Here is a 124121-nt window from a genome sequence, read left to right as displayed (position 1 = left end):
GGCTAAGCCTAGACCTCCCTTTAGTTCAAAAGCTCCTGACCTCAGCTGAAACTATATTTCCTGGCAGCCATGCCTAGCAGACAGGATGAAATAGAGAGACTTGCTTCCAATTTGCCTTTTTGAGAGTGAAGGGCTCGATTACCGAATCTTGTGTCATAGGAGTAGGAAAGCCCTTTCTGCTGAGATCTGTAAGGCACTAAACAGGGCAAGGTCTAAGAATCTCAGTAGTCGTATTTTCACAGGCAAGACTTAATGCCTTTATTTAAGAGATGAAGGCCTGAAATCCTGAACCCTGTGCTTCAGTAACAGGGAACTTCCCTCCTATAGTGTCCCCCTAGATCCATGAGCCACTGACTAGGACTAGGATTATGACTCCTAAATTTGACATCTGTGCCCCAGTAGAAGGGAGTTTCTCTCCTGATGTGATGAAGGCAAGGCGTGTACCCTTTATCAATATATAAACAAACCTAAAATAAGCAAAAAGGAAGATATATTGAAATTTAGAAGAGAAATGGATAAAATGAATAGCAAAAATATTATAGAAATGGTCAACAACTACAAAAGCTAGCATTTGCATGATACCCCATTGTTCACAAAGTACTTTACAAATATCTCACTTTCTCTTCACAATAACCTTATGAGGCAGTTATTATTGTTCTCATTTTTTAAGAAGAGGAAACTGAGGCAAAGAGAAGTGACTTTCCCAGGTTCAAACAGATAATAAGCATTTGAGGTAGGATTTGAATTTAGGGTTTTCCTGACTTCAAGGCCAACACTATCTATTATGCCACATAGTTCTCTCAAAACTAAAAACAAAGTAAGAACTGGATTTTTGGAAAGACATTTGATAAACATTTAGCCTATCTAATTTTTAAAGAGAAGGCATAAAATCAAATCAATAAAACACTAGGTGAACAGGATGAACTGACAAAAAAATTCACAAGAAATAAAAATAATTGACAGAAGCTCATGAGACTAGGCATTCAAAAGAAATCAAGGAATAATATAAATTACCTATACTAACAACAGGGCAAATAAAGATCTTAAATAATATAAACTGATAAAAGAAGATAGAATCCATTTTAAAGGAATGACTTATTAAAAAAATTTCCTGGTCCTGATGGATTTACTGGAAAATTCTATCAAACTTTTCAAGAAAAACTAATACTAACAATATACAAATTATGTTGAGAAAGAAAGCACTCCATCAGACTTTTTCTTTAAGACAATTACAGTTAATACTTAAACCAAAGAATAAACAAAAAAGGGAAACTATAGATCCATATTATGAATGAATATCAAGTCATAATTTTAAAATAAAATCTTGTCAATCACACTATAGGAATTCATCCAAGTATTCATTTATTATAACCAGGTTGGATTTATCCAAAGGAGGACCAAGGATGTGTTAATATTAAGTAAATTATTTACATATTTCATGAGTTAAAAACAAAATCATCCAAAACCACATGATGATCTCAATAGTTGCACAAAAAGCCTTTGAGGACATACAATACTGACATGCTTAAAAACCCTACAAAGTATAACCACAGAGGGGCCATTTGGTAATATCATAAAATGTATCTGTCTAAAATCAAAAGATGTGCTAGAAGTATTCCCAATAAGAACAAGAGTAAAGCAAGGACATCCACTTTCCCCACTGTTCTTTAATATAAATGCATAAATGCTACCAATAGCAATAAGACAAGAACAAGAAATTGAAGGTATAAAGATAGGGAAAGAGGATATAAAATTATCCCAATTTGCTAATAACATGATGGTTTTCTTCAAAAATTCTTGGTAATCAGCAAAATACTATTTGAGACAATTAATAGTTTCAGCAAATTTAGTGCCTTTATTATAAAGGCAATAAATATCATCTTTATTAAGATGCAATAATAGAAAGAGAAATCTCAATGACTACTAAGTATATAAAATAATGAGTATCATTCTACCAAAATACACAATATACTTCTAGAGAATCAATTACAAAATGGTCCACAAAGAAATAAACAATGACTTTAAAAGTTGGAGTAATATTCAGCACTCAAGGCTTCGTCATGCTAATATAATAGAAATCATTAAAGTCCCATGGGTAATTTATACTTTTAAAGACATTCCAATAAAATTATTAAAGGGATACCTTACAGAAATCAAAAAACAATGAGTTCTTTTGAAGAAACAAAAGATTTAGGATATCAAGGAAAATAATTATATGGGGATGAATGGTGAATAAAGTTTCCAAACTTCAAACTAAATTTAAAAATATCATTCATAAAAATCATTTATTTATTTTTTCACACTCCTACCTTCTGTCTTAGAATCAATACTAAGGCCAGATTTGACCCCAGGACCTCCCATCTCTGGGCTTGGCTCTCAATCCACCGAACCACTCAGTTGCCCCCCATTTATTATTATTTTTTAAAGAAAAGTAGTTTAATGAAAAAGACTAGACAAGGAAGAATACGAAACAATAGATCTCAATAACGTGGTGTTTGATAAATCTAAAAACATAAATTATTTAGGAAAGCATAACCTATTTGATTTTAAAAAATTGTCAAGAAGAATGAAAAGAAGTCTGGCAGAATAACATCTTAGGTGATGTTCTACAATAAATTCAATATGAATACATGACCTTAAGATTAAATACACAGTATAAAAATTAGAAGAGAAATAAATCATATTTCTTTTATAGGCATGGGTAGGAGATAAATTTTTTACCATATTTAGTGATAGAGGCAATTTTAAAAGATAAAATAGATAATGATGATCACATTAAACTGAAAAGCTTTTTCAAAAGAAAACTAAAAATATCTAGAATAATTAGGGAAGTGTTTGAATGGAGAAAAATTCTAGTTTTCTAACAACAGGGTTTCTTTTTAGATCTAAGGTTGTTTTTTTAATTATATTTTTGGCAATCATCACCATCAACAAAAGAACATTTAAATAAATGCATGAAAAATTATGTGCTAACCGAAAAACCACATTATTTATAATTTGTTTAAAATATGTAAATTATACATGTGTGCTAATATGAACATCCTCGGCATTTAAGTTCCCTTTGGATTTGTTTTATTTTAATACTTCTCTTGATTTAAAAAAATGTAAATATATTATATTATATGTAATATGTAAAGTATATTTATTCTTACTTCTTTGTATCTCTTCATATATTCCATTATTTTAATATTTTCAATATTTGTCATTTCTAATAATTTAATACAATAAATTGCATTCAAATATCACAATCTATTCAACCATTTCTCCCAATCACCATAGATGTTTTTTCCAAAGGACTGGCCATTCTTAATTCACACCTTCATTAGTTCTCAACTTCTCTGGGTAGACTAAAACTTCTGAGTGAGTTCACACTCCTTTGCCCCTTGCAAGTTTGCAAGTTGCCTGACCTTCATAGGTACTTAGCACCTTTTTTTATTAGATCTAAAAATAGGCCCAGCTTAAGGGCTTTTGCCTTATTATAAGTATGGGTTGAGTACTTTTCATTGTTCAGTAAGGAGTTTATAACTTTATCTTCCCCTAAAGTATGCTTAAGTATGGGTGAAGTAGAGTTCTTACATTCCTGATCAAGTACCTTCATTGTTTAAAATGGGGAATGGTCTTAACCAAATCTTCTGAAGTAGGGTCTGAGAATTTTTAAGATTCACAATCCCCCCTGATGATCATTGGGAGACTAGTCTACCCATTGATCATTCAACATAATCATCTTGTAGTCCTAAACGCACTTCTAACTACAGATATATACAATATTCAATTTTCTAAGAGGAAATTAGAGTAGTGAGGGAGGAAATAGAAAAGAAAGAAAGCAAAACCAATGTTTTGCTAGGCGCATTGACAGAAAGCCAAATTAGGGGCAATCCCTTTTGGCATAAATGTGTACATTTACAATAAATTTTCAATCAAACTTCAGTTCAATCAACCATATCCAAAGTTCATTCTTGATCTTCTTGATGTAGTATAGGTTTTCCGGCATCTTTCTGCAACAGTTCATTTTCTGGATTTTAGGAGTTAGCAAGCTTCTTCCTTGAAGATCTTTCTTGAACAAAATCAAAATCTTGGATTTTTATAAAAATACAATCTTAAACAAAAAATCAAAACTCTTGGATTTTAAATTAAAATAAAATCCCCCCTGAAGTAAGTGTTAAAAAAAACATCCAGTTCAGCTCAATGTTGCAATGCTGAGTTATGGGGGCGTATGAATCAATTATCAAAAGAAGAGAAAAACACAACCAAAAACATAAGGAAAAAAATTCAAAAATAGACCCTTATTTGGGTTTAATAAAATTTTAACAGGTCCTTGTATATTTCCAATTTAAACTAATTTCTATCCCACAAGTATGTAGGACAGAATGCAATAATATTTCATTTACCCATTTGCAGCCAAGACTACAGGAAGTTGCCATAATATAAGAAGAAAAAGAATTAGAATTCTATTTTTATAGGGAAGTGTCATTCCCTCGTATGAATTTTGACATCCTCAGGGACATAGGGAGCCAGCATAATAGTCAAATTTTGTACTTGTATGAGTACTTCACAAAGAGTGTAGATACAAGGAAGTCCTACGACTTAACATATGTCAAGTGTTGCAGCCTCAAGCCTCACATTAGTATTTCCTGTGTGCTCTTTTTGGCACTTTTCAGGTTAAGTGTGTGCTCCTTGTTTTTGTCCCATTTTCTGGAATCATACACAACATTAATCATAGTCTCATACTATTTTATCAATTAATGGCAGGTTCCCATAGTTTAAAGCTTTTGGGTATGCATTGACATTATAGCAAGTATATAAATACATATATATGCATATATATATGTATTAAACTTCTATTACTGCAAAAAATATTATATTAATAATATGTATCTTTAGTACAAGAAATGAGAAAAAATCAAATATTCTAATCAAAATAAAAAATAAGGGAAAAAAATCAGTAATTCAATGTGTCTTTGAGAAACAGCATCCATTTGTCTATGGATTATTATCTCCAATACATATGATAGTAATCAGTCAATCAGTCTCAACAGAATATGCTTTCTTCACATGTGAGCAATGAATTCAAGAGTCCTTCTCTCCAACCTTTATAGATGTTGGAGTAGTTAACAATATTTGGAATGATCCTTCCCACGAAGGCTGAGTTGCTCCTATACGCTTGAAATTCTTAATATGCACTTTGTCTCCTGGGTTCAGGTCATGAAGAGAAAAGTATAGTGGTCCGGCTTGTACCGCTGCTCCGGATTCATGAAGTTCACGCAGTTTGTGCTGTAATTCCTATATATAGGAAGCAATAGTAGTATCTCCCCCTAATAGTGATGTATATGCAGGGGGAAAAGGCTTAACCTGTATAGGCGGATGTCCAAAAAGCATCTCAAATGGTGAAATATGTAAGTCTCCTCTAGGCCTGCTTCTAAGATAAAATAGGGCCAGAGGGAGAATTTCAGGCCATTTTAAATGTGTCTCAGTGCATAATTTTCCAATCATAGTTTTAAGTTCTTTGTTCATCCTCTCCACTCGGCCTGAGCTCTGGGGATGATATAGAACATGGAATTTGGGAGTTATCCCCAAGCAAGAATATATATGATTTAGGACAGAATCAGTAAAATGACTTCCTCTATCTGAATCAATACATGCTGGCAGTCCAAAGCGAGGAATAATTTCTTTTAAAAGTATCTTAGCAACAAAATCCGCTGTGACTCGGGTCGCAGGAAATGCTTCCAGCCATCTGGTTAGTTGATCTACTATGACGACAAAATTTATAATGTCCAGCCTTCGGCATTGTTATGAAATCTATCTGTAGATGTTCAAAAGGTATGTAAGCCAGAGGACGTTCACCAAAGGCTTTGCCACGAAATGCATGTTAGTTATATGCTTGGTAGGTAGAGCAGGCTGAACACACTTTAGAGGCTATAGTAGTTATACCAAGGGCTATCCATACTCTCTTAACAGAGTCCACGATGCCCTGGGTGCCAAAGTGACCATTTTTATGAATAGATTGGCAAATTTGATGATAGAAACTTCTAGGGAGCAGGGGTTTTCCTTCAGATGATACCCATACACCATTAATCTGTTTTGCTTTGATTTTTTGTTTCCATTTTTCCACTTCCTTTTCATTATACGAAAGTGATCAATTTAAATCATCAGTGGTTGTTAATGTTAAAATTAATTCAGGTCCTTCTATGGCTACTAGCTTTGCAGCAGCATCTGCTTGATCATTTCCTCTAGAGACAGGGTCAGTGCCACCTGTACAGGCAGAGCAATGAACTACAGCTAGGGCTTCAGGCAGCTGTAGAGCAGAAAGAACTTCATTAAAAATTTCTGCATTAGCTATAGATTTTCCAGCTAAGGTTAAAAATCCTCTCTGGAGCCATAGCATTCTGACTGAGTGACAAATGCCAAAAGCATATCTAGAATCCATATAAATTGTTGCCTTTTTATCCTTGGCAATTATACAAGCGTGCTTCAGAGCTATGAGTTCTGCTCCTTGAGTGCTAATGTTAGAGGGTAATGAAGCTGATCATTCAGTGGCAAATTCTGTGACTACAGCAGTTCCAATGTAACGTATGCCATCTCTCATAAAAGAGGAACCATCAGTAAATAAGATTAGATCTGGGTTGTCTAAGGAAGTGTCCAATAGATTATCTCAAGGTTTTTCTGCCATAGACACTAGTGTTTCACAATTGTGTAATGGTTCTCCTGAAGTAGGTAAATCTGGAAGCAAGGTGGCAGGGTTAAGAGTAGTACACCATTTTAAGGTAATGTTTTCACTATTTAACAAGGTTATTTCATACCTTGTAGTTCTCTGATCTGAGAATGCCTGTGTTCTATGCTTTAGCAACAATGCTTCTACCTCATGTGGACACATAATTGTTAATGGACATCCCAATACTAGATCAACAGTTTTTGTCACTAGTAAGGCTGTAGCAGCTACTCCTCTAAAACATGGTGGTGCGCCTGATGCTACTGGGTCCAGTTGGGCAGAATAATAAGCAATTGGGCTCTGAGAAGGTCCCAAAGTCTGAGTTAAAATACCAGAAGCTACTCCTCTTCGCTCATGAATATACAAAGTAAATGGCTTGTTGTAATCTGGGATGCCTAGAACAGGGGCAGACATGATAGCCTTTTTTAGCTCTGATAGAGCTGACAAATGTTCAGGCTCTAATTTGAGGGGTTCAGGGACCAAATCTTTTGTTAGTGCTATAAGGGGTTTAGTAATTTCCCCATAGCAAGGAATCCATTGTCTGCAAAACCCTGTTGCTCCTAAAATTGTTCTCAACTGTTTCTTAGTAGTAGGAGCGCTTAAATTTCGACCATTCTCAATTTGTTTTGGAGAAATATAATGCACACCCGCAGTCAGGATGAATCCCAAATATTCTACTTTAGGGAGACACCACGGAACTTTATCCTTTGACATTTTATGTCCTCTTTTGTGCAATTCCAAAAGAAGGTGTTTGCTATCTTCCTGACATGTTTCTGCATCTGTTGAATCCAAGAGTAGATCATCTACATATTTGATTAATTTGCTATTTTTAAATGTTATATTATTTGTGTTGGCTCAAAATTTGCTCAAATAAACTTGGGCTTTCCACATAACCCTGTGGCAGATGACTCCATGTATAATGTGAACCCTTCCAGGTAAAATCAAAGCTATGCCTGGAGTTCTCATGTAGAGGTATGGAAAAGAAAGCTAAGCACAAGTCTACTACTGTAAAGTATGTAGCATGGCTAGGAATAGAGGAAATAATAGTATGTATGTTGAAAACTACGGAGTGTCTCTTTATAACATGATTATTCACCACACTCAGATCCTGTACAAATCTATAGAGGTGCTTGCCATCGGGCCCTCTTTTTGGTTTCTTAACTGGCAGGATGGGCGTGCTGTATTCATATTTGCAAGGGATTATTATTCCTTGTTTAATTAATGAGTTAATTACTGGGGTAATACCCTCAATTGCCTCTTTTGAGAGGGGATACTGAGGAATGGAAGGAGGTGGGCTAGATTTAGTTTTTATCTGCACAGGAACAACAGATTTAAGTAAGCCTACATCAGAAGAAGATGTGGCCCAAAGAGACTCGGGTATATCCTTAGGTCTTTCAAAAGTGCAAGGCTCTTTTGCCTCCTGGTTCTCTGAGAGAAGTACAGGGAGTAAATTTAAAGATTCCTCTGATACTTCCAATGTTAAGGAGCCATCTGGGGAACAAGTTATTGTGGCTCTGAGTTTGCATAGAAGATCCCTCCCCAGCAAATTTAGAGGGGAGTCAGGCATCAAAAGAAAGGAATGTTGTACCTCTAGGGGTCCTACAGACACCATTCTAAGGGCAAGTTTTTAACTCTTTGTGGTATTTCTGATACTCCCACTATACTTTGTGAGTCAATGGAATAACAATTTAAATCGGGTACATTATTTAATACAGATCTGGTAGATCCAGTGTCTAAGAGACAATCATAATAGGTGTTACCCACCTTTAAGGTAACATGGGGTTCATTAGTATGGGGAGGGCAGTGGATAGGGACAATGGGTAGTAGGGCATCAGGGTCTGGAAAATCAAAGGTTGTATCCTCTGATTCCTGTGCCCTACCCCCCCCCCGACACCTTCATTGTGTTTGGGATGTTCCTTGGGCATCCCCCTGAAGGGCACCCCTCTGAAGGTCATTAGCACCTTGACTATTTTTTGGATGAGCACCATTTCTTATATATTGTTGTTGGGTATTATAATTTTCTTCCATTGGAGAACTGTCATTATTTTCCCAATTCCTATTTCTATAATTTTGGTTTCTAAAGTCCTTATTTCTATAGTCATTATAGTTATTTCTATAATCATTATTATAATTTCTAAAATTTCTAAAATTCTGGTTTCTAGGATTGTTATCATCATTTCTATATTTATTATTTCTAAAGTTGTTATTAAACTGCGTATTCCTTCCAATAATCTTAAGAAAGGTTCTACATTCCATCATTTTGTGGCCCTTCTTCTCACAGAAGTGGCAGGTTACTGATTTATTTGTGAATTCCCACAAAGGGGCTATAGTCTCTCCCTTATTTTTTAGTTGTCTCTTTAACATTTCAATTTCTTTCTTTAAGTCTTCCACTAATGTATTGTGTTCCTCAAGCCTTTTTACACGACCTTTATAAACATAGGTTGCTACTCTCCTCGATTCTTCGAGGTCCATAGAGTCCCAATTAGGACAGCTAGTTTTAAAGTAGTCTTTTACCACTGAACAACAATTCTCAATGAATTGCCTACGTATTTGCCTAATGTCCCTTTCTCTGGATAAATCAAGGTCCATATATGTATTTCCTATGTCAATAAATCTTCCCATAAACTGAGAGGGGGTCTCACCAATTTCTTGTCGGGTTCTTTCAAATTTTGACCATTTAGGTCTATCAGAACAAGCTCTCATAGCTGTCAATAATGCTTCTCTGGCCTGGTTTAGTTTTGTGTGATCTAGTTCAACATTGGGGTTCCAATGTGGATCTTCAGTTGGCCAATAATGTCCTTTTCTACCTCACTTCTGATTAGGCAGAGAGACAATATTGTTTTTTCTCTTTTTGTTAAAAATGTTTCTAACAAATTTTCAACATCCATCCAAGTGGGGTCAAAATTTCTGAACATGTTCTCTAATTTTTTTATAATTAATATTGGTTCTTCCTGAAATGATGGAAGATCTTCCTTAAATTTATTTAAGTCCTCAGGGCTAAAAGGTGTATGATGTCTTACAGATACCAAGTTTCCATTTTTATTAAAAGTGGGTACTTACCTTAAAGGAAATAACCTATCTGAATTATTTGGTACTCCTATTTCTGTTTCTAGGCTTCTTGCTCCATTCTCAATGGGGTAGGTATGATAAAGAGAAGAGTTGGGCACATTGAGGGAGAGGGTTTGTTGTTGTCCCATAGTGCCAGAAAGATCAGAGGTAGGAAGAATCTGAGAATTGAATTGAGCAGGGTGGGAAGGAGGAGCCAAGGAAGAAGTGTGAAAGGATATAGAGGTGTTAGGGTTGGAGGAATCAGTAGGGTGTGAACTTAGAGTGGATTGTGTAGGGTCGGAAGTCTGGGTGGGGTGTGAACGTAGAGTGGGTTGGTTAGAAGTAGGGTTTTTTGAGGCTGATGGGGCAGGGGGAGGGGTGAGTTGTTTAAGAGCAGGGGATTCTAAGGCAGAGTTGGTAGGAGGAGCAGTGGGTTGGCTAGGAGGGTTATTGTCCAGAGCAGGGTGGGATAGAGATTCTGATAATATTCTTAACTCTCTTTTAATGCTTCTCATAAAAGCTACAATCTCTCCCTGACTTTCCTCTATAAGCTTAAGCCGAGTATTTAGTTCTGCATTTTGTTGAGTAGTAGAAGGAACACTCAGTTGGTTTGACTGAGAAGTGTGTTTTGTAAGGAAATACAATATTACAGCTATAACAATAAAAATCCCAAGGGGGAGTACTATGTCGATTATACTTTGCCATAAGCCCCATGGTATGAAAAATTTCAGAGAGACAACGAATGCGAATTTTACAAGGTTGGTCATGGAGCTGAATAGCCAGTTGTTAAGTATGTTGTGAACTGGGTGTAACCACATATTTCTAAAGTAAACATGTGGGGAGCAGAACAAGGCCAAAACTTTCCCCAGGATTCCCTTAATCCTAATTTAGGCAGTTGTTCCCTAAAGGAAAGGATATTTAGAAACAGCTCTTCTAGCCATGACCTTAGTGCCCTGTTGCTAAAATTTTAAACAGCTGTATTCTATTTAATTTAAGGAGAATCAAAATGTTTTTTACTCACCCTCTCTTGCAGCTGTGTTCTGAAGCCGAGTTAGCACGTAAAAGAAAACTGACTGACAGAGCAAGTAATATAGAGAGAAAATAAAGAGATTTCAAAGAAACTTTTGAGGGTTTTTTCCACCAACTTCGTGGTCAGCCATAAACTGTAACAATTAAAGTAGTGTTTGCCATAAACTGTTACAGATAAAAGAGTGGTTGTCTTAAACTGTGACCGTGGAAATATGGTTTCAAGATATTGTCTTGAGTTAAATCAAATAAAAAGTGGTCGCCATGGGAAAATTCCCAAATATGAAATATACCCAAGTCAGCTGGGTTTTTATGGAGATTTTAATTAATACAAATTAAGGAATTAATGAAAGGGAGAGAGAGAGTAAGAGGAAATAATGAGAAAAGGGGTAGGCCAGCCCAGGCCAGCCTAGGCCAGCCTCGGCCCAATCCCTAAGAGAGATCAGTCAGTCTTTAATCCACTCACCACAAGATTTGTCCCAAGCAAGATTCTAGTGTTCAGAGAGACCCAGCTACTCCAACTAGTCTGAGCTTCAATTCAGCTTTGGCAAACTGAATTTTCAGCCAGCCACCAAGCCCTTCAAGGCAGCTCTGGCAAGGTGCCTCTCTCCAATTCAGCTTTGGCAAGCTGAATCTCCTCAGAGACCTCTTTTGAGCTCCTTTTAAAGAGAATTTTCTCCTATGTCACCTCCCTTAAGTTCTCACATCTACCAATCACAGTAGACGTTTTTCCAAAGGACTGACCATTCTTAATTCACACCTTCTTTAGTTCTCAACTTCTCTGGGTAGACTAAAACTTCTGAGTGAGTTCACACTCCTTTGCCCCTTGCAAGTTTGCAAGTTGCCTGACCTTCATAGGTACTTAGCACCTTTTTTATTAGATCTAAAAATAGGCCCAGCTTAAGGGCTTTTGCCTTATTATAAGTATGGGTTGAGTACTTTTCATTGTTCAGTAAGGAGTTTACAACTTTATCTTCCTCTAAAGTATGCTTAAGTATGGGTGAAGTAGAGTTCTCACATTCCTGATCAAGTACCTTCATTGTTTAAAATGGGGAATGGTCTTAACCAAATCTTCTGAAGTAGGGTTTGAGAATTTTTAAGATTCACACTATGCTTATTCCATTAATTTTTTTTCTTATTGCTATTGTTAGCATTTATAGTCCTATTTCCAATAGTAATAATGAAAGTGAACATACTTTCTTTACTCTTGATCTGATTAGAAAGGTCTCCACATTATATATAATGCTTGTTTGGGATTTTAAACTCATAATATTAACTATGTTGAGTAAAAGTATGTTTTCTAGTGTTTTAAAAAAACAGAAATAGGTAATATACTGTCAAAAGATTATTCATCTATTGAAATAATTATATGGTTTTTATTATTCTTTGTAATATATAGTTATCTCTATAACTTTCTAATCACTAAATCAAGTCTTCACCAATGGCATAAATATAACTTGATCATAGCATACAATTTTTGTAATTTGTTTCTGTCATTTTATTAATGTTTTATTTAAAACTTATCGATATTCATTGAAGATATTAGTCTATAGTTTACTTTTTCTGTTTTGATTCTTTCTGTTATGTATCAAGATTAACTTTGTATCATAGAAGGAATTTTTTAGGATTTCTTCTTTTCTTATTTTTCAAATACTCTGTGTAATACTAGAATTGTTCTTTGACTTTTACAGAATCAATCACTCTCTTGGTGTAGCACTACTGGTGTTGATCTGGTTGGGATGACTGGAATAGTGTCCTGCCCATTGCCTCATTCAGTGCAGGATCTGGTCCCAGTTGGATTCGGGCTTCTTACTCTTGTAAGTGGAAGTTGATTTTATGTAGTGAGGCAGCCTTCAGAGATCCCAGGAAATTCTGGAGATCATGCTCACCTCAGATCTTTGCTGGGATCCAGGGGGTGGAGTTGCCCCTTTCTCCTGTTGTGCTTCCCAAGCCTCAGAACTGTACCTCTGGACTTTTTCCTCCTGTGTAGTATCCTGTGTGATTCATGCTGTCCCCAGCTTCTGTTATGACAGGCTCAACATGGGATGAGGCTCCATGACCGGAGGTCAGGCTGGCTGGCCACTGCCTTGATTGGGACGCTGGCTGGCTTCAGATGCATTCAGGAGAGCTCCCAGGGTCTCCTCTGATGGGACTGTGGGCTGCTCCCATTTACTTTTTGTGTGGTTCCTCTCTCCATACCTGCCAGTCTTTGCATTCCCATCTGTTGCCAAATCCTGTCAATTTTACCTTTATCACATCTCTTGAACGTGATTCCTTTTTCTTCTCTCATATTACCTTTAGCAATACAGCACTACCACTCTGGTAGAGGCCCTTGGATTACAGCAATAGCCTGTTGACTGGCTCATTGCCACAAGTCTTTCTCATTACAGGTTAACCACGATAAGGACCAACGCGATCTTCCTTAAATGTAGATCTGACCACCTCACCCCAGCTTCAGTAAACTCCAGTGGCTCTCTATTATCTCTAGGATAAATAAAGTCCTTTGGCATTCAAAGCCCTTCATAACTTGCTCCCATCTTCCACCTATTTGTCTTCTTAAATCCTCAGGACACATGTACTTATATTTCTCAATAGTGATAGTACCCTCCTTGCATGAGACGTTCCATCTCCTGACTTCAGAAATTTTCACTGGCTCTCCCCCATGCTTGGAACTGATCCTCCTCTTCTCCAACTCCTGGCTTCTCTGGCTTTTTTGGAGTTTTGACTAAAATCCCATCTTCTACAAGAAGCCTTTCTTAGTCCTCCTTAATTCTAGTGTCTTCCCCCTTTTAATAATCTCCAATTTTTCTTGTTTCTTGCCTGTTGTATATAATTGTTTACATATTATTTCCTCCATTAGTTTGTAGCTCATTAAGAGCAAAAACTGTCTTTTTTGCTTTTCTTTGCATCCCCACTGCTTTACATAGTGTCTAGAATATAATAGTGCTTACTATTGACACATTTCTAGATTCGATGGAGATGGTTATTTGTTTACTTTTCATTTTATTATTTATCTTTCTAGGGTCTTTTTCAGATAGATGTTTGCTGGGATTTATGTGGCAATGCTGGGCTTCTTTATAACTTTTCACATCATAGTTTTAACCAGAAGCCTTATCCCTTATTCTTGTTACACAATCAACCATTTCCTTTTATAATTGACCATGTGGTACTTTGGATGGATAGAGTGCTTTACCTGAAGTGATGAATGTAGCCTCAAATGTAGCCTCACTATGTGTGTGACCTAGGGCAAGTCATCTGTCAACCTCAGTTTCTTCATCTGTAAAATAGAAATAATAACATACCCTATCTCTTGGTGTTAGTGTGAAGATCAAATGAGAACATATTTGCAAAATGATAGCTATTTAATTGTCCAGAATTTCCTAGAAAATAGAAATACTACTTCTTTTGTACCCATCATTATTTAAGTTATCCACTTCTCTGGACTTTAATTCTTTAGAGATTGTAATATTACGTTTTTGTAGCCATAGACATAATGTTGGTGTTATAAAGATGAGTTAGTATTGTCCTGGAACAGAAAAGGATAATTGAAAATGTTGCTCAGTTTCTCAGTTGTAAACCTTCTTGAATATTGCTATTCAAATCTAGACCAAAATTGTCACTAATGTGCAATTTAATACACATACACAGACACACTTATAAACACAGTCATAAATGTATGTGAGCCTGCCCATGTATGCATGCATAGTTGTCTACATTATCATATATCTGTGTATGTATGTGTTACAACCTGAAGAAGTAATTCAATTAGTTGAATTAACTGCATAACCTACAGAAATGATCGTCTATTTGCTTCTCCCCCTCCCCCCAATGGCTTTTTCAGCTGATCTCTTTTGAGTGGCTATATATTTAAAGTCCTGGTAATGTTCTGGAACTTGATGTAATTTATGTAATGCCATCTGCAAATAGTGGCATTTGGATAACTTCATTACTATTGAGAATTTCTCTTCTACTTGAACCGTTTACTTGGTCTTTATCCTCCCTGTATCATGGTTTGTTTAGTCTTTAAAATCAGAGGATTGTTAAACAAAGATATTTTTGTTAGTTGCATCTATCAAGATACCTTATATGATCTGAAGATATACATTTTGTTTTGGAAGAGAGCCTTAGGATTGCGTTTTATTCTATCAAGCCAACTGCTTAAAAAAAAGAAACAATAAATGATACAGTATAGTTTTGTATATGCCTTTCAGTCAGTTGTGTAAATATGAAGATACAATCTTTGTTGTAGAAAAGTAACTTCTTACCTATTTTATTATAACATTTTCATCAGGACACTTAATAAGTAAGTAGGGAATTCTCAGGAAAAATTTAAAGCAATCCAAAAGTAGGTACACAGACTAATGGTTGTTAATAATGACAAGGTTTGCAAAGTACTTTACATGCATTATCATTCAATCCCTCACAACAACCCTATGTTATTATCCCCATTTCTAAAGATGAGAAAAACTGAAGTTGAGATAAATTCATTTAATTTCCTGGGGTCACAAAATATCTGAGACAGGATTCAAATTCTGGTCTTTTTCTACTTCATGTGTAGTGATATATTCACTATGCCACATGTCTTCTTAGTTGCCTTTTATGGGTTACAATTTCACCTTTTCTTTTTTTAATCATTGGGTAATCTTACTTTTTTCTGATACATTTTAAAAATTTCAGATTCCTGAAAACTTTCTTAAATGTGTCAACTATGGATTAGATTTTTTTTTTTAGTCTATACTTGGTCTTGTCTATCCACTTTTACTAGATATTTTTCTAGATATATAATATATATTTATATACATATTTCCTACTTTTATCTATTAAATGACATTTCTACTTTTCAGTAGAACACATTGGGTACTAAGATGTTAAAATTTAAAAGTGATTCTTTCATTGGCATAAATTATGAGAACAAATTTTAAAAATTCAAACAAATTTCTTAGATTTTTTTTTCCTTTTTGTTATGTTCTTTCCAGTTTCATATATAAGTATTCTTGAAGTCATCTAGCTTAGTTGGGTCTTGTGCAAGCATGATATCTGTTGACTTGTTTTCTCTTCTCCCAATCTTTACCATTTTGTTAGGTGATACTGTTCAGAATCATATGAACATTGATGTAGAGCTGGGAGAGATCTCAGAGGCTATCTCCTCCAGTCTACTCATTTTATAGTTGAGGAAACTAAGGCTGAGGATAGAGAAATTTCTAAGGTCATACAGGTAAATAATTTTAAGAGGAGGTATTTTAACTCAGGATTTCTGACTCATGCTGCATTATACTGTCTTAATTTCTAAATACATTCTACACCTCCACTTCTCCTCACATAGGATCTTGTAACAATTTTGAAAAGGGGTAAAGAGGTTTAAAACAAACAAACAAACATGCTAGATCATGTATATGATGTTCTATAGTCATTGTTATCCGCCTCAAAGAAGGGAGGTGAATTTTCACAATTTCTAATCAAGGTCTATATGGTCATCATAATCACTTAACATCCTAGGGTTTTTTTTTTGTTTGTTCGTTTTAAATAAAATCTTCATTTACATTTGTATAGTCATGTACATTGTTTTCATGGTTCTGGTTACTTTAATATGCTTCAGCTCATATGTCATTTTAATCTAATTTCTTCATACTTATATTCATAGCAAAGTAATATTCCATTATATTATGTACATTTGATAGCACTATTCCTCCATCATTGGGTACCTTCTTTATTTCTAGGTCTTTGCCACCACAAAAACTCTTATGAATATTTTTGTGTATGTGCAAACTTTTTGTCTTTAACCTTCTTGGGGTATATGACTATTGATAGGTCTCTAGGCAAATATGTCATTCCCAGCATAAATCAAAATTACTTTTTACAATAATTGGACAAACTTAAAGCCCCAACCATATACTAATGTTTGTTTTTCTGCAACCACTCTAACATTGAATATTACCATCTTTTCCAACTTTCAGAAATGCTTTGATTTGAAGTCCTCTCTAATGATTTGAAGTAATCTTTTGTATGGTTGGTAGTTTGAATTTTTCTTTAGAATTATCTGCTAATATGCTCTGACCATTTTTCATTGCAGAAATGTCTTTTAGGTTCACATATTTGAGTTAATTCTCTATATATCTTATCAAATAGTTGATGCATAGATTTCCCCCACCCCTGACTCCACAGCTTTCACTCCTATACTAGTTGCATTTTGTTCATGAAAAATTCTCCCATTCTCATGCTATTAAAGTTATCAGTTTGTTTAAAGTTGTTGTTTGGTTAAGAATTTCCACCTGGCAGAGTAGTAAAAGGAACCTATTTTTATTTTCTTTTGTACTTCAATCATTCCTTTTACATAGGGTATTTATTTTGAATTTGTTATTACAATGTAAGATATTGGTCTAAATCTAATTTCTGACAAACTGCTTTTCAGTTTTTCTGGTAGTTGCAAAATAGGAAATTCTTTCCATAAATAATTTATGACCCGAGAGTTGTAAATATTTCAGTTATTAAATGTTTCTGATGTTTATCATATCTATTTCATAGATTTTACTTTCCTATTTTAAATTAGTACCAAATCTTTTTGATGAATATTGATTTATAATTTAGAAGTGTTATTCCCCTATTTTAAAAATTATTTTTCTTGAGATTCCAGAGTTTCTGTTCTTCCAAATTTGTATTATATTATCAAGCTTTTAAATTATTTGTTAGTCTTATTGGTATAAAACAAAATATGCAAATTAATTTATGTAGTAGTTTATTTTTCTTATATTTTAATATTCAAGCAATAAATACACAAAGTAATATATTTAATATAGCAATCAATATCTCATGAATTATTGCCATTAATTATTTAAGGTATTTAAAAATAAATTTAAATAACTCTTGTTTACCTCTGGAGATAGACCTCCAGGTATTTTATGCCTTTTGCTGGTGTTTTGAATAGGACATCCTTCTGGATTTTTGAAAAATATAAGTATGCCATAAAATTTTTAGATTTACTTTTTACCTTGTAACGTTATTGAAATTATTCCCAATTATTTTCTTTCCTAATTATTTGAAGGTGTCTTGGCAAATATTATTTTGTTTCCACTGCTCTTACATATGTTTATTTTGTTTTCTTTTTTATGTATTTTCTTGAAATCTTTTGTTTTTATATTACCTAGATTTTCCTTATATTCCTTCTCTTTTAACCTCCTTGGGAAAAATAAGAAGAGAAAAATCAGAAAAAAACAAATCAACATATCAAAGGAAGGAAAATCCAGCATCATATGCAATGTTACCTACCAGGCACCCCTCCCTCTTTAAAGGGGCAGTAGAAGATGCCTCAGTATATCTTTTCTTTGGGAACAAGCATGTTCCTTATAATTTCACAATATTGATAGTTTTATGGTGGTTGCTCTTTTCTTTTAAATTATTGTAGAACTCATGGGTAGTTTTTTGCCTAGCTCTATTTAATTCCCTTTGCATCAATTCAAAAGTTTTCCAAGATTCTTTATATTTGTCAAATATTTCTTCATAGTAATATTCTATCACACTCTTGTATAAAATTTTGTTTAACCATTACCCAACCAATAGGTATCTCCTTTGTTTTCAGTTCTTAGCTACCAAGAACTGACTTCTGAGTATAGCAGTGGAATCTCTATATTAAAGGGTATTGATATTTTAGACTCTTTCTTTGAATAATTCAAATTGTTTTTCAAAATGGTTGCAGTAATCTACAGTTCCACCAACAATTCATTAATATGTACCTTTACTTTTGCTTGTCATTGCTATTGATAGCATTTCTATAACTATGTCAAATAACAGTGAAAAAATGGAGGGGAATGGATCTTGCTTAACTTTTGTATATAGAGAAAAAGCTTCAAGCTTTCTCCTATTTCAAATATATTAGCTTTTGCTTTTAGATACATACAATTTGTCATATTACAATATGTTCTTTTATGCATACCTTTGTTCGGCTTTTTAGCATAAAGGAGCATTGAAATTTATCAAAGACCTCCTTCCCTTACTCCATATCTATTCGTAGAATCATGTAGTTTGGGGGGGCTTTTTCCCTAACATGATTAATTAGGCTGATTATTTCTGTAATGCAGAACTATGTTTTGATCTAAATTCAACTTGGTAATAGTGATTTTTAAAACATATTGCTATAAACATTTTTGCTACAATTTAATAATTTTTATCATTATTCATTGGCAATATTAGTCTACAGTTCTATTTCTTTGCTGTATCTCTCACTAGTATAGGAACTAGGAATATATTTGTCTAATAAAGGAAGTTTGGCAAAGTAATTTATCAATTTTTAGAATAATTTACAGTACTATTTTCTCTTTAAGCATCTGCTAGGATTACCCTCTAAATACACATTGTACAGTAACTTTTCTTCCTTTCCTCTTTTTCTTTTGTAGCTAATTCAATTTCACTTTTTGAGATTTGAGTTAAATTCTTTAGGTCATGTTCTTTTCATTTCTGTATTTTAAAACTGTGTAGGTAATTGTTTTAACAAAATGATCAATTTGATAGCTTATAGTTATGTTCAGTAGGTTCTTTTCTCTTCTCTGTGATCTTACCTTGGTTTTTATTTTAGTAATTTGATTTTAATCCTCTTTGCTTTTCATCAGTTTAGCTATAGCATTATCCATTTTATTAGTTGCCAACTTTTAGTTTTGTCACCTGCTTAGTATTTATATTCTGCATTTTATTTAATTTTAAAGGTTTTCCTTTTGTGATTATCTTGGGTATGTTTGTTGATTTTTTGTAATATTTAAGATTGCATAGTCAGTTCATAAATATTTTTATGTTGTTAATTCAAATTTTCATAATTTTCTCTTTGAGGACAGTTTTAGTCACATCACAGAAATTTGGTATGTTACCTCATCATTTTTATTCTCTTTCACAGGTATTTATATTCTATGACTTATTCTTGGATCTGATAACTATAGAGGATGACATTTTAAAGTATCCATTTAGGTCTCTATCTTTGTGTTTCCTATATTTACTACTTTTTATTATATTCTTATTTAGAAAAGATGCTTATTATTTCTGCTTTTAAATATAATTTCTCTATGATATAGCATACATAGCATATTATGTTTTTGTAAGAGTACTAAATGGTACTGAGAAATATGTATAGCTTTTAAAAGTTATAATTCACAATATACCCTACATCTTTCAGTAATTTCCCAATTTCTATTGTACTTTTCTATGTTATAAAGAAAAAAAGTTAAGCAAAACCAACTGGCATGATGACATCATCTAAAAATATATACAATATTCCATACTTTTACTTCCTATCTCTCTACTGAGAAGTGAGGTGTTTTTTTCTTCTCTTCTTCATAATTAAGATTCATAATTTGATTTAATATGAGTTCAGCTACCTTTTATTATGGTCATTGAATATATTGTTGATTCTGCTTTGCTTCACTGCTTAACCAATTTATGTTTTCCCATGTTCCTCCAAACTCCTCAGTCATAATTTACAGTCGTAATCCACTATGTTCATATACCAATATTTTTTCTAAAACCTTTACTTTGTCTTAGTGATAACTCTAAAACAGAAGGGCAAGGGCTAGGCAAATAGGGTTAAGAGTTTTATCCAGGGTCACCATATAATAACATTTGTTCAGCTATTCTCCAACATGTACTACTTTGTTTCCAGTTTTTTGCTTTCAAAAACAAGTGTTATGACTTTTGAGGGAATGAATCCCTTATCTCTTTTAAAAGACTACACTGAATGGTCTGAACTGAAAACTTCATTTTCTTGTCAGTTTCCTATTTGAAGCAGACAGATTCAAAATACTTCTGTGACGGTAAAGTTGTACTCAAAGTAGGGATTATTCCTCTCCAAAATGGCTTTTACTGTTTTTACTTTTAAGATTTTGCTAGGGGCAATTTTAAAGCAATTTTTACATATTGCAAATTTGCCACAAACTTGGGGAGGGAGGGAGACTAAAAAGGAGTCTGGTCATAGGGGCCAGGGACAGAGAAGTGAGAGAAGAACATTCAGTGGCCAGAGCCAGTCACATATTGCTTGACCAGAATTGAGATGATGAACACTTTGCGGTTAGATATGTAGGGGCTAGATATGTTAGTTTGGATTTGGAATGAAGTCTACTTTGAATCTGGTGCTCTTGCTTTTCTATCCTCTCAAAACCATTAAGAACACACTTAAAAAGGAAAATAAAGAAGTACCACCTGAATGCCATGTATGGAAAAAGGAGAGGCAAACATATTCTCCTTTTGGGATGATGGAGACAAACTGTTGGATCTAGGACTCTTCAAAAATTAGAATGAGCTTAACATTGATACTCCCTAGGGGTTGTACACACCACTGAATTATGCAATGAGGATTTTTCCCAGATGATTTATGAAAAGAAAGTGATAGCAAATTTGAGCACATGAGTTTGCAAGTGGGCAATAACTTTTTGATGGAAGCACCCAGCGTGAACTTTTTACTAAGAAGTTTGGCAGTGAAGAAATTGAAACAACTGATAGAAGAGTGAAATGTTCTTTTTTTTTTATTTTTAAGGATAGGGAAGATTTAAATATGTTTGTAGAAGACAAGGAAAATGTCAGTGGAGAAGAGGAGGAAGATATCTGTCCAAAATTGGAATGAGCTGCTTGGGGGGTGAGGGGTAGGGGGAGTGGTGGATATTTCATGAATAAAGTTTTCAAAGGGAGGATGAATGATCACTAATTGAGGAAACCTAGTTCGACTATAAGCTGAACTATCTTTTCAGTTTTCTGACAATCTGAAATCCAATGAATAATAAAAATGGATAGAAGTGTACTTAAAGGAGAAAATCAAGACAAAAGGTTTTCATTAAAGTATAAAAGGATGGAGGTGGATAGGATGCTTTATATTTACGGAGTTCTCAAATCGTGTTTGTATGTAGATTTTGTCTCCAAAATAAGTCAGTCCTATAGACCTCTTTTTTCTAAGTCTCCCCCTAACCTTTGGCCTTTGCATCCCAAGAGCCTGGTATGGTGTCCGACACATCAAAGTTTGTTAAATACTTGCTAAATCGGATTGAAATACTGTTTTTTAAAGATGAGTGAACTGAATCTTCATGGAAAGTAAATGATGGATTAACTAAGTGGCTCAGTGATTAGACAGTCAGGTTTATAGACAAGGATCCTGGCTTCAAATGAAACCTCAAACATGTCAGGGGCAAGTCACTTAACGTCAATTGTCTAGCCTTTACTTCTCTTCTGCCTTGAACCAATACTTCATATAGATTCAAAGACAGAAGTTAAGGTTATAAAAAAAAAATTATCTAATGCTGGTAGCTGAGTTGAAACACCCATGTCCTTTAAAAGTTGATTCCCTGGGTTCCTTTATAGATAATTCCTCAAATGTTGAAGTAGCCTGTTGTAAACTAGAAAGTACAATCCAGTGCAGGAGATGAAAATAGGAATAAGGAAATTCTAGGAAAGTGGCTGGATGACCAAAGATCCAAGAACACTTCCCTAGGGTGTGGAAGGGGAGGAGAAAGATAGGGATAGGGAGGAGGGAAGTGAAACTGATTTGATGGGAGGAAACCTATTAGAGATCAAGGAATATCAACCCTCGAGAGTATGTCAAAGAGGTACTCAAAAGGAAGGGGCAAAAGTAAAACCGGAAGCGGCTTGTAGAACCGGAACCATTTCTAACTGATACGGCTGCCTTGAAGATTTTCCCTTGCTATTGTCGTATGATCCGGAAGGAAAGGTAGCGGAAGTGATTGGAGATTGGTAAACCGTGAAAGGGCGGAGCTCCAATCAGCAAGTCTCCATCGCAGCCGGATATGACGATTACGGAAGTAGTTGATCAAGCTTCCCTCTGGCTTGTTCCTTCGGTGGGTGGGGTCGAAAGGGCTGGGTTCACTTAGTCACCGTCTTACTTCCCTGCCCTGGAAGTCCAGCCCCTCCCTTCCGGCCATAATCAATCCATCGCCCCCAAGCCGCCCCTACAGTGTGACCCGTAACCGGAGCTGGTGCGCGGAAGCTCCGCCCCGCTACTACCGCAGCCAACTCCGACATCCGGGGCTTACGCCACAGCCCCTCCCACCCGCAGCTTTCTCAGTGCGGCACCCTCTCAGTGCGGCCCTGGGCGGGGTTTCAGACGCCTCACGTCCACTTCCCGGGGGCAGTAACCGAGGTCGCCCTAGGGGGGAGAGGGGAGTCCCTCGCTCCAGGACACAGAAACTGGCATCCCTACCAGGGTTGTGGTGGCTCCTGCCCTTGATCTCGGCCCCCGTGCCGAATCCCCGGGAGCTCGCGCCCATTCTTGTCCATACGCCCCGTCCCCGGGCCCCCACCCTCCGCCCCATCCCTGTCCCTAGAATGTCCAACCTGCCGAGGGTCGTCCTGAAACCCCCCGAGGACGTTTCAGGCAGCGCCGCCCCGCCATGGTAAGTACCTGGCTCCTCGCCTCCCCGCCCTCGGGCCTTAGCCTCGGCCCTTCTGCCGAGCGTCCCGTCCTCCCTGCGCCGCCCCGACGCCTCCCGGCCGCTTCCCCCCCCCGCCCTCGCAGGACCGTCGCCTCCGCGGAGTTCGAAGAGGACGGCCAATATGGCTGATGGCGCTGCGTGGCGGCGCGCGTGCCCGGCACAGGCTTCTCGAAGATCCTGTGGCAGCCACCGTCGGAGCCCGGGCGAGGGCGGGCCTGCCCTGGAAAGCGCTGGCGCTGCGCTGCGCGGCGCAGGGGAGCGCAGCACAGTGCATTGCGGCCCGCGAGGGCTATGGGAGGCAGATGGCGCCGCCCCAGAGGGGAAGAAAGTGAACATTGAGCTCAGTTTTTGCAGTGTTCTGGTAGAAGGACAGCGAAGGACGAAAGTGTCACCAAGCTCTGAAGGGTCCTTGAAGCCGGCTCTGAGGGGTCACGCTAAGGAGGTGGGAGGGCTGATGCTTAATTCCGATGTTGATTGACTGGAGTTTGGAAAACGCGCCCTCCCAGGTCAGGCCCGGGTGGTCTTAGGCTCCCTCAGGATGGACTCCCAAGAATTGGCCACGGTCGAGCTCAAGTTGGCACTGAGGTGACTCAATGGGCAGTGACCACGAAGTGGTGAAAGGAATAGGCTTTTGGGTGCCCGGAAAAAGAAGATGCGAAGAAGAGAAAGCAAATGGTGCTGCCAGAAATTGCACACTCATTGAATGGATAGACCTCCGTTTTGTACGCAGTTGAGATGAGTGATAATCTCAGTTCACATGTGGAAGCCAGCTATAAAAGAGGTTTATGCCTGACTGAGCCAGGATTAGACCCCCGCACCCTTGCCTTCGGACACCAAGTCCATTGTTATTTATTAAGAGTATTTGTGTGAAGAAAAAAATTTTCCCTTAATACTTAGTGTATAAGGTAGGTTGTCACTTGACCTAAAGAAACAACCTGATTGTGAGAGAAGAATTATTAGTGAAGTTTGCTAAAGTTTATATGCTGTATCATAGAAAAGGAGTTGACAGCTATTGAGTGAAGAGGAGGAAAGGACAGTCAGCCCTAAGGGCTTTACAGATATCTCTTTTGTTCTTTATTATAAGCCTGGGAGATAGGTGCAGTTAAGGTCCCTGATTTAGAATTGAGGACCCTGAGGCAGAAAAGTTAAATGACTTGCACCGGGTCATCCAGCTAGCAAGTGTCTAAGGTCACATTTGAACTCTACTTGATTTCTGGCCCAGAACTCATGCCATCTTCACTACCTACCTCCACCAGTTGAGAAAATTATAGAAGAGGCATCACTCCAGAAAGATGGCAAGTGATTCAAATTTAAAAAAAAGTCAAATTACTCAGTCTTGTAATGGTTAGATATTTCATGCCTAATAGAGAATTTGAATGAGAGAATAAACCATGAGCATCTCTTATTTCCCATCAAAGTAAGTCCTATCAAGGATAGACTCACGGAAACAGGAATAACACTGGTAATCCTTTTTCTTAGTCTTAGGCTCTCTTCTCCACTCAAGGATGTTATGGATTAAGGGAAGAGAGCCCTCATCTGGATATTTTAGAAGGTAGCAAGTAGCTCTACATCACCTTATATGATGACCTGGGGAAGATAGCATAATTTTTTTTTAAGTTTTAACAGTTTCAACTGGTAGAGGGTAAGGAAGAGAATTAGCATTTAAATAGTACCTCTTATGGGAGAATTAGATATGTTATTTATATATTTATATGTTATTTATATATTTATATGTTATTTATCTATTTAACAGTTGAGGAAACTGAGGCAAACAAGTTTAAGTGACTTGTCCAGGGTCACAAGTGTCTGAGGCCAGATTTGAAGTTAGATTTTACTCCAGACCCAGTGCTCTGTCCACTTTGTCACCCTGCAGCTGTCTCCAATTATGTGAAAGAGAAGAAATAAGTTCTGGTTTATAACCTGCTTTAGTATTCTCCATAGGGTCTAGATAGTGCTTTTCATATACATATTTCCTGAATGAATGTTTATATATACATATACATTTTAAGGATAATGAGAAAATAGGAAATGAGATATACCAAATAAGTGGCATACTAAAGAGAAAACAAAAAAATTTTTTTTATGGTAAATAGGGACTATTTGTATCCGCCTAAAACATTTAAAAAATAGAATGGTTCCTTTATGCTAATTTTCTTGTATTGCACAATAGATCTTTTAAAATCTACACTTTCTGTTTATGATGTGACAAAGAAAAATAATTTAATTTGTTGCCCCATTTTAAGTGTTTCAGGTTTTATCTTTTTGTTAAATGTATTTAGGACTTGTAAAAAATCTAGCATTTTCCCAAATCAAATCAGGTATTCTTGCATGTATCTATCTGTTTTTGACTGTTCCATTTTATTCTTTTATTTATTCAGTATCTTCATTGCCATGTGGATTTGGGGAGAGTTGTGAGTTGTTTTTATTTATTAGTTTTTCTTTTTTCCAGATGGGTCATGCTAGATTATGATGTTATGAAGCTTAGACTAAGACCTAGACTTTGGGGAGAAGATCTGACATCATCTTGGAGCCATTTGTCTTTTCCTTTCTTTTTTAGTGGTTTTGACGAGTTTTTAACTATTCTATCTTGTAACAGTTAAGATAAGAAAGGAAGATAAATCACATATCTAGATATACTGTATTTTGGATGAAATGAGATGGATGAAATAGAAGTAGGAATATCACTGATTTTTTTTCTTGGTCTTAGGCTCTCTTCCCCACTCAAGGTTATTATGGTTAAGGTAATAGAGCCCTCATCTGGATACTATTAGAGGGTAGTAAGGAGCTCTACATCACTTTATATGATGACCTGGGGAAGGTGGCATAATTGACAGTTTTATGGTTTTGGCTGGTAGAGGGGCATCATATCATAGAGTTCCTTGCTACCCTCTAATCATGCAAAAAACACCAGCCCATCTTGGAATAAATTAAGTGGAGCCTTTTTAAAAAAGTGAGAACTTTTCTTTTAAAAGGGTGAGATATGAGCCATAGGATTCATACTGAATGAATTTCAGCTCCTGGCTGTGTTACTATAAGGCATCGGGTGAGACAAAAGATAATTTGAGAGCAACTAGTCTATATTAAGCAGTAAGTAGAAAAATGTATGTTATCAATGTTAAAAAGACTTCATGTACTTACTACCTGGGCTTCCAGGTCCTCATAAGTAAAATTAGGAGATATTGGAATAAATGGTCTGTCTGTAAGTTGCATTCTTCCTCCATAATTGTGAGGTTTATGTTTATTTGAGGAAGTGTATATTTGATTTAGTTTATCCCATGTCTTGGTATTCTATGCTTTACTTTTCATTTTCAATTTCTTTACCCATTGTCAGGAAATCAAAGTTCTTTTTTTTATTCTAGCCAGTGGATTAAATATTCCCATACTGAATGGCAGAAACTACTTTGCCCCCTCTGCAGGAAACATTGATTTGAGGGAAAATGAACATTGGCTTTTTACAGTGAATGAAACTAAAACCATTCCCAATTAAGAAGAATTGTGCCTTTTAGAAGGCATATTGCATAATATATTTGGAGCTCCAAAAGGCTTACAACTTGGATTTCATCACTCATTTAAAACAAATGCTTGTTAAGAAATTGTTAGCCTCTATACAAATAATAAAATAATTTTAGTTTCTATACTGTGTAGGACTTATGGATAAAAGCAACAGACACTTATATGAGATAGGTGAATAAGACCTTTAAGTCAATATATAAATAAAAAAATGTTTATTTAACAGTCATTAGTAAATATAAATACCCTCAGTGCAGTAAACTTAATAACATAATTCTGCTGGTTCTCCATATAGCTGCTACCATGGAAGTTTTCAGTTGAATTGAAACTATTGACTTCTTTCCCTGTTAGACCTTGAGGCTCACTACAATAGAATTATTAAAATTCACAATCTCTGCCATCAAGGAGTTTAGGTTGGGATCACAAAGGTCACAATGAAATAACTGACTCAAGTTGAGTAACATCCAGCCATTCACGTGATATCTGACATCTTTTTCAATTTAGGAATTCTTTGCGCTTCTTTGAACTGGACAGACATAGTCTTAAGAGGTTTAGAGTTGGGGAGAGCCGATATACCTTGAGATTGTTGGAGATGGCTCCTTATTGCCTTGAAGATATAAAGCAAGTTCTTAAATGAGCGAATCTTTTAGAACCTGAAGGGACTGTGGTCCTTAAGTCTAACCTCATTTTGCATACAAGGAAACTGAGACACAGAGATTTTAAACAACTTGCCCATAGTCACATTACTTTGATTCTATTCTACCTATCTGGGGTTATTTCACATCACTCTATTCTGGCCAATGAAGCCCACTTGCGCCCCAAATTCTATTGCATATCCTACCTCTAAGTCTTTGCATTGGCTTTTCCTCGTGCCTGGAAAGCATTCCTTCCTCATTTCTGCCTCTTAGACTCCTTTTCCTTCAAGTTTTCATCATAGATATCTCCTCTGGGAAGCCTTTCTTGCTCTTTCTATTTACTAATATTCCTTCCCTTTGCAAAATATCTTGTGTTTTCTTATCAGCAAGCTCTTCAAAGGAACTGTTATTTTGTTCTTCTTAGTTGTCAGTATTTGTGGTCTCTCTGCTTCCAAAATATAAAGTGCTAGTGGAAAAGCCATATAGATCTGACTCCTGTTTTATGAAAGAACTGGGGTAAGACGTGGGAATACAAAATGGCATAATATGGATTTTTTGCTCTCAAGGGGTTTACTGTTTAGTTGAAGAGCAAGGATATACACATAAAAGATAGCTAAGATGTTTAAGTTATTTTCAACATAATCCATTTCTCCCATTCACACCCCCTCCACTTTGAGATAACAAGACAAAATGTATTCTGTTACATAGTTAAGCTAAACAAATTCCTCTATTGAAAAAAATTTAAAAAAAATATGTGCCAATCTGCATTTTTAGTCCCTCGCCTATCAGGAGGTGGGTAACTATCATAATCACTCTGGGAATCATAGTTTATTATAGCCTCTTGATTGATTGATACTTCTAAACACTTATTTGCTCTGTGGCATTAGAAGTCATTTAGCCTTTGCTTTAATTTTCTCCCCTGTAAAATGGGGATAATAATAGCACCTATAAATGTTTGTTTCCTTTATTCTTTTCAACAGTATTTGTCTTTGCTATATTGTTGTTATTGTTTAAATTGTTCTCATGATTCAGCTCACTTAATTTTGCATCAGTCTTTCCATGTTTCTCTGAATCTATCCCCATCATCATATCTTAGAAGTGTAAAATGGTCCAATGGATTGCTTTTATTTTTATTTACTTTTTAATTTTTTTTTACCTATTCCAACTTCTTTTTTTATTCATTGGATTACTTTTAATTTGCATTACTTTAATTATTAGTGATTTAGAAAATTTTGTATAGATATTAATAGAATAGCTTGGATTCTTCCTTGAAAACTGCTTTTTCAGTTCCTTTATCAATTGGGGAATGGCTCTTACTTTGAATCAGTTCCTTCTATTTTAGAAATTAAACCTTTATCAAGGAAATTTGCTGCGAAGATCCTTCTTTCCCATTTACCTGCTTCTCTTCTAATTTTAGATTTATTGGTTTTGTTTGTGCAAGAACTTTTTAATTTTATTTATTCCAAATTGTCTTATCCCAGGTTAACTGCTTATTTGGTTAAAAATTCTTCCCTTATCTATAGATCTGACAGGTAATTTCTTCCTTTCTCTAATTTATTTATGATACTAACTTTTGTGTCTTAAGTCATATAGCTATTTGGACCTTATCTTTCATATAGATGGTATAAGATATTGGACTATACCTAATTTTTGGTAGACTACTTTTCCTAATCGTTTCTGTCAAATAGTGAATTCTTTCCTTAATAAGGTGGGATCTTTTGAGTTTATGAATGCTGGACAATTGTGCTTCTGTTTGTCATATGTTCAGTCTGTTACTCAGTTTCTTAGCAGTGCCAAATTTCTTCTTCATAGAATAGATTAATATCTGATTCTGTTAGGAAAAGAGATAAGGTACTGCTATGAGGCTAATTCTAAGAATCACATTCTTGAAGGGTCAGCCAATAAATTCTGTAGGAAGTGAGGGAATTGATCACTGAAGGCTAAGGTGGTCAGAGGGGGAGACAAAGTGGGTTTTTGAAGGAAGGGCAAGTGGAGAGTAGGGGAAACATTCTAGTTTAGCAAAACTAACTATTTGTGGAATAAGTATCACTAGAGCAATTGACTCGTATAGAAGAAGAAGAAGAATGGTTGAGTAGAGAATAGAGAGGTAGCTGGAAAGGGAATTGAGGATCAGATTGTAGAGGGTCTTAAATCATAATCTAAGGATTTTTAAAATTAATTTTTATTTTAAAATATTTTTCCATGTTTACATGATTCATTTTCTTTCTCTCCCCTCCCAGAGCCAACAGTCAATTCCACTGGGTTGTCACTTGCCTATTTCCATATTATTGCCTATTTCCATATTATTCAAATTTGGTATAGAGTATATTAAAGCCTAAACCCCAAATCACATACCCATATATACATGTGATAAGTGATGTAATGTTTTTCTTTTCCATAGTTTTTTCTCTCAATGCAGTTAGCATTCTTTCCCATAAGTCCTTCAGGAGTATCCTGACTTGTTTCATTGCTACTAATAGCAAAGTTCATTATATTGGATTGTTCCACAGCGTTTTACTTTCTGTGTACAATGTTCTCTTTGTTCTGCTCATTTCACTCTCCATCAGTTCATTGAGGTTCTCCCAATTCATACAAAAATCCTCCAGATCATCATTTCTTATAGCACAATAGCATTCCATCACCATCATATGCCACAATTTGTTCAGCCATTCCCGTCAAGGGAAAACCCTTCATTTTCCAATTTTTTGCCACCACAGAGTGTGGCTATGAATTTTTTTTTTTGTACAAGTATTTTTCCTTATTATCTCTTTGTAGTACAAACCAAATAATGGTATTGCTCGATCAAAGGGAATGCATTCTTTTAAAGCCCTTTGCACATAATTCCAAATTGCCTTCCAGAATGGTTGGATCAGTTCACAACTCCACCAGCAATGCATTAGTGTCCTGATTTTGCCACAACCCCTCCAACATTTATTATTTTCCTTTACTGTTTATTGGCCAATCTGCTAGGTGTGAGGTGGTACCTCAGCATTGTTTTGATTTGCATTTCTTTAATTATGAGAGATTTAGAACACTTTTTCATGTGCTTATTGATAGTTTTGATTTCTTTGTTTATCTGAAAATTGTCTATTCATGTCCCTTGACCATTTGTCAATTGTGAAATGGCTTGATTTTTTTGGACAATTAACTTAGCCCCTTATAAATTTGAGAAATTAGACCTTTGTGAGAGGTTTTTTTAAAAAAATTTTCCTCCAAATTTAAACTAAGGATTTTTAATATGTAAACTTATTTGTTGGCCAGTCAGATGGTGAGTTTGAGGGAGAGCCCTAGAGGCTCAGAGACCCATTAAGATTATAGTAGCTTGGGTTTGAGAACTCTTTTTGTAGGATGAGGCAGGTATGGATGCTGTCTACCTTTAGCAGGGCCTTTACAACTTCCTAGTAGTTGTTTTCTTTCTTTTTTTTTTAAGTGAACTGTATGCACTCTGATGGACTCTGATGTTGGTAAAATAACATTTATTAAAGGCCTATTAATCAATAAACATTAAGTCCCTACTCAGTTTCAGGCATTGTGCCTTGTAAGCACTGGCGATACAAAAGAGGCAAAAGACAAGTCCCTGCCCACATGGAACTTATAGTCTAATTGAGAAGTCAACATGCAAACGAATATATACAAAGCATGTTATATAGAAGATAAATAGAAAATAATGAGTGAAAACATAGGAGTTTAAAAGAGATTAGGGAAGGCTTCCAATAGAATGTAGTAGTAACAGCAAAGGAGGGAGGGTTTTCTAGATTTGGGAAGACAGAGAAAATGCCTGGGGCCAAGAGTTGGAATGTCTTGTTCCTGAAGTAGCTTAGGGGTCAGGTTGGGGGTGGGGGTGGTGGGAAACCAGTACTACTAGATCATATTTTTTCCTTCTCCTCTTCCCTCCCCCCTCCCATAGCCAATGAGCAGTTCAACTGGGTTTTACATGTATCATTGATCAAGATCTATTTCTAATTTATTAATATTTGCAATAGAGTGGTCATTTAGAGTCTACATCCCCATTCATGTCCCCATCAAACCATGTGATCAAGGAGGTGTTTTTCTTCTGTGTTTCTTCTCCCACAGTTCTTTCTCTGGGTGTGTATAGCATTTTTTCTCATAAGTCCCTTAGAATTGTCCTGTATCATTTGCATTGCTGCTAGTAGAGAAGTCCATTACAGAACCAATGAGTTCTGATCTACTCAGCTAAAATTTGTCTCTCCAAAGTACTTTTCTCCTAATTCTTTAATCCAGTGGCCTTTTTTCAGTCCTTCTCTCCTGACTTCTTTGCTGCTTTTGAATTCTTGACTACTACTGTCTCCTTCTAGATATTCTTTCCTCTTGGGTTTTTGTGATAACATATTCCTGTTTCTCCTACTAATCTGATTGTTCCTTGTCAAGTTTTCTTTGCTGGGTATTAACTATATTAACTCCCCTTCTTCTATGCCAAAAAAAAAAGTTTCAAAAAATATTTCATATCTCTGACTGAATTGTTCTTCTCTTAACCCTCTGTACTCTCTTACTGGGTGACCTCATCACCTCCCACTCATTTAATAAACATGCCCCAAATCTCAAATTCAGCCCTAATCTCTCTCTTCTGAGTACTAGGCCCATGTCATCCAAGTCTTTTTGAACTAGATGTTCCATAAGTATCTCAAAGTCTACTTGTTCAGAACAGAATTTGTGTTTACTTCTTTTACCTCCTCCCTGGCCCAAACCCATCCCTCTTCTAAATCTCCCTTTTTCCTGAGGGTACTACCATCTTTCTGTTTACTCAAATTTGTAATCTTGTAAATATATTAGATAACTTCACCCAAAAAGCTTAAAAATGTATAAAGGAGATTTTCCTTATAGTATGGTTTGGATGTAGTTAGCTTATGAAGTTCTTTCTTCAAGTTCTGCTCTCTGGAACCAAGTACAAGAAGTCTAATTCTTCTTCCTCATGAAACCCTTCATATATTTGAAGATTGCTTCCTTCGCTTCCATTATAAACCATCCCCAGTACTTTAAACTAGATGTTCAGGTAGCATGACCAGCTTTCTCACTAACCTGTTCATCTCCTTCTGGAAATGCTCCAGCTTGTCTATGCCGTTCCTAAAGTGTGGCACCAGAACTAAACAAAGTTCTACAGATTTGGTCTCATGAAGGATGAGTGCAGTGGGTCTACCACTAACCTTAAGACTAGTCTGATGTGACCTATTCTAATAGTAATGCCAATTCTACTATCACTGTCATTGTCATCATCATAATTTTCTTCTTTCTCCCTCTTTTTCTGGAGGATTATTGTTAGTAGACTGATAAATGAGAATACCATTGATACAATATGTCTAGATTCCAGTAACATTTTTGATAAAAGTAATTTAGAAAGGGTGGAGAGATGTGAAAGCTATGAGTTGGGTAGATTTGATCTTGGTTGAATGCCTGGACCCAGAGACAAATGAAGGTTTGGGTTTTGGTGGTTTCTCAGGTCCCTGCTAGTGCTTAAAACTATGATCTTCATTGTCATCTTCATCTTCATATCATCTTCATATGATCAATATTCATTGACTTGAATGCAAGGAACATATAATAGAGCTAGCATTTTTAATGAGAAGAGCTACCATCCAAGAACATCTTGAAGAGCTGGAAAAATGATGATAAATTTAATGCAGTGAAATTTGAATGCACATAAATGCAAAGTTTGTATGCTTGAGTTTAAAGCTGCCATTTTAATATTTTTCAAGACTCCAGGAAAATATTAGCCCTCATTAGGCATACTCCATCACTCATCAACTACCAAATACAAATTACTTAAATGGAAGTTTGGAATTCCTGGCCTCACCTTACAATCAGAGAAAAAGAGCAGAGGTAGTGATGAGGTGGAGTCTCAAGGCTAATAAAATCTTGCAGGTTTGGTGAGGTTTGACCTTCCTGGGGCATGGTGGAGAGTTAGTCAAGAAAGTTCCAAAGTAGTATGAGCAGGTGAGTAATGAGGAGATGCATGAACTGAACTCTTCTTAACTGGAGATTCTAAATGGAGAAATGTGGAGGGAACATAGTTTCAAAATATACAACAGTCCATGCAAAGGTATAAAGTTGGAATAAGGAAAGTTGAATGCAGGCAAAAGCAAGTAGGCCAGCTAAGTTAAATTGTAAGGTAACGTGTGTGAAAGGGGAAAATGTGAAGTAAGCCTGGAAAAACATAAAATGAGGGGATTGCACTTCATGGCCTTTTAGGTCCTTCTAATGTTCAAATGTATGATCTTGTGATCTTGTGAGTTGATGTCTTCAGTGATTTAGATGCAATTGGTAAGCTATTATGTTTCTGACAGCTCTGAATTATAGAAAGTTTTCCTGACATCTAGCCCAGATTTGCTTCTTTGCACATTTCAACCATGCTCCCTGTTTAGGTTAAACAGAATAAGTCTAGTCTGTTCCTCCACATGACAGACTTTCAAATATTTGAAGACATCATTTGAAGGAAGCTTTTGTGTATCTCTGACTAAATATATCTAGCTTTCAAACTAATCCTTGTGTCAGAGTCAAGGCCCTTCTAAGCCAAGCATACACCAGCTTGTCAATGTTATCTTTAAACCCTGACACCCAGAACTGAGCATAATAACCCTGATAAGGTCTGACTAAAACTGAGCACATTTGGATTATTAATTCCCTATTCCTAAAAGTTGTGCACTTTTCTTAATGCAACCCAGAATTACATTAGCTTTTTTAGCTACTATGTCATATTGCTGATTCATTGAGCTTAGAGTTTTTTTAATTAAAAAGTTGAATGAGACAAATCAAGTTGTCCTTTTGAGATCGATTATAATTTTTAAAAAATTCTTACCTTCTGTCTTAGAATCAATATTAAGTATTGATCAATATTAAGTATTGGTTTCAGAGCAGAAGAGTAGTATAGGCCAGGCATTTAGGGTTGTTACCTGCCCAGGGTCATATAGCCAGGATTTGAAACCAAGACCTTATCCACTGAGCCACCCACCTGTCCCCAGATACATTATAATTTCAAATATTTTTTTTTCTTTTCAGTATTCATTTGTCATTGCCTTTTAATAGTCTTTCTTTGGGCTCAGCTATGTCTAATAGCTTATTTGCAGGCTACTTTGAAAAATACCTTTTAATAATATCTAAGTGACTGACCCTTTTTATCTTATAACTGCATGTGAGTATTCGAACTTAAAACAGTTGCAGTACTAGGTTTTTTACAGACAACACAAGATGGCAGCATTTCAACATGAGAAATGTTATTTTCCTCCTAACAATGAAAGTTTTCCTAGGTTTTAAAATTTTGTATTTAATAAGAGTTTTACCAAGTTGGAAAATCATGGGGGAAATTACATTTTTACAGAATGTTCCATTTCATGTATTTCTGTTTGCCTGAGGGAATAGGCTTGTTCTGCTTGGTATCAGAGGGTAAAAGAAATGGCTATAAGTTGCAAAGAGACAAATTTAGATTTGATGTCAGGAAAAGCTAACAATTAGAGCTAACCAAAAGTGGAATGATCTGTTTTGATAGGTGGAGAGTTTCTCTTTCCAGAGGTCTTCAAGTATAGAAATAATGATGTAGATAGAGGCTCTTTTGTATATGGTTTACATTCAGTGACTTCTGTGGTCTCCAACTTTTCAAAGTCTTTGAAACTCAATAAGGATGGGTATTATTATAGATTGGCAGATAGGTGGATGGGTAGACATAATGAAAAAAGAAATAACAATTAAGTACATTTTATTTCTTTGAAACACCTAGTTAAAATCATTTGGATTTGGGGTGAGAGAGTATAGGTGGGGAAGGTGCTAAACTGTGAGAGCTTTGAGACTATTGGTACTCAAGACAAAATAGCTGTCCTAGCATTTGTAGTCTGTAGTTACTAAGGACCACACAAAAATAAGATATAATCCTTGAATCAAAAAGGAGATGAGGGATGATGAGTCAATTCCAGTGGAAAGGAGAGAAAGCAAAGAAATCATCTGATTCACAGTTCTTTTTATATAGGAAGCATTTAATAATAAATGTTTGTTGAATAAATAATAAAGAAGCAGTGAGAAAAGATCACATAGGTGATAAAGTCAGTTTTGGAGAAATAAGAGGAAAAGAGAATATGGAGAAATAGATTGCTCTCCAGGAACCAATGTTGAGTACAGATGTTTCTCTTAAACAATAGAATTTCATTCTTTTTATCAGATCACATACAAGTTCTGACAAACTGATTAGATCAGTTGATTATTGTTTCTAGTTGAAGATTAAAAATTGTGTTTTGTAATTGGTCAGATTTCTTTTTGGCTTTACAAGCTTGAGAGCTAAAAATCACAGGGCTAAGTGAAGAAATCATTGCTTTTAGAAATCACATTTGCAAATGATTATGGTTTAAAAAAATAGAAACACATATTTTGTAGTGTCTTTTAGTCGTTTATATGTTGTGTTTTTGTTTTTGTTTTTTTAAGTATTGCAGGCTGCATGTACCAAGTAGTTCAGACGACTGGCCTGGATGGAAAAAATCTTCTGAAATTGCTTCCAATTCCCAATTCCTCTGGAAATCTTATGCCACTAGTTCAATCTTCAGTCACATCTGATACTTCAAATGGGAATATATCAAATCCAGTTCATGTTACTATTCAGACTCAACTTGCTAGCTCTCCTGCAAATGCATCCATTCAATTTCCTGTTTTTCAGACAACCAATTCTGGAAATTATATCCTTTCAAGAGCAGTTGATAAATCTGAAAATGTTAGAGTAGCTTCTGTGGGGAAAGAAAGTTTGACTTCTTCATGTTCAACAGTTCAGAATAATGCTATGAAAGTTGAAAGACTGGCCTTGCAAAAAATTGCCGTTTCTCCTGCAACTCCTCAAAGTGATACAACATACATGTTAGTAAATACTAAGAACCTGCCAGTGACTGTAAAGTCTCCTGTATTACCTTATGGGCACCATTTACAGATTCCAGCTAATGCTGAAGTAAAATCTGTACCAGCATCATCTTTGCCACCTCCAATTCAGCAGAAGATACTTGCAGCTGCAGCTACAAATACCTCAGGAACAACAGAAGCTTCAAAAGTACCAACTGTTATTTATGTGTCTCCAGTAAATACAGTAAAATCTGTAGTTTCTAAGACCTATAAAAATATTTGTCCCAAGCCTCCAAATCCTACAGAACCTGCAAAGTCCATGGTTCTAAACACTTCACAAACATCAGTAAAAAATCCTGGTACAGATGTATCTAATAATGAAGGCCAGCAATCTCGAGATGCACCAATGAAATGGGTTGTACGAGAAAATCCACAGTCTACCCCATGTCTTGTTCCTGTCAAGTCTTCAAACAACATGGCTTCAAAGATCTTAAAAACATTGATGGATATGAAGAATGTTGAAACTGGTTCTCTGAATATGTCATCATTATGTTCAAGCACTTCAAGTGGGACTCAAGCAAAAATTACTCCCATTAAAGATAATGCTTTGGTTATGTTTAATGGGAAAGTCTATCTCTTGGCTAAGAAGGGGTCAGAAGTTTTGCCATCACAAACTGATCAACAGAATTCTGCTGCTCCTGATGCTTCACCAAGAAAAGACACATCACAGATATCTAATTCCAGTTCAATCACTAATGAGGTTGTAAATATTGTCTTGGCAAAAAATAAGACTGCCCCCCAGAAGGAGACAAAGTTACTTTCGGATACACAACTTGCTTCTGAACCTGCTCCAAATCTAGAGAAAAATAATAAAGTGGAGTGTGCTTCTCTTTCTGCCCTGAACCCACAGCATGCTAAGCAGCCCATTAGCCATGTAGAGCAGTGTAATACTGTGCCCATAAAACTAAACTTACCAGATGTGATCAGTCCTGTACAGAATGCCATAAAAGAGACGAGTATCAACCACACGAAAGAGGCAGGTTCTGCTGATGATCCAACCATTACATCCCAACACTGTGTTCCCACACATCAAGAACCAAAGGTAATTCTCCCATGCCAAGTCTGATATCTCTGCATGCATGTTGAAAAATTTTTTTCCTCTTTAGGGCAATGATTATCATCCATGTTGCCTTTTTCTCCCTCTACAGAAACACTGGATGAAGTACTGATTTTGAAATTTATGAAATTGTATTTTGTAGTAATCACTGGGGTTGAAGTATGCAAATAACCTGAGGGAACTGGGAGAGGAGAGTATAATTGACAAGTCCATGCAGAACCTTGCAGTGGAATCACTTTTACCAAGTCCTAAAAGTACAGGCACTTTGGTCTGGAAGAACTTAGAACTGACATTGCCTATTCAAAGCATAATTAGGTATTTTACATTTTAACCATAACTCTTTGGTTTTGATATTATAAATGGTCATCATTATACCTTTAGAATTGCTTTTATCTTAGATTTTGTTTTTTAAGAAAAGGCTATTCTGTTGATTTCTTGAAGGAGGCAGATAACTTCTTTTTTCTCATTCTTCAGTACTCACTAGTTCTTAAAACTCATTGGTTGGTTCTGTGGATAGATATTCAGAAATATGGTATTTAAGTGGCCCTCTAGAATTGCATTTTCTTTTTGAAGGCAAATCCCCTACCTTTTCCTATTATTTTCTCAGAATACCCTCCCCTGTCATCTAAGTTCAGTACTCATGAACACACAATCATTCATATACTTAACAATTTCAGTACTTTCTTTTGATTTCCTATGTTTTTCTTCTGTCATAGAAGTTGTTGAATGGCCAGGGAAGTAGACAACAAAGATTGCTACTTGCTAGACTGGTTAAACAGGTCAGCTTTTCTAGAATTTCCAGACAGTGACAAATTATTATTTTTTAACTATTGTCATTCATTTACTTTTTAATTTCATCTAGTAGTAGTAGTAGTAGTAGTAGTAGTAGTAGTAGTAGTAGTAGTAGTAGTAGCAGCAGTAGTAGTAGCAGCAGTAGTAGTAGCAGTAGCAGCAGTAGTAGCAGTAGCAGCAGCAGCAGCAACAGCAGCAGCAGCAGCAGCAGTAGCAGCAACAACAGTAACAGTAGTGGTAGTAATTACCTGTTACTCTTGGTGTGGAATTGAGTCAGACTAGTAAAAATATAATTAAATGAGAAATTGCAGGGGAGCTTTCAAGTTTCATACTGTGGAATTCAGTTTTCAGAATGTGGGTGGTAGTGCAAGGATTTCCTGTACCTAGCCTAGCCATTTAGGATTTTAAAGCATGCTGTTCTCTTTTATGTAAGATGAGGTAATCACTTAATTGCAGGTCTTTTGAAGCAGCTCAACTAATTTACAGCACTGTTTATATGTTGTATTCTCTCTCTGATTTTAGAACCAGGGTGAGATGGCACTTGTTTTGGAGACACATTTTCAAAGCAGAAGTCAAAAGGAATCATGTCGGAGGGAGTATGCTGAATTAAGAAAGAAATTTGGTATCACAAAAGATTTGAAAGTGAACCTTACCCGAATTCTTGCATTTGACTCCACAACAAGTTTATATTCCCCTAGCAGTTTGACAAACAGTGTTTCTTCTAAAGAGTCAGAGATTATTGTGGATCTAACAACTGGGAACGATGAAGAGAGCCAGGAGGTAAAAGAATTTTAAAATGCCTTTCACAGGTTTCAAATAAGAACACAGATTTATTCTTTAATATTTTTAAAGAGTTTTAGCTTTTAGGAGAAAATAATCAGGAAGTTCTTGCCTATATTTTTAGATATTTGTTACTAAAAATAGACACATATATCCCAGATTAACTTTTTAGAAAAATATAGTACACGTAGGCTTTTAATGTATGTGATAATGTTCTTAGTGCTCTTTCTTTTTTTATTCATAAAGTAAAAAGGAGCTCCCAGAAGTTACTTAGGCCATTCCCCTGTTTCCAGGCTGAACTATATCTAAAATTGTTTGTATAAATAGATGTTCATCTTAAACTTAAATTTTTTTTAGATTTTCAAAACATTCCTTTTATTTTTATTTTTAAATTTTATTTAATTAATTAATTTAGAATATTTTTCCATGATTCATATTCTTCCCTTTCCTCTGCCCTCCCCTCTCCCGTAGTCAATGAGCAATTCAACTGGGTTTTATCAATTTAATATATAACAAGTTTTCTGGTTGATAAGGAAAATTTTTAGAATCATAGCTATTTAAAAGTAAAATGGACTACTTTAAGAAGTATATAAATATCAGTTACTCTTTACCAATGACATGAAATTAGAAAGGATAATTAATAAATTGAATGAGAGGTTCTAAAAAATGTCTTGCGTTGTATTACAGAGCTAGATTTTTAGTTTTTATTTAATTTTTTGACAGAATTTTCTTTCTATCCTGTCTTCTCCCCACCTCCATCTCATTCTCTCCTTGAAACATGGAGAAAGGAAAAAACTCTTGTAATAAATAAAAATAGTTAAGCAGAGCAAATTCCTGAATTTGTCATGTCCCAAAAATATCTTTCTCATTCTGCATCCTGAATCCGTCACTTCTGGGTCAGAGGTGAACAGCCTGCTTCATGATTGGTCCTCTGGAATTGTGGTTAGTCAGAGTTGTTTTGTTTTCACCATGTTATTGTTGTATAAATTACTCTCCTGATTTACTCTGTTCACTGCATCAGTTCATGCAAATATGAGCCAGAGTTCTTAAGGTAACACTTAACAGTTAAATGTTGGATACACTTGGATTAAAGGAATAACTTCCATAAGTACAAGTTGGGGGAAGAAGCAGCTAGACAGTGGTTCACTGACAACACTTTTGAGGCTTTACTGGGCAGTAAACTGAATAAATCAACAGTGTAAAATGATAATATAAAAGGAAAATGTGATCCTCAATTATAACCATAGGTGACATGGTTTTCAGAACAAGAAAGATAATAGTTTAACCAGACTGGCCCAGTACATATAAAGAAGTGTGTACAGTTCTGGGTGCCCCATTCTAGGAAGTAAATTGACCAACCAGAGCACATTCATTATCAGAGGGTGAGGAGACTAGAAATCATAGCAGACAAAGATTAGATGAAGGAACTCAGCTTTGAAAAAAAAAACTAATAGGGGAATGATATTTGAAGTGTTTGAAGGGCTTTTATGGAATGTGAATTAAACTTCTTTTGATTGACTTCTGAAGGTGGAACTAAGCAGGTATTAGAAGTACTAGAGAGACAGATTTTGATTTATTAAGGAAAAGTTTACAGTCATAGCTATCTAAAAGTATAATAGGCTGTTTTAGGAGGTAGTGGGTGCCTAAGCACTGTCAATTTTCAAGGAGATCCTGGAAGGTTCATGTTGTAGAAGATTTCTTTTTTTAAAATTTTATTTTAAAAAATATTTTTCCATGTTTACATGATTCCATTTTCTTTCCTTTCCCTATTCCCCACCCCCCACCCCCCCAGAGCCAATAAGCAATTCCACTGGGTTGTACAAATGTTATTACTTGATACCCATTCCACATTATTCATTTTTACCATAGAGCCAAAACTCCAAATCATATATCTGTATAAATAAGTGATGTCATAAGTTTTTCTTTTGTGTTTCTAATCCCATAGCTTTTTCTATGTGGATATCATTCCTTCTCATAAATCCTTCTGGAATGACCTGAATTATTGTATTTCTACTTAGTAGTAATGTAAAGATTTTCTTGATCCCCTCAAACTCTTGGGTTTCTATCCATTGATTTCTTCACATATAAAGAACATCTATCAGATAAAATCAGAGGACATAATCAGAAAATGAAATGATCTGACCTTGGCATTAGAGACCTGTTATTAACATTTGAAAGGAGATGTATAAGGTCTAAGGTTTTACTTATTCTACTCTTTCTGGGAGTAGAATATCCCAGAGTAAGTCCAACTTGTAATGGACCAACTTGAGTGCCAGGGGAGGAAGGGAAATGATCACTTTAACTTGTGATACTTCACTGCTCATTGAGGAATGAGATAATCATTCATGTTTTTATTTTATTCTCCTCTCTCTGCCTTCATGCTATTTTCATCCAAAGAAGAGGAGGAAATTAAGTAGATTAATATTCTTTACAGACACCATTAATTTGTTTTAGCATGAACAGTTGAATTTAACTAATTATTCTCTAAGAATCAACAGAGTATAGCTTATCTAGTATGTTACTGTACATTAAAATGGATAATAGTTTTCCCTGTTCCTCATGAAATAAGTGAACAGGAAAAGGAAAGAGAAAATCATTGGGAATGCCCTCCTCCCTATACTAAAGGATGATACAAGTGAGACTAAAAAGATGAGTTTAGGATAGACCAGCAAAATTCAGGTCATTTTAACAAGCACTGACAAAGTGCCTCCTATGTTAAGTGCTGTTAGTTTTACAGAAACAAAAAAGAAATAATCACTTTGGTTGGGGGGGAGACAACAACATATATCCATTTGATTATTGTAAAATGTTTCACTTTACTTGAAAGCTGTGTTACACTGTTGGCATGACATAAATAATAGCTTTTTTTTTCTTTTGGGATCCAGCTTATATTACAACAGGACTTGGATAAGAAAAGAAAAGCAAAAACTGTGATTATGGAGGACAATACCAAGAAGAAGAAATCTGGGAATGATGGGAGCACATCTGGGCTCATAGGAACTGATAGCACCAGTCCTCAAATTCTTAACAGTATTTCACCTGACTCAGCTTTATCACTACATAGTAGTAACCTCATTGGTTACACCAAGTTTAGTGAAGAGAATTCTTCTGAGCTAGAACTACCTAATCAAGATGGTCTTGACAGAAGTACAGATAGTCCGGCATCTGCTTCTTTTGAACAAGACCCTCCAGACAGTCAGGACTGTTATATTGATGATAGTTTCCCTACAACATTGCCAGAATTGGATGAAACTATAAGAGATGAAAAAATAAAAAGACTTAAGCAACTATTGAAAGAAAGAGAAGCAGCTCTTGAAGAAATTCGTAAAAAGATGCAACAAAGTTAAAAATGTAGTTGTTGACTTGAAAGGATCTTAATGAAGTGTTTATTTCCCCCTTCCCCTTGTGGTTTTGTATAAATTATTTAAATGTACAGGTAATGTGAAAGTCTTTTTGAATCTAAAACATTGTTTTTGTCACTGGATTATTGAATGTGTTTAAAGGAGATAAAAGAGACTGAAGTAGAACTGTTCGTTCCAAGTTGTTCTAACTTGGAATATCTACATTTTGTCTTAGATGTGATTTTTGTAATGGAAAATTTGATACTTTTATATCATTTTCATTTGAACTTTCCAAGTCTAAGCTTGTACAGTTGTCATGTTGTGTCTTTTGGATATTAACTTTCCAATAGTTAATTTTGATAAGACTCCCCAAATCCTATAATCTGAGCTCTACCACAGAATTCTCTAGATAACTTTGGGAAGGTTGCATAATGATTTATGTGGTCTCCTTATCTGTAAAATGAAGATAATGATACCTGTTCTCCTACCTCACTCATATATTGAGGATTGGATGATACATATATTTTTTTACTCCATGGAAGAAAGGTATTACAACCTCAATATTTAAGTGTTACAGATTTTTTCTTAAAGATGAGGAACTTATATTTTGTAGCTTTTACCAGATTGCTTAGTGTAATCCAAAACATTTTTGAACCTGGCATTAGAATATATTGTATCCTTGAAGTGGGAATTTCCATTATGACTGAGCTAATGTTTCTTTCTTTTTTTTTTTTCAAAATACACCTTTTACCTGGAGTGGAATATAAAGCATAGCTTGATTACTGCACAGTCATTGCTTTGGATTATAATAAACTTAACTATGAAGTGCATTTTTTTAATTACAAGAAAAATATTTTATAGTTGCTGCTGAAGTAGCCATTAATTTTAGAGGAGCTTCAAGCATTAGGAGGTGGGAAACACTGGAAGTTGTCATTTTTCACATGACTACCTTTAGATCCCTAGGAGGAAGTATTGGTCTTAGAATCATAAAAAAGGCAGGAACTAATATATACCATAAGTCACAGGAGAAGATTTTAGTGGTGCTCTTAAATGAGACATTAGAATAGCACCTTTTAGAAGCACTCTTTGCAGTTGTATGACGGCCAGAATCGACTAAGAATAGTAGTAGAGTTAGGGGTTGAACCTATCTCTACTCCTTCTATATTGTTTCTCCTTTCTATATCAGTGAAATCTATAAAAAGTATAATTTGAAGCACTGATGAAAAAGGGTACCAATAACTAATAAGGGCTTAAGAAGTTATAATGAGGGATTTGGAAAGGGAGAGAACCCAGCAAAAGAAACTAAGGTGTAGTAGAAAGAATGCTGAGCTCTTGTCAGGAGATCTGGGTTAAATCCTACCTCAATTACTTACCATTGCTATGTAACCACAGATAAGTCTCAGATGTCGTTTTCTTCTTTAAGATGGTGATTATACTTGCATTGCTTACCGCAAGGTTGGGAGAAAAGTGCTGTGTAAACTTTTAAGTACTATGTAAATATGAAATATTATTATCATCTTATAATTAGTTTTTGTAGAAGAAGATGAGAGCCTGGACATTTTAACATATAATGAGGCCAGTTCTTTCATTTTCGCTGTGCAGAGTCAATAAGTACCATCTCTGCTCCCTCTGTATCATTCTAGTAATATAGTTTTAGCTCCTTCTCCAGCCCTTGTTAACTTTCCAAAACCTCAAGGGGGGGAGGGGACAGCAAAAATTGGCAATAACAACAATCTCAGTCTGAGGGGTCATAAATCTCTCTTGAAACTCTGTGTAAGTTTGACTTTGGAATAGAGGATATGAAGAGAGCAGAGATGTGCCTCCTTTGTTCATTCAGTGAATGTGCTTTTCCCCTGAATGGGGGAGGGAGGAATCAAGCAAACCAATATTGGATTAGGTCTAATTCTGGTGGGATAACAACTGGATTGCTGGCATTAGTGGATCTGCCACAGCAACAATCAGTAAGGCCCACTCATGTCCATCAGTAACTAGCAGATGAGTGTACTGTTCTTGCACTTTCATTTCAGTTAACTTCATCCTTAGAGCCAGGGTTTTATAACCTGATGCCTATACATTTTAGGGGCCCTATGAATTTAAGATAGCAAATATATATGTATTGTCAATGTAATTAATTTCTATTGTAATTTTTTGTATCTTACTTGATTGTTTTAAAACATTATTCTGAGGACCAGATTGAGAAAAGGGTCTACAATACCAAAAAAAAAAAAAGATTAAGAACCCCAGCCTTAGAAGTAGTTGGAATATGGAAATGGTTCTTTAAAAAAATACCTAGTGGTTCTATGACCTTTTATATTCACAAGTTCCCTCCCAATAAGTGTAGATTACTACTCACATTCTTGCCCATCCTGTGCGGTTTTTGTGTTTGCCTCAGGTGGCTCTCTAGTATTTTGAAAAACTTTGATTTCTCTTGACATTTGGAAGGTACCAGTGGAACTCTCTGGTAGTCTACCTGTAATCCCTTGCTCTTAACTCTATGACCAGCTCAATTCCTCCTCCTAGCATACAATTCCTCAGTCATAATTTTTTCCTGTTCTTTGGAATTTTTCTATCTAGTAATAAGTGATTTTTGTCATGGCAACAGATAAAACAAGCTTTTTTAAAAAACCTGATAAATTGTGTTTAATGCCCTTTTGTTATTACCTTGCCAGGTTTATTGAACACCATTTTAATATGTTGCGCCTGTAATAAACAAAAACAAACCAGCAGGTCAAAAATAAATTATAACAGAAGTATATTCATTAATTTGATGATTTGGGGTGTAATTTGTATAATTCATAGATTTTATTTAGTCAGAACATTATTTGTCAGGGTTCTTGGTCTCAAATTTCATGTTTGTTACCTATTATTTAAATATTTGTTTCTCTTCACATACTTGTTAATTCATTTGCTGTTCTTATTTACACATATGTAAAGGAGATGGGAGGGAACTGTTTAACAGGACTTGAGGAAGCTACAAGATCCAAAATGTGCAGCAGGTTTGAGATTCCTGCCTTAAATAATGTTGTGAAATGAGTTTTTATTAATGATGTATATTCAGAAAGATAAAAAAGTGACGAGAGCAGGTAATATTGGAGAACCCTGGATTTTACGATGTAAAATAACATTTTCCCTTCCTTTCACAGCTTATAGGATTATCTATAAAATAGAACTCAATTATATAATTATTCATTTGTGAGGAAGTCAGGCAATCAGTAGCACCACTGGAGTGCTTATTGTCTGAACTAGGAAAACGAGTACTTCTCCATTTACAAAGATGGTACTACTGTTAGAACATACTCAGATCTGTTTTTGTTTTTTTTTTTGTTTGTCTTTGAATGCTCACCTTCCGTTTTAGAACCAATACTAAATATCAATTAAAAGACACAAGAGCCAGTAAGGGCTAGGAAATAGAGTTTAAATGACTTGCCCAGGGTCACACAGCTAAGAAGTATCTGGGGTTAGATTTGAACCCAGGTCCTCCTGAATCCAGACCTACCCCTGGATATGTTTTTGCAGTTGTGGTAATATAAACCAACTATCTTCATGTTGATCTGATTACTTAAGACCAAAGACGCATTTGGAAAATGGCATACAGGAAGTATGTTGCAATCTGTGCCATACAAAGGAAGCATGGGATTTGCATTGTTGAAATATTGGTGCCTAGTTGAAAACTGTCTATCATTCTTGTTGCATTTAATCAGAACCAGAATGGTTGGCCTATTGTGAGTCTATGCCCTGTGGTTTGCCAGTGTACCAGGAAACACCAAGTAATAAACATAATGTCCTTTTCTTGGAAGCCTTGCCCATCTTCATGGTTTATTTGGCCTTGTTTTACTATTTTCCTTAAGAGATCCCATCTGTCTTATTTCTAGGGAATTTAGAATTTCATGTGTATTATAGGTATCCATCTCACTGCAGGGAAATTTTGTAATAACAGGAATTATTAGGGGAAATTTGGGGTACCCTTTGGAACAAGAACCAGGAGGAAATTTTCCTAAACCTTTAAAGGGATCACTTATAGAATGGAGATCCCTTCCCACAGTGAGAAACTTTGTGTAGAAAGGTATATTAGGAATTTATCCAGACCCTAGTTGGTCTTATGCATTGAGAGAATTATGGAAGAGTTTTTGTGCAGGTCAGTTGGTCCCTTACCAGAGGGTGAGGGAGGAAGATTATCCCCTGAGGTCTCTAATCCTTGTGTAGAGAGAGCCCCATTTGCTTTGGGAACATGATTGGAGCCGGGATTTTCTGAGATGAACAGTTTAATCTTCTTTAGGAATTTCTCCAGGATTGAACCCATTTCTATAACTCTAGATCCCAAGTCTTTCAAGGGAGAACTCCACAAGGCCTTGGGAACCTCTCTGGGGTTCAAATTTCCTTCTAAGATACCTTTTGGTTTTGTGTAGAAGGCCATTCAAGAATAGAAACAGATAAATTGAGTACCAAGAAAGCAGCAATGTTTGGTTATGAAATGTTCCTTGTTGAATCTATATAACTGTATATGGGAACGATGATAAGCCTGAACCTGTGAGTCTGTATAGGATTTTTCCCCACTGATGGTTTTGTGACTCTTTCCTCTATGACACTGGGGAATCAAGAGAAATGGCAATGGTTATATCTCCACCAAGACCCTAGAGAACTGTTCCAAACCGAGGACATGGAAAATAAGTTCAAGACAAAACCCTTCCTTTTGGCCAAGAATGGCAATTTTTTTTAGTTTGGATCTGCTAAACATGTTAAGTATGGAAGGCTTTTTAACTGTGGAAGCATTTGAAAGGTTTTAGCCAGCTTTTGCCATGATTCTCCAGCATCGATCCTTTTGGCTATTTCTCTTGTTTCTTGAGGAGTGACTTTTGCTTATGGTGTCCAGTATCCAGAAGCCTTTTCCCCCTCTGAGGCTATATGTCTCCTGAGATATGGGTCTTGGTCACTGGCCTCTGTCTGCATCTCCTCTCTTCCATTCTAGGTGAAGGGAGCAGAGCCTCTGATAAGTTTCAAAAGTGCCTCCAAATACTGTCATTCTAGAGTCTGGAAGGCACTTTGGGGTCCTGGTATTCCAGGCTGGGATTTATAGCTAGCTCAACACCAATCCCTCAAGGAGCAAGAGTGACCTTCTGAATCCAGGTCAGAGGATGGTAAGCTTAAGACTTAATCTGGAAGTCATGCCATGTATGCATTAGATATAGATTCATGTACTCATATATCTGAATTTTAGTGAGAACAGTCCCTATGTAGGACTTGTAGTAAATGTTTAATTTATTCCCTTTAGAGACTTAAGTGGCATAGGGGAGAGTATATCCCTGAGATGTTTGTGTTTATTCTTGCTATGTCTCTGTAGTAAATATTCTTTGTAAAAGTTTCCTTTTAAAAATCGGACATTTCAGAGAAGTGAAGATGGATCAGGATTGAGAAAAAGGAATTAAATTAAGAGATCATTGGCAGCTTTGTGGTTTAGTTGAATGATATCAGAAGTCAGGTTGCAGTGGATGTAGAAAGGAGTAAGAGGAAATGGAGGTTCTCCTTGTCGTTGGTTTTCTCAAGGTGCTTAGTTGAAAATGGAAGAGAGACATATAATGGGGTATCGGGGGTGGTTGAGGGTGAGAGGAATGTTGCTGTGGAGGTCTTGAGAAATGGAGAATTGCGGAACTATTTTGTAAATTGATTAGGGAGACAAAAGGATTGCTTTGCTGCAGTGAGGACCCAGTTAAAATTATATGACAAAACTAGTGGATCAAATAGATGGGAATAAAGGACTCAAGAGATTTGGAATGATCTAAGGTTTGGGTTTGGCAAGGCATGATCAGCAGTAAGCAAGGGCAAAGAGATCCAAAGAGGATAGAATAGTTGGTTCAGCAAGGGATTGAGATACAAAGGAAAATGATAGGCAGCAAATGCAGGAGTGATCGGTCTGAGAAAGAACTAAAGGGCAATGGGCTTGCAGGTCATGAGAATTTAGCAAATTAGAGTGTTTGAGGGAATCAATATGCATGTCAAGAGTTGTAGTAGAAAGACCGATCCAGGTATGGAACTCTGGGGAAGGAAGGAGAATGACTTGGGATTTGACAGATTATGGTCACCCAAGGTTGCTGAGAAGATAGTGGTAAAGGTACAGTCTGGAAGTGGCAGAGGGGAGCAAGAAATGACTCTTCCACTACAGCCATTGCATTGAGAACAGGAGTAGGACCAACTGCAACCAGTACTGGAAAGGGTGGCTAGGAATGCAATATCATCAGGAAGATGCTGGGTCATTCTTTGCAAATTCCAGAAGATGGAGTGAGAAAGGAATGGATTTTTCAGTTCTATTAATTACAGAGCAGGCATTCCAGAGAGCATAATGGAAAGGGTGAGTAGATCTGGAAAAAGACATTGAGATAGTAGGGTTGAGGTGAATATAGGAATAAGGAAGTAGGTATATGGGAGTGGGATATAGAATTTTTGTCCATTGTGGCCAAATACTTGGTTAACTTGGACTCCCTGGAAAGACCCTTGAGACAAAGTAGAATGGATATCAGGAAGACATTGCTAATGGCATGAGGCAGCATGGTGAAATAAAAGAATGCTGTATTTGTTGTTGAGAAGACCTGAGTTTCTAAGTTTTCCCTCTGTGTGATCTAGGGAAAGTCACTTAATCTCTCATTTTCCTCATCTGCAAAACGAAGGCAGTTGTATAGTCACTTTCATGGTCTCAGTTCTTATGAGCGTATGAAGAAGGCCCATAGCTTTATTGGAAATTAAAGCCTACTAGAGAAGAAAGCAAATCAGTATGCTTCATTTTTATTTAACAATTTAAAAATACAAACTTAAATCATAGAATCTTAAAAGTAGAAGAGACCTTCCATTTTTTTACCCACTGAGAAAATCTGTGCAATTTCCTTGACAGCCTTTCAGAGAGAAGTTATAAGTTTTGCCTCAGACACTTCCTAGCTGTGTGACCTTGGGCAAGTCACTTAACCCCCATTGCCTAGCCCATACCGCTCTTCTGCCTTGGAACCAATACATAATATTGATTCTTAGATGAAAGGTAAAGGTTAAAAAAATAATTTTTTAAATAGAATTTATAAGTTTTGATGATTGGGAACTCATCTCCAAAAGCATGTGCAATTCTTTAAATGTTGGGAAGTTATTCACCTGAATTGTCTGCCCCCACCTCACCCCTATTCTCCCAGCAACTTTCCTATTCTCCCAGCAACTTACATAAAGTCTTCATTTTGCTTTCTGGAGAAATAGAGAATGAACCTGTTTTCTCCATAAACCTTGAAATATTTGAAGACTGTCTGATTTTGACACCCTTCACTATTCAAGTGAATTCAACCCTATCATAATGTGTGAAACTGAAAATGAACACAACATCCAGATCTATTCTGATCAGAGGATGGTTCTTTTCTAGACCTTAGACTCTAGATCTTCACACATGCATTTAGCCTCAGCTCTTTGGAGTAGTGTCAAAACCCTTGACTCAATACTTCCAGATAAGTCTTAACCAGATTAATGATTGACAAAATAAATAAAACACACCAAAACGTAGGTGATAGTACATTTGAAAACAAATGGTACCCACAATGCTTTTGGACAGTTTAGTGGCCCTCATTTCTATTTGGCATCCCTACTTTAGACAACTTCTAAGACTTAAGTTGCAGAGAAAACAGAGGTAATGAGTGTTTTCTCACCTGGAGGTTTCCTAAATGAATGCAATCACAGGTTTCATGCCTCTGATTATGTGATTTTGGTTTTCCTTGTAATTTTATTGAATAACATGGATTGTAGAGTCTAATTTGCCATGGTTTGAATCATGTCTCTTCAAATGTACCTAGAAAGCATGCTATCAGATTCTGAGTTAAAAAGAACTCAAAAGTTCTACTGAAATCAGCATTTTGCCAGGAATCCCCTCCACAATAATACTGATGAATGCATAAAGTCCCAGCCTGTGTTTAAAGACAGTGAGAGGTAACTCACTACTCCCTAAGGCAATACTCTTTGCAGTTAAACACTAATTTTTAGGAACATTTTCTTTGTGCAGAACTGAAATAAATGTTACTGCTCTCTTTTATTTTTACATTGCTTAAATTATTCCCAGTAGTCCTTTCCCCTCCAGAGAGCTAACCCAAGTAACAAAAAATGACATTTTAAAGAAAAGAGAAGAAATCAACAAAACTGATCAATACACTCAAAAAGTTTGAAGAATACATGCAATGTTCCATACCCGTGAACCTCCTACATTTGTAAAAGAGTGTTGGGGCAAGGGAGTGAAGAATAGCATCTATTTCTTAGGGGAAGACGGTGCTTATCATTTCATATTTTTAAAAAATTCACTTTTTATGGTTCTATGGTGGTTCTTCCTTCTTACAGTGTTGTAGTTATTAAGAACATTGTTTTCTTGGCTGTTTGTTGCACCCTGCATCAATCAGTCCATATATGTCTCTCCTTTAAGAACTATGGGAGTGGAAAGTCAGGAAAAAACAACGAATGGAAGCTTCCCTTTTACCTCCATGTGGCAGGGAGTTGAAACAGGGAGGTACTATGGAAGGCAAGCTGGCAGTTATGTGGGGAGATATGGTGCCTAATAAGGAAAGACCCTAATATACCTGCATGCTAAGGCTTAACTGATGCTAAGACCTGACATCTCCCTAAATCCAGCCACTTTAATGTTGTGGCACTTTCCTGGTTCCCTTCCTGCTCCTTATTCCTCTTTCCTTATTAGGCAATTCAGGGAATACTCTCGTTTCAGTGGTTCAGAATCTCCACTGCCTTGCCTTATCAGTGAGGTTTTAAGTTTGAGCCTCAAGTGACTTTGGGACTTCAATTGTAGTCCATATCTTCTTACACATCCGAGACACCAGCCTGCTTGTGTAACAAGGAACAATGGGGGCTTTATACCTATCATATTTCCCATGGGCATCAGTCTTTTATAACTGTAAACTCTTCAAGATGGTGTTTGTCTTCAGAAACAACTCCTTTCCCTTTCACATTGCATTGACCATCACCACTGTGTGGAATTGTCTATGTTTAGATGGAAAGGGTCCATAAACAACTGATGAGGAGCTTCTTACAATTTGTGTGGTCCATGGCACACAATTTGCTTGACCCCATTGCTGTTGCCTCATGCTGGTCTTGTAGCCTCAACTTTGCTTGACTCCATTGCTATTGCCTCATGCTGGTCTTGTAGATCTCAACTTTTCTTGGCTTCATTGCTGTTGCCTCATGCTGGTCTTGTAGACCTCACCTTTGCTTGACTTCATTGCTTTTGCCTCATGCTGGTCTTGTAGATCTCAACTTTTCTTGGCTTCATTGCTGTTGCCTCATGCTGGTCTTGTAGACCTCACCTTTGCTTGACTTCATTGCTTTTGCCTCATGCTGGTCTTGTAGATCTCAACTTTTCTTGGCTTCATTGCTGTTGCCTCATGCTGGTCTTGTAGACCTCACCTTTGCTTGACTTCATTGCTGTTGCCTCATGCTGGTCTTGTAGACCTCAGCTTTGCTTGACTCCATTGCTATTGCCTCATGATGGTCTTGTACCTCAATTTTGGCCCCATTGCTGTTGCCTCAGGCTGGTCTTGTAGACCTCAACTTCTATAGTACCAGAGCTCTATTCCCTTCCTAAATTCATCCTATATATAGCCATCTTCTCTGTAGTTGTAAAAGGAGACAGATCTGGCTTTATGGTTATTTCCTTATGGTGATATCTGTACAGTCTGTCATGACCTGCATTCTATTGTACTTTAATCTTTCCTAGAATGTTTTTGTTCATGATTTCACCTCTCACTAGATTTTTTGTTGTTTTTTTGCTGTTAAATCTTTAGTATGATACATTTATATAATAAGGCATGCTAGAACAAAAAAAATAATTAAGGCTTCTATATGTTGCTTTCATGTTTAGGAAGAGAAGATAACCATACTGGGGCATGGTGGCCAAGTCTGCAGATTAGGAGTGGAGCTAGGAAAAGGGTGAAGAAATAAATAGATGGTCTGTGCAAATTTAAGTGGAGGCTTCTGTAGGAACTCACCAATGAAAGAGGAAGATGAAAGGAATCCTGGGAAGCCCTGGTTAGTCACCTATGTGCTAAATCTATAATCTTGGCCTGGAAAAAGTGCCCTTGTATTTTCTGATCACTCCTCAGTCTTGTGTTCTTCTTTGTTCTTTGTTAGAATGATTTTATTTTTTTAATTTTAATTTTTTAAATATTTTTCCATGTTTCCAGGATTCATTTTCTTTCCCTCCACCCTCCCAGAGCCGACAAGAATGATTTTAGGAGACAGCTGGGATATACTCCTTTCTGTTCCACCATCTTAATTGATCTCCATTGCAACTAATTCTTGCAGTAAGCTTGTACAATAGATTGGGTAAATATAACTATCCTTATTTAAGGAAGACAAATAGCTATTCTGTGTGCTGACCATCATGATTACCTCCACTCTGGGATAGCACAGATGTGGAAGGTTCAAATTCATTGTCAGAAAGTTTGGATGAATAGAGTAAAAATTAAAAAAGAAAACAAAAAATAGACCATGGATTTCACAATAGCCATCTGTAGTTCTTAAGTCTTTGGGCCTTCCCTTCTTCAGATTATTCACCATATCCATTATTAACTCCTCTACCACCGACCATTGAACTCACTTATTGGTTTAGAATCTTATTTCATAGCTAGAAGTTAACTCTTATATATGATCTGGATCTGATTTGTAACCTTCATGCTTCTTGCCCATCACAGTCATCACTTCCCTCCTTCCCTCAGTAACTAGGCTTGCTTTCAACAGAGATTTTGAAATTCAAACCGCTGCCCTTCTTAGTAACTCTCAGTGGCAGGAGGGTCTGGACTCCTGGTAGTAAAAATAGAGTAACCAAGACTTTGAAACCTTTAATTTATTGCAGTGGTAAAAAAAAACAAAAAACAAAAAACACACATGAAGAAATTGCTGGTTAATAGGCAAAACAAATATCAACAAATCATTTCTTGGCATAATATCTTGGCATTTCTCTAGCAGGAATTATAGGATCTGCACCTCAGGTAACACCCCACAGAATTTCTCCTTTTCTGCTTAAGGACTACAAAAGGACAGATAGACTGGTTGTTAAGAGTAGAATCAAATAAGCAAATGATTGCAGAAGTATTTGGGGGGAAATCAGCATGGCTCTCCAAAAAGGGAGCACCAAGTATAAGCAAAGCCTCCCCTCTCAGAAGAAGAGCCCACAACCTCTTCTTTCTCATCTGAGGTCCTCTAGTCAAAGGGGAGCAGGTGGTCATGGTAAAGATCTGGTGGATTTTGGGGCTGGTACTCTGCTCAGACTGTCATTGCCTGGGTTTGGATAGCACATCTTGAATCTTTACCATAGGTAAAGGGTGTGGGGTCTTAGGGATACGGGGGATTTGGGGACAGGTTGGAACATGCTGAGTGATACTCATGGCAGAGAGGGTGGTTTGGGTGGGTGGGCATTTGGGAGAAGGATGAAAAAAAAGCTTGGGACATTTCAGATTTCCTCCTCTCCTTTCTTCTGCTTAGAGGGGGGGCAGGCATTTCACATTCAAATACCAAGGTGCTACTCTGGACCTTTGTGTCCCCAGTGTCTAGCACAGTGTCTGTCTGGCACATAGTGCTTAAAGTGAAGGAATGAGTTGATATTGACTTGAAATGTTGATCAAATGAGTCAACTTGAACTGTTAGCTCCAGAGGTTCTCTTGTTCTTCAGCATTGGCAAAGCCCTCCTAACTACTAGTACTTGTGTCACTACTTTGAGGGATATGGCAGGGAAGAATGAGAGCTTTATTGACACTGACCTCCAACAAATGCCTCTCCAACTACTTGGGTAGAGGACAAGGAAGAGCAAGGCCAAGAGAAGAGGGAACAGGAGAACTAAGCAGTCAATTCAGGAGTATGATAATTCATGAATTTATGTCCGTAAGTAGGGATTAGGAAAGGGATTCCAGCGGTGATGTTTCCACAGGTGCAGAGTCCCTCTCTCCAACCCAGGTAGCTCAGGTCATATCCCAAGGGATTGGCTATTTTTCTCAATCTGGCAGTTCAGGGTCAATGCAAAGGACATCCCCAGCACCTGAGAGGATAGGTCAAAGTTGAGATCTGCTTGTTCATGATGGACCCAAAGAAGTCTATAAAACCAACCCCCTCTATCATTTCTATTGCTAAAAGTGGGTCTTCTCTCTCCATTAGGCATGAGAGGATAAGACATTCTAGATGCCCAAAGTGTCATAAGAAACCAAGGTTACTCAGATGATCATCAAAGTAAACCGTGCATTTGAAATCTTGGCTGGTGAGCCTTCCTTCTCTACCCTTCCATTGTAAGACAAACACCTAGTTTCCTTTGAGAGCTTTGGAAAGCCATCTCAGACCCAACAGTCAATTATGGTCTAATGGGGTTGAAAAATGAAAGATGGTTGCCTCGTGAAAAGAATGAGCTTCCAAAGCATAACTTCACCCTCGAGTTTTTCCCACAATGAGAAATACAGATTGAGGAAGTTGGTTATGATTCGAATCCCTCTTCCCAAAGAGGAAAATCAAGATCGTACAATCCTAGATTTAGACTTGGAAAGGACCTTAGAAATCACTGGATCCAAATTTCTCATTTTACAGGTGAAGAAATTGAGATTACATAAAACAGAGATTAAGTGGCTTGACTAGGGACAACAACTAGTGAATGTCTAGGAGGCAGGGAGTCATGTCTCCAAGTCCATTGCCCTCTCTGCTACACCAGTACCTCTTAAGACTTTGATGGAGGCCCCTGGACCTTTGAGCCACAAAACTTCTCAATGGCAGCAACCTTATACTTCCAGAGCAGAGCTGGAACCAAGGCCACAGAGCTCAGTGCAGGGGCTTTTGCCTGGACAGTTTATTTGGTTCAGAACATCTGATGACCATGAAAGACAAGTTACCTTGATGGCCCCTATTCTGGATGTTTCATTTGCCAGAAATCCAGTCTACAGCTAATGTTTCTTATATATGACTGGTGAGAGAGAAGATTTGGGACTTGCTCTGAGTGTCTCCACTACCTAAACCAGGGGAAATTGGAGTAGCCCAAGAGATCGATATCAGAATGATGCAGCTGTATTCATTTACACTTAGCCTGGAAATTGTTCTTACCTGGATAACACATACACTGATGATAAGGATTCCAATATACAGGAAATTTGACTGAAACCATAGTTTTGCTTTAGCGTAGCATCCCTAGGATAAACAGAAGACAAACAGAATGGTGAAGATGGGGCCTATGATTGCAATGTTATAGGGAACTCCCAGATAAGGAAATTCCTTCTAACAATACATGTTAGCACTTCTCTCTGCAACTTAAAAGTCCTAAAGAATTGCTTAGAGCCTTGGGAAATTTAGGGATTCAGCTTGGTCACACAGTCAGAGGCAAACATTAACCTAGATCTGGGCTTCCCATTCTTTACTCCATGCTTCCTTTCAAAAATGATGATACCATTATAGTATCTGGTTGTTTCAAATGACTCAAAGAGCCTTCACATTTCCCTGTACCTAGTTCTATGAAAGACAAATATTTTTATCCCCATCACTTCCCACCCAGACTGTTGCCACAATCTTCTCCTTGGGCTCCTGAACTTTCCCTTCTCCAATCTATCTTCCATAAAGCTGCCAAAATAATCTTCCTAAAGCACAAAGTGTGAGCATGTCATCCTCTTGCTTAAGAAGTTCTGCATATTCCCTTTTGTTTCTAGGATAAAATAAAAGCTTCCCAGCTTTGTGCTTTAAATCCCTGACCTTCCTGGGCTAACTCCAGCCTGCCTTTTGAGGCTTCCTCACCTTCTGCCCTTTCATGAACCCTATATTCCAGCCAAACTGGCCTCCTTGTTTTTTTCATCTTTGTGTATGGAAGCTGTGCCTCTTTCCTGAAATGCATTCCCTTCTCATCTCCACCTCTTAGAATCCCTGGTTTCCTTTAAAATTTGACTCAAGGACCACCTTCTTTGGAAATTCTTTTCTGATTTTTCCAAGATGGTAGGACTCTTTTATTTCACAAATAATTAGGTATATACTTTTCTGTTTTGTCTTTTTACATCCAGTGCCTCACACATCGTTAGAATTGCTATTTCTTAACTCGGATTGGATTGGAAAGAGAAATTGAAACATGGGTGGAAAACGTCTTGGTCTACAGCCTCAAATCCCAGAGAAGCCTGGGGACCCTCAGACTGCTGCAGAAGTAATAGGGTGGTGGGAGGGAGGAAGTGGTCCTGAAGAGGCAAGCCATTCTGACTCTGGTCAGGGGCTAAGTAGGAAGTATGTTCTGGACTCCTGGAGGTCCAAAGCAAGTTCAGCAGGAAGATGGTTTTTGGTCTTATCATTACATCTTCAGGAAGGCATGAGCCAAACTAGGATTTCCTCTTTACTGAAGGCGGTTGTGAAGAGGGAAGCCCTACTTTGGTCTGTCCTTAACTCCTACTTGTGAACAGAAACAAAGCCCTGATGCTCTTCAGGCAGATTTCTTCCTTCTCATTTTATTATTTAAATCACGTCAATATATCAAGAACTCGGGATTTTGTTGATGGAGGCTGATCCAAACACACCCTGAATCTATAGTTTTAGAGAGCTGCCTGAAACTCAGAGCTCGCCCATGGTCATGATGCTAGCAAATGGCAGAGGTGGGACATGATCGGAGGGCTTTCTCATTCCAAATAGAGCAGGCTACTCACTATGCCAAGCAATCGGCCACTCATTGTCACTAAGAACAGTGAAAACTCACATTTAAAGAGTACTTCAAGGTTGGTGAAGCACTTTACTTGCCACAATTGTGTGCAGGAAATAATCGGTTACAAGCATTTATTGAGCACCTACTATGCGCCTGGCACTTGGCTAGATGTTGAGACGGAGAGTTAAGTATTATTATCTTATAACTTTATAGAAGAAGAAACCAAAACTTCCAGAGATGGAATGACTTGTTTTTAGTGCTTTTGATGACAGTAACAGTGAAGAGACATAGCTATGCACCACATGCTTTTCCATTGCTCTAGCATCCAAACTGAGTGAGTCTATTATTAACCTGCTGCTTCGTTTAGCTAACTGGTATAGGTATAGGTCTGTAAATAAATAGATGAATGAGTGAATGAGTGAATGAGTGAATGAATGAATGAATGAATGAATGAATAAAATACTGTAGGTCTGTTCCTCTCTTGTTGTGCCCCTTTACCTGCTGGCTCTGGCTTGGAGCATTGTGGCTCAATGTGTCACAATACTTGGTGATTTCCAAAGCAATTCTACTTTCCCCAAAAAGAAACAAACAGGAGAATATCACCAGAGTTACCTGAGTCTTTGGATCTTTGGGGCAAGATTCTGGGAGATGGCCTTTCCAATCACTGGTGCTGTTTACTCCACAGCACTCTAGCTGAAAAACAAACCAGAAGAAGATCACTTGTGAGGAATTAGTGACTTAAGGCATATGGAAGGCCTCAACTCTGTTTCTTGGAGAAAGACAAAGCAATGGCATTTGACTCCAAAGAAACTCAGAGTTGACCGCTGGCTTCCTGGACGAGTGAAGTGACTAGTGGACATGGGCTAGACTCCACACAGGCTAAACATTGCCCCTGCCTTTGCCTTTGGCTTTCTTGTACCACTGTCTCTGGCAGCTGCCTGCTGCCCCCCTCAACACCAGAGAGGGCCAGAGAGTGCAGGCACTGACCTTGATCAACACACAGAGCAGCAGGAAAAAATTCTAGATGTGGCCAGGCAGGATCTTTTTTCTTTCTTTTTCTTTTTTAAACCCATATCTTTTTTTTTTAAGTTTATTAATTTAATTAATCAATTTAGAATATTTTCCCATGGTTCCATGATTCATGTTCTTTTCCTCCCCTCCTCCCTCCCCCCATAGCCAATGAGCAATTCCACTGGGTTTTACATGTGTCATCAATCAAGACCTATTTCTATATTTATTATTAATATTTGCGTTAGGGTGGTCATTTAGCATCTACATCCTCAATCATATCCCCATCGAACCATGTGATCAAGCAGTTGTTTTTCTTCTGTTTCTACTCCCACAGTTCTTTCTCTGGATGTGGATAGCATCCCTTCTCATAAGTCCTTCAGAGTTGTCCTAGATCATTGCATTGCTGCTAGTAGAAAAGCCTATTATATTCTATTGTACCTCAGTGTATCCATCTCTGTGTATAATGTTCTTCTTAACCCCTATCTTCTATCTTGGAATCACAGAAGAATGGTAAGGACCAGGCAATTGAGGTTAAGTGACTTGCCCAGTGTCACCCAATAGGAAGTGTCAGAGGCCAGATTTGAATCCAAGATGTCCTGTCTCCAGGTCTGGCTCTCTATCCACTGAGCTGCCTAGCTGCCCCAGGACCTTCATGTTAAATTCCTATATTCCATTTTGGGGGGCAAACAGACTTAATATAAAAATAAGAACAATAATAGCTAAAATTCCTAGAATATAAATATAAAGTATTTTATTATTATAAATAATATATCATATTATTATAGAAATATAAAATATAATATAAAGTTTACAAAATTATTTTATATGGATATTATCTCCATTTTATAGGTAACAATTTGAAGCCCAAAGAGGTTAAAGCTCAGAATTTAAATGTCAGGCCCATAGTTCACACGTAATATTTGTCAAGGTAGTATTTGAACCAAGGTCTTTATGACTCTAAGTCCATCACTCTTTTTTATAGTACCATGCGACCACGTGCAAAGAGAAGTATTTTGATCTCCTACCACCAGGGATCGAGCTACATTCCATTCTGAGAGTTGGGGTGGGCAGGAAGTGAAGAGAACTGAATGTCCACGAGGCTCTTTGTCAGTGACTTCACCCCCTAATCTCTTGCCCTGAGCCCCAGGACTCAAATCAAAATGCCCAGAAATGACTTAGACTTGACTTACATGCTGCTGGATTTCATCCCATGCCATCTTTGTGTTGTTATCAGATTTGTAGCGCTGAATACTCTGGCTCAGGTCATTAGCCACATAATGATCTATCTAAATAATCCAGAACAGAGGATATCAGGGGGGAAAAAAGTTAGCTCCCTGAAGGAATTTTTTAGGGGACAACGTTGGGGTGTATTATAAGCAAATGGTTTCTATGTGTTTCTCTCCCACTTCCCCTGACTTTCTTCCCAGAGGTAGAGAGAAGGCCAAAGACAAGAGGTGCATAGAGTATAGTTGGCTTGCTGGTAGCCTTAATTAGGAGGCTTTAGTTTAAAAAAAAAAAAGATTCTTTAAAAGTGACCAAAATATTGAATCAATTTAAGCATCGAGATACTGATCTTTGGGTTTTATCATTTTATTTCAAGGAAAAACTATTGAATTTTGCATGCAGATTATATAATTGCATTAGCACTGACAGTTTAGATGGTTTTCCCCAGAAGCTGGCTGATGTTTGCTCCTGCATGTTCAGAGGGATGACTGAAATCAATGAGCATATGGACAAATCCAGGACCCAGATGAAAATCAGACCCACAAACCCATTGTGTGGCTACATTTTATTGCAAGAAAAATCAAGATTTTTCCTTCTTATAAATGAGACAGGGGACAACATTCACCATTACATACCTTCTGTTCATAAGCAAAGAGCAGGATGGCCATGATGACTTCCATCAAAAGGATGAACAGGAGCAAGATGAAGAACTACCAGGAAAGAGACAATAAGGTCACCTGTTGGGATGATGATGAGACCAGCACATGGGGCGTGTTGTTCTCAGAGGTGGACTGACTGGGCAAGATGATGCCAGATCCCCCTTCCTAGTTCTGAGAGTATGATTTTAAGATTCAAGCTCTCCACAAACAATCTTTCCCTGTAGCCACTTACTTATCCCTTTATTAGATCCACCCTGTCCTGCCCAGTGACTTTGTATTTAGGCACACATCTTTGTTCTTCTTGAGTTGGACATTTCAGGAGACATTTTCTTCATAGTCACTCCATATTCCATCTGGAAGGCAGGGAACTTATTTATGGTGTTCACACAGGGGTTATTTAATTAATAGATGAATCATGAGGACTGTATGGATGTGACTGATTTGAATTTCTTTTTTTTTTTAATTGAAAATTTTTATTTAATTAATTAATTTAGAATATTTTCCCATGGTTACATGATTCATGGTCTTTTTTCTCCCCCTACTCCTCCCCACCCCATAGTCAACACACAATTCCACTGTTTTACATGTCTCATTGCTGATTCGTATTTCTTTACATTTGGGGAGGCATTAGGTGTGCCATGTGCTGCTGAAAAGAAGGTATCTATTCCTTTTTATTTTTCTCAAGATATCTATTACCTCTAATTTTTCTAACATTTCATTCACTTCCCTTACTTCTTTCTTATTTTTTTTTTGGTTCAATTTATCTAGTTCTGATAGAGGAAGGTGAAGGTCCCCCACTAGCATGGTTTTACTCTCTATTTTGGGGGAGGAGTTATGTTTCTCATACATGCTGTAGTGTGTGTATGTGTGTGTGTACATGAGAGACAGAGACACAAGGACAGAGATGGAGTGAGATAGCCATAGAGAGATAAAGGAGAGGGAGAGAAAGAGGTAGACAGAGAGTCAGAGAAATACACAAAGACAGGGAAAAAGAGATACAGAGAACTCTTCATTAGGGACTCTAGAGAACAGGCATCATATAGGACAGAAAATTCTCCTCTACCAAAAGTCCAGAACCACAGGGTCCAAAAGATTCTAGGTTCTCCACCACAAGTATTGAGCTTAGCCCAATATTCTTGAATAGGGCAAGGAAAGTCTCCATACAAAGCTAGGCTTAAAAAGACAGTTTCTTTAGTCTAGAAACACTTGCAGGAAGGGGATATGAGGAAGGCTTATAAAACAAAGGACAGGGGCAGCTATGTAGCACAGTGGATAGAGCCCCAGGCCTGGAAACAGGAGGATCTGGGTTCAAATGTGACTACAAACACTTCCTAGCTGTGTGGCCTTGGGCAAGTTAATTAACCCCAACTGCCTAGCCCTTACCTCTCATCTGTCTTAGAATTAATAATAAGACAGAAGTTAAAAATAAAATAAAGTGAAGGATCATCTTAGAATGAACCCAGGCTTATTTACCAAGTTCTGAAATATACTAGAACATATTAATGGCTCCCTGGAATTTGAAAAAAAATAGGTTAAGAAAAGGAAGTAGTTAACTACATCCAATAGTAAATAGTTCATGACAGTAAATAAAATATGTGTGACTTATGACCCAAAAGTGTAGTATAAGCTGAAAATATAAACAGGGTCAAGAAAGGTTTAGGTATGTTTGTGGATAATATGCAGATTTCTAAGGGAATTGGGGTGCTCCACATCTCAAAGATTGTACCTTCAACTTTGAGGTTGCTGGCATGTAACTATGGCTTTGGTAATACCACATTTATATAGGTTCTTTTTCTGACCCAGAATAAGATCTCAGATGGTTTTTTTAAGGTACTAAACCAATGGCAGCTGAGTGGCTCAGTGGATAGAGAGTCAGTCCTGGAGATGGGAGGTCTTGGGTTCAAATGTGGCCTCACACTAACTGGCTGTGTGACTCTGGGCAAATCATTTAATCCCCATTGCATAGTTCTTACTCTTTTCTACTTTGAAATCAATACACAATGTTGATTCTAAGATTCTGAGGGTTTTAAAAAGAAAAACATTGAACCATCCTTGCATTCCTGTTATAAATCCCACCTGATCATAATGAATAACCCTCGTGATCACTTACTGGAGTCTTTTTTGCTAGTATTCTATTTAAGATTTTTGCATCTATGTTCATTAGGGAGATTGGTCTGTAGTTTTCTTTCTCTATTTTTGACCTGCCTGGCTTTGGAATCAGTACCATATTTGTGTCATAAAAGGAATTTGGTAGAACCCCCTATTTGTTTATTATGTCAAATAGTTTGTATAGTATTGGGATTAGTTGTTCTTTGAATGTTTGATAGAATCCATTTGTGAATCCATCAGGCCCTGGGGATTTTTTCTTAGGGAGTTCTTATTCAATTTCTTTTTCTGATATGGAGTTATTTAGGTATTCTATTTCTCCTGTTAATCTAGGCAATTTATACTTTTGTAAATATCCATATCACCTAGATTGCCATATTTATTGCCATATAATTGGGTATAATAGTTTTTAATGATTGCCTTAATTTCCTCTTCATTGGAGGTAAGGTCTCCCTTTTCATCTTTGATACTGTTAATCTGGTTTTCTTCTTTCCTTTTGTTAGATTGCCCAGTACTTTGTCTGTTTTATTTGTTTTTTCAAAGTATCAACTTCTAGTCTTATTTATTAAATCAATAGTTCTTTGACTTTCAATTTTATTGATTTCTCCTTTAATTTTTAGGATCTCTGATTTAGTTTTCATCTGAGGATTTCTAATTTGTTCACTTTCTAGTTTTTTTAATTTGCATGCCCAATTCATTGACCTCTGCCCTCCCTAATTTGTTACTATATGAACTCAAGGATATAAATTTCCCCCTAAGTACTGTTTTGGCTGCATCCCATAGATTTTGAAAGGATGTCTCATCATTGTCATTTTCTTCAATGAAATTATTGTTTCTATGATTTGTTCTTTATCTAACTGATTTTGGAGAATCATATTATTTAATTTCCAATTAATTTTTTATTTGCCTCTCCACGTACCCTTACTAATTATTATTTCTATCTCTTATAATCAGAGAGATGCAAATCAAAACAACTCTGAGGTATCACCTCAAACCTAGCAGATTGGCTAACATAACAGCAAAGGAAAGTAATGAGTGTTGGAGGGATGTGGCAAAGTCAGGATATTAATGCGTTGCTGGTGGAGTTGTGAATTGATCCAACCATTCTGGAGGGCAATTTGGAACTATTCCCAAAGGGCACCAAAAGACTGTCTGCCCTTTGATCCAGTCATAGCACTGCTGGGTTTGTACCCCAGAGATAATAAGGAAAAAGACTTGTAGAAGAATATTCATAGCTGCACTCTTTGTGGTGGCAAAAAATTGGAAAATGAGGGGGTGTCCATTGATTGGGGAATGACTGAACAAATTGTGGTATATGTTGGTGATGGAATACTATTGTGCTCAAAGGAATAATAAAGTGGAGGAATTCCATGTGGACTGGAATGACTTCCAGGAATTGATGCAGAGTGAGAGGAGCAGAACCAGGAGAACATTGTACATAGAGACTGATAGACTGTACAATCTAATGTAATGGACTTTTCCATTAATGGCAATGCAGTGATCCTGAACAACTCAGAGGGATTTACGAGAAAGAACACTATCCACATTCAGAGGAAAAATTGTGGGAGTAGAAACACCAAAGAAAAACAGCTGCTTGATTACATGGGTCAACAGGAATATCATTGGGGCTGTAGACTCTTAAATGATCATTCTAGTGCAAACATCAACAACATGAAAAAAGTTTTTGACCAAGGACACATGTAAAACCCAGTAGAATTGTGTTGACCAAGGACACATGTAAAACCCAGTAGAATTGTGTGTCAGTTATGGGAAGGGGTGGGGGGAGGGGAGGGAAAGAATATGATTCTTGTAACCAAGGAATAATGCTCTAAATTGACTAAAAAATAAAACGTAAAAAAAAAAAATCAAGCCAGGCCAGAATTCCCATAGCCATGTGTCGAATCCCAAGAAGCATCCAGATTATTCCACATGGCATCAGCTCCTCCTTGGTTGACACTCACCGACATGAGAAGGCACTTGTTTTCCTTAATCGAACCCATGCATCCCAGGAAGGCAATCACCATGATGATGGATCCCACAATGATGACGACATTGCCCAAGGTGAGAGAGGGAAGACTGTAGAACAGGGATCCAAAACTATTTTTGATCAGGAAGTATATCCCAAAGCCCAAAATAGTACAGCCACAGACCTGAAACAAGCAAGACCAGGGATAACAATGAGGACAAGGGGAGGACCACTAGTGTTCTCTTTATGACCTCTCTTGTTTGGAGGCCAGATCCATCCTTGTGCCAAGGTATTGTTGCCAACAAGAATCTGAGTAGTGACTCCAAAGCTTCAGCCTCTCAAATACTCTCATGTGCTAGAAGTAAAGGAGTATTAGAGAGAAGAGAGGGCTAAAAGAAATTGTTTCTTATGTGAAAGTTCTTACTCAACATCTATCCAAAACATTCTAGAGAATGAGACAGGCTTGATCCCCATAAAGACACTCCCATTTGATCCCCATAAAGACACTCCCATTCCCAGATACTGACTGTCATAGACCCCCAAGTTCATCATCTCTGAAGTATCCCCTTTGATGACCCTCCTTTCAGTAAGCCTAGTCAGAGACAGGCAAGGGAAAAGAACTCCTCACCTTGCTTCTCCTGCTACACTGATCCTTTGGCAACCCACAATTAGCCTCCAACATAGACTATGTTTGAGTTTCTCTGGACTTTGATCACTGAGTTTGACAGTGAAATTTTCTAAGACTGGATGACCTCCTTTCCCTATAATTCAGTTTATGCATTCCAGGAGTCCAGAATGGCTCTTACCAAGGTTTTCATCCCTAGGAGATAAAGGGCATGTGACTCTCAATCCATGTTCAATACTAATGGGTAGCAAAAGCCAAGAAAAATGAGATTAATTCTCCAAGTTTTTTAAGATCATAGGGTAATCTAATTATTAACACTCTTAATGATTTAGAAGTTTCATTGAAGCACAGAGAGAGCAGAGGGAAAATCTCTCTCTCTCTTCCCCTCTCTCCTCTCCTCTTTCCCTTTCTCTTCCTCTCTCTTCCTCTCTGTCTCTCTTCTTCCCCCCCCCCCTCTCACATGCACACACACATATTCTCTCTCTGGATTACTGAAATGTAATGTGGGAAAGTGGTATAGAGCTATTTTTAAGAATGGTGAGAGAGGAGCCAAGCAAAAAGGCCCTGAACAAAAGGAAGCCAAGTCAACAAATAATGCTTACCCAAAACAGCAAATTGAAGAAAAATACCACATATTTCAGCACTTTCAAGCTACTCATGCTCATGCTGGAATGGTCTTGATCTAGAGAAGGGAATTAGAAGGAAAATCAACCAATCAATCAACAAGCATTTATTAAAGACTTGCTCTTTTCCAAGCATTGTCCTGAACTATATAGTTCAAGTAAAAAGAAAGGCAGTCCTTGTCCCCGAGAGGCTTATATTCTTATGAAGGAAACAACAAATGAAAGGGAGATGGAAAAGGGAAGCCAATACCTGTGGAACATGATGGTGAAGTATAGACAGTGAAGGATAGCTGGCCTGGGCTTTTCCTCAAAATGGAGGATCTAGGGAGAACTCACCAATGGGAAAAGTAGGCTTCAATGGTGGAGGGAGAAGTCAGCTGAGGCCTGGTGTCCAAGTGCAGAGAACTATGGAAACTCAGCTCTATAGAATGGCTTTATATACTTTGGAATATCCAATATCGTGATACCTGGGAACCTGTTCCAGAGAGATCGTAAATCTTCCTTGGACCTGAGTCATCAGTCTAGTTGGTAAGTATCCCCTAACTTCCATGTTCTCCTAGCCTCTGAAATCAGCCCTAGAACCAGAGAATAAGGTTTTAAGGAAACTTCAGAGATTATCTAATTTAACTCTTACCTACAAGCATGAATCTTATATACAATATCCTTAATTCTAGTGGCAGGGAGCTTACCACCTTATCAATCAGCCCATTCTTTATCTGGACAGCTCCAATTATTATTTTAAGAAATTCTTTATATAATTAATTTGATTTATTATTTTTTTAAAAGACCAATTCTCTCCAACTCATTCACTTAAAAGTGGAGAGGCTGATCAAGGACTCATTTCATTGCTTGTCAGCATGAAAGCTTTGACTTGCTCCATTTATAACCTAGACTGGTTTGACCCTCCTTAGGACAATCTGGTGGTCCCACATTACTAGGGACTCACTGTGTTGTTGGTGAATTTGGTGTAACCAACATAACCCAGTGCAGCTCAGAACTCTCAGCTCACACTAGCAGTTGTGTTTATGCATGAATATCACCATACTCAGTCAATCTGACTCTTTGTAACTTCTTTCTATGTTCTGTCACCTTAGCGGAAGTAGGACAATTCGAATCCATTTCCCACGTGAAAACTCTTCACATATTTAAGGATAGATATTACCAAGCCTTCTTTTCTCTAGGCCATATCTCCATGTGCCCTTTAGTTAATAATATTGTATAAGAACTACTTTCAAAACCAGACCAAACCATGCTTCTGGATTTAGTTGTCCGGAAACTTCTTACTGTCTTAATTTCAGCCAATATCAATTGTCCCTAATGCATACCCACCCTGGTGAATCAGAGTGTGGGACTATTAGGAGGTCACAGATTTGGGGTGTCCCCATACTCACATGTGGGAGGGGAGAATGGAGAAAGAAGTAGAGAAGTTATAGTTTCCACCATCTGGTTCATAAAAAGCTTTTAGAGGTAAATGCATAAACCATCCAATAAACCTTGATGCCTCCCCCTTCACATCAAAGTGGATAAGACTGTCTCTGCCCTCCTACTTTTTATCTACCCTGATCCTCTCTCTTTTACTTTGCTTTCACCACAAACCTCCCACTCCACTGTCATACCCTGGCTCGCATAGTCCCGTAGGACTTCATGATCTAAAATAGCAGCTCCTTTTGCTTCAAAGGACCCTGCGTGCCATCAGAAGACAGATCATCCAGGAAGGGTCAGAGGAAGAAGCACTGAGCGGAGTTGGTTGGTTACTTCCTTTTGAGAGGCACTTTGATATGATATCAATAGTAAGGACACTGCCTATCTGCCTAGAACATATCTACTCACAATATAATGGAGATTTTCCATCAAATCTGAGACTACAAACTGTGGCTGGTGATTCATGTGGGAATGAATGATAGTACTAGAGAGAACCTAGAAAGCATTTCTAGAAATTACAAAGCAGCAGCTGTGCCAGGAAGAAGACTAGAAATGAAGATTCCCAGTAATTTGCAGAAGAAGAAAATGTAAAAAACTGTTGGGACAAGCTAAGAACCTTTTCAGCACCCAGGGACCTTAAATATTAGGAGAGAGTGATTGTGTTTAGGCTTGCTTATTGGTGAGGAATTTGGAATCAGAAGACAGACTCATAATTCCAGCTCTGATGTTTGTTATCTTTACGTGACCTTAAATAAGACATGGTTTCTGCATCACTAAAATGAGGAGGCTGGACTTGAGTATTTTGAATTTTCCTTCTAGCTCCAAATGATTTGATACTATGATTGTGATCCCAGCAGTAAACACTATTCACCCTACTCTTTACTATTTAGAGGAAGCCCTTATTTGAAGGCAACTGGCACAAAAGATAAACCTGGAGCAAGTAACAGAAATTGGATGTGCTCTATTGGGCCAGGATGTTGAATTTCTATAGAACAATTTGATCTCATTATAAGACAATTACTTTTGGCTGAACTGAGCAAAGAAAGGAGCAGGCTGAGGAGGGCACTTCCATGCATTTATGAGAGACATCTATCAATATATATCTCCTCCAGCACCAAAGGAGCTGCCTTGGGCTCTGATGTTCACAGAATGGCCAGTTAAGCTTACATCGTTGAAGTGTCCAGAGTGCCCAGAATTTCCTAAAGGGTAGAGGTTGCTAGAACTAAGCGAAGCCTGAAACACGTGGCCTCGAATTCATATGTACACATGCATAAAATGTAAGTAACAAGAAAGGAACATTGTGATTTCTAATGCAAGTAGATCAATTAGACATTGTAGGAATCAATAAAACTTGGGAGGATGGAGCTCATTGCTTGAATGTGTCTCTGGAAGATTTCCCTATTTTTTAAAAAAAAAACTTAGCTTCAGTCTTGGAATCAATAGTGTATTGGTTCCTAGGCAGAAAAGTGGCAAGGGCTATGCAATGGGGGTCAAGTGACTTGCCCAGGGTCACCCAGCTGGGTAGTGTCTGAGGTCATATTTGAACCTAGGACCTCCCATCTCTCTTAATTCACTGAGCTACCCTGCTGCCCCCAAGACTTCCCTATTTAAAAAAACCAGAATATCTTAAAGGAGGAGGTGGTGAAGTAACGATGCCTGTTAAGGTTAATATATTTATGTAAGGAAATCTAGGGACCAGAGGGAGGAAGAAAGATGGAGAGCATTTAAGCTCAGTGGAAAGGAAAATAATACATTACTGTCCTGTACCCACTCAGAGGAAAGAGAAATTTTGGTGGGAGATCATGAACCTATCACAGACGTATGGCCCAAGGAGAGGCAACTTTAATTATCTAGATGTCCTCTGGAGCTCTGTGCCAAAAGCAAACAGGTGAATAGATTTTGACTGGCTTTAATAATTTTGTTTTTCCAAAGGCAGATAAATTGACGAAGGGAAAAGGTATTTTAGAGCTAATTCTGATCAACAAAGAGGGTCTGGCTATCAAAGTAGAAATGATGGCAACTTTGTAGGAAAGTCTTGGAATTCATGATAGGAAAGGAGAGGAAATCTGGGCAAAGGCTGGCAATAAATTTCAGAGAAAGAATAGGTAGGATCTTATGACCTAAAATTCTATAGGTTAAACAGGTTAAAGAGAGATGGGAAGCTCTTAAGAGTGAAATTGTGATGATGCCAACAGAAATAATTCCAGGATTTTTTGCTATTAAAAAAAAACCCTATTAATATCCATTTTGGAATTGATACTAATATCAGTTCCCAAGCAGAAGAGCTATAAGGACTAGGCAATTGGGGTTAAGTGGCTTGCCCAAGTTCCTTCAGCTAGGAAATATCTGAGAAGATTGGAACTCAAAACCTCCCCTCTCTAGACCTGACTCTCTAACCACTGAGCTACCTCACTGCCCATCCCTCCCCTCCTATTTTAACATCTTTATCAATTGACTTAAATAAAGGCATAAATTATAGACTTATTAAATTTTCAGGTGACCCAAATCTGGGAGGGACAGTAAACACATTGGATGACAGAATCCAAAGAGATCTCAATAGGCTAGGACAGTGGAACAAATTGAATATTTAGGTGAAATTTAGTATGGCTAGATGCAAATATACTTGGGTTAAAAAAAATCAACTTCATGAATATAAAATAGGGAGAGGGATATCAAGAGAGCAGTCCATCTGAAATAGGGCTGGGGTTTCAGTGGACTGAAAGCTCCATATGAATTAACAGTGTTGGGGGCAGCTGGGTAGCTCAGCAGATTGAGAATCAGACCTAGAGATGGGAGGTTTTAGGCTTAAATCTGGCCTCAGACACTTCCTAGCTGGATGACCCTGGGTAAGTCATTTAACCCCCATTGCCTAGCCCTTACCACTCTTCTGCCTTGGAACCAATTCACAGTATTGATTCTAAGGTGAAAGGTAAGGGTTTAAAAAAAGAAAACAGTGTGATCAGCAGCAGCCCAGAAATTTATTTGGTCTAAGGCTTCGTCAAGGAGGCTATAGCATTTATCAAAAGGAAAGGATCATCAGTGGGTCATTCAGGTCAATAAACAAAAATTGGTTAAGTGCTTACTATGTGCCAGGCATAGTGCTAAGTGCCCAGGATACTAAGGGAGGCAAAAACATAGTCAAAGACATTTTCAAGAAGCTCACATTTGAATTTGAAGGAGACCACATGCAAATAATTATGTCCCGTCAATAAGGCATCTACAGCAGTGGCTTTCACTCTTCCCTCTGACTTACCAGTCAAGGTGGAGGAGTTGGAATACTCCCTGCTCTCCACAGCCATCTCCAGGCTCTCCCTCTGTCTCCTTCTCTCTGCGGTTTACACAATCCCTATTTATCACCCAATCAAAATTCTGGTGGCTTTTCTTTACTGACTTCCAAAACCTTCTCTCTCTTTTTTGCTGGGCCCAGTGCCTGGTTCATAGTCTTTGTTTCCTCTTCCACTCCTGTTCTTATACTAGGATGTATCAATAATCCCTCAGCATCCCAAGAATCCTTTAATCCCCTCATTTCTTTCCCAAGTTCTCACCTCTGCACTGGTTATACTCTCTTCCCTTCTCTACTTGACCCCATGGTGGACCAGTCCAATTTTGCACTACCCTTGGCTCCACTTTTTTTCCTTATCGTGTCAATGATCAAGTCTCAGCATTGGATGATTCCCACCATCCACTGCAGTTGCTCCCACATGGGTGCTGCTGAACAAAGCCGGATAAAACCATGAAATCATATTGACTGAAGACAGTTTTGTGTTTTAGAACTTCATCTGGGCTCTCACTATGGCAAGGAATTTCTTTTTCACCTTCCTAATGAACCCACTATCCCTCTATCCACAGTAGCTCTTCTAAAACATTTCAGTCCTCTTCAAACCTTCCATAGTTTCTCCTTCCTGCACCCTCTCATCTGAGAACCTTCATGGAAAAAACCAAGACCATTTACCAAAAGCCCTTAGTACAAGCGAGTTCCCCCTTCTCCTTCATCTCACATCACCCAGATGCCTGCTCCCTCTCTCTTTTCTGTCACCACTCTCTCACTTGAGCACAGAGGTGAAGCTATCTCTTTACAAAGGCAAACCCCTCTACATGCACAAATGATTCCAATCTACTTCATCTTCTCTAGGAGATAGCTTCCTCCACTACCCCCTCTCTCTTATCTTCATTCTCTCCTTGTCTACTGACTGCTTCCCTACTCCCTACAAAACTGTCTCCATCTCCCCATCCTCAAAAAAACTTGCTTGATCCATCTATCCCCTCTAGCTAACAACAGCAATGATGATGACGACAACAAGGACAATGATGACAATGACGATGATGACAACTACGATGATGATGATGATGATGATGATGATGATGATGATAGCTAGCATTTATATGACACTTTCTATATGACAAGCATCGTACTAAATGCCTGACAAATATCTCAATTGATCCTACTAGGAGACAGATGCTTCTGTTACCCTTATCTAACAGTTGAGGAAACCGAGACAGACAAAGGTTAAATGACTTTCCCAACGTCACAGGGCCAATAGGTGTCTGAGACAAGATTTCAACTCAGATCTTCCTGACTCGAGGCCAAGCACACTATCTATTGCATTAATTCTGCTTTTTGTGACTAAACTTCTTGAGAACGTTACTTATAATTAATGCCTCCACTTCCTTTCTTCTTACTCTCTTCCTTATTTAATACAATCTGGCTTCTAACCTCATTCAACTGAAACTGCTCTCTTCAAAGTTACTATTGACTTTTTAACTGCCAAATCTCATGACCTTTTTTTTTTATTCTTCATCCTTCTTGACCTTTCTGCCCTTTCTGGTGCTGTCTATCACCTTCTCCTTGTTACTCTCTTCTCTAGGTTTTTGTGACTTTACTGTTTTGGTTCTCTGCCTTTCTGTCTGACCACTCCTTTTCAGTGTCCTTTGCTGATTTTACCTCCCATAACATCTGTGATATTTGCCCCCTTGTCTCCCTTGACACTGGCACCCAAAAAGCTCATTGACTATTGTAGTGGGCTACTGATTGGTCTCCCAGCTTCAAGTCTCTCTCCCCTCAAGGCTAGTCTCCAAAATCAGCCATCAGGGTCAAAGGGATCTTAACCTAACAATGCCATTTTTCTCTTCAGAAAACTCTGGTTTCTACCTTTCCAGTCTTTTTATACCTTGCTGTATGACAATGACCTCCTTGCTGTTTCTCAAATAAGATATTCCATCTCCTGACTAAGCATCCTCCCCAATCTCTCCAGGGCTGGAATTCTCATCCTTCTTATCTCCATCTTCTGGTTTTCCCAGATAAAAAGTCATTTCTGATACTCCTTAATGCTAGCACCTCTTTTCTGTTGATTATCTCCAATGTATACATTTTATTTTTTACATAGTTCTTTGCATCTTGTCTTCTCATGTGAGCTCCTTGAGGGCAGGGAAGTGTCTTTTGCCATTCTTGGTATCCCCCCAGTGCTTAGACACCTAGTAGAAGATCATTAAATGCTTACTGACTGACTGACCACGCTCGGATCTCCTCTTTATCCTCCTCTAACCTCTCATACAGCCTCTTTGCCAACCAGCTCACTGATCACACCATGTCTTGATCAAGTCTTGGTCAAAACCATATCATGGAGGAACTTCTACTCCAGAGCCCTGTTCTCTTGGTTAGTGACTGCCTTTCCTGGAAGACTGTTTCATGGAAACACCAGCTATGCTTTACTTCATTCCCTTCTCATCAACTGCCTTACCTTTCACATTGGCACCAACCACCTCCCTTTGCCCACCAGCATCATACCCTTTTCTTCCCCTTGTAGCCCCCCTTTCCAGTTCTGAAAATGCGAATCACGACCAAATCAACTCTGCCACAATCTTAGATCAAGAATGTCAGTCTTATGTCCTGTTCATCCCTTGCTACCTCTGTAACTTTCCAACCCAAAGTGCCTTCCTTACCCATGGATGGCTCTGTAAGCTCTTTGAAGGTAGGGACCGTCACCACTTTGTATTTGTACCCCCAGTCCTTGGTATAATGCTTAGCATGAATTCTTTTTGATTCACTGCTGTTCCCAGTTTCCAGGCTTTTTAAGGGTGCATGAAAACTTCTTTCAGGTATTTGAAGGGACGTTCTTTGTAAAGATCTATGTACAAATGAGTTACTGCTATAATTATCTCTGCTTTATGTCTGTTTCTGGTGCTCCCCTGGGAGTTCCCCACAGGAAGGGACCATGTCCTCTTTTCTTAGCTTCTCAGAAGGCCAAGTACAGAGTGTTATACCCAGTAAGCATTTGATAAATGTATTTTTATTGACTGCTAGCTTTAGAGTAACAGTCAAACCACAGTTGGCTGTCATTTCCTGTAACAGAAACTGTAAGAACAAAATGTTGTATCTATGCACAGCAAACCTGAACTGAAGGGAAGGAATGGGGGAGAGGGGGCAGGCCTGGCCTCCTTTACCTGGGAAAACATAACCTATTCTTCTTGGTCTTTCTTTCTCTCCCACTGTAGGAAGAAGACCTTTTCCTTAAACCCAAAGAATGGGACGGACATGGAGCCGGTAAACTGCAGTAGGTGAAAAGAAGTGAAGAAAGTTCTGGATTGGGGCCACCGATAGAGGAGGACAAACCTTGAGGGGGATGTACTCCAGAGGAATGTTCTCTAGTCATGGAAGAACACAGCAGGAAGAGGGGTGTAAAAGGGAATTCTCGGTTCTCTTTGAGTTGACACTTGTGAAAGAGAATAAGGGATTGAAAGGGAATCTCTTTCGCAAGTGTCAACTCAAAGAGAACCGAGAATTCCCTTTTACAGGGGTAAGAGGTTAAGACGTCAAGTCACTGAATGAAAGAATTTAGAATTAGAAGGAACCTAAGAGGAGTCAAGTCCAGTCGTTTCAATGAGGAGTCCGAGATCTGGAGAGGTTAAAGGACTTGCCTAAAGTATCATTCTTAAGTACAGGGCAAAACAAAGATAAAAAATCTGGATGCTCTGATTCCAAATCCATTGCTTTTTTCCATTCACTTTATTAACACCTTTATACTCTCTTGGCCTTTGGGATCAGAGGAGGGACCACAAAGTGACAAGAATCCTTTCATTCTATCCCAAGCTAGAACGGACTCTGTTACACGTATCAACACATGGCCATTTGGAACTTGCTGTCCTTAAACTACAATTTCAAGAGTTCCGTTCCAGGCAGAGAAAGTGAAATGGTCCAGGTCAGCTCGCAGCTGGAATTCAGCTTCTATTCACTTCCTTAGTTTCTCATAGGTTCTATATTAGTATCTAAGTATTGTCTTTAACCCCAGAATCATCTTCCTATCCACACTGAGTGGGGAGGTTTGGTCCCGAATCCACCAAATCCACTTTGTTTCTTCTCTACCTCCACTGGAATAATCAGATGGGACCTTTGCTGGTTCTTTGCCTAGGAGAACGGGCACCTTTGCAACAGAATATAGTGGTAGTGCCACAGCATGATAGGGCTTAGCAGGAAGCAGCCTTGTTTGTTAATGGTTTGTTAATGTTCTCCTTTGGCTCATACCCATAACTGGAGTTATTTGTGTAAGGGCATGAGAGGGAAATTGTTTTAACATGTACTTGTTTCCATGGTTCGGGGACTTGAGATTCCATTGGTGTGAGTAATCCTTCCATAGATAAGAGAACACAACCACATTACAGCTTACTAAATGGCTTTCATGACCTACTATGGCCAAAAAATATCACCACCCAGTGGCCGAACCTCAGGTAATGAGCCTCTCTGAGTCACTAGGCCGTTCCTCAGTTAATAAATGTACAAATAATTCACTCCTGAGCCCCTATTTCCCATATTTGGTAACAGCTGGCATAGCCTTGGAGAATCTGGTCATACATTGTGCCTCTCCAAGGCATCCCCTAGAGCAGCGGTCCTCAACGTCTCAATGTGTAGCAATGAGAAGACATAATGCATATCAGGCAGGTATTTACATTCTGAATCATAACTGCAGCAAAATTACAGTTTTGAAGTAGCCACCAAAATAATTTTTTGTTTGGGGACACCGCAACATGAGGAGTCACAGCATTAGAAAGGTTGAGAACCCTGGCATAGAGGAAGTTGGATAACAAAGTGGATAGAGTACTGGACTTGGATTCAGGAAGTCTGAATTCAAATCCTTTCTCAGATACTAGCGACATAGTCCTGGGTAAGTAAGCAACCTCTGCCTGTTTCAGTTTCTTTATCTGGATGATAATAATATATATAAACATATTAAATATATAAATATTATATATTAAACATATAACATATAAGTATGTTAAATATAAAATAATTATAAGGAGAAAGGAGGTAATATTTATAAAGTGTTATATAAGTGTGTGCAGATGGAAAATTTGCCACACCTGAGCTACATTCCCAGCATCCTTTTAAGTTATCTCTTCATTTTACGTAAGGATGCTTAGGATATAAATTTGGCTGAGACCCACACTGTGGGGCTCTTTTCAGAGCTTGTGCTTTTGGTAAAGTGCTGCAGGTGTGAGTCTCTGGCTTTCTTTGCTCTGTTCACTTGACTTAAAGAATCCTTTTTCTTTCCCCTCTCTAATTATTATTTTTAAAATCCTACATATTTTTAAAATACTAGCAGTATTTATCCATTTTTGCTCCTACAACTGCTAGCCATTATTATTAAGAGAATTTCAGTGGATATTCACTCTAATTTTTTAAAAAATGATTAATTGATTTGTTTTATACATTAAAATATTGTACACTAAAAACTCCAAATTTGTAATTTCATCAGTAGATACAACTTCCAGAATGGAAACACCTTCACCAAAGGAGATAGCAAAGGAGATGGCTCTAGACTGAGTTCTCTGAGGCACTGAAAGATTAAATGGTTTGCTAATGGTCATGCAGCTAATATGTGTCAGAAATAGGTTCTGAGGGGGCAGATAAATGTTAATAAATAAAAATTAAAAAAAATAATAAACCCACTTGGAGAGCCAGAACTAAAGATGGAAGATTCTTAGTTCAAATCTGGCATCAGATACTTCGATACTTCCTAATTGTGTGATCCTGGGCAAGTCACTTAACTCAGATCGCCTGTCTCTTATCGATCTTTTGCCTTGGAACCAAGACATAGTATTGATTCTAAGGCAGAAGGTAAGGGTTTAAAAAAGAAAGAAACAGGATTTAAACCTAAGTCTTCCTGACTCCAGAACTGGGTCTATGCCAAGAGCAAGAACCAGGTCCACTCTCTCAACCACCCCCACCATGACACTTTCCACCCTCTTGAAATCTGTCTGAACGGGAGCTTTAGGGGCCAAGTGCTGCCAAGTATCGTACAACTAGTAAGTGGCAGAGACAAAATTTGAACCCAGGTTTTTCTGATTACACAACTAAACCACTGGTGCCCCAAGCACATGGCTTTGTTCTTATTTTTTAATTTGATATAACATCATATTTTATAATTTTTATAATTTTTATAAACATTATATAAACAGTTTATACACATCAGTCATCGACGCTTTCGATGGTTCATTTGGATCCCAGACACCCTCTCTAGTTCCCAGGAAGCCGAGGGGCGGCAGGTTTGGATGTGGCCCCTGAGAACTCTGCTCTCTGGGCCTGTGGAAAACATCTTGTTTTTGGCATCCTCTCTGAAATCTTTCTACAATTTTGGCTTTAGAAAATGTCCCAAATCATGGAGGAAAACACAATCAGATTCCATTTCCTGGAGCCCAAAGGGACATCCATTTATCACTCATCTTCCTAAGACCTTCCTCCTCTCTTCTCTTCCATTCAGCAGAGTGGAGTCTCTGACAGGGCAACCTCCGGGTGTGCCTCTTTTATGACACGGAGTACCCCAGTTCTCAGGACAGAACTAAGGAAGAAACTGGGTGAAATGACCGATAAATTGGCCAAACCAAAGTGTAGTCAAATCCCTGAAATGTCGCACGAGAATATCAGCGCATGGGAATCTGGTTCATTCTAAGTCCAATTGGGCCAGACTCTCCAGTGGGGGGGGGGGGGGGGTCCTAACTCTCTCTTTATTGCCTTCTCTGAATTTCTTTGAGGCAGAATGTCCAAGGAATTGAGTAGATAAATAGTCCTGAAAACCCTAGGCCCAATTTATTTTCATTTAAAAAAAAATGGCCTTCGCCTCACAGTAGAACAGACTAGAGGGAGAAAACAAAGCTAAATCTTACCGTTCCTGGGCCGATTCTGTCTCGGGGTTCTTCAGGGAGGATTGATTGGGAGGCCCTTCGCTGGGGTGGAGGCTGGGGCTGATGAGGCTGATTTCTGAAGCTGTCAGTGTCGAAAAGGGAAGTGAAGCCCTTCACAGAACTCGACTATCCTGTTGAGATGGCAGGAAATTGAGGCCAGAAAGAAGGGGAAGTGACTTCAATCCACCCACTCTGGGCCTTGGAGAGAGTTAACATTTTACTGTGGGCTTGGAAAATCTTTTTCCGGAATCTCTCCCCTCCTTCACACACACACACACAAACACACACACACACACACACACTCACACTCACACTCGACTTCCCTCTTCCACCCCTGGACCCAATGATTTCAGGGAATAAGAGGGCCTGAGATTTCAGAATCAAGGGATCCCTTTCTGAAGCAGGCCCAGATACTTATCAGCCTGACCCTAAGCAAATTGCTTAACCTCTCTGGGCCTTTGTTTCCTCATCTGCATAGCACGAGTAATGCTTACAGCAGTCACAGGGTTATTGTAAGAAAAGTACATGTCTAGTACTTACTGTTCTAAGCAACTTACAAATATTATCTCATTTCATCCTTACAGCACTCTGGGAAGTGGGTGTTATTATTATCCTCATTTTAGGAAACGGAGGCAGATGGTGGTTGACCAGAGTCACATGGGCTAGGGAGAATGTGAGGCTGGATTTGAACTCAGGTCTTCTTGACTCCAGTCCCAGCACTCTATCCACTGTACCACCTATACAAATATGCCTTTAAAATTATTTAATAAGTTAAAATTAAATTAACTGAATAATTGATTATGTCATTTTAAAATTAAAAGTTATCACTTATTTTATTGTTTATTATATTTGTTTAATTAATATATAAATTAATCTAATTTAATTTAAATTATTATAATTTTTTTTTAATCACAAAAGCCTTCTCACTTGATTGTATTCATGGCAGTGTCAGATTTTTTTTTTTTAAACCCTTACCTTCTGTCTTGGAGTCAATACTGTGTATTGGCTCCAAGGCAGAAGAATGGTAAGGGCTAGGCAATGGGGGTCAAGTGACTTGCCCAGGGTCACACAACTAGGAAGTGTCTGAGGCCAGATTTGAACCTAGGACCTCCCGTCTCTAGGCTTGGTTCTCAATCCACTGAGCTACCCAGCTGCCCCCGGCAGTGTCAGATTTGAGAAAGAGGGTAAAGTCACATTCTCTCCCCTACCAGAACTCCCTGCCTCAACTAGACAAATGACCGATACATATAAACTGTATGAAAAAAAGCTTTGTGGGTTTAGAATAATAATGCTTTAGCTGTGTTGTCCAAAAGATCTAGGTTCCAATCCTGCCTCAGCCACTTACTGGTTGTACGATACTTGACATGTCACTTGACTTAAAAAAAAAAAAATTTTTTAACATTGTTTTATTTGGTCATTTCCAAACATTATTCATTGGAAACAAAGATCATTTTCTTTTCTTCCCCCCCCCCCCCCGGCCCCTCCCATAGCCGACGTGCAATTTCACTGGGTATCACATGTGGTCACTTGACTTTTTTTTTTTAATTTGATCATTTCCCAGCATTATTCATTAAAGACATAGATCATTTTCTTTTCCTCCCCCCCACCCCCCATAGCCGACGCGTAAGTCCACTGGGCATTAGATGTTTTCTTGATTTGAACCCATTGCTTTGTTGATAGTATTTGCATTAGAGTGTTCATTTAGAGTCTCTCCTCTGTCATGTCCCCTCAACCTCTGTATTCAGGCAGTTGCTTTTTCTCGGTGTTTCCACTCCCATAGTTTATCCTTTGCTTATGAATGGTGTTTTTTTCTCCTGGATCCCTGAAAGTTGTTCAGGGACATTACACCGCCACTAATGGAGAAGTCCATTACGTTCGATTATACCACAGTGTATTAGTCTCTGTGTACAATGTTCTCCTGGTTCTGCTCCTCTCGCTCTGCATCACTTCCTGGAGGTTGTTCCAGTCTCCATGGAACTCCTCCATTTTATTATTCCTTTTAGCACAATAGTATTCCATCACCAACATATACCACAATTTGCTCAGCCATTCCCCAATTGATGGGCATCCCCTCGTTTTCCAGTTTTGGGCCACCACAAAGAGCGCAGCTATGAATATTTTTGTACAAGTCTTTTTGTCCATTGTCTCTTTGGGGTACAGGCCCAGCAGTGCTATGGCTGGGTCAAAGGGTAGATATTCTTTTGTCGCCCTTTGGGCATAGTTCCAAATTGCCCTCCAGAATGGTTGGATCAGTTCACAACTCCACCAGCAATGAATTAATGTCCCTACTTTGCCACATCCCCTCCAGCATTCATTACTTTCCATAGCTGTCATGTTAGCCAATCTGCTAGGTGTGAGGTGATACCTCAGAGTTATTTTGATTTGCATCTCTCTGATTATAAGAGATGTAGAACACTTCTTCATGTGCTAGTTAATAGTTTTGATTTCTTTATCTGAGAACTGCCTATCCATTTCCCTTGCCCATTTATCAATTGGAGAATGGCTTGGATTTTTGTATAGTTGATTTAGCTCTTTATAAATTTGAGTAATTAAACCTTTGTCAGAGGTTTCTATGAAGATTTTTTCCCAATTTGTTGTTTCCCTTCTGATTTTAGTTACATTGGTTTTGTTTGTACAAAAGCTTTTTAATTTGATGTAGTCAAAATTATTTATTTTACATTTTGTAATTCTTTCTATGTCTTGCTTGGTTTTAAAACCTTTCCCCTCCCAAAGGTCTGACATGTATACTATTCTGTGTTTACCCAATTTACTTATGGTTTCCTTCTTTATGTTTAAGTCACTCACCCATTTTGAATTTATCTTGGTGTAGGGTGTGAGGTGTTGATCTATTCCTAGTCTCTCCCACACTGTCTTCCAATTTTCCCAGCAGTTTTTATCGAATAGTGGATTTTTGTCCCAAAAGCTGGGATCTTTGGGTTTATCGTATACTGTCTTGCTGAGGTCGCTTTCCCCCAGTCTATTCCACTGATCTTCCTTTCTGTTTCTTAGCCAGTACCAAATTGTTTTGATGACTGCTGCTTTGTAATATGGTTTAAGGTCAGGGACTGCAAGGCCCCCATCATATGTGTTTTTTTTTTCATTATTTCCCTGGATATCCTTGATCTTTTGTTCTTCCAAATGAACTTTGTTATGGTTTTTTCTAAATCAGTGAAGAAGTATTTTGGTAGTTCAATGGGTATGGCACTAAATAGATAAATAAGTTTGGGTAGGATGGTCATTTTTATTATATTGGCTCGTCCTATCCATGAGCAGTTAATGTTTTTCCAATTGCTCAAGTCTAGTTTTAGTTGTGTGGCGAGTGTTTTGTAGTTGTGTTCATATAGTTCCTGTGTTTGTCTCGGGAGGTAGATTCCTAGGTATTTTATTTTGTCTAAGGTGATTTTGAATGGGATTTCTCTTTCTAGCTCTTGCTGCTGAGCTGTGTTGGAGATATATAGAAAAACTGATGATTTATGTGGGTTTGTCACTTGACTTTTAAAGCAGGAATATGCCAAGAGGGCTCAATCACTCCAAAATTGGGCTGACCTTCCCAGAATCCCCCTAGTGGGAAAAGACTTTTGAGTAGTCTCAGATGCCTAGAGGTCTGTAGCTAGCCATCTAGTCCACTTTGCCCTGAATTCTCTGTTCTCCTGCCTTCCCCAAAAGCAGAAACTACAACCACTCTTTTGAGTGAGGGTGGTGAGGACTCCTATTAAGATACAAACCTACTGATGACCATTAATGCATGGCCTAGCATTGACTGACCAGAGAAGTTTAGAAAACAGACACTTAGAGGATTAATGCCAATGTATAAGTAAGTGCCCAAGGAATGGCAGGCAGAATAGTAAGAGAATTCTGGGGAACTAAGAAGCAAGGCATTCATTCATTCATTTATTGATTCATTTATTCATTCATTCATGCATTTATTTATTTATTTGTTCATTCATTGCATTTATTTATTTATTTGTTCATTCATTTGTTTGTTTATTTATTTGTTTATTTGTGTGTTTGTTCATTCATTCATTTATTCGTGTATTTATTTTTCTGATTTTTATTTTTATTGTCATGTAAAACACACGTCCATATACTCATTTGTGGAAAGAGCACACTCCTACAGAGCTAAAACCCCAAAATAAAACCCCGAATACACTGATGCAAAAGATGACTCCAACAGTTCTGTCTCTGGAGGTGGACAGCATTCCCCGACATGTCTTTCAGAATTGTCCCAGATGGATCACCACAAAGAACAGGAGGGCTCTGAATAGAGGAAAATTACAGTAAGAAGCAGATTTACTCGGCGCTATATAAAGGACTTCCCTCATAAGCACCTCATTTGGTGGGTTTTGAGAGTGTTCTCCAAATGTCCAGAGGAAGAAATCCGCTGATCCATCAGAGAACAAGCAACCTGACCATGATTTCAAGCACAGACAGTGCTGAGCTGGCATTTGAGTCCTGCTCATTTTAGTGACATTCCACAAATATTTATGAAGCATCTCCGACAACACAGGCACAGAGAAGTATTGAGAGTACAAGATAAACTGTGGAAGGAGATGGCATGAGGAGCTGGGAACGGCTTTGTGGAAGAGGAAGGACTGGGGTTGAGACTTGAAGGAAGACAAAGATTTTGAGAGACACATCATGAGGGACGGCTGGCCTGCCATGTGGGGACAGACTGTGTGAATCCACAGAGGCAAGAGTTAATATTGAATTCAAAGAACAATTAGTCCATTTTACTGGTAAAAGAGGGATGGGGAGGAGGAGAGGAAAGCCTGGAGGGCCGTAAGTACTGGGCTGAAGATTCCCCACCTTAGGGATGGGGAGATGGAGGATGAGTTAACAAAGGGAATAGAGGAGTGATCAGATCATAGGAAGAGAACCGAGAGAGAGCATCTCAGAGGATCCAAAGGAGATGAGAAGGTGTATGGTCAATCACTAGTGTCAGAAGCTGTTGGGAGATAAAGGAAATGGACTAAGAAGGGACCATTGGCTTTAACAACTAAAGAATCATGACTAAAGTTGAAGTGTGCAATTTCACCTGAGACAAAATTGATTTTACAAAAAGGTTGAGAAGAGAGTAGCTGGTGAGGAGATGATTCTAGGAATTTTACAATAAAAGAGAGGACAGATGTAGGATAATGTAAGAAGATGACAAAGTTAAGGTTTTTTTTTTGAAGGACTGAACATTTTTGTGGCCAGTAAGGTAAAGAAAAGATTAAAGAGGAGAGAGGGAAAGAGGGAATGATGAATGGGTTACCCACAGAAGGAATGTGATAGAGGACCCAAGTAAAGCAAGTGGAGAGTGGCAAGAATTGTTCTAAGGTGATGAAAATTCTATTCACGATCAAGGAAAGGGTTGTAGAGAACACAGTGAAAGGAGAGGGTAGAGGAAGGAAAGGAATACGTAGTCTTCAAAGAGGTAGGAGGAGGAGAGTGTTTTGGGGATAGAAGATGGAGATTCTGAATCATGGGGATTTTGAGCAGGAAACCAGAGGATTAGAGAAGTTCTTAACACTTCTGTCTTCTAAGGTCCTGAGACAGCCAAGGCTGGTGTCTTCTTCAGACATTAGAGAGTGAAGGGGTGATGGCAGTGGGGATTTGGGACAGAAGTCTTTATCATAGGACCGAGGGAACATTCTAGGCCTGAGGTCACCTGGTTCTAGTCAAGCACATGAGGCCTTCATTGGGCAGTATTAGGCCTTTGCTTGAAATCCTAATCCTCAAATCCATGTGTATCATATGAGGACCTGGTCAAGTGGTACTAGGCCTGAAGTCTTAATCATTTTGGCTCCAGGCATGGTATCTAAAACCTGACACCAGGTACCCTAAGAAGGCTTTCCACCTTTCCTACTCTGGGGCTCCTGGATCCAAGTCTTGTACCAGTTCTGTCCATTTTTTGCCAGCTTCACACTTTACCTAGGGCCAATGCTACCCATTTTAGAATCAGGCAAGGATCAGGGCCTGAACCGTATTGTGGTATTTAGGGACATTGCCCTATTTGAGGAATCCAAGATCTTTTAGAACATTCTTTTGCTAGTTACATATATATGTATGTATATATATCTATATATATATCTATATATATATATAGATATATATATATAACCCTTACCTTCCATCTTAGAATCAGCACTATGTATTGGTGCTAAGGCAGAAGACTAGACAATGGGGATTAAGTAAGTTTCCCAAGGTCATAGATTTGACCTTGGGATCTCCCATCTCTAGAACTGGCTCTCTATCCACTGAGCCATCTAACTGCCCCCCTAGTTACTTACATTGTTGAAGGCCTTATAAATACTTAGCACCCTAGTATTTATAAGACCCTCAACAGATGATTCATCCATCCATTAGGTTCTTTATATAGTCTTGGATTCTATGTTTCAATTTTGGGGTTCCATAAATTCAAATCCCCCAGCTGGGATTTGAACTTATCATTGACTTATAGAAATTTAGAGTTGAAAGAGACCCTCAGAAATCATCTAATTTAATGCCAATCTGAAGCATAATCCCCCCCAAATTATTCAGTTTCCTTCAAAGATCTTTAGTAATGAGAAACTCAACACCTCTCAAAGCAGTTCATTCCCTTTTTGGACAACTAATTATGAGGAAGCTCTTCCTTGTATTGATCAAAAATTCACTCTTTTAAACTTTGTCCATTGATCCTAGCTTTCCCTTTGAAGACCAAGCAGAATAAGTATATTTTATATTTCATGTGGAATCCCATTAAATACTTGAAGAGACCATCATGCCCCCTCCCCTTCAGTATTCTCTTCTCCAAGCTAAAGGTCTCCACTCCCTTCTAAGTCTTCCTCAAGATGCAGACTTCTCCCTGTTAAGCTTTTTGTTGAAAAAGTTATGATTTCTGATCTATCACTGCTCTTCTTATCAAAACAATCTTGCCCATTGGGCAAGGCTCTCTGTTAGGTTTGACTGTTATTTTGGTTGCTATGAGTTAGAGGTTCCACTGATTCACAGAAGTTTTCCTGGAATAGGTGAATGTTTGGAGGAGGGAAGGGAGTGAGATCATCATCTAGCAATGGAGTTTTTAAAGGGAGAGAGGACCAGTTTTGTAGAAGAGGAAGTAGATAGGAACAGGAAGAATGTTATAAAATGAGAAGATGAGGGAAGAAGTAGATGCCTAAGTTTAGAAGATCCATGAGAACATACTCATGATTCCTGGGAGAAGCCCCCAAAGTTGTGTTCTCATTTTCTGAGTCTGGAAAATCCAGAAGAGAATCAAGAAAACAATCATATTTCAGTGCTAATCAGCAAAGACCTTTACTGTTTCAGACATCAATTTGTACCTGGAAGTCCAGATATGACTGGAAATAATTGTTCTCTCTGTAGTACCCAGAGCATCTTGGAATCTCTGTGAGTTTTACACCAGGACAGAAGGGAAATTTGCTACTGATTGTCAAAGAACAATAACAACAAAAATTGGGGGACCCCAGAGCTTGGGATAACCAATATTATCCTCACAAAATTATTATCCTCTTAATTAGCTAGGTAATTAGTTGGGGGCAGTGGATTGAGTATTGGGTCTATAGTCAGGAAGACTTGAATTAAAATTCTATCTCAGTCATTTATCAGCTGTGTGACCCATGGCAAGTGACAACCTCTATCTGCCCCAACTTTTTCAACTGTAAGATGAGTATAAAACTAGCAGCTACTTCTTAGGATTATTGTGAGGATTGAATGAGATAATATTTGTCAAGAACTTGGCACAGTGCTGGGTACATGATAGGTGCTATATAAATGTTAATTCTTGTCACTTCTCCTAAAAACTTTAGGTTCTGGGAAGACTTTGACTAGGAAATAGCACTTAAGTTGAGTCTGAAAGAAAGCAAAGGATTTTACATTTTCCCTTAATCCTATCCCCCATTTAAACTATCCTATTTTTTTTTTGAATCTAGGTAGCACAGTGAATAAAGAAATGGGCCTAGGGTCAAGAATACCTGAGTTCAAATCAGGTTTCAGACACAGGTATGACCCTAGACAAGTCACAACCTCTATTTGCCTCAATTTACCCATCTGTAAAATAAGCTGGAGAAAGAAATGGCAAACCATTTCAGAATCTTTGCAACATTAGCAGTAGCCCCAGGGCAAGGAGCTTTGAAGTAGGCTATACCTATAGGAAAAACAAAACAAAACAAAACACCACAGATATATCTATGTTCACTCAGGCCTCTGACTGGGAAGGGAAGATAGTCCCAAGGCAAAGCTCTGCTAGACAGAAGCTAAGATAGAAATAACAACCAACATGCAGGGATCCCAATCCTCCAGCAGGAAAAGGAGTAAACAATAGCAAAAAAAATCTCTTGACCCTGAAATATTTCTATGGAGAAAAAGAGCAAAATACAGGAGCAATCAGAGAGAGTGAGAAACAAGCAAGCACATGCAAATTCTCCCCCAAAAATGAAACTGGTCACAAACTCTGGAGGAACACAAAAAGGAGTTCAGGTACCAAGTAAGAGAGATAGATGAAAATGGGAAAAAGAAATGAAAGTAATACAAAAAGAAAATAGCAGTTGAAAAGACAAAATTGCCCATATGGAAAAAGAGACATAGAAATCAAACAAAGTAATAAGCAAATTGGAAACCAGAATTGACTGTTAGAAGCCATGAAAAGGAGTATAAACCAAGCCAAAAAGGAGAATCAAAAAATCGTAGAGGAAAATCAGTTTAAAGACTGGAAATGAACAAGTAGAAGTTAATGACTTCACAGGACAACAAGAATTAATGAAACAAAAACAAAAGAATAACAAAATAGAAGGAAACATGAACTATCTCATTGAAAAAAACAACTAATTTGGAAAACAGATCCAGGAGAAACAATATGAGAATTATTGGACTACCTAAAAGCCATGACCAAAATAAAAGCCTAGACATCATATTACAAGAAATGATCCAAGAAAACTGCCCTGATATTTTTGAACAAGAGGGCAAAATAGACATTGAAAGAATCCGCAGATCATCCCCTACATTAAATCCCCAAATGATAACTCCCAGGAATTTTATAGCCAAGTTCAAGAGCTTCCAGGCCACGGAGAAAATACTGTAAATAGCCAGAAAGAAACAATTCAGATATGATGGAGCCACATTTGGGATTACACAGGATCTGACAGCCTACACACTAAAGGATCTTAAGGCTTAGAATATGATATTCCAAAAGGCAAGAGATCTGGGTCTACAACCAAGAATCACCTACCCATCAAAACTGACTATATACTTTCTTGGAAAAGTATGAGCATTTAATAAAATAGAAGATTTTCAAGCATTCCTAAGAAAAAGCCAGAATTAACAGAAAGTTTGATGTCCAAATACAAAACTCAAGAGAGACATAAAAAGGTAAATAAGAACGAGAGAAAAAAAATTTAAGGACTTCAATAAGGTCAAATTGATTATATTCCTATATGGAAAAATGTTATCTATAACTCTTAAAATTGTTTTCATTATCATAGTAGATAGAAGAAATATACACAGGCAGAGGGTAGGGTATTAAGTTGTTTAGGATGATATGTTAAAAAAAATTGGGGGAGAAAAAAGAGGATTGTACTAAGAGAATCAAGAAGAAAGAGGTAGAATGGGGTAAATTATACCACATAAAGAGGTGCATGGGGTGGGGGTGGGGCTCGAGAATACTAATATAAGAAGGGCAGGATGAGGGTGCTGACAGATAGTACTTAAACCTTACTCTTAGTGGAATTGGTTCAGAGAGGGATGAAAGGCCATATTTATTGGAGTATAGAATTCTATCTTACCCTATGTAGTAGTAGAAAGGGAATGAGGAAGGGGTGGTGAGGAGAGGTAAGTATTAAAAGGGAGGGAAAAGTAGAGAGGGTGATTAAAAGACCCAAAAGAGAAATAGGAAGGGAATAAGAAGGGAGGGGATGGGAAGGAGAGTAGAACAAGAGTGGGGTAAAAGGGAGACTGATTAAAAGCAAAACACTAGGGTGGAGGGAAATAGTGAGGGGAGAAAGGGAAAGATTAAAAGAGAAAATCATAATGATGGGGAATACACAGATGGTGATCATAACTCTGATTGTGAATGGGATGAACTCACCCATAAAATGAATGCCGATAACAAAGTGGATTAAAAACCCAAATCCAACCCTGCTGTCTACAAGAAATACACATGAGGCAGGTAGACACACACAGAGTAAAAGTAAGAGGCTGGAGTAGAATTTATTGGGCAGCAACTGAGAAAAAGAAAGCAGGAGTAGCAATAATGATCTTTGACCAAGCTAAAGCAAAAATAGATCTGATTAAAAGAGATAAGGAAGTTAATTACATCATGATAAAAGGCAGTATAAACAATGAAGAAATATCAGTATTCAACATATATGCACCAAATGATATAGCATCCAGATTTTTAAAGAAAGAAACTATTGGAGTTTTAGGAGGAAATTGATAGTAAAACTATGCTAGTGAGAGAACCTTCCTCTATAAGATCTAGATAAATCAAACCAAAAAATAAAAAGGAAAGAAGTAAGAGATGCATATGAAATTTTAGAAAAATTAGAGGTAACATATATGTGGAGGAAAGTGAATAGGGATAAAAAGGAATATACACATTTAAAAATATCATTTCTCTGACAGGTTTCCTTTAGCCTGTTTAATCCTTAGGATTCTGGATTCATGGTTTATCAGGCTTCTTGGAGGTTTAAAGTTTTTCAGAGTTTTTTTTTTCTCTACAATGTCTATATATATATATATATAAATTGATCTAGTTTTGTTCAATTGACTCTGAATCAGTGCAAAGAGATCTTCTCGAGTTCTTCTGAAACTGCTGGTTTCGTAATTTCTTATAGGACTATAAGAAATTCTATTAAATTCATATATCACAATTTATTTAGCCATCCCCCTACAGGATAATACTCTCTTAGTTTTGTGATAAAGAATGGAAAGGCTTGCAATTTGCAAAACTGCAAAAACTGAAAAGTGCAAACCTAGGTATGATTGACAGTGGCATGTGACCAAGGGTCACATGGGAGCCTGAGCTGGAGGATCTGGGAAGATTGGATCTTGCCCCAATGGACTTTTCTTCTGGTCTCCTGAGGAAGTCAAGAGGAAGGTCTGAAGAGGATTTCCTTGTGTTGAACTAAGGAAGGGTTCCTGCATCTAGCTGCTGGCAACATTCAGTCTCATTTGGACATCAAAACTTGCTTGGACATCTAATAACAACAGATCCTGGCTCTAACTGGTTCTGGACCCCTGCTGTAATATTTGGGTATTTTGTTAAGTTCTTTTAGTTTAGTAACCTAGTTAGCATAGTTAGTTAGTTTTTTTTTAATAAGAATAAGCATAAGTAAATCCCTAAGCCCTTATTCCTTTCCCTTCCAAAACAATAAAGTAGATTTTTATATGTTTTTTCCTCTTGTGTTTCCCTTACCCCAAAATCCTATCCTAACAGTTTCCAATTTTAGGCTGTTATAAATATTTTTTTTAACAAGTCCTTCTCTCTTTTTTAAAAATCTCTTGGAAATCTAGCCCTAGTAGTAGTTAGAAGGTCTGTCAAGTTTAGTAACTTTTGAGAAATAGTTCCAATTGCTTTCCAGAATGGCCAGATCAATTGAGTATTTTCCCTACCAGTGTACTAATGTGCCTGTTTTCTTACAGTTATTCTATCATTTATCATTTTCCTCTTTTGTCATCTTTGCCAATAATAAGGAACCTCAGTGTTGTTTTGATTTGCATTTTTCTAGTAATTAGTCATCCAGAGAATTTTTAAAATTTTGATTGTTAATAACTTGGATTTGCTTGTTTAGAAAATTGCTTGTCCATATCCTTTAACCATTTATCAATTGTAAGATGGTTCTTAGTTTTATAAATTTGAATCAGTTTCTTGTTCATCTTGACTATGAGAGCTTTATCAGAGAAACTTGCCACAAAAATTGTCCTACAATCACCCATTTTTAAATTGAACTAAATTAGTTTGCTCAACATTTAAAATTTTTTATATCATCAAAATTGACAATTTTGTGTCTTGTCATTCTATAACTTGTTTAGTTGTGTTTTTTCCCCTAGATATAGATGTGAAAGGTAAATTTCTTTGCTTCTCCAAATAGTTTCTGATGTAACCTTTTATTATCTAGGTCACGCATCCATTTGAAGTTCATCTTGCCACATCTTGGAAGTTGATCTAAACCTAATTTCTACCAATCTGCTTTCCAGTTTTCTTAAGAACTTTTGTTAAATATTAAAGCCTTCCCTGGGTATCTTAGGTCTTTGGGTTTATTAAGTACTTGTTTTCTTGGGTATATTGGATACCTAATCTATTTCATTTTTTAACATCTTTTTTAAAAAAATCATTACCAAGTCATTTTAATGACTACAACTTTGCAGTACAGTTTGTTACCTGGTACAGATTAACCCCATTCATTCCCACTTTTTCTCATTATTACTTATGAGATGTTTTGGTCTTTTGTTTCACTATATTAATTTTATTATTATTATTATTATTATTATTATTTCTATCTCTATAAAATGTTCCTTTGATAGTTTGATTTATATAATACTGAATAAGTAAATTAACTTAGGTAATATCTGTTTATTATATCAGCTCAACTTAGTTACAAGCAATGTTTCTTTAATTATTTAGGTCTATCTGTATGCAAAGAGTGTTTTATAGATGAATTCATATAAATCTTGGGCACATCTTGGTAGATACAGTTCCACATAGTTTATAGACCCTAATTATTTTATTTTTTAAATTTTTAAATTTTTATTTAGAATATTTTCTCATGGCTACATGATTTATAATCCCCCCATCTCCTCTCTTTCCTCCCCCCTACCAAAGCCAATAAGCAGTTCTACTGGGTTATACATGTATCATTGTTCAAAACATATTTCTATGTTATTTTTATTTGCAGTAGAGTGATCCTTTAACATCAAAAGCCTAATCAGATCCCTATTGCACTATGGGATCAAGCAAATATTTTTCCAATGCATTTCTGGTTCCACAGTTCTTTCTCTGGATGTAGATAGCATTCTTTCTCACAAGTTCCTCTGGATTGTCCTGAGTCCTTGCATTGCTGTTGGTAGAAAAGTCTATTACTTTTGATTGTGCCATAATGTATCTGTCTCTGTACCATGTTCTCCTGGTTCTGCTCCTTTTGCTCTGCATCAATTCCTAGAGGTCATTCCAGTTCACATGGAATTCCTCCATTTCTTTATTCCTTTCAGCACAATAGTATTTCATCACCAACATATACTACAAATTGTTCAGCTATTCCCTAATCAATGGACACCCCCTTATTTTCCAATTTTTTGCCACCATGAAGAGCGTGGCTATAAATATTTTTGTACAACTCTTTTTCCTTATTTTATTCTATTTTATTCTTATTCTATTTCCTTTGGGGTACAAACCCAGCAGTGCTATGGCTAGGTCAAAGGGCAGGCATTCATTTAAAACCCTTTGTGCATATTTCCAAATTGCCCTCCAGAATAGTTGGACCAATTCACAACTCTACCTTCAGTGTATTAGAGTCCCAATTTTGCCACATTCTCTCCAACATTTATTATTTTCCTTTGCTGTCATATTAGCCAATCTGCTAGGTGTAAGGTGGTACCTCAGAGTTACTTTAATTTGCATTTCTCTAATCAGGAGGGATTTAGAACACTTTTTCATGTGCTTATTGATAGTTTTGATTTCATAGTGTGGAAACTGCCTATTCATGTCCCTTGACCATTTGTTGATTGGGGAATGGCTTGATTTTTTGTAAATTTGACTTAGTTCCTTATACATTTAGGGAATTAAACCTTTGTCAGAGAGTTTTGTTATAAAAATGTTCTCCCAGTTTGTTGCTTTCCTTCTAATTTTGGTTGCATTAGTTTTGTTTGTACAAAATCTTCTTAATTTGATATAATCAAAGTCATTCATTTTACATTTTGCAAAGTTCTCTATCTCTTGGTTGGTCTTAAATTCCTTCATTTCCCACAGATCTGATAGGTATACTAATCTATGTTCACCTAATTTATTTGTGATTTCACTCTTTATATTTAAGTCATTTACCCATTTTGAATTTATCTTGGTATAGGGTGTAAGATGTTGATCTAAACCTAATTTTCTCCATACTGTTTTTCAATTTTCCCGGTTTTTGTCAATTAGTGAGTTTTTGTCCCAAAAACTGGGGTCTTTGGGTTTATCAAACACTACCTTACTGAGATCATTTACCCCTATTCTATTCTATTGATCCAACTATTTGTCTCTTAGCCAGCACCATATTATTTTGATGACCATTGTTTTATAATACAGTTTACATAATTATTTTTAATGTTATTAATCTTTCTAGATCTTTTTGCTGGGTTTTGTTGGTAATGTACTGGAATTCTGAAGATTTGGGGGATTAATTTTAAATCCTCTAATTTTACCAAGTTTATTATTTTAATTAATTTTGGGCTGATTCCATAGAGTTTTGGAAGTTAATCATATCATCTATAAAAGCAATAATTTTGTTTCCTCGTTACTCATGGTTCTTCCTTTGATTTCTCTCAGCTAGCATTTCAAGTACTAAGTAAAATAGCAGTGATGATAATGAGGACCTTGGCTTTAGCCCTGATTTTATGGAAAAGTCTCCAATTTTCTTTCACTACATATAATTTGTGCTCTTGGAATTATGTAGATACTATTTACTAGTTGAAGGAAATACCAATTTATTCCAAAGCTTTTTAGAGTTTTTAATAAAAATAGATTATGGATTTTTTCAAAAGCCATTTCAGCATCTACTGGTATACCCACATGGCTTTTTATTATTTATATTATTAACAAAATCAATTCTATTTTTAGCCTTCCTTTTTCCAACCCTGAATTCTTAATATAGCTAGAATTTATAATCTTTCTGATACATATCATAGTTTTCTTGCTAACATATATATATATATATATATACATATATATATATATATATATATATAAAATTTGGTATCCATGTTGTTTTGGGATATGTATTGGTCAATAGTTTTCTTTTTCTACCTTGTGTCTTCTTCATTGAGATATCATCCTATGAAGGGACAGAAAGAATGTCTTCTTTCCTTATTCTTACAGTTTCTGTAGTATTGAAATAATTTCTTCTTTGAATGTTATAATTAATTTCTAAATCCAATTGGTCCTGGGGTTACTTTTTTTTTTCTTTTGAAGGTTCATTTATGGTTTTTGTGATTTCTTTTTCTAGTATTTTGCCATTTAAGAAGTCTATTTATTCTTTTGATAATCTGAATGTTTTATAGTATTGAAGAGTTAATCTATTTTCTCTTGTTATTTTTATTAGTATATAAGCAAAATAAAAAATTTAAATTTCCTAAATATGTTGAACTTTAAAAATTCTTCTTCTTAATTTTTTAAATAATCTATTTGGTTTTTATTCTATCTCTATAAAAACCAGACTGGCTATTTATGTATTTTATTAGTTCTACTATCACCAGAAAAAAAAGCTTCTAGTTACATTTATCAATTTAATGTCCTTTTTTGGTTTCAATTTTATTGATCTTTTCTTTATGACTTACAGAATTTGTTTTGTTGTTTAGTTTTAGATTATTGATTTGTTTTTGTAAAAGTTTTTTTTTTAAAGTTGTGTGCCCAATTCATTGATTTGTTCTTTCTCTTTTAATAAAAAATTCACAATTATACATTTCCCCTAAAATTGCTTGCATAAGTTATAGTATAGTGTCTCATCACTATAATTTTTAATGAAGTTTTCTTTTACCTGAATGACAAGTTCATGGTGGAAAGTGCAGAGCTCTATGACTCCCTAATAGGAGCCTCCGGATACTTTTGCTTCTAGTATTCCAAATAATAACCAAGAATGATTCTGCAATTACAGAACATACCATCAAAGAGTTGTCCATTGTCTATGTTTGGTACTTTTTGGAGTGGGTAAAAGTCACATTTTGTTTTGTTACATTGGCATTTATTTGAACATAATAAGGTTTAGAGAATAGTAATATAATGAATTACCTTCATGAAAATAAAGATACTTAACCTCCCCAAAAGTTTTCTTTTGCTTCTACAATTTATTCTTTGACTCAGCAGTTCTTTAGGAGCATGTTATTTAGTTGCCAATTACTTTTAATTATTTAATTGTTCTTTACAGAATGCAATTTTTATTGCATCATGATAAGTAAATATTGTGTTTAGTTTTCCTATATTTCTATATTTTGGGTGAGGTCTTTATGCTACAATACATTTTTTAAAGGTGTCAAATATAGTTTAGAAGTATGTAAATTCCTTTTTATTCCCGTTCAGTTAACACTAGAGATCTGTATCTTTAATTTTTCTAATGTTCTATTTAGGTTCTTAACTTATTAAAAATCTTTTAATTTGATTTCTCTAGGTCTAAAAGGGGTACAATAAAGTTCCAAATTATACTATTTTTATTATCTATTTCTACCTCCATTTTCATTAACTTCTCCTTTCTTTGAGTATCTATATGGCATGCTTTAAGATGTGCATATATATTAAGTATTGATACTGATTATTTTTGATGCCTTTAAACATAATATAATTTTCCAGATTACCTCTTTTTTACCTTAACTATATTTACTGTAATTCTCTCTGAAATCATGATTGGTACCCTTGCTTTTTTATTTCAGCTGAAATATAAGTTTTTATTTCAGTCCCTCATTTTAACATTTACCATTATGTGAATCTTCATGTTTCAGGTTTGTTCTTGTAACAATATTGTTAAATTCTCTCTTCTAATCCATTTTACTATATTCTTCCATTTTATGCATGAGTTAATATTGATGAATGTGTACTTCATACTGACTTCTGTTTTTTCCTGTTTTTGCTCATACACCCCTGTTGGCAAACTTATGGCACATGTGCCAGAGAGGGCTGCTTCCTTCCTCCTCTCCATGCCCATCTGAGGACATTTCTACCATAACCTGCCCCTCTTCCCAGCAACCCAATGGGAATTCTTCCTCCCTCTTCGGTCTGGGATAAGGGGGCAGGCTCGTATATGGCATAAGGGTTGTAGTTTGGGCACTCAGTCTATAAAAGATTGGCCATCACTGCCCTACACCCTTTATACAAATAAGAAGGTGGTAAAAGAGAAGGAGTTTGCCTAATACTTGTGATTTACAAATGAAATGGACTGTTTCTTCTCTGTTAAAGCTCTTCTCTTCCTCTTCAGTCACCCCTGATTCTAGGTTTTTACTCTTTTTATTCTAGCATCTCACCACATCTTTGCAGGACTATGTAATTATTTTTTAATTGCTTTCCCTACTTCCAGACTTTCCCCTTTCTAATACATCCTCTACATAGCTACAAAGCCAATATTCTTAAGACATAGTCCTGATCACATCACTCATTTACTCAAAAACTTCAGTGATGTTGTGTTGCCTCTAGGAAAAAGCATAAACTCTTTGAAGCTTTCCATCACTTGGACTTCATCTACCCTTCTAGACTTATTTTATATTACTTCATTTCATGCACTCTATGTTTTAGGTATCTAGCCTACCTGCCACTCCTACAATTGCTATTTTTCAGTACCTTTGCACAGGCCTTTTGCCTAGAAGGTACCATTTCCCTCTCTCCACCTTTTAGAATTCATAATTTTATCCAAGCATTAGCTCGAGTATCCCCTCTTTTGAGAAATCTTTCTTGTTCTCTTCACTCACATCCCATTTATTAGTATCTGCTCCTTCCTGAAATTACTTTGTATTTACTTACCTGTGCACATGTCATACCCATCATTAGAATATAAGCCTTTGGAGGGCATTAAAAAAATTCAGCACCTACTATAGTGCCTTTCACATAGTACTTGAATTCTTCACCAGATTGTGGGAGAAATAATACTTAAGCCAGTATAGGAATAGAGATGAGCCACCCATGGTTAATTAAGAATAGAATCTATTAACTGCAGAGGAGTACAACTTGAAGCAGTCTTGTTTCATAGATAAGTTGGTGATATAGTTTACAGAGAGCTGGACTGGAGGCAGGAAGACCTTAGTTTGAATCCTGCCTCAGGCACTTAGTAGTTGTAGGAACCTAAGCAAGTAACATATACTTTCCCAGCCTCTGTTTCCTTCTCTGTAAAATAGGGATGATAACCATATCCTCACCTTTTGAAGATAAAATGAAATATATATACACATATACATATATGTGCTTATGACATTTATATTACATTTATATTTCACTTTGCATACCTCAAAGCACTAAAAAATGAGAACAACCTTTGCCTTATGAAAACTGAGATTCAGTTTTCTAAATGCCATGAGCTATTTTCATCACTAAACTCCTAAAAGCAATAAAACATGTGAGACTCTTGGTGGGAAAAGAAAATCTTAGATCCTTATTTTGATGGTGTTCTCCCTCATGATGTGGGGAAGCAGATGGAGTTGCAAGTAGATTTGGGCTCATCATAAGGAAAGTTGTTGTCATTATAGTTGTTCCGATGTGTCCAACTCTTCGACCTTTTTATGGGTTTCCTTGGAAAAGATACTGGAGCGGTTTGCCATTTCTTTATCCAGCTTATTTTATAGATGAGGAAACTGAGGTCAATAGGTTAAATGACTTGTCCAGGGTCATAATTTGTATCTGAGGCCAGATTTGAACTCAGAAAGATGAGCCTTCCTGACTCCAGACATGATACTTATCTATTGCCTAAGGGCTTCTTCACAATTATAGATATCCAAATAGAGAATAGACTGCCTTGGGAGGTGGGGAGTTTCCTAGAATCAGAAGTCTTTAAACAAAGTTTGGATGACTTTCACTGTTACAAATATTTTAGAATACACACACACACACATACACAGAGAACTGAAGTTATATGAGATCACATCCAAGATGATCCCCTCCAAGATTCTGCAATGCTTAATTCTGAAGGTATAGATGCCCTGGGGCTTAGGGAACCCATCACACACATATCTATTTAGCCTCCCTTGGTGGTTGCTTTGTTTGTGTGAAGCCCCTGGCTCTTCATGGGATACAGTCCCAGGACAAGTACTTCTATTTCCATCGCATCACTGGAAAAGAACCATCTTTCTGCTCAGATATCTCTTCAGGGCCTCATGGATGTCTCTATTCCTCAGGCTGTAGATGATGGGGTTGAACATGGGGGTCAGGATGGTGTAGAGCAGAGAAAACACTTTGCGTAGAAACTGGGATGAATGAGCCGAGGGTGCAAGGTAGGTGGCAATCAGTGTCCCGTAGAACATGGTGACCACAGTGAAGTGTGAGGAGCAGGTGGAGAAGGCCTTGCGACGGCCAGCCCCAGAGGGGATTCTCAGGATGGTCGTGAGGATGCAGGAGTAGGAAGCTGTGATCAGGAGGAAGGGGACCAGAGTCACAGCAGAAGAGGTCGCGAAGGCGATGGTCTCCATCAGCGAGGTGTCTGTGCAGGAGAGCTGAACGAGGGGAGTGAAGTCACAGAAGAAATGATCAATTTCATTGGGTCCGCAGAAGGTCAGCCTGGACAGGAGGATGATGGTCAATGCCGTGAGAAGGAAGCAGCAGACCCAGGAGCTGGCGGCCAGCCCAACGCAGACCTGGCCATTCATGAGAACCGTGTAGCGGAGAGGCTGGCAGATGGCTACGTAGCGGTCATAGGACATGGCAGCCAACAGAAGACATTCTGTGGCTGCCAAGGATCCAAAGAAATAAAATTGCGTGAGGCAGCTGGCCACCGAGATGGTTTTCCGCCCGGCTAAGATACTTGCCAGCATCCTTGGGATAATGTTAGAGGTGTACCCAATCTCCAGGAAGGAAAGGTTTACCAGGAAAAAATACATAGGGATGTGCAGATGGTGATCGAGCACAACAAGTAGAACAATGAGGCCGTTCCCAGTGACTGTGAAGATGTAGGAAGCTAAAAAGGTGGTGAAAAGGGCAATATTCAGCTGCCAAATAGTTGAAAATCCCAGGAGCACAAATTCCACAATGACTGTTTGATTCTCCCAGGGAGGACTGGCCATGTTTGACTTATCTATAGAGGATTATAATGATGAAATGTGAATTTGGTAACAACACTGAGCTAAAGAGTTTTCATAGAGGGGCAGCTAGGGGACTCAGTGGAGAGACTAGTGGTCCTGGGTTCAAATCTGGAGTTAGACACTTCCCAGCTGTGTGACCCTGGGCAAGTCACTTAACCCCCATTGCCTACCCCTTACCACTCTTCTGCCTTGGGACCAATACTTAGTACTGATTCTAATACAGAAGGTAAGGGAGACAAGGAGAAATCACTTTACCCTCACTGCCTAGCCCTTACTGCTCCTCTATCTTAGAAACAATGTTTAGAATTGATTCTAAGACAAAAGGTAAAGGTTAAAAAAAAAGGCTTCATAGGAATTTTCCATTTTAATTTTACTGAGCTCTTGGTATAGATGAGTGTGTGAAGAGATAACCAGGTGATACAGTGGATAGAGTGCTGGGCTTGGAGTTAGGAAGACATGAGTTCAAATCTAGCCTCTTAAATGTACTAGATGTATGACCCTGGGCAAGTCACTTAACTGATGTCTGCCTCAGTTGTCTCCACTGTCAAATGGCCTAATAATAGTATAATAATACTATTTATAATATAATAATATTAATAGTATCTGATAATAATAGTACCTGACTTCCAAGGTTGTTGGGAGGATAAAATGAGATAATAATTGGTAAAGTATTTTAGTGTCTGGCACAAGTAGGTGTCTAATAAATATTCGTTTCCTTCCTTCCTTCTATGTATAGGGCACTGTAATACACATAGGGCCCTTAGATTGAAGCAGGAAAAGTGTTTTTCCTGAGTCCCATTTTTAGAATTTTTATGTATTGCTTTTATTTTCAAGGTTTAATACAGAAATTCAGTTCAACAGACATTTATTAAACCCATAACTTTGTACAAAAAAGAAATGGAACACAGCACGAACCCAGATAAGTAAACAGATGGTCATTTGACAACTAAAGGCATTAGGAAAGGTTCATAGGGGAGATGGACTTGAGAGGAACTTTTGGAAGGTTTTTACAAGGTGGAAGATGATGGGCCATATATTCCAGGCATGGGGGCTTGCTTTTGAGAATGTGTGGAGGTGGTGGGAGGCAGAATGTTGTAAACTCTGCAATTCTCTTCTCTGACCCCAGTCTTGTACCCTTCAAACTCTCTTCCACCCTTATGTCAACTTAAATCATTTTTCATAATCATGGCATATTTGACCCCATCCTTTGACATTTTTCATTTTTCTGATCCATCATATTAATTCTGCCTCCATTCAGTCCCATCCCCAAGCCTAGACTCCATACTGGGTCACTTCAACAATGCCAATTCCCACCCTTGACTTTCCAACATATCCACCCTGGATTATATTCTCGCCACCCATTTTATCTTTCCTCATTCTCACTCTCCAAGGAATTACTGGGAAAAAAATCATGGAACCACTCCATTAATGTTCATATTCCCATCATTAAGCCATTTCAAAGTCAGTGTTCTCCCTGGCCCCTCTAAAACTTTTGACACTGTTGACTACCCTGTTCTACTCTCTTCCCTTGACTTAGGGATACCCCACTCTCATGATTCTTCTGGCCTCCTTCCCAAATACTTCTTTGCAAATTCCTCTTGCTTTCCCTGACCTCTTAAAGTGTCAGATGTCCAGAAGACCTGAATTCAAATCCAGTTTCAGATCCTTACTTGCTCTGTGACTCTAGGAAAGTCTCTTAATCTCCACCTACCTCAGTTTCCTCAACTGTAAAATGGGAATAATAGACACCTAATAAATAAATAAATACCCAATAGAGTTGTTGTAAGAATTAAATGAGAGCATATTTGTTGAGCTCTTTACAAGCCTTAAAGCATTATATAAGTACTAGTTATTATTATTTTCTGAAAGGCTCTTTCTTTGGGCCATTATCTTTCTATATCCTCTCTTTCATCAAGGTCACTAATCCCCATGATCTTCACTATGAGCTCTGTACAGCAAATTTCTTCTAAGTCTTTATCTCCAACCCTAATGTGTGGTCATGTAAGGATTGGAAACAAGAGGATCTGAAAATCAATGAAGCAAAGGACTTGGCACTGATATAAAGGATTGATTTTCAGACCCTCTTGTTTCCGGTCCTTACATGACTTTGATGAACGAGAGGATTGATTTAGTCTCTCTGAATCTCAACCTTTTCATTGGCAAAATAAAGATAATTAACAGCATCTACCCCATAGGGATGTTTTAGAGATCAAATTTATTTATATGTTTAATATACATATCTTTATACATTAGCTAGTAGTATTTCCTGTGGGTAGTAACCTTACTTCCCCCTTTTTTTAAAGGTGGACGGATAATTTTATTTTGTGCATGCAAATACATGTCAAGTGCTGCAAACTTTTTCCATCAATCTTCTCTCAAACACTGAAAACTATGATGCTCTATTCTGTGAGCAGCCAAAGCTAATATCTTTTTACTTCAGTGCTATAGCCAAAACACACTGAATTCACTCTTTGCTATTTAGTATCATCTGCTTACTATATAACTATGTAATTTTCTAATTCTTATCAGTGTTATTGTTGTAGTCCTTGGTCAAGTGACATGCCCAGGGTCACACAGCTAGGGAGCCTCTCAGGTCACATTTGAACCCAGGACCTCTCATCTCCAGGCCTGGCTCTCTATCCAATGAGCCACCCAGCTTCCTCCATTAATCAGTTTTAATATGATATACACTCAAGACAAGCTAAGATCCACATCCTCTATAGAAGTTTGCTTTGTTGAGGAGATTTCACTTTCCATAATGAAATATTATCAATACCAAAAAAAAATTCCCTCCTCCATGAGGACAATGATCAAGTGCTCGTCCTGTCTTGAGTATTCTAGAGATCTAGGATTCATCGTGGTGTTTGTGTATTATTTCAACACTTTAAAATAAGCTACTTCAGAGGAGGGGGTGGGAGGAGGGGAGGGAAAGAACATGAATCGTGTAACCAATTTTTCTTAATCAACAAAATAAAATTAATACTAAAAAAAAATAAGCTACTTCAGGGCAAACGCTCTACTCTAAACTTTATTATCTTCCCAGAGTCTAGCACAGCACATGTACACAGCAGATGCTTAAGAAAAATGTGTCCACTGAATACAGGAAGAACGCTCATTCAGCTCACTATAAATATGCTCTACAACCACAACGGAGCCCTCACTGCCTTACATGAGCATGGCTGGCATTCATGGCTTACCATTCTTTCCTCATTCCCCAAATGTCCAACCAACCCTCAACCCTTCTTTCTCAGCTAAAAACTTAATTGCCTGCCATACAAGGAAAATTGAGATAATCGGCAAGTCAATTTGCCATATGTATGGTTAATTAACTTTATTCCTCTACACTTAAAAATCTCTCAAAATCTTCACTTAGCCTTCCCTTGTTTTAGAGGTAGTAGGAGACACGGTGGTCCGGTAGGAGGGTGCTGATGCCAAAGGCAGAAGATTGTAACATGGAGGCAATAATAGCACCTGCCTCCCAGGGTTGTTGGGAAAATTAAATGAGATAATATTTTTAAAGTGCTTTAGCACAATGTCTGGTGTATAGCAGATGCTTAACAAGTGTTTATTTCCTTAAAATCAGGATAGACAAGATGTACATAAACAAGGACATATGAAATAGATACAGGATAACTTTTTTTTGAGGGGAAGAGAGTACTATTAGCTGAGAACATCAGGAAAAGCTTCATGTAGAAGGTAGTACTTGAGCTGAATCTTGAAGGATATTAGGGACTCAAAGGTGAAGGTACAGTCCAGAAACAGGAAATATCTAAGGCAACACAAAAATGGAAAATGGCGGACCATGCATGAGGGACAAGAAGAAGGCCAATTTTTACTGGACTTTAAGGACCACAAAGGGAAGAAATGTGTAATAAGGATGGAAAGGGGGAAAAATAAAAGATAGATGAATAGGGATGGAAAGGTTGGGGCCTAGTTGTGAAGAGTTCTAAATGATAAACAGAAGAGTTTATATCTGGTCAAAGGACTCATAGGGAGCCAATGATATTTATTGAGGAGGGGAGCGATAGGGTCTGATCTTCCCCGTAGGAAAAACTCTGACAGCTGGGCAGACAATGGATTGGAGAAAGAAGAGAACTGAGGTAGAGACTAATTAGGAGATGTATAATAGTTGAGGTGAAAGGTGATGAGGGTCTGATCTAAGTTAGATGCTTGTCACATGATGATTAGAGGAGAGGGATGAAGGGAGAAACTGTAAGATTTGAATGGATATGAAGAATGAGTGAGAATAAAGAGTCGAAACTAATAGTAAGGTGGCAAAGAATGGTACTATTCTTTACAGATACAGGGACATTCAGTAGAGGAGTTTATCCTGGGAAAAGTGATGAATTCCATTTTGGCCATGTAAAATTTGAGAAACTTGTGGGATATCCAGTATAAATATTTTTAAGAGAAAAAAATTATTAGTATTGAGCTTTTCCCCCTCCACATAATTCACCTTGCCTAGAACATCCTAGGTTTTTGCAAAGCACAGTTTTAAGGCAGTTGATTGGGTGGATTTTTAGATCTGCGGGCTATCTGCATAGAAATAATATTTCAACCTATGGGAGTTAATGAGAAAATTAAGTGAAAGAAAGAAGAGGGGGGGAACCCAGATCAGAGCCATAGAGTTCATATATAGTTAAAGAGGTATAATATGGATGATGTACCAGTAAAAGAGACTGGGAAGGAGTGGTCAGAGCAGTAGAAGGAAACCCAAGAGAGAAAAATATAAAATTTCAGAAAGCAGAGAGTATCCAGGAATAGAGAATAGTCAGCAATGTACATGCTGTTCAGAGCTCAAGTAGTATGAAGTCTGAGAAAAGGGAATCAGATTCGACAATTGGGACATCACTAGTAACTTTGGAGGGAGCATTTCAATTGAATGATAAAGTTGGAAGCCAGATTTCAGAGGGTTAAATGGTCAACAAGAGGAGAGGAAGTGCTGGCAAAGAGTATATAGACAGATTTTTCTAGGGCTCCGGCTGAGAAAGCAAGGAAAGAGAGAGGATGATAAAGGAAAGAGTGGGATGAAGCCTCTTCACTAAGTGAAGGATTTTTAAGAATAGGAGAAACTCAGACTTGTTTATAGCAGCAGGGAAGAAACCAGAAGATGGGGAAAGTGGAGGACGGGAATGAGAGTAAGTGGAGCAATTTCTTGGAGAGGATGGGAGGGCATAAAATTAAAGGCATATGGAAAGGGTTGACCTTGATGAGGAGTCATTTTATCATCAGAGATTAGATTAAAGGAGAGACGAGGGGCTATTTGGAAGCAAAATTTGTACTTTACTTATCTTTACATTTCCCTCAGTGTTTAGCAAAGCCCCTTTCCTAAAGCAGATGTTTCCCTAACGTTTTTGAATGCAAGATCAGTCATTGGGTCCATTTCCTGGGCATGGTGGAACAAGGATTCTCACTTGTAGTAGTAGATGTTGGCCACACTCTTAGAGAACCTCTTGGTAAGGCACGGTGATGGTGCATATGCACGTCCACACACGGGGATGTACCTCTCTCGGGGTGCAAATAGCCATTAGAACTAAATCTTCCTCTGTTATAATTTTCTAGTAGTAAAGCAATCACGCTTTAAACAGTCCAGCCTCTTCCTTTCTCCCGCCCCTAGCACCCTACTCTGCAAGCTTTATACAAAGATTTCAGAATCCAGACGGAATTGGTGCCACCCAGCCATCACGGAGGAGTCACTTTCTGTACAAGCGGCCACAGGCTCCGTTTGAATACAGAATTTCAGAGGAAACGATTTCCCCTGAATGTTGTGGTGCTCCCTGGAACTAGACCATGAACCAGCAGGCGTCTGACTCAGAGCCTTTCATCACCCTGAAAGGGTTTGTGTCTAGGCGGCTGGCCACGGGCTGGGTTCCCATGGAGACCGAGCCGTTTGCTTCCTCCTTGAAAAACTGTGGACTGGGACTGACAAAGGCAGCTTCTACACGCCTTTTCTGGAAATGATGTCGGAATCAGGAAGTATGGTGACGTAGACACTAAACTATAAAAGGAAGAAGTGAAAGATGAAATTTCTCCGCGATGGGAGAAGGCTACAGAAAGGTCCTGATGTGGATTAAATGAATCGGGAAAGGAGGGGCTCAGGAAGCCAGGACAAAGGGAAGACACCGAGATGGTGCCTCCAGGGCTTTCACGAAGGAGAAACAAGACGGACAAGGATTGCCTTACCCCACTGCTTGGGACACCCATTGTTATCCCCGGGAAGAGCAAATGTGTTTCTCAGCTCTCATGGGAATCTCTCTCCTTGCAAGGGAAACCAATTGAATAGAATATGATTTTTGTAACCGAGGAATAATGTTTGAAATTGACCAAATAAAATTGAAGACAGACAGACAGACACAGACAGACAGACACAGACAGACAGACAGACGGACAGAGACAGAGAGAGAGAGAGAGAGAGAGAGGGAGGGAGGGAGGGAGGGAGAGAGAGAGAGAGAGAGAGAGAGAGAGAGAGAGAGAGAGAGAGAGAGAGAGAGAGAGAGAGAGAGAGAAAGGGAGGGAGGGAGGAAGGGAGGGAGGGAGAGAGAGAGAGAGAGAGAGAGAGAGAGAGGGAGAGAGAGAGAGAGAGAGAGAGAGAGAGAGAGAGAGAGAGAGAGAGAGAGAGAGAGAGAGAGAGAGAGAGAGAGAGAGAGAGAGAGAGAGCGCTCTTGGATGTAGTTCAATTTCCTTTGGAGGAAAAGAAAACCAAACTTGGATACAGTCGGATGAGAGAGTTGATTGACTGATCTCATCTACTAATTTAGGGTAAAAGATTACGGGTGAGATCAAGCCAGTTTTCTCTTCCATGCTAATTATAATAAAATGGAAGCTTCGTGTTTATTTAGCACTCTACGGGTTACAAAATGCTTTTCTTCTGGTAAACTTGTGCAGTATGTAATTATCTCATTTTTGGATAAAGAGACTAAAACTTAAGGAGGTAAATGAAGTAATCAAAGTCATGCATCTAACAAGGGGCAGAGACAGGTCTTAAATCTAGTTCAGGCTCTTCCCTACTATATACCACATTATATCTGTACAACAAAATGAGCCGACTAAATAATCTCGGGGATCTTTTCACAAAGCCTGGCACATGATAAGTGCTTAATAAATGGTTTTTCTCTTTGTCTTTTCCATTTAACATTCACTTAGTACGTTATTTTTCACAAAACTTTTGCATTTTAAATAAGAAGATTCTCAGAAATGACACATCTGGCCCTCAGATTTCAGGCCTAGGAGATGATTCACTTGGAGTGAGTCATTTGGGGACAGCTGTGTTTTTTCTACCCCTTTCCAAGATGATCTCGGCAAAGAATAACGTCCTCATTTGTGCATGCTTACTGACAATCTTGCCAGAGATGCATTTACACTTCACCCGTACTAATAGGGAATTGCTGGTCAAACAAGACTTGGGATACCTTTTTCTCTTGGTAAGGAAAAAATTCTACTTTCTAAATACAAATGTGTCGTATAAAAATTTTGAACCTCTGGAAAATAGCATTAGGTTGGTATGAATAGCAAAATGTGCTGGAGACCCATTTCCTCTCTGTTCTGTATTGGTGGGTAGGGTTTGCTTTCATACCATCAATCATTCAATCAAGACACCAGCATGGATTTATTAAGGGCCTATAACATGTTAGGCACATAGCTAAGAGTTGGGAATACATATATGGAGAATAAAGCAATATACACTCTCCAGGAATCTATGTTTTATTGGGGGATACTACATGTGCTTATACAGATATGCAGGACAAAGGTAAAATGTATTCAAGGTCATTGAATGCAAAGCAGCTAGAGAGAGTGGGCACTGGCAATTGGAAATATTGATTCAGAAGGTGGTGCTTGCAGGAAAAGAGGGATTCTTTGAAGCAGAGATAGGGAGCAAGGGCATAGAAGGCATGGGGAACAGCTGGCACAAAATAAAGATGGCAGGTAGAACTTGATGCATGAGGAACAGAGAGAAGGTTCATTTGGCTGGATTACAGAATGTGAAAAAGGGAAGTGATGTCTGAGGTTGGAAAGAAGTTCAAGTTAGGTCATAAAAAGCTTTATTTAAAAGCCAAGAAGAAGAGCTTATATTTGCTTGATCCTAGCATCCAGATTAGGAGTTTCTTGAGTAGGAGAGTCACACCATTAGATATGTGAGGAAAATCAATCATTTTGGCAGCTGTGTAGAGACTGGATTAGAGTGGGAAGATGCCTGAGCTGGGGAGACCATTTATGAGGCCATTGCTATTGTCTTGGTGGTTGGCCCTTGAACTAAGATAGTGGCTGTGGGAATAGGGGCAGTTAAAGGAAAAAGATCCCAACACAGCAAACAATATTGTACCTTTCTCCTTCCACACGTAATAAAAGCCTGAATTTAATAAGATATCTAAAAAGACCAGAGGTCTGACTCTTAAAATGACTAGTATAAGCCCTGCCTATCCAAGTCCAGTGTTAGCCCTGTTTTATCCCTGAGCTCTCAATACATGCCAGGTGTCAAACATCTCACAAACCCTGAATTTATCATGGTTTCATTAGGAAGATAATTCTGATGGACACATTGGCAACATGACCTCCAGGTCACTCATGGACCAACCTGAACTAAAAAATATAGCACCCATAAAGAGATGAGTAATTAACTATATTCATGTATTTTCAGGAACAATAAGGAAGAATGTAAGCACAAGGCTGGCAGAAGAACTAGATGAGTCGGGCAACTTCTACAGGGATTGATTTGTTGGGCCACTTTCAAACATCCAGTTAGATTCAGTTGAATAAGCTGATTTAATTAAAGTTAATCAGTTTAGGCAACAATCCTTCAAGACATTCAAGCAATTAGTCAACTCTAGTAAACAACCAGATCAACTGATTTTTCCACTGAAATCGCCTAGTTGGTTGATTAATTCAAATGATTGCCTAATCTAGAAAAGGCAAGATTCATAGAGGAGTAAGAGGTGAACCCAACAGGACCAAAGACACACATACCTTCAATCGTCCCAAGAATTAATACTCATATTTTGGAGATGCTGATGAAAAACCAAGTCGCGTTTCCACCTCTCACAGCAAATGAATGCAGGATCCTGATTATGCCTAAAAAAATAATAAGAATGTTTCATGTTTATATGACACTTTACAGTTTACCAAGTACTTCTCTCCCTTTACAACAGTCCTAAGATTTAGAAAGCAGCTCAGCATGTTTTCCTACAGATGAACTACTACTATCCTTGAGAGCAATTGATTTTTGGCATCTTTTCTTTCTTCTCCATTCAAACCTGTGTCCTTTGTGGGCAAAGTTGGTACCTCCCCTGATACCATCACTAATGGGCATCCTGAAAATGACTCTGATGGGGAATTCTTATTTTTCTTGGCATGAATCCACACTGGCATGACTAAACCTAACCTCAAAGGGAAACTTTCATTTTTTTGTGTTGAGGTTTCATTTCTACTTTTTCAATGGAAAGATAAATGTTTATATTATTCTTTGTGGAAATGTAGTTTATAGCATCACAGGTATATGACTGTATTTTAAAATTTTGATCTGAACATGTTCGTTTAGAGGAAAAACAAAAACATTCTTTCCTAAAGCTAAAGGCTAAAGATAAACAGGAAACAGAAATTAATAAATTTATTAATTGGATTGTACTGTCATTCTGTCCTAAAGGTTTGTTTTTTGTTTTGTTTTTGGAAAGAGCTTGTATTTCACAAATGACTCATTATTTTGAAAACACTGGAACTTGTGTAGAAAAATCATAATTTATATGCAGAAGAGGCAGTTATACGGTAGAAAGAACATTAGAATCAGTCCCAGGTCTGTGTCTGTGTTTTGTTATCTTAAAAAGGGGTAGGAATTTATTTCTAGCCTCTCTACCTCACCAAAGGTGATTGTGAGTATCAAAGGTGATATTATAAAAATACTTTGTGCATTATAAATCACCATAGAAATGGAAGGTAATTTGAAAAAAAAGAAATGGAAGGTAATATTGATATTATGAAATTCAAGTACATATTCTCTTACTGACAGGCAATAGTCATGACAATTAACTAAGGAGATAACTAAGATGGCCCCAGCCATGCTTCACTTTAATCTCCACCAGCTGTCCAACATTCTCCCTGATGTTCTACAACCAGAAGAAAGACCTTAATTGGAGGATTTAATACTTTCAGCTCAGCAACTTCTGTCCTCAGTCCCCGCCACCCCCACCCCCCCAATACTGATTGGTGAATGCTTCATGTAGCTCACTACTCTAAAGGGTATCCCAAAACTAAGACTTTTGGGAAACCTTAAATTTAAGTCCCACCATCTTCTCACTTGCCATCCAGATACAATATATACCTTCCATGACACTCACCACTTTCTAGTTCTGGAACCACAATCCAATCAATACTGGCATTGCTACCTCTCTTACTCCTTAGCCACCACTTTACTATATGTGATATTTCTCCCATTAAAATATAAACTCCTGGTTAACAGGAATTGTCTCTGCTATAGTGCTTGGTACATAGTAAATGCATAATAAATGCTTTTCCATTCATTCTTCCCAACAACAAAATATACTTAGCAAAGAAGTTAGCAGAGCACTGATGAATAATTGATATTCTCTTGATTTTTAGTTCTTATAAAATATGTTTCCTAAAAGCAGGGACTCTTTCTCCTCTTTGTTTGCCATGCACAGAAGAGGCAATAAGTAAATGTTGAACTTAATGGAATTAATTGATTTTTCTCTCTGTATTTTCAGCCATCTAGAAGATCCATGCTCTCAAATATCAAGTAAATTGAGTGGATATAAAAGTGAACAAACATCCAAACCTACAAATTTTCAATTACAATTGACAGTCACAATTGATAGTTGAGAAACATGACCTTTAGTAATTTTATCTTGAAAGATAAGATCAAGGAATCATTGTCCCATAGAGTGAGAAGGGACATTCTATTCATTTTCTAGAGAAAGACTCCAAGGATCAAAGAGTGATTTTCTCGGGGTCACATAGCTAAGAATCATCTGAGAAGTTCTCTCCCATTTCCTGACATATCTCTTTAAAATATGATGATCCTGAGGCCTGCTTCTAATAAAATTGATGGCTTTTGTGGCTGTTGGCAAAACTTCTTTCAGGGTTGTTTGGAAGAGTCTTGGTTGATAATGTATGTCTGCATAAAAAGCAATGAATGATGGTAATATGAGAAGCTTCCTTTTTCACTGAAGTAGAAAAATCAGATGTGTTCATCAAACATCACAGAAGCTCCATCCACGCAGAGTAATCACCTTTTTCTTTCCAGTCAAAGACAAAATTAAAAGAAACAAAAACAACTTTTTTTTTTTGGCCATTTCCAAAATGCTGGTGGAGTCTGTAGTTTCCAAAAGTTACTTATAAAATAAAAATCCTTCTTTGATAGTATCGGCATGCACTAAGTGATGTATGATGCAAAAAGGGAGAGAGCTGTCCCCAAAGAATGACTCTGACACATAGGGATGGTAGTTATGGACAGAGAACAAATCTCTGCCTGTTACCCCCTGGCCACTGACCACTGCAAGGACCCACGTCCCTGCCTGGCCCCCTAGTTTGCCATCTGTAAGTACAGTTGAGACTGTGATTGTAAAGTCCAAGTATGGTGTCTCCATATAGAGTGATTTCTTAAAAAAATCCTTGTAGATCTTTTCCATCCTTTGTATATTTCTTGCCCTTACAGCTTAATCCTAAAATGGCCTCAGGATGACTTTGCTTACTTGAAACTCTTACCAATATTTTTAAAAAATTATTTTGCCTCTTTCTGCTTCTCTCTGTTTGAAGAGGCTATGTAATTTATTATCTTCCAAAATTTTTTATTAATATTTTACAAATTTTATTCTAAATAGGAATGCCATATCTCTCTACTTGGAAAGAAATGTATTTCAGACTAAAAATTTGCTGACTTTTTAGGCTCTTTTGTTCTCTTCATTCTGGCAAGTTTTTTTACATATGAAATTGTTATTGATGTCAGTGTCCTTTTATCTATTCACACCCCATTTTCCTGCATTAGTAGCTTATTCAAAAGGTTAGTTTAGAGCTGTTTTAATCACAGAGCATATTCTTTTTTTCATTTTATCCTTTCTTATATCTTTGTATAAATTTTGACCAACAATTTTGGGGGGGATTTTTATTGTGCATAGACATTTTCATATTAGTAATGAGTTAAATTTATGTGTATTTTCAGTGATATTATTTATTGGATACCATGTCTGGCTCCTTTTAATTTTATTTTTATTAAAGAAAATGTTTATGTAGGTGTGAAGTTTCTTAATAGTTTCCAAATCTTTGGTCTTTCTCATTCTTTTTTCTCGGTGACCGAGAATGACGATTGTCTTTGTGCATTATCATCTATTGATGTACCCTCATGTGACTTTGAAGTCCAAAGACTGAAGCGCAGAGTTTGTGGCACGTGGGGCATGGGACGCGAGTTGTTACGGGAGGTGCGGTTGTGGCCTGGTGTCGGCGTTCACGCGCAGCGGCAAGACGTCGACGTCGCTCATCTTCAAAGGTGGTGGCGGCCTGGTTAATGTGGGCTCGCCAGCTGCTTCTGACAGAGGCAGCAGGTTCTAGTTGCTTTGGTGTAATGCCAGCCCACTTCAAGTTGGACTTTAGCTGATCCTTGAATCTTTTCTTTGGTCGGCCTTGTTTCCTGAGTCCAGCTGACAGTTCACCGTAGAATACCTGTCTTGGTATTCACTGTGGGTCCATGCGGATGACGTGTCCAGACCATCGTAGCTGGGTTTGGAGGACCATGACTTTGATGCTGGTGGAGTTGGCTCTGTCGAGGACTTCCTGATTGGTGATTCGGTCCTGCCATCGGATCCTCATGATTGACCGGAGAGAGCGTTGGTGGAATTGCTCCAGCTGTTTCATGTGCTTCCGGTACAGTGTCCATGTCTCACAACCATACAGGAGCGAGCTGAGGACCACTGCGTTGTACACTTTGAGCTTTGTCGCAGTGCTTACACCTCTGTGTTGGAGGACTTTGGAGCGCAGCCGCCCAAGTGCCTGGCTGGCCTTTTGGATCCTGGCATTGATCTCATGGTCTAGGGACCCAGCGTTGGTGATGATGCTGCCCAGGTACTTGAAAGTGTTGATGTTAGAAAGCTGTGTGCCGTTGATTGTAATGCACTGCTGGTTAGTTGGCCTCCCCAGTGCAGGTTGGAACAGCACCTCTGTTTTGCTGAGGCTGATAGTCAGGCCAAACAGTTTTGTTGCAGTGGAGAACCTGTCCACATGGTTTGAAGATGATTTTCTTGGTGGGCCATGAGAGCACAGTCATCTGCGAAGAGAGCTTCCAGGATGAGTCTCTCTGTTGTCTTTGTTTTTGCAGTCAGGTGGCAAAGGTCGAATAGTGAGTCATCCAGTCAGTATTTGATGTAGATGCCCAGGTCTAGATCCATCACAGCATGTCGTAATACTTGGGTGAAGTATAGGTTGAATAGTACCGGAGCGAGGACACAGCCTTGTTTCACGCCATTGGAAATGTTGAAGCGATCAGAAGTCTCTCCACCAGATAAGACTTCCCCTGTCATGTTGACATGAAAAAGCTGGATCAGTTTGACGAATTTTGCTGGGCAACCGAGCTTGCTAAGGATCACCCACAATGCGTCCCTGTTCACTGTGTTGAACGCCTTTGACAGGTCTATGAAGACAATTTAGTGACTCGGGTTCTGCTCAAGGCATTTTTCCTGCATTTGCCTCACCGTGAAGACCATGTCGATGGTGCTGCGATCTGGTTGGAAGCCACATTGTGATTCAGGCAGGTTCTACTCTGAAACAGATGACAGGAGTCTGACCCATATTTTCTAACATTTTATGCTAATAGTACTGATTTCCACTTTTGTATTAAAGGCATTCTGTCATTCTATATCAAAGTATATCAAGCCACTGAAGTATTCAAAGATCTTTGTACTTATAAAAGTATAGAGTCTTGGAGTTGGAAAATACTTTGGAAATAATCTAGTTCAATGTTTTGCCTCATATCAGATGGCCATTCAATCTTTACTTAAATACATCAAACTCCTTATCTCACCCAGCATCCTATTCTATTTTGGGACAGTTCAAATCATTCTTTTATTCAACTATATCTTTTTTTCTTACACATTTCAACAATTAGCCATAGTTCTGGCTGCTGAAGTTATATGGAATAAGTCTTATTGGGGTGCAGTAGAAAATAACTGGACTTGGAACCAGAAGGATTTGAATCCTGATCCTGATATTTAGTAGCTGTTACAAAAAACAATGATTTGATCTCTGTGACTCAGTTTTCTCATCATAAAAGAAGAATGATGACCTGTTCCATACTTAATTCAAATTGTACACTGAGTACTTTTATTAATATTTCCCTTTTAAGGAACACTTGGTTTCTTAAAAAGATCATTTTTGGACCAATCATCAAATTGGAAATTACTTTCTCCAATAACCTCAGCAATTATAATTAACATAATCATTAGAATGCTGAGGGTTTAACTTTCAATTAAGTATGAGAAAAACAATCCTTTTCTTACTAGAGAACAAGCTTCCCAGGAGTTGTGGCAAGGAAATCACTTTAAAAGACTGATATATATTAATTTAAGATCGCCAAGGAATTCAGCTATGTAATTCCTTAATGAAAACTCAAGTCAGCAGTTAACCTTTTATGGAGTTTAATTACAAACAGGAGGAAGAAAGGTATGAGAGAGAGAGAGAGAGAGAGAGAGAGAGAGAGAGAGAGAGAGAGAGAAAGAGAGAGAGAGAGAAGAGAGAGAGAGAGAGAAAGAGAGAGAGAGAAAGAGAGAGAGAGAAAGAGAGAGAGAGAAAGAGAGAGAGAGAGAGAGAGAGAGAGAGAGAGAGAGAGAGAGAGAGAGAGAGAGAGAGAGAGAGAGAGAGAGAGAGAGAGAGAGAAGGGAATAGGGCTTAAATACCCCCTCTGTTTAGGCTGGACCAAAAGGCCCAAGCCCTTAGATAGCTGAGGCAAAGAAAAGAGATCAGTCCCTATCACTCACGTGACCAAAATGGAGAAACAGTTTCAGGGGCCTCCACCTCCAGCTTCCTTCAGAGCAAGCTCCTCAGAGCACAACCTCTCAGAGCAAAATCTCTCCAACCCCCTTCAGTCCTCAGACCCCCGCTATCTTTAAGGAAACCATCCAAGTTCCCTCCCCTCAGTTCTCACATCTACCAATCACTGTCCATGTCTTCCCTGTGCCAATGGTGGCTCTAGCTTAACCCAGGACCGCCCAGAGGTCTGTGGCTTTGCACATGTCTGTTGAAGGTCATATTCTCAAATAATTAAATCTTGATCCTTTGCTACAGCCCTTCCTAAATCCTGTTAGGACTGAGTGGGGTGGAAATTGTATTTTCCAAGACCTGGTTCTGTCATTCCAAGTATCTCTATTGTATCAATTCTAAAATCAATCATGACTCAAAGAACTTCCTGTTCTATGCTTAAGCATAGGTCAAAGCCCTTTCCATTGTTCAGCAAAAGGTTTCTGTCCTAAAGTAATCTTAAGTAGGGAGGAGAAAGACCCTCCCATGCCAAGGGGGTTAACATTCCAATAGACTATCAGTAGGAAATTCTTCAAGTATGAAATTTCTCAATGGTGAAATTTCCAACATTTATAAGTCTAAGAAATTTTAAGGTTTACAGAGTCCATAAACAGCAACGCCAGGGTACCCACCATCTTTGGCTCAGCCAAATGATGAATCAAGTCTAGACAAAGAAATCTAAAACAAAAACAGAACCAGCAGAAATGGAGTTTACACTAACTAGGGATAGAGATAGAAACAGGAATTATGACATGGATGCCAAGCCAATAAAGGATATTAAAGAATGGTGAGGAGTATTCAGATAGGTAGAAGAACTAGGAAAAATCAGTGTCATAAAAAACCTAATGAAGAGAGAAAATTCCATTAGATCTGGCTATTAAGAGACTATTTGGAGGAGCAGCCAAGTATCACTGTGGCTAGTATACCAAGCCTGGAGTCAAGAATTCAAATCTGACTTCAGCCTGTGTTCACATCTGGCCTAAGACATTTGACCTTAGACAAGTCACTTAACCCTTGCTGGTCTTTAGTCTTCAAATTGATATTAAGACAGAAGATAAGGGTTCATTGAGATATAGAGACAGAGATAGAAAGAGAGAGTCAAAGTTAGAGAGAGAATATTGACAAGTCCTTTATTGAATGTAATATAATAAAAATAGTGATCAGTCATTTGTAGAGTCTTGTCATTTCTACCTTCCTGATTTCTCTCCTTTATGCTCTTGTGATCTTTCTAAAATTAAGATCTGACTTTATTACCCCCATAGCCAACAAACTTTGTTAGCTCCCTGCTACCTCTAAGACCAAATATCAAATCCTGTTTGTCTTTGAAAACCCTTTATAACTTAGCTCCTTCTTACCTTTGCAGTCTTCTTATATCTCACTTCTCTCCAGTGACACCAGACTACCTGCAATTTCTAAAACATAACACTATCATCTCCCAACCCCTTGAATGTTCACTTATTGACCTCCTTATTTGAAACTCTCTCCCGCCTTTTCTCCTCCAACTTTCCCTTATTCCCCAAAGTTCCATATCCTGCAAGAAGTCTCTTCTCACTTAACCTTGGTGTTTTCCCTCTGAGACTACTCCCAAATTATCTTGTGAATATATTTGGTTGTGTGCTGTCTCTCTCATTAAACTCTGAACAGAAATGAGCTTTTGCCTTTCCTTATATCTTAGCCTTTTCTTATATACTTGAGCACAGAGCCTGATACAAAGGAGATGAATAACTGCTAGCTCACTGATTCATTTTGTACAGTTATATGTGCCCAGAGAATTCTCCTTATCATTTCCCACCCTTCTACTTTTTTGGACTCAAATCATCTCTAGAAACTCATCATTCTGCAAGATGAAATCTACTTTGAAACTCACTTCCTAAAATCGTTCCCCTTCAGGACATCCTGCCCCTGTGCTTAATTATCCCCTTGCCCAACCATCTTCTGCTTCTTCTTATGTATTATTCCCCCATTAGATTATGAGCTTCATGGAGGGAGAGACTATCTTATTCCTCTCTTTGTATGTCTGTCAAGTGTATAGCACATCATAGGTGCTTAATAATAAATGTGTGTTGACTCTAACAAAACTGAGAACACACAAACAATAAAGAATTATCTTCAAAATGAATTAATACACAAACTGATATCAAATAGAGATCTCAAATAATTTAATTTTCAGAAAAAAGACATAGAACTAGATTAGATCTGGAGCTTAGAAGATCTGGATTCAAATCCATCCTCAGAAACTTAGTAGCATACAATTACAAATACTTATGGTTACAGAATAACACAATCCTGAGATTAAGAAAATTCCTTTAACAGTAGCTATGTTACCCTTGGAAAGTCACTTAACCTGTCTACCTCAGTATTCTTAGTTGCAAAATGTGGGTAGTAACATCATCTACAGACTAGGGTGATTGTGAGGCTAAAATAAGATATCTGAAAAATTCTTTGCAAATTTTAAAGTGCTATATAAGCTTTAGCCAGTATTAATATCATTAGCGGATATTGATTCAAAATATTTTTTTAAAAATCCTGTCAGACAACAGCAATACATTTAAGAAATTATATACACTATGACCAAGCTTAATATACATCAGAGATACAAGGATTGTTTTCACCATTGGGAAAATAATCAATTTATTAATGTTAAAATAAAAAATTCAAAAACATATGATTGACTCAATAGATACAAAAGAAAGCCTTTGAAAGTACACAAAATAAGTTATACTAAAAATTTCAAAATTTAACTTTAGAGGAATCATTTTCAAATATAAAACTATCTAAAACTGAAATCAACCATCATTATGCAATGGAGATACACTAGAAGCTTTCCCCAAAATACAGGAGTAAAGCTAGTATGACTGTTCTCCCTGCTACTCTTTTATATAGTTCTAGAAATATTAGCAATAGTGATAAAAAGAAATAAATTAAAGACATAAAGTATAGGTAAAAGGAGATAAAACTACCTCTATTTGCTGATATTACGATGGCTTGCTGGAAAAAATCCAAGGGAGTTAGCAAATATAATAGCATTATTGTGCAGACTACATAATAAACTCACAAGAATTAACAGCATCTCTATATAATAATAACAAAATCCAAGGAAAATCTCATTCACAATAGCTACAAGATGCATAAGATATTTGGATCATTCTACCAAAGCATGCAAAATATTTCTATAGATTCAATTACAAAGTATTTCTTAAATAAAGAGCAACTTTAAAGAGTTGTGGAATGTTTAGTATTCATGGCATGGGCCATGCATGCTAACACAAGAAAAATGAGGATACTACCAAAGTTAACCTACAGACATCATCAATCAAATCGCCAAATGGATTCAGTGGAAGAAATAAAAGATCTAGAACATAAAGAGAAATAATAAAAAGATAGAGATGAAGGAGAGATAGAACTTCCAGATATTAAACTACATAAATAGCAGCTATCAAAACCATGTTATTGGTTTAAAAAACATAGAGGCAGAGCAATGGAACAGACTAGACAAGGGGAAATCATTAAAAAAAAATAGAACTAAGTAACCTAGTATTCAATAACTTTGAAAAAAATATTTAATAAAGAACTCATTTGATTAAAACTAACAACTAGGGGGCAGCTGGGTGGCTCAGTGGATTGAAAGCCAGACCTAGAGACGGGAGGTCCTAGGTTCAAATCTGAACTCAGACACTTCCCAGCTGTGTGACCCTGGGCAAGTCACTTGATCCCCATTGCCTAGCCCTTACCACTCTTCTGCCTTGGAGCCAATACACAGTATTTACTTCAGGAAGGAAGGTAAGGGTTAAACAAACAAAACAAAACAAAACACCTAACAACTGAAAAACAATCTGACAAAAGTAGGCTTAAATCAATATCTATGCAATATTCAACATTAAATGTAAATGAATAGATGACCTGAATATTAAAGATCATGCCATTAAAATTTTAGGAGAAAGACAATCCACATCTGTTTCACAGAGATAGGTAGAGGATGTATTATTAACTAATGCAATAGGGGCAATTTTAAAAGATAAGATGGAAAACTTTGATTACATGAAAATTAAAAACTTTTACACAGACTCACTGTATCTAGGCTAAGATGATTAGTGACAAAATGGGGGGAAATATCTGTATCAAATTTCTCAGACAAGGGTTTGGTATCCAAAATATAGAGACAGATAACTGAAATATACAGAATGCCCCCAAAGTCTCGATAAACTGTTAAAAGTTTGTATAAAATCAGCAGCCATTCCCGAATAGGTTGTTAAAGAATATGAACAAATAGTTCTCAAAAGAATTGCAAACAATTAAAAGCCAAATAAAGAATGTTCCAAATTCCTACTTATATGAGTTATTTATTATTTCAAAAAGTGATGCTATAAATATTTTGGTGTATTTTGGAACTTTCTTATTGTTAATGACTTCTTTGGGGATGTATGACTATTGGTGGAATCTCTTGATCAAATAATATGAACATTTTAGTCACATTTTTAATAATCCCAAAGAAGTACTCCAAATTCACCAGTATGCCTATATTGCATAACTCTTCCAATATTGATTATTCCTGTTTTTCATCTTTGAGAATTTACTATATCAGAGACAAATCTCAGGGTTGTTTTGATTTGCATTTTTCTTATTAATAATATTTTGGAGCATTCTTTCATCTGGCTGTTAATAGTTTGCAATTCTTCTTTTGAAAACTATTTGTAAAAGGGTTTCCATGGATGATAAAATTCTCTAGATGTTCCTGTTTGCAGATAATATGTTGATTTCACTAACCCCTTGAAAGCAGAGTCTTCTGGGTTAGATGTGTAATTACTCAGATGAATCTAGCCTGTCCTTGAACACAGGAAAAAGCAATTTAATCTGTATGCTAGGTTTCTTTTTCTAAAAAAATATTTGTTTTACATGCATGATTTGGCTTTCCCAGTTTTCCCCTTCATTGAGCAAAATGGAAAAAGAAAAAGAAATCCTTCATCATAAACTTCTTAGTTCTGCAAAACAAATTCCCACACTGGCCATGTCAAAAATGTATATATCAGCATTTTAAATTCATCAACCTTTTTAGCAGATGAGTGACATCTAATCTACTGTTTTCTTGATTTGATTTATCCTTGCATTGATTGTTTTTCAAAGTTGTTTTAAAAAAAATGATGGTGTTATTGTGTAAATTGTCCTAGCCCTGCTCTCCTCTACCTTAGTTCAGAGTGTTTCCTCTGAAACTACCCATTTCATAAATTCTTATGACATAAACATATTCTATTATATTCATGTCATAATTTTCTTATTCATACTCTAATAAATAGGTTCACAGCCACTTAGTTTACAGTGTTGGTTGCTATAAATATTATTGTACATACAGTTCTTTTTCTTCTTTCTTTTATCTCTTTGAAATATAGAACAGTAGTGATATAACTGAGTTAAATAGCAGAAACAATTTAATAACTTTTGGGGCATTGTTCCAAATTGCTTCCCAGAGTTCCTAGACCAATTCAGAACTTGTACTAGTGTGCCTATTTTCTCACAACTCCTCTAATATTTGTCGTTTTTCTCTTTTGTCATCTTTGCCAGTTTAATCGATGTGAGATGGACTTTCAAAGTTGCTTTAATTTGCATTTCTCTAATTATTAGTCATTCAAAACGTTTATCAATATGGTTTTATTTTTAGCTCTTACTTTCTTAGTAACAACTCTAAGACAGAAGGGCAAGGGCTAGGCAAATGGGGTTAAATGACTTGCTCAGGGTCACACAGCTAGGAAGTATCTAAGATCAGATTTGAACCTCTGTCCTCCTGACTCCAGGCTTGGCACTCTATCCACTGTATGACCTAATTGCCCCAATATGATTATTGAAAACTTGGATTTCTTGCTTGGTAAAATGGCTTATTTATATCCTTTAACCATTCATCTATTGAAGAAGGGATCTTAGTTTTGTAAATTTCAATTAGTTCTTTATATATCTTAGATATGAGACCTTAATCAGAGAAACTTGCTGCAAAGATTTTTCTGCTATTTACTTGTCTCTTTTCTAACTTAAGTTATTATTTGTTGGTGCAAAAACTTTTAAAAAATATACTTTTGTTTATTTCAAATAATAGTTCTTTTATCATTCATCTCAGACAATGCAGATTGCCAGCAAATTTCATTCTTTACAAAGAAAAGTGAAATCGAGTGTATTTTTTTTCTTTTTTTCTAATTTTATTTAGTCAATTTAGAACATTATTCCTTGGTTACAAGAATCATATTCTATCACTCCCTCCCCTACCCCCACCCTTCCTGTAGCAGACCCCTAATTACTCTGGATATTACATGTGTCCTTGATCAGAACCCATTTCCATGTTGTTGATGTTTGCACTAGGATGTTCATTTAGGGTCTACATCCCCAATCATATCCCCTTCGACCCATCTGATCAAACGGTTGTTTTTCTTCAGTGTTTCTATTCCCACAAAATTTCCTCTGAATGTGGATCGTGTTTTTTTCTCGTAGATTCCTTCAAGTTGTTGAGGATCACTGCATTGCCACTAATGGAGAAGTCCATTACATTCGATTGTACCACAGTGTATCAGTCTCTGTTTACAATGTTCTCCTGGTTCTGCTCCTTTCACTTTGCATCAATTCCTGGAGGTTGTTCCAGTTCCCATGGAATTCCTCCAGTTTATTATTCCTTTGAGCACAATAGTATTCCATCACCAACAGATACCACAATTTGTTCAGCCGTTCCCCAATTGAAAGGGCAACCCTTCATTTTCCAATTTTTTGCCACCACAAAGAGCATAGCTATGAAAATTCTTTTTTTAAATATTTTATTTGATCATTTCCAAGCATTATTCATTAAAGACATAGATCATTTTCTTTTCCTCCCCCCCCCCCACCCCCCATAGCCGACGCGTAAATCCACTGGGCATTACATGTTTTCTTGATTTGAACCCATTGCTATGTTGATAATATTTGCATTAGAGTGTTCATTTAGAGTCTCTCCTCTGTCATGTCCCCTCAACCTCTGTATTCAGGCAGTTGCTTTTCCTCGGTGTTTCCACTCCCATAGTTTATCCTTTGCTTATGAATAGTGTTTTTTTCTCCTAGATCCCTGCAAATTGTTCAGGGACTTTACACCGCCACTAATGGAGAAGTCCATTATGTTAGATTATACCACAGTGTATTAGTCTCTGTGTACAATGTTCTCCTGGTTCTGCTCCTCTCGCTCTGCATCACTTCCTGGAGGTTGTTCCAGTCTCCATGGAACTCCTCCACTTTATTATTCCTTTTAGCACAATAGTATTCCATCACCAACATATACCACAATTTGCTCAGCCATTCCCCAATTGATGGGCACCCCTCGTTTTCCAGTTTTTGGCCACCACAAAGAGTGCAGCTATGAATATTTTTGTACAAGTCTTTTTGTCCATTATCTCTTTGGGGTACAGACCCAGCAGTGCTATGGCTGGATCAAAGGGTAGATATTCTTTTGTCGCCCTTTGGGCATGGTTCCAAATTGCCCTCCAGAATGGTTGGATCAGTTCACAACTCCACCAGCAATGAATTAATGTCCCTACTTTGCCACATCCCCTCCAGCATTCATTACTTTCCTTTGCTGTTATGTTAGCCAATCTGCTAGGTGTGAGGTGATACCTCAGAGTTGTTTTGATTTGCATCTCTCTGATTATAAGAGATTTAGAACACTTCTTCATGTGCTTGTTAATAGTTTTGATTTCTTTATCTGAGAACTGCCTATCCATGTCCCTTGCCCATTTATCAATTGGAGAATGGCTTGATTTTTTGTACAGTTGATTTGGCTCTTTATAAATTTGAGTAATTAAACCTTTGTCAGAGGTTTCTATGAAGATTTTTTCCCAGTTTGTTGTTTCCCTTCTGTTTTTAGTTACATTGGTTTTGTTTGTGCAAAAGCTTTTTAATTTGATGTAGTCAAAATTATTTATTTTACATTTTGTGATTCTTTCTATGTCTTGCTTGGTTTTAAAGCCTTTCCCCGCCCAAAGGTCTGACATGTATACTATTCTGTGTTTACCCAATTTACTTATGGTTTCCTTCTTTATGTTTAAGTCACTCACCCATTTTGAATTTATCTTGCTGTAGGGTGTGAGGTGTTGATCTATTCCTAGTCTCTCCCACACTGTTTTCCAATTTTCCCAGCAGTTTTTATCGAATAGTGGATTTTTGTCCCAAAAGCTGGGATCTTTGGGTTTATCGTATACTGTCTTGCTGAGGTCGCTTTCCCCCAGTCTATTCCACTGATCTTCCTTTCTGTTTCTTAGCCAGTACCAAATTGTTTTGATGACTGCTGCTTTGTAATATAGTTTAAGGTCAGGGACTGCAAGGCCCCCATCATATGTGTTTTTTTTTCATTATTTCCCTGGATATCCTTGATCTTTTGTTGTTCCAAACGAATTTTGTTATGGTTTTTTCTAAATCAGTGAAGAAGTATTTTGGTAGTTCAATGGGTATGGCACTAAATAGATAAATAAGTTTGGGTAGGATGGTCATTTTTATTATATTGGCTCATCCTATCCATGAGCAGTTAATGTTTTTCCAATTGCTCAAGTCTAGTTTTAGTTGTGTGGAGAGTGTTTTGTAGTTGTGTTCATATAGTTCCTGTGTTTGTCTCGGGAGGTAGATTCCTAGGTATTTTATTTTGTCTAATGTGATTTTGAATGGGATTTCTCTTTCTAGTTCTTGCTGCTGAGCTGTGTTGGAGATATATAGAAAAGCTGATGATTTATGTGGGTTTATTTTGTATCCTGCAACTTTGCTAAAGTTGTTGATCATTTCAATTAGCTTTTTGGTTGAATCTCTAGGATTCTTTAAGTAGACCATCATGTCATCTGCAAAGAGTGATAACTTGGTCTCCTCCTTGCCTATTTTGATGCCTTCAATTTCTTTTTCTTCTCTAATTGCTACTGCTAGTGTTTCTAGTACAATGTCAAATAGTAGAGGTGATAATGGGCATCCTTGTTTCACTCCTGATCTTATTGGGAATGCAAATGATATTAGCTGATGGTTTTAGATATATACTGTTTATTATTTTTAGGAATGACCCTTATATTCCTATGCTTTCTAGTGTTTTTAATAGGAATGGGTGTTGTATTTTATCAAATGCTTTTTCTGCGTCTATTGAGATAATCATGTGGTTCTTGCTGGTTTGCTTGTTGATGTGGTCAATTATGTGGATGGTTTTCCTAATATTGAACCAGCCCTGCATCCCTGGTATAAATCCTACTTGATCATGGTGGATGATCCTTCTGATCACTTGCTGGAGTCTTTTTGCTAGTATCCTATTTAAGATTTTTGCACCTATATTCATTAGGGAGATTGGTCTATAGTTTTCTTTCTCTGTTTTTGACCTGCCTGGTTTTGGAATCAGTACCATGTTTGTGTCGTAAAAGGAGTTTGGTAGAACTCCCTCTTTGCTTATTATGCCAAATAGTTTGTATAGTATTGGGATTAACTGTTCTCTGAATGTTTGATAGAATTCACTGGTGAATCCATCAGGCCCTGGGGATTTTTTCTTAGGAAGTTCTTTGATGGCTTGTTGGATTTCATTTTCTGATATGGGATTATTTAAGAATTCTATTTCCTCTTCTGTTAGTCTAGGCAGTTTGTATTTTTGCATATATTCATCCATATCCCCTAAATTGGTGTATTTATTGCCATATAATTGGGCAAAGTAATTTTTAATGATTGCCTTAATTTCCTCTTCATCGGAGGTGCTGTCCCCCTTTTCATCTTTGATGCTGTTAATTTGCTTTTCTTCCTTCCTTTTTTTAATTAGATTGACCAGTACTTTGTCTATTTTGTTTGTTTTTTCAAAGTACCAGCTTCTTGTTTTATTTATTAAATCAATAGTTCTATCACTTTCTATTTTATTAATTTCTCCCTTAATTTTTAGGATTTCTAGTTTGGTTTTCTGCTGGGGGGTTTTAATTTGATCGCTTTTGATTTTTTTCATTTGCATTTCCAATTGATTGATCTCTGCTCTCCCTAGTTTGTTAATATAAGCATTCAGGGATATGAATTTACCTCTGATTACCACTTTGGCTGCATCCCAAAAGGTTTGAAAGGATGTCTCGCCATTGTCATTTTCCTCGATGAAATGATTGTTTCTATGATTTCTTCTTGAACTAAACAATTTTGGAGTATCATATTGTTTAATTTCCAATTGGTTTTAGATTTGGTTTTCCATGTACCATTACTAATCATTATTTTTATTGCCTTGTGATCTGAGAAGGCTGCATTCATTATTTCTGCTTTTCTGCATTTGTGTGCTATGTTTCTGTGACCTAATGTATGGTCAATTTTTGTGAATGTGCCATGTGGTGCTGAGAAGAAGGTGTATTCCTTTTTATCCCTATTTATTTTTCTCCATTTGTCTATTAATTCTAATTTTTCTAAGATTTCATTCACTTCTTTTACCTCTTTCTTATTTATTTTTTGATTTGATTTATCTAAATTTGATAATGGTTGGTTTAAGTCTCCCACTAATATGGTTTTGCTGTCTATTTCTTCCTTCAATTCTCCTAGTTTCTCCATTAGAAATTTGGGTGCTATATTATTTGGTGCATACATGTTGATTAATGATATTTCCTCATTGTCTAAAGTCCCTTTTAACAAAGTATAATTACCTTCCCTATCCCTTTTGATCAGGTCTATTTTTGCTTTGGCTTTATCAGATATCATGATTACCACTCCTGCCTTCTTTCTGTCATTTGAGGCCCAGAAGGTCTTACTCCATCCTTTAATTCTGACCTTGTGGGTGTCAACCCGCCTCATGTGTGTTTCTTGAAGACAACATATGGTAGGGTTTTGGATTCTAATGCATTCTGCTATTCGTCTACGTTTTATGGGTGAATTTATCCCATTAACGTTCAAAGTTATGATTGTCATTTGTGGACTCCCTGGCATTTTGATATCCTTCCCTAATTCTAACCTTTTCTTCTTTGGCTCTACCTTTTAGTCCAGTGATTTACTTTAAATCAGTCCCCCTTGTCCCCTCACTTGATGTTTCCCTTTTTAGTCCCTGCCTTTTTGTTCCCTCCCCCTCCCCCTCTCTTTCCATCCCTTTTTGTTTTCCCTCTCCCCCTTCCCCCCTTGGTTTTCCCTTCTCCCTACCCTTGTTGGGTAAAATAGACTTCAAGATCCCAATGGATCTGGATGTTTTTCCCTCTCAGAGTTGATTTCCCTGAGATTAAGGTTTAAGTAAAAAACCCTCCCTTCCTCTCCTTCTTATAGGAGTTTTCTTCCCCTCCCCTTCCCATGTGAATCTTTGTGTGAGAAAGATTATTCTATTTGGTCTTTCTTTAACCCCTATTTATACATTACATTTTCCCCACATGTTAGCATACATAGATTGATATAAATGTAGTCCTTATAGAAGAGAGTTTGAATAAAAGAAGAAGATAACATTTTTCCCCTTTCCTTAATATTTACCTTTTCAGGTATTCCTTGCTCTTTGTTTTTTGGTATCAAACTTTCCACAGAGCTCTGGTCTTTTCTTTGCAAAAACTTGGAAATCTTCTATTTTGTTGAATGCCCATACTTTCCCTTGGAAGTATAGTCAGTTTTGCTGGGTAGCTGATTCTTGGTTGAAGACCCAGCTCTCTTGCCTTTCTGAAGATCATGTTCCATGCCTTATGATCATTCAGAGTAGAACTTGCAAGGTCTTATGTGACCCTGATTGGCATTCCTTTATATCTAAATTGTCTTTTTCTGGCTTCCTGTAGGATTTTTTCTTTTGTTTGAAAGCTTTGGAATTTGGCAATTACATTCCTGGGAGTTGTCTTTTGGGGGTTTAGTGTAGAAGGTGTTCTGTGAGCTCTGTCAGTGGCTGTATTGCCCCCTTATTCTAGAATCTCTGGGCAATTTTCTTTGATTATATCTTGTATCACGATGTCGAGTTTGGTGTTTATTTCTGACTTTTCTGGAAGTCCAATTATTCTTAAATTATCTCTTCTCCCTCTATTTTCCAGATCTGTCACCTTGTCAGTGAGATATTTTATGTTCTCTTCTAATTTTTCATATTTTGGCTTTGCATTATTAATTCTTGCTCTTTTACACGATCGTTGTCTTCCAGTTGCCTGATTCTGGCCTTTAAAGCCTGGTTTTCCTTTTCAGTTTGGTCACACCGGTTTTGTAGATGCGTGAATTTCTTTTGCATTATTTCCCACTTTTCCTCCCAGAAGGCTTCCATCTTTTTGGTCATTTCTGATTCAAATTCTTCATGGGTTTGTGGAGAGTTTCCATTTCCTTTGGAAGGTTTCGGAGCATTTTCTTGTGTATCGTCTTCTATCTCCTCTGTATTTTGTATTTTGGCTCCATAGAATGTGTCCAAAATTGCCCCTTTCTTCTTATTTTTCTTGGGATTTTGGGGCTTCTGTGCTTCTGTGGAGTTTGCCATCTCTGAATGGGGAGGATTAGTTTTTCTTATCTCTGTCTGGTGTTCAGAGGCTTTAGTCCTGGGCAGATTGTTGGTTCTATGAGCTTTCCCTGTGGTAAACTGAGTATGCCTTAAGGCAATGACTTTCACTGGAACT

The 124121-nt window shown here is 37.5% G+C and overlaps 3 protein-coding genes across 4 annotated transcripts; 1 reads left to right on the top strand and 2 right to left on the bottom strand.

The window, feature by feature from the left end:
* Nucleotides 1–22572: 22572 nt before the first annotated feature.
* LRIF1 (ligand dependent nuclear receptor interacting factor 1) lies at nucleotides 22573–44951 on the top strand. The gene is made up of 4 exons (XM_007485121.3): nucleotides 22573–23151; nucleotides 35757–37260; nucleotides 38590–38847; nucleotides 41733–44951. Exons 1-4 carry the CDS (start codon nucleotides 23084–23086, stop codon nucleotides 42192–42194), a joined length of 2292 nt encoding a protein of 763 aa, XP_007485183.1. The 5' UTR covers nucleotides 22573–23083; the 3' UTR covers nucleotides 42195–44951.
* An 8077-nt stretch (nucleotides 44952–53028) lies between these two features.
* CD53 (CD53 molecule) lies at nucleotides 53029–105643 on the bottom strand. Of its 2 annotated transcripts, XM_056819192.1 has the most exons (9): nucleotides 105544–105643; nucleotides 76633–76781; nucleotides 65035–65114; nucleotides 63803–63991; nucleotides 59712–59786; nucleotides 59043–59138; nucleotides 57454–57534; nucleotides 55278–55361; nucleotides 53029–54234 (listed from the first exon to the last, which is right to left on the bottom strand). In XM_056819192.1, the coding sequence occupies exons 3-9, from the start codon at nucleotides 65095–65097 to the stop codon at nucleotides 54163–54165; spliced, it is 660 nt and encodes a 219-aa protein (XP_056675170.1). In that variant the 5' UTR covers nucleotides 65098–65114; nucleotides 76633–76781; nucleotides 105544–105643; the 3' UTR covers nucleotides 53029–54162. The 2 variants fall into 2 exon arrangements, with proteins under 2 accessions (XP_056675170.1, XP_001372779.1); XM_001372742.4 differs by lacking the exon at nucleotides 105544–105643 and having other exon boundaries at nucleotides 76633–76792.
* On the bottom strand, nucleotides 95223–96799 carry LOC107651141 (olfactory receptor 11A1-like). The gene has a single exon (XM_016429636.2). It carries the CDS (start codon nucleotides 96562–96564, stop codon nucleotides 95614–95616), a length of 951 nt encoding a protein of 316 aa, XP_016285122.1. The 5' UTR covers nucleotides 96565–96799; the 3' UTR covers nucleotides 95223–95613.
* Nucleotides 105644–124121: the final 18478 nt, after the last annotated feature.

The sequence above is a fragment of the Monodelphis domestica genome, chromosome 2 (genome assembly GCF_027887165.1).
Source record: "Monodelphis domestica isolate mMonDom1 chromosome 2, mMonDom1.pri, whole genome shotgun sequence".
Lineage (NCBI taxonomy): Eukaryota > Metazoa > Chordata > Mammalia > Didelphimorphia > Didelphidae > Monodelphis > Monodelphis domestica.
This window is presented reverse-complemented; position numbering and strand designations above follow the sequence as displayed.

What these genes read in the sequence shown, in the direction of transcription:
- LRIF1 (XM_007485121.3), top strand. Translation starts at nt 23,084, where the DNA reads ATGTCCAACCTGCCGAGGGTCGTCCTGAAACCCCCCGAGGACGTTTCA. An exon ending in GGCAGCGCCGCCCCGCCATG is followed by an intron (nt 23,152 to 35,756) that starts GTAAGTACCTGG and finishes TGTTTTTTTAAG; the next exon opens with TATTGCAGGCTGCATGTACC. An exon ending in CCACACATCAAGAACCAAAG is followed by an intron (nt 37,261 to 38,589) that starts GTAATTCTCCCA and finishes CTCTGATTTTAG; the next exon opens with AACCAGGGTGAGATGGCACT.
- CD53 (XM_056819192.1), bottom strand. Translation starts at nt 65,097, where the DNA reads ATGAGCATGAGTAGCTTGAAAGTGCTGAAATATGTGGTATTTTTCTTC. An exon ending in ACAAGTGCCTTCTCATGTCG is followed by an intron (nt 59,787 to 63,802) that starts GTGAGTGTCAAC and finishes CTTTCCTGGTAG; the next exon opens with TTCTTCATCTTGCTCCTGTT. An exon ending in CCAAAGATCCAAAGACTCAG is followed by an intron (nt 55,362 to 57,453) that starts GTAACTCTGGTG and finishes TGTTTATCCTAG; the next exon opens with GGATGCTACGCTAAAGCAAA.
- LOC107651141 (XM_016429636.2), bottom strand. Translation starts at nt 96,564, where the DNA reads ATGGCCAGTCCTCCCTGGGAGAATCAAACAGTCATTGTGGAATTTGTG.